Source organism: Anabrus simplex, chromosome 1, assembly GCF_040414725.1.
Source record: "Anabrus simplex isolate iqAnaSimp1 chromosome 1, ASM4041472v1, whole genome shotgun sequence".
In the NCBI taxonomy this organism is placed as follows: Eukaryota; Metazoa; Arthropoda; class Insecta; order Orthoptera; family Tettigoniidae; genus Anabrus; species Anabrus simplex.
In genome coordinates, this window is record NC_090265.1 from 344,963,638 (window position 1) to 345,084,204 (window position 120,567).

The 120,567-nt window shown below is 39.0% G+C and overlaps 1 protein-coding gene across 2 annotated transcripts; it reads left to right on the forward strand.

Moving 5' to 3' along the window:
- The first annotated feature begins 4,846 nt into the window (after positions 1-4,846).
- Positions 4,847-113,887, forward strand: LOC136856773 (sphingomyelin synthase-related protein 1). 2 transcript variants are annotated; one of them, XM_067134875.2, is made up of 5 exons: positions 4,847-5,738; positions 41,996-42,154; positions 51,423-51,757; positions 87,519-87,811; positions 113,076-113,887. In XM_067134875.2, exons 1-5 carry the CDS (start codon positions 5,556-5,558, stop codon positions 113,474-113,476), a joined length of 1,371 nt encoding a protein of 456 aa, XP_066990976.1. In that variant the 5' UTR covers positions 4,847-5,555; the 3' UTR covers positions 113,477-113,887. The 2 variants fall into 2 exon arrangements, with proteins under 2 accessions (XP_066990976.1, XP_066990977.2); XM_067134876.2 differs by lacking the exon at positions 113,076-113,887 and adding an exon at positions 110,601-110,839.
- Positions 113,888-120,567: the final 6,680 nt, after the last annotated feature.

Consider the following 120,567-nt stretch of genomic DNA (forward strand, 5'->3'; position numbering starts at 1 on the left):
TGGGAAAAACAGGTTAGAGTTACTGGCCTAAAAATCGAAATGATGAGGAGGCGGACACTTGCGCTCCTTGAAAATAAGATTGAAAAGCTTAAAACCTATTTGGGATTATGACCCGAATTTGCAGAATCTGAGCCTATACTACTGAGGTGACTAGATGGAGAAAATATTAAATTTACAACGATTACAAATTGAAAATGTTTACAAAATCATAGTCACCTAAAAATCAAGTTGATAGGGAACATGGGAGGGTAGCTCACTCTCAATTCCCTGATTTCAGTCAAGTTCCTTCGGTTTGTTTGAAATTGACATATAAAGTTTAAAATTTTCATTTTAGAAAATTAAAGTTACATCATTAAACATTGGAAACCTTCCCCTCGAGCTAGCTTTGAAAGACTATCACTTAGTTAAGTCAGAACTGCCATTACCTTGAGCTGGTGGACTTCTCAAAGATGGGAGAGGCACCTTCGCCTCCTTTATAAACACACACTCAGTAGACTGGAACGATTAATAAGACGACCTAGTCTAAAATGTGCCAGTTTTTTATACCCGAGGGGAAAGTTCCAGAAAATTCTGAGCTAAGGCCCGACACACTCCAATTATCATTGGGTAATTAAGTAAATACCAGACACTGTTGATTGGATGAAAAATAAATATACAATATTTTCTATTGGCCAACATCTTAAGTTGGCGGGAAAGTTCCAGAATATTCTGAACTAAGGTCCGACACACTCCCAATTCTCATTGGTAATTATATAAATACCAGACACTGCTGATTGGATGAAAAATAAACATACAATATTTTCTATTGGCCAACATATTAAGTTGGCGGGGAGAGATAGAAATGTTGTAAACTTTAACACACCAAAACTAAGAATAATCATTTCAGTTTAGGAAACCTTAGAATGCAAAATTACTTTACAATTTTAATAGTCAATCTTCACACTAGAGGGCATGACATAAGTTTATGGTAGAGACACCTGTTAGGAAATGTCCAAACTTCTTGCATTAATTGTTGCGAGTTTTTGTGTTTAGATGGCATTCTCGTAGACACTTTTTTTAAATGTATGGGACGGGTGTACCTCCGGTACACCTTTTAGAGAAGAGATGTGTCCATTGCCATGGCCAGGGACACACAAACCTGCCCCAAGAAGTACATCTACTTTTATAACCTCGTGAAGAGTAGCGTACGCCATTTCCCATTGCTGGAATGGCTACGCGCTTTGCTATTGGCTGGCGTAAATTGCGTTGTTAATTCATTGCCATTAGTGATTAGAAGCACGTAGCGTTGCCAACCCGCGAAGTAAGAAAGCTCAAGTAATAAAATTACATATGTTTTATATCGACAATGGACAGATGCATTGCCGTCTAGATCTGGAAGCTTTATCTACCAAGAAAAATTTTGTAGGCCGTTGTTACTATCTATCGTTGTTAATCAATTAAGCTTTTCACAAGGAGAAGGTATTTCATTTTATGACCACTAACCTACACAGAATGCGCTGGTGTAATAAGGCTTGGAAAAAGGTAATTTTGGTCCAGGCTCGTTACCCTAACTAATTCTGACCAATATTCTTGTCCAGACCCTACCCTAGCCAGTGCAGACCAATGGAGTTTTCTCACGTAACTAGAGGCCTAAGGCCGCTTCGCGGCTCTAACTTGGGGGCTTACGCCACCAGAATCCTTTTGCTCACTAATGGTCTAGTTCCTAAGTAGAGTGGTTGGCAGCGTTGTGCTTCGCTCGATCACGTCGTAGGCGAGTAGTCTGCGAGAAATAAATATAGGACAGTCTTACCGCGCGTAGATATTAGCGATGCAAGTGGTAACTATTGGACTTATGTTGCGTGAACACGACTGGAGTTTTAATGCGCGAATCTCCAGCATAACGTCATTTGAATCATATATATATATAGTTAGGGCTTGGATATTTAAGACATAAAAATAACCCAAATGAGAAATAAAATATGACCACAAATGTGACGAAATGTTACCTCAAAAGTGACGAAATATTACGCACCCGAAAACGATTAACTCAATATGCTCATTTTAAAATGGTCATTTTTAAGTCGAAACGGCAATTCTTTTTACATATATTTGTAATTCTTTCAGTCATATTGATTTTATGAATACACATGATTAATAGCTCTTGACTATCATTGTCCTTGATTCACTTATCAAACATGTGTGAATACGTATCTATAAAGTGCTAATTTCGCTAAGATTATCAGATCACACATTTTGAAAGCCACAACATGTTTGCACCTTAATTGATGGTTTGAAAAAGGAGAAAACTAGAAATTAATCTTCCTTTTTAAATATTTTTGAAAGTTTAAGTCCAGATTTCATTAATATTGTTCAAATGAGTTAAAGTTTAAATTGTGCACCATGAAACGTCGTTCAGTACCTACATTACGGTAATGCGGCATAACCTATAGTGCAAACACTCAAATGTTTTTTATTCCTTTCCGCGGCTGGAATTGAAGCGCACGACAAGATTAATTTTTTATGAATAGTTGTTCGCATTCAGCAAGTTGAAAAGGATTTTACACTGATATAGCTGTCGTCAAACCACCGAAATATGACAAAAAATATGACGTTTCTGCGAAGATAGCTCAAAATATGACCTTATTAAAAATAGCCAAAATATGCATTTATATGACAAATAAAGATCAATTTGTTATGACCATAATCACCTGATTTGCACCAAAATTCAATCAGGTTAGATCATAGAGACAAAGAAAGAATGACTTTTCCTAAAAATCCGAGCCCCAATTATAATAAACTAATAAGCCTGCATTATTTTTGAGGCCTCCGTTTTTTGCTTTATTGCGAAGTTGAAAGAAAAACTATCATTAAGAGACTTAAAATCAAGGAGGTAGAAAAGCCAAAGGTACGAGAAGTGACACTATTGCCATCTTATGAAATTATGATGAAGTATCAAGTGTAAGATTGCCAGTACAGAAATAAAGCAAAGGTTTCGTAACATTATTTAAACATATATTAAATTGAAGGTAAATACAGACAGAGAAGCAGGAGCGTTCCAGGTTGTGAAGTTGAAATGGATATTTAAGCCTGAATGTGAAGTGAGAAAATGGAGACTGTGTGTCTGATTTGCTGCAGCCTGAAGATGGGTAAGTATCAGTTGTCTATTGTATGGATGGATATTTACAAATGAGATTGTGAATCTGACCAGATTTTCAATTGTAGGGTGGGAAAAAGAGAATGGGTGTGCGTGGTTGGTCAGTTGATAGTTTAAATGGGGATATTAATTCTGCGTGATTTGAGGGAGGTGTGGGACATCCTCTACCTCGGCGAGAATAGACTGAATTGTTGCGCCCGCAAGTGTTATAGTGGGCGCGTTGAATGTTGTTGTAAAACTTGGTGGTGACGTGATTTTGAGTGCAATTTACGCAGATGAGATTATTTGCTTTGCACTGGGCTGTTTTATGGTGGTTATAGATGCGGCATCTTTCACACCTGATTGACTGTGCGGGTGGAGCACGAGAAGGTTCGACTTTGTGATGGTGGCAATCTATCGGCGCACCGCGGGCAAGTAGTCTTTTCACGTCGGCTGGTGTTGGCAAAAGAATCTGCATCATAATGTTGGACCCGTCGCATTCCGGATGCGAAATGCCTTCCGAGCTGGCACTCACTCCGCTTTGAGGACGGCGCGAAGTGTGAAAGATCCACACCACGGATGACGCAACTTAGTAGATTATAACGTGGCGATAGAGGTGGGATTTGAGTGGGTGGTGGTGGTGGTGGTGGTGAGAGGGTTTGAAGACGGGTAGCTGATGCGAATGGAGTTGCTCCGATTGTGGTCGCGGGTCGGTTTGCTGTTGTTTCCCCATTGATTTGAATGATGATTCGTTTTGAAGTCTTCCTGATTTCAGCGATGTCTTCTCGGCGCATGTTGTAGCGAAGAAGCGCGGAGAAGATGGCTTGAATAGTCTGACATTCTGGGGAAAAGTTAAGGAGGAGAAATTCGTGTGTGCCGGGGGTTTTCATGGAGAAATAGGAGATTGTTGATGAGTCTTCTAATGCCAGAAGTGGAGGAATATTTGAGCCGGGAGTACGGGGTAGTGGTGGTGGTGGCCTTAGATGGGGGAATGTACTGTATGGTGGTGGCCGTTAAAAGAGATGTTGTGCCGTTCTGGGCGTCTGCGTTGCTGGTGCCGAGTCCACTTCCAGGCGACGTGGGGTACGTGCACGCTCGGGGGCTGATTGATTGGTCATACTCTGGTACTTCACTTGTAGGTTGTCCGGATAATTAGCTGGATTAACTGGCATCAAGCTTTGTATTTCGGACATGAGTGGCGTATGGAAGGCTACGGCGGTCGTATCTACGGCGAAATGTCTGTGTAGGCGTATATGATTGCTATTTACTTCAGACCCTGGATCGGTGTATAAAACGAATCAAGGGTAAGTTGCTAACTGATCTTCCTGTAGTGTGATGCTGCCTAAGGGCACGTCCCAAAGTGAACCCTGACTGATTTGCGTTCGACCACCTGGCTAGTCCACAATTTTCAAGAGGCAGTAATCCACCGTGGCGGCTTTCATTGTTTCATACTGTCGGATGGCGAAAGTTGCATCTTCCGGCATCCGTCGTTCCCTTTATTTAATTGAAATTTCCGGAAGCATCGGTCCCCTTTTCTCTCTTATTTTGATGTTAATATAAGATGTTGAGCTTGTTTTCTTGCCCTTTTCTTCTGTTTTTACTCATATACTTCATATTATATATCATCACAATAAAGAGTTAGTGGGAGGAAACAATATGGCTGTTAGACTATCGTGGTTATACTTTATCTACTTATTCAATATTCTTTGTCAGATAGTTGGTGGCATCGTGGTATCTTGGCGTGAAACCTGTTGTAGTTGTAAACATTGGCGTATGACCTAGTCACCTAGTGTTTTGGTTTTGTGTCTTTAAAATGTCTTTTAAACGATATTATTTTCGTATGTTTGTGTGAACTTTTACGGTGCAGCCTGAACCAAACGATTGCAATTAATCACGGTAACATCGAATTTTGACAAGGACCGTAGAAGTTAACGCTTAAGCTGTAGTATTCATACTACGTAATTAAATTCCTGAGTTCAGATCCAAATTGGTAATTTGAGGAGGGCAGATAGTTTGATTAGATTTTAGAATCATTGTATGGTATACAACAGCGAAAAATGACTCAATTTTTCGTATTGTTATTTTCCACAAAAAGTGAAGGATGTGCTTTATATAGTTTTTTCGTAAGTTGATGCAGTTATTCGTGAATGCTCCACTATTCGGAATTTTCTCCAACTTGGTGCTCGTGCCGTTATGAAACTGGTCTAGTAAGCGATTGGTTGATTCCGTTTGTGCATTTCAGTGACATACTTTTAAGAAACAGTTATACGAGTTAATTCACATGGTAGGCGTTTTTTCTAATTTTTACAACAGTATCAAATGCCAATCGAATGGCACCCCAGTATTTTTAATTCTTGCGATTAATATTCAAAATGTGTGTACGTACGGGGAAGTGTACTCTTTAGGGTGACAACAAGTAGTTTGCTTTTGTCCTGAAACTTGAATGACATTGCTGATGGCTGCTGTTTCGGTGTTGGATTGGACTGTAGAAGATGTTGCTGACTGGCTTCGATCAAATGGACATGAAAAATATATCAAATTATTGTGTGAGAGTCATTGTATAGACGGGAAAGCCTTCATTCTTTTGAATGAGACTGATCTGCGCAGTTCACCTTTAAATATTCAGGTAATAATGTTTGTAGAGGAGAAGTTTAACATTCACTTTTCCTCTGACTTATTTAGTTATTTACTTACTACTGAACTTTGGCCATTTTTTTTTTTTTTCATTTTTTAATTATTTAAATCACCATTTGCACAGCTACCTGTATGGCAGTAGTACAAAAGAAAAGTTGCTCATTATTTAGAATTTTGTAGGTAATGTCACATTTCAGATATGGGTTAAAATGTTAAAGAGAGATGAATGGTAAAACTTGGGTAGATCCAAAATGGCATGGCTCAGATGACCCCACAATGCACTAGACAAGGTTGTCAACATCGGTATTAGGCTATAGAAATGTTTCTGTGACAGATATTGGCCCAGACATCCCTATAGTACTCGTTATGTAAGGCTATACTCTAAAAGGCAAATATCGCTGCTCTATTCTTTTTTTTTTTAAATGTTCATCACTGCTGCCAACGTGACTAGTTACATATGGGAGTCACGAGATGATAAATGATCATTCAAGATATTCATAATTAAGTTGGTTTTCAAGCTTAATGAGGAATTAAGGAAATGCTCACATTCTCTTTCATCCTCACTCAGTTTAATGTTATATATTTCTGCCTTTACTTCGATGTAGGCCTGTGCATTACTATAACCGTATTCTGCGGTGTTTGCTTTATGTAAATCATTCAGCTCTCTTCTTGAAATTTGCTATTACTATTACTATTTGTTCTTACACAAGCAAATATATTCCATGTACATATGCCATAAGTCAGTCAGAATACACAAAGGCTAAGTCTGCAAACCGTACTGAAGTCATCACAAGACAAGGTTGAGTTAATGTTAACATTGATGCTTTTCACTGCCCGTACTTTTAGACATGATATGGGCTTATGCTGTGTCAAGAAAACAAGGTAAAAGTCTTTACGTTTCACAGAGAACTTTGCTCCGTGTCTTCAGAAGAAAATCTCAACTGTCATGAGGAAGTCTTTGACAATAAGGAGGGTTTGAATTTAAGAATATTTTACCGTTGGAGAATTGTAGTGGTATGCTCATTCGTCACAGGGTGGCTCGCTGTACGCTGGCACAGTGCTCCAAGTGGGAGTTGACAATAACATTAAGCTCTAAATGAGATGTTACACGTGTATGAAAGTATGACACTAACACATAACATATAGCTTAGATTGAACCAACTGGTGATGACGAACGTATTTATTTGTAAAACACCGAAACAAAATAACAAAATAGAAAGGACGGGGAAGAGAACTACCTGCGTAAATCCTTAATGGCCGGCAACCACATATTAATTGATAGCCAGTGTCCCTGTTGAAATTGTTAGGATTTTTACGTATTTCCACAGCTTCTCATATAGTCCTAGACCTGTAGTGTTCAGTGCAGTTTTCTCCCCAGAACCATTTTAATGGGCACACTGTCCTGCCCTTTCTGCAGACTGCCCGGCTAACATAATCTAGATATATATTTTTGCTAGTTACACAATATTAATATATAGGCCTATTTGAATCATTTGGTGTTCCAAATAAAAATATAAATACTGTAAAATTGTTTATTTAAATTATGAAACTTCCTTATTGTCAGCATAATTGCATCAATACATCGGAGTTTCAATGTTTGATTATCACGTAGTGTCATGCGCGAGTGGTGTTTGTATTAGCTTGGATCGCATGCGAGCACTCGATTCCGCCCGACATCACAAACCCCTATGGTACTCCTCAGCAACCGAGTGGTAAGTTTCGGTGTTAAATGATTGTGACTGGGCGAGTTGGCTGTGCGCGTAGAGGCGCGCGGCTGTGAGCTTACATCCGGGAGATAGTAGGTTCGAATCCCACTATCGGCAGCCCTGAAGATGGTTTTCCGTGGTTTCCCATTTTCACACCAGGCAAATGCTGGGGCTGTACCTTAATTCAGGCCACGGCCGCTTCCTTCCAACTCCTAGGCCTATCCCATCGTCGCCATAAGACCTATCTGTGTCGGTGCGACGTAAAGCCCCTAGAAAGGAAAAAAAAAAAAAAAAGAAGAAGATTGTGAATGAGAAGTAGAACACTAGAAGTTGAAAATAGTCCGTTATGTCTTATTCTTAATAACAGCACTGAAATAGTGCAATTTCGGCATTAATATTATTGTTAATGCCTTGCGAAGACTAAATTGAAATTTATTATATTAATTTTTTACGTAGTATTCTCCGCCCGGCTACTTAGTCCTGCCACCCAGCTGACTAAAATTTCTGGGGAGAACACTGCAGTGGCGTGGAATGACATTAGTAGACGAATAAGTTTGAGTGCGGCAGCCCTGAAGATGGTTTTCCGTGGTTTCCCATTTTCACACCAGGCAAATGCTGGGACTGTACCTTAAGTCCACGGCCGCTTCCTTCCAACTCCTAGGCCTTTCCTATCCCATCGTCGCCATAAGACCTATCTGTGTCAGTGCGACGTAAAGCCCCTAGAAAGAAAAAAAAAAAAAAAAGAAGAAGATTGTGAATGAGAAGTAGAACACTAGAAGTTGAAAATAGTCCGTTATGTCTTATTCGTAATAACAGCACTGAAATAGTGCAATTTCGGCATTAATATTATTGTTAATGCTCTGCGAAGACTAAATTGAAATCTATTATAGGCCCTATTCATTTTTTTACGTAGTATTCTCCGCCCGGCTACTTAGTCCTGCCACCCAGCTGATGAAAATTTCTGGGGAGAACACTGTAGTGGCGTGGAATGACATTAGTAGACGAATACGTTTGAGTGGCGTTTATAAAAGTAGGAAAGATCACAATATGAAGATAAAGTTGGAATTCAAGAGGACAAACTGGGGCAAATATTCATTTATAGGAAGGGGAGTTAGGGATTGGAATAACTTACCAAGGGAGACGTTCAATGAATTTCCAATTTCTTTGAAATCATTTAGGAAAAGGGTAGGAAAGCAACAGATAGGGAATCTGCCACCTAGGCGACTGCCCTAAATGCAGATCAGTATTCATTCATTCATTCATAAACATACCACTTAGTTGAGCAGCTCGTCTTCTTTCTCCCAAGTCTTCCTAGCCCAAACTTTGCAACATTTTTGTAACACTACTCTTTTGTCGGAAATCACCCAGAACAAATCGATTTGCAATTCTTTGGTTTTTTTCCATTTCATGAATCAAGTAATCCTGGTGAGGGTCCCATACACTGGAACCATACTTTAGTTGGGATCTCACCAGAGACTTATATGCCCTCTCCTTTACATCCTTACTACTACAACCCCTAAACACCTTCATAACCATACACAGATCTGTACCCTTCATTTACAATCCCATTTCTGTGATTACCCCAATGAAGATCTTTCCTTATATTAACACCTAGATACTTGCAATGATCCCCAAAAGGAACTTTCACCCCATCAACGCAGTAATTAAAACAGAGGATTTTCCCTATTTGTGAAACTCACAACATGACTTTTAACCCCGTTTATCATCATACCATTGCCTGCTGTCAATCTCACAACATTATCGAAGTCGTCCGGCTCCATGGCTAAATGGTTATCGTGCTGGCCTTTAGTTACAGGGGTCCTGGGTTCAATTCCCGGCAGGGTCGGGAATTTTAACCATCATTGGTTAATTTCGCTGGCACGGGGGCTGGGTGTATGTGTCGTCTTCATCATTATTTCATCCTCATGACGATGCGTAGGTCGCCTACGGGTGTCAACTCAAAGGACCTGCACTTGGCGAGCCAAATTGTCCTCGGACACTCCCGGCACTAAAAGCCATACACCATTTCATTTTTTTTTTTCATTATCGAGGTCATTTTGCAGTTGCTTACAATCTTGTAACATATTTATTATTCTATGTAGAATAACATCATCTACAAAAATTCTTATCTCTGATTCCACTTCTTTACTCGTATTATTTATTTATATAAGAAAACATAAAGGTCCAATAATACTGCCTTGAGGAAGTCCCCTCTAAATTATTACGGGGTCAGATAAAGCTTCGCCTACTCTAGTTCTCTGAGATCTATTTTTCTAGAAATATAGCAATCCATTCAGTCACTCTTTTGTCTAGTCCAATTGCACTCGTTTTTGCCAGTAGTCTCCCATGATCCAACCTATCAAATGCTTAAGACAGGTGAATCGCGATGCAGTCCATTTGACCTCCTGAATCCAATATATCTGCTATATCTTGCTGGAATTCTACAACTTGAGCTTCAGTGGAATAACCCTTCCTAAACCCGAACTGCCATCTGTCGAACCAGTTATTAATTTTGCAAACATGTCTAACATAATCAGAAAGAATATCTTCCCAAAGCTTATATGCAATGCATGTCAAACTTACTGGCCTGTAATTTTCATCTTAATGTCTATCACCCTTTCCTTTATACACAGAGGCTACTATGGCAACTCTCCATTCATTTTGTATAGCTCCTTCATGCAAACAATAATCAAATAAGTATTTCAGATGTGTTACTGTATCCCAACCCATTGTCTTTAGTATATCCCCAGGAATCGTATGAATTCCAGCCGATTTCTTAGTTTTCAACTTTTGTAGGTGTCTTATTGTAAATGTCATTATCGTGTGTAAATTTTAATACTTCTTTAGCATTAGTCACCTCCTCTATCTGGACATTATCCTTGTAACCAACAATCCTTCATTACTGCTGACTGAATACTTCTGCCTTTTGAAGATCCTCACATACACACTCCCCTTGTTCATTAATGATTCCTGGAATGTCCTTCTTGGAACCTGTTTATGCCTTAAAGTACCTATACATACCCTTCCATTTTGCACTAAAATTTGTATGACTGCCAATTATGCTTGCCATCATGTTATCCTTAGCTAACTTCTTCGGTAGATTCAATTTCCTAGTAAGTTCCTTCAGTTTCTCCTTACTTCCACAGCCATTTCTAACGTGTTCTTTCCAGTCTGCAACTCCTTCTTAGTCTCTTTATTTCTCTGTTATAATAAGGTGGGTCTTTACCATTCCTTACCACCTTTAAAGTTACAGAGCTATTTTCACATTCGTCAACAATTGCTTTAAACCCATCCCAGAGTCTGTTTGCATTTTTATTTACCGTTTTCCACCGATTATGGTTACTTTTTAAAAACTCCCTCATGCTTGCTTTATCAGCCATATGGTACTGCCTAACAGTCCTAGTTTTATGACCTTCCTTTCTATCACATTTATTTTTAATTATGACAAAAACAGCTTCATGATCACTAATACCATCTATTACTTCAGTTTCTCTATAGAGCTCATCTGGTTTTACCAGCACCACATCCAGTTTAATTCTTCCCTCTAATTGGTTTCATCACTTTCTGAATCAGCTGTCCTTCCCATGTTAGCTTATTTGCCATTTGTTGGTCTTGCTTCCTGTCATTCGCATTACTTTCCCAATTACATTTGGTAAATTCAGATCTTTCGCTACAAACACATTCTTTTCCATGTTTTTTCCCACATACCTGATTATCTTATCAAATAATTCTGAATCAGCGTCAGCGCTACCCTTTCCTGTTCTGTATATTCCAAATACATCAAGTTGCCTATTATCTTTAGAAATGAGCCTTTCACCTAGAATTTAATGTTTGTCATCTTTAATTATTTTGTAGCGTACAAATTCTTCTTTCTCCAGAATGAATACTCTCCCTCCCACCATTCCTATCCTATCTCTGCGATACACACTCCTGTTCCATGAGAAAATTTCTGCATCCATTATATCATTTCTCAGCCATGATTCAACTCCTATTTCAATATTTGGTATGTATGTATGTATGTGTATATTAACACGTTGATGACGGCGTATTGTTTTCCGAGTTTAATCATTAGGAATAAAGTGAAAAATCAGAGATATGTGAACTCTAATGGATATATTACATACTATTACATATCTTAAGTACGGCCTATAGGCATTAGGATGCACTGTGTACACTGTGTGCTGAGACCGCCCAGCGGGTCTCATTGTCCACAAGTAACGCACGGGGTTCGCGCGCACTCTGTGGCCCGCCGGCGACCTCACTGAAATTGGCGGTCTTTATGCAGAACAATTAGGTGATATCATAAAGTTGCGCTGGAACTTCTACTTGGAACGGCTATTGTGAATGCACTCATTTTACATAATGAAGTAATGGGGAAGAAATTGCAAATTGGAAAATTTAGAGAGGAGTTGGTCGTTGAAATTTTGGGGAACAGTATAAGAACAGCAGCTACTCTCTCCACGTCTCCCAAACACCATCATATTTTGAAGGAAACAGAAGAAAAGGATGGCAGAAATAGAAAAGTACGTAAACTTTGCGTCAGTTGATACGCAGAACTAGTGAATATCCATGACAGAACTTATGCTCAGAAACACTGCAAGAAAGTGTCCACGTACTGTGAGGACTGTCCCAAGAAGCCATCGTTGTGCCTGCTTTGTTTCCATAAGCAACACTGAAGTGGTATCTCACATTGTTACACTCATTCCCTTTTTTTACCATCAGTGTATTAGTTTAACAAAATATTAACTGTTTTAATAAACCATGTGTACGATATATTTTTCTTCATATTTTTATTATTATTATTATTATTATTAATAACGATGCTGTTAAATATTCAACTCCAGTACAACTGATAGTTATGATTTTCTGAACAGAGTTAACTTGAATGTGTCTTATATTTGTAGATATTTTCTTCATAGAAAATGATTTAAGTAATGGAACAACCATATTGAATCATTTCTTAATTATCCTAGCTCCTATGTACCCCCTGCATGCCCCACTGTATACGAAGTTAGTTTGCCTTATGTAGAGACGAACCAGAAAGGACGAAAGCATAATCTGTGAACGGCGCGTGATACGGTTCCAGTACATATATTGTGTCACGAGACCGCCGGCGGGTCTCATCATCCAGAAGTAAAGAGTTGGCGTGACCCGCTGGCGGGTCTCATAGTCGCCAACGTGTTAAATTACTTAATTCTATTCCTTTCTTTACAGTACTTCTATTACAGTTCAACACTAACATTTTTATGTCATCCCTACTTGACTTCCAGAACCCTGTAACCTTATCACCGCTCCCAAGACCACCCCGTTTCCCTGAATGTACCCCCCTATTACCCTTCCAAACAAATTTTCTAACTTATACGTACCGCTGCGGTTTAAGTGAAGGCCATCTGAGCGCAAATCTCTCCTACCCACCCATTAGGGTTTAGAAATCTCACTCCCAGTTTCCCACATACCCACTCCATAGTCTCATCTAAATCCCTAATCACCCTTCAGTCAGTATCCCTCCTACACAGTATTCCACTGATAACAATCTCCATTTCCTTAAACTTCACCCCTGCTCCATTTACCAGATCCCACACATCCCCAAGTATGTTGTTACTTATACTAGCTTGCTTTACGTTGTTGGTACCAACGTGAAACACTACCAGCTTCTCCTTCCCCTCCTCCTTCTCTTCTACTTTCCTCACCATCTGCCTCAACCTAATTCCTGGATAACACTCTACCCTGGTTCCCTTTCCTCCATACACTTTCCCCACATGTCTAACAATGGAATCCCCCATGACCAGAGCCTCAACCCTACCCACCTCATTTGATCCCCTCCCTTCCTAATCAGTCTTAGCCTTCCTGACAGCTGCAGAAGCTACTTCCTCCTCCCTTTTCTCCCTCCCATGACCCTGTGCCACCTGTCTTTTCGTATCCTCTACTCTACATTTCCCTTTCCTACCTTTTCTCTTCCTTCTGCTTTCACACATCTCAGCAACAGTTCCCTGTCCCTCATCTTTCCTCTGTTGTTCTACCAGCATTATGCTCCTGAACATATTCTGTAGGTTAATGACAAATCCTCGCTAGTTCCAAGATCAATGTAGTACAGGCTGATTCAAATATACACTGACTGACAGAGCAAATGCAACACCAAGAAGGAGTGGTTCGAAAGGGATGAAAGTTGGGGAAAAAACAGAGACGGCACGGACAAATAATTGATGTTTATTTCAAACCGATATGCAGGTTACACAATGCGCACGGCATCGACTCAGTAGGATGTAGGACCACCGCGAGCGGCGATGCACGCAGAAACACGTCGAGGTACAGAGTCAATAAGAGTGCGGATGGTGTCCTGAGGGATGGTTCTCCATTTTCTGTCAACCATTTGCCACAGTTGGTCGTCTGTACGAGGCTGGGGCAGAGTTTGCAAACGGCGTCCAATGAGATCCCACACGTGTTCGATTGGTGAGAGATCCGGAGAGTACGCTGGCTACGGAAGCATCTGTACACCTCGTAGAGCCTGTTGGGAGATGCGAGCAGTGTGTGGGTGGGCATTATCCTGCTGAAACAGAGCATTGGGCAGCCCCTGAAGGTATGGGAGTGCCATCGGCCGCAGCACATGCTGCACGTAGCGGTGGGCATTTAACATGCCTTGAATACGCACTAGAGGTGACATGGAATCATACGCAATAGCGCCCCAAACCATGATGCCGCGTTGTCTAGCGGTAGGGCGCTCCACAGTTACTGCCGGATTTGACCTTTCTCCACGCCGACGCCACACTCGTCTGCGGTGACTATCACTGACAGAACAGAAGCGTGACTCATCGGAGAACACGACGTTCCGCCATTCCCTCATCCAAGTCGCTCTAGCCCGGCACCATGCCAGGCGTGCACGTCTATGCTGTGGAGTCAATGGTAGTCTTCTGAGCGGACCAATCGATGGGAAATTGTTCTGGTCGATATTGGAACAGCCAGGGTGTCTTGCACTTGCTGAAGAATGGCGGTTGACGTGGCGTGTAGGGCTGCCACCGCTTGGCGGCGGATGCGCCGATCCTTGCGTGCTGACGTCACTCGGGCTGCGCCTGGACCCCTCGCACGTGCCACATGTCCCTGCGCCAACCATCTTTGCCACAGGCGCTGCACCGTGGACACATCCATATGGGTATCGGCTGTGATTTGACGAAGCGACCAACCTGCCCTTCTCAGCCCGATCACCATACCCCTCGTAAAGTCGTCTGTCTGCTGGAAATGCCTCCGTTGACGGCGGCCTGGCATTCTTAGCTATACACGTGTCCTGTGGCACACGACAACACGTTCTACAATGACTGTCGGCTGAGAAAATCACGGTACGAAGTGGGCCATTCGCCAACGCCGTGTTCCATTTATCGTTCGCTACGTGCGCAGCACAGCGGCGCATTTCACATCATGAGCATACCTCAGTGACGTCAGTCTACCCTGCAATTGGCATAAAGTTCTGACCACTCCTTCTTGGTGTTGCATTTGCTCTGTCAGTCAGTGTAAATATTTTAAATATTTCTGTACTACATTCAAATTAGCCAATATGGATCAAACTATCATTTTAGACCTATCATGGTTAAGATGATCAACAGTTCCAAGGTCAGTCGATATATTGTCAGAAAGGTTCGATAAAACCGCAGTAAAGTCTATTAGGCCTATCACTTTGTTTTGCGATTACAACTACTTTAAAACAGCAGAAATCTGTGGGATTATACTAGAGGTGGCCATGTTTTTTTTGGGCTGCCTGTTTGTCTTGCTCTGATCTTAATAAAAAGAGTCCATGCAACTAGCACTGAAAATATTTAGCCAAGATAAAATTCATCAAAATTCATCCTGAGGTCGTTACTGCACAATAGAAATTTCCCAAAGAGAGTGTGATTTTCCAATTAAGCTAGGTTTGGACAACATATGATGGCCTCCTACAAAAGTGTCGAGAGGAGCGTACACTGCTGAAAAAAAAAGACATGCTATAGTAAAGGTTGCAGTGATTGATTCCAGGGCATGTATGAGTAAAATTTTTCTGGTTGAGAAATGTAATAAAAAAGGTTTGTTTAGATCCATCAGACTTGAACCAATGCATTGTTCAGAAACCTAAGTTATTGCTTATGGTTGAAGAAATTTTGCCTAAGCTATTAGGAAAAGAATATTATTCTGTTTTTGACCTTTCATAAGTTTTCAGTTATATTCTATTGAATGAGAAGTCATGGAGATACTGCTTTGGTACCCTGTACTGTACTGTATTTGGTTTTGTGCCTTCGTTCTTAGTAATGCCCCTGAATTACATCAGGATGATGTTGAATGCTACTTTATTGACATTCCTATTCTTCTAATTTTGTGTGGTAAAAAGGTAAACTCGTGTCCTCATCCTGAGGTGATGCAGCTCTTTCCAGGCACACCCCCTGTGGAGGTGAGCTGCATGTGCCATTTCAATCACATACCAGCCCTCCTGCCATTCTTAAATTTCTGGCAGTACCTTGGAACCGAACCCGGGCCCCTGAGGACGGCAGCTAATAACCGTTACACTACGGAGGTGGACATGTGGTGTGGTGATGTGTGTGCTGATAGTGACAGGGAGGAGCAACATGGCCAGACTATTCCTGTTATTGAGGGAGCAAAGAAAATAGAAGCAGTTTTCAATCTGAAGAAATTGCAGTTTAAACAGAATGATAAGTATGTTGGGCAAATTTTTTATGTAAACGGAATGAAAATGGATTCAGGAAGTGTTGAAACTCTTCAGAAGTTAGAAATGCCCAAATACAAAGATGATTTACGGTACTATAATAATGCTATTGGCTTTACGTCCCACTAACTACTTTTTCAGTTTTCGGAGACGCTGAGGTGCCGGAATTTTCTCCCGCTGGAGTTCTTTTATGTGCCAGTAAATCTACCTACACAGAGCTGATGTAATTGAGCACCTTCAAATACCACTGAACTGAACCAGGATTGAACCTGCCAAGTTGGGGTCAGAAGGCCAGCACCTCAACTGTCTGAGCCACTCAGCACGGCAAGGTGATCTACTAAGTAGGTTTGGTTCATTTAACTACGTGAGAAGATACATACCAGAGATGGTAGAAATAATGTCACCGTTATGTAAATTACTTAAAACATATATTGTTTGGAGTTGGCTACCATTACATGAACAAGCTTTACAAACTTCAAAGATTTTCCATATTGCCTGCTTTGGTACAGCTTTACCATTGTAAAAAGATAATTTTGCAGTGTGATCAGAAAATGCTATTGGATACTGCTTGTTCCAGGAGTATGGCACTGCTCTTAACTTGGTTGTTTGTTTGTCTTGAACAATGAACAATTATGAATTGAATTAAAGGCAGACCAAAAAGGAACTATTATCTGTCTGCTTTGAAACTCTTGAACGATGAACAATTGTGAATTGAATTATAGGCGGACTGAGAAGAAACTATTATCTATCTACTTTGAAATTCGAAAATTCCACAAGCTAATTCATGGGGTACAAGTAAACATCCAAATGGATCATCAACCTCTAATTCCTATAATGAACAAACATTGAGCAAAATTGGCTCAGTCAGACTACAACAATTACGTCTTAAGCTGATTAAATATCAGTTGAATTTATACTATGTTCCAGGGAAGCACCTTCACTTCGCAGATATTCTATCTAGAAATAGCTTGAAGGTTACTGACCATGATGCTGAGATGTTGAAAATGGTACATTCGCTCTCTAGACACCTGCCAGTGTCCCAGGAGAAGAGGTTGCAGTTTCAGACTGAAGCTGCCAGTGACCCAACACTTTGGGCAGTGATGGAATACGTTCGTAATGGATGGCCCGCTGAGGGTAAGTTACGGAAAAATCTTCAAGACTTTTACATTGAATCAGAAATGCTATATAATAAGGGAAAACAATTATAGTACCAGTAGCCCTGGAGTCATCAATCATGGATGAATTACACTAGGGTCACCTTGGTAACAAAAATACATTAAAAAATATTCAGAAGCCAGACAGCTCTACTACTGCCCAAATTTGCATGAGGATATTTTAGGGTACTGCAAGAAATGTTGCTCATGTGAAAAATATGCAAATTACAACTCAAGATGATGTGTTACGTCAAACCATACCCAAGCTAAGATTTAGTTTAGTGGGGAGAGATATTATGGATTTTCAGGGTAACAGTTTCTTGATTTTATTTATCACCTTTCACACTGATTAAAAGTGAGACCATTGTGGAACAGATCTTCTGCTGAAGTTGTCAATAGACTTCAAGAATTCTTCTGTAGGTTTGGATACTGTGTGGAAATTATCTTGAATAATGTTTCGTTTGCATCTTGGAAATGCTGATGGTTTTTATGCCACCAACGATGTAACACTAACCACAAGTGTTCCTCATTGCACACGAAGTAACAACATGTCTGTGAAGGCTATTGGAATAATTAAGAAAATATTAGAAAAGTGCATGGAGGATCACAGCGACTATTGTGGAGCTATTCTGCACTGTAATAATTTGCCACTGTCAGGCATCAGTGTCTCACTGTCACAAATTTTAAATAGCTGAAGATGCAGGACAACATTGCGTATAACAGAGGAAGCTCCCATCGTGTTAGTAAAGGGTGTGTATGACCAACTATTTTGTAGGCAAGAAGCTGTACAAAAAATTCATGATCGCAGCACTCCGAAGAAGTTGCAGTCTTACAAGAAAGGAGACTGAATTGTATTTTGAACGGCCCATGACAAATTGTATCAAAAAGCTACAGTTGTTCAGAAAGTTTGGGAGCAATGATCCTCTTGAATAGTGAGAGATGGTGCAAACAAATACCTTATTAGGAGGAAAATCAGTCAGATGAAGAGGTCACCAGTGTTGTCCAGGTACTCCGATTTTGACACTACACCAGAGTTGCTCCTGTTATCAGAGATGGACAACAAAGGAAGAAAAAAAGATGTAGGACTACCGCAAGAGGAATTTCCTGTCGATAAAGGTACCTGCAGCCGAATGCAGGACTCCTAGAAGCAGGCGAGTTGTCAAAAATCCTTTATGCCTTAATCTTTAATGGGGAGGTTTTGTGACATCACATACAGACAAGTATGTAGTGTTATTCTTGTACTAACCTCTAGATTTACCTTCTGTGATATTATTGTAATGCTGTTGTATGAATTCATGGTACAATCTGTTCTTAAGACTATTGTTCATAATTATATAAAGCACTGTCTTTTTATACCTTTCAGCAAATTATCAGTGTAAATTATGAACAATAAGAGTGAAAGATTCCAGCCTCGCCTAACACCTTTGATGACTTTAAATAAACCAAGAACTCATTCTAACATCAGTTCTCACTGTGGCCTGATCATCAATACAAATACATTTGATTGCCTGTAATAACTTACCCCAAATCCCAAAACCCTCAGTATGGCTAACGTATTTTCCTTTGGCACTCCATTATATGCTTTCTTTAGACATACAAATCATTCATTCCTCTTCTGGCATTTTTCAGTTACTTGACACATACTGAAAATCTGGTCTTAACTGCCTCTCTCTGGTCTGAAACAGCACTGGTTTCCCTCCAACTGATTCTCCATTCCTGAGTTCATGTTTTTTTTCTAAAATGCCTATGAACAGCTTGCCTAGTACACTGATCAAAGAAATATCTCAATAGATGTTGGCTTGCGTATAGATTTTTTTTTTGTTGTTGAAAATATAGTGATTTATTTTTCAGTTATTTTAAGGAAATGCAGATGAATATATACAGGCATGTTAACACATATAAGCAACTGTTTGTTTTGTTTGCTTTTCCTCATACATTGATGGTTTGAAGAAGTCCTCTTCTGTACGAAACACTAAGCAACAGATATCCATGTACTAAGCAGCCTCATATTTGGGGTACTCCAATAAGATCTCCTTGCAGAGTCCCCGTGCTGCACACACTGCATTGTTTGTATGGCCTAATTTCTTCTGAGTTGGAGCAATTTTTTATGGGTAATAGCCAGTATATCAAGCCTGAGATGTCAAGGGAATATTACCAGTATGAGCGAAATTTGGCAAAGATGCAAGATATTTACAGATAAGCATTGGTTTCATCAATCAGTCACTACTGATCTGCATGAAGGGCAGTTGCCCAGGTGGCAGATTCCCTATCTGTTTTCCTAGCCTTTTCTTAAATGATTGCAAAGAAATTGGAAATTTATTGAACATTTCCCTTGGTTATTCCAATCCCTAACTCCCCTTCCTATAAACAAAGATTTGCCCCAATTTGTCTTTTTGAGTTCCAGCTTTATCTTCATATTGTGATCTTTCCTACTTTTAAAGACACCACTCAAAACTTATTCGTCTACTGATGTAATTCCACGCCTTCTCTCCACTGACAGCTCGGAACATACCACTTAGTTGAGCAGCTCTTCTCCTTTCTCCCAAGTCTTCCCAGCCCAATCTTTGCAACGTTTTTGTAACGCTACTCTTTTGTTGGAAGTCACCCAGAACAAATCAAGCTGCCTTTCTCTGGATTTTTTTCAGTTCTTGAATCTAGTAATCCTGGTGAGGGTTCCATACACTGGAACCATACTCTAGTTGGGGTCTCACCAGAGACTTATATGCCCTCTTCTTTAGATCCTTACTACAACCCCTAAACACCCTCATGACCATGTGCAGAGATCTGTACCCTTTATTTACAATCATATTTATGTGATTACCCCAATGAAGATCTTTCCATATATTAACACCTAGGTACTTACAGTGTTGTATAGACATGTGGAACAGATATTGCTGGCAAATTTTCAGTGGGTTCTCTTCGATATTATTATGCCAATTTTAAGTTACTGGTTATTAAACATGCGGTAATAAAGAATAATTGTGCGCCAGCAAGGAAATACAGCATAACTAAAGCCATTGTTCGTCGTTGGCATGAAGACAGAGATAGTTTAAAAATGTGTACTATACAAGAAAGGCATTCAGTGGCCTGCAGCAAGGATGCTTTAAAGAAGTCAAACATGCAGTTGGAAGGTATGTGTGCAAAAAACGCAAGGTCAGAGTGGCCATAATATGAGATGCGATACGAATATGGACTCGCAAAGAGGAATTTCCTGAACTTTCAAAGGCAGTATCAGATACCTCTAATGAAAATGATTAGGGAATTATGTATGGTTTACATGGTACTTGTGTGTTTATTTTTTCTCAAATTAAATTTGAAATTTGTTATAAATAAAATTATATCACAAAGCACTTTCTAAGCCTTATTTGATGCTTCTGAAGGAAGGAAAAAGTGGCGGTCGTCTTGGATCAGAGAAATACAGTACTACCGAGCTCGATAGCTGCAGTCGCTTAAGTGCGGCCAGTATCCAGTATTCGGGAGATAGCAGGTTCGAACCCCACTATCGGCAGCCCTGAAAATGGTTTTCCGTGGTTTCCCATTTTCACACCAGGCAAATGCTGGGGTTGTACCTTAATTAAGGCCACGGCCGCTTCCTTCCCACTCCTAGCCCATCCTTGTCCCATCGTCGCCATAAGACCTATCTGTGTCGGTGCGACGTAAAGCAACTAGCAAAAAAGAAATACAGTACTTACTTACTGTCCGTTCTTTGGAATTTCTCTCTAAACATAATCCTGTGCCAAGTATGTAGTGTTATTTATGGGTTACTCTCTTGATTTATCTTCCATAAGTTTAGTATTGTAATGTTGTTATATGAAGAAGTTATGATACAGTCTGTTCTTAAAATTGTTGGTTATAATTATGAAAAACACTGTCTTTTTGTACTTTATGTATAGTCTGTGTGTCTTGGAATTTCTCTCTAAACATATCATGTGCCAAGTATTTAGTGTTATTCTTGGAATAAGCTCTTTAAACTTTTTCCCCATGATTTTTATATCGTAATGCTGTTGTTTGAAGTCATGATACAATCTATTCTTGAAATCCACTTCTAATTTTCTCATTCGGAAGAAAATCATGGAAGGGATGAGAATTGTGATGTTATCTGAACTCTTCCATTATGCATCACCACCTTGAATTGAGTGTAATTTTCACTCAGATTGATCATTAGTATGAATATAACATGTTGTTGGTCAAGGCATGTTTTGGATTTGCTGTAAAAGCATGGTAAGGATAATTGACTGAAACTTTGGAAGTGTGATAGTACATACATACATACATGCATACATACATACATACATACATACATACATACATACATACATACATACATACATACATACATACATACATACATACATACATACATATTGAATCCTTTTACCACCCTAGAAGGTTACCTACCTTCCTTACCTATCAGCATCTGCATCAGTTCTCTTTCTTCAGGTTCGCTTGCGGGTCTTTAATCATTTGCTGAGGTATTAGGCAGGGTTCTGGTAATTTACTGTCTACTTCCTACAAAATGACTGAACTCAGAGATGGGATGCTTTTGAGTTAAAGTTCAGTAATGACGCTTAAACTCGATGGCTCTGACAATTGAAATTTTTACATGGATGTTCATTATACTGAAATGATTCGGATGCTGTTGCAGAATTCATGACTTACCTATCTGAAAGGCATCCTTTATGAGAAACCACTCTTTAAATTGTGCTGATTATAAAAGAAAATCCTGGAAATCCCTAACATTGACTTCCATATAAGTCCACATGTGATGCCATGGTGACTCATGATGATCCAGTACACGTAACACGAATTCTGGTTTCTTCATATAATCAAGGCCATCCAATCACTGGCCGTATAGGGTTTGTATGTCATTGATTCTTAATTGAGTCGGCATAACCTGCGACCATCGATATCTATCCTTAAGTAAATTAATTGTTCAAATCAGTGTGGTTGATGACCAAAGGCTCATGGCCCCAATCTAAAGTCACTACGGCTCCATGGCTAAATGGTTAGCATGCTGGCATTTAGTCACAGGGGTCCCGGGTTCGATTCCTGGCAGGGTCAGGAATTTTAACCATCATTGGTTAATTTCTCTGGCACGGGGGCTGGGCGTATGTGTTGTCTTCATCATCATTTCATCCTCATCACAACGCGCAGGTCGCCTACGGGTGTCAAATCAAAAGGCCTGCACCTTGCGAGGCGAACCCATCCTGGGATCTCCTGGCATTAAAAGCCATACGCCATTTCATTTCATCTAAAGTCACTGAGGCTAACGGTCCAAAAGAAATCTAAATTAATGTGGTTGATGGCCAAAACACAGTTAAGTTACGGTGATCTTGGAATTACATTTTTTATTTATTTGTTTACAGGATACTATGTTACATGGCAAAACAGGACAGGATAAATCTAATCAGCAGATGAAATAACAACAATGAGGGTTTCCCAGTATAGTTGGTGATGCAACAAGAAAGAAAAGGAACAAGAGGAAAGTGCCAGAAAGAAAAGGCAAAATGAAAGAAAGACATAAAAAAAATACTGGCAAGATTGAGGGTGAGAAAACCCGCCCCCGTTCGATCGTATTCCAACTGTGTTCTCGAGTGTACAGAGAAAATGAGTGAGGATGGCCGGAAACAACCATGTTGTGATTTTTGGAAGATCAGTAATGTGAATAAACAGCGCCAGTACATTTGCAGATTTGTAGAAAAAAGGGTTGCAAAATCGTCCAGACAGGACAACTCGCAGCATAAACACACTATGAAATACAAGCTATCATACAAGGAAGACTTACATAACCTGTGTAAGGTTTTCTTTTTACTCAAATCTTATGTTTCAGATAAAAATATCCGAATGGCACCGGACAGTGGTGCTGGGGCTCGAAATAATATACCTAGACCAGACAAAGGGGCTGAGCACACTTCTCACAACAAGTCAAAACCAGAATCCGTTGCTCACATGGAGTCACATGTACAGTAAAACTCTGTTAAGAAGTTTTTCAAGGGACCACAAAAAATAAACTTCGTAAGCAGGAAACTCCTTAAAAGGCGTAATGCCCGAAAAATGATTCTGTACTTTGCAATACATGTGAAACACACAGCCAACAGATTTCCTTGTTTGTGAACAATACTGAAATAGGCTGATATATAACAGCTGCTAAAAGAAATCCGCAATATAAATATTAGATTATCATGACATGTATTTTTAGAGATAAAGTAAAATAATGGAACATATTGTATTATAAAAATACTTGATAAGAGAAGGGAACATATTGTATAAAACCTTGCACAAGAGATAAGAAGAAATACTAAGAACATTAAAATGGTAGATGGTAACTGTACATAATGTAAATTCCATACTGCATTAGACATTAAATATATTACCAAACACAAAAGTCTAGGTTCCTACTTGAAAAGAAATTGTCCAGGGTTGACTGTTTCATGTTTTTACTGCTTTCTTGAAGTATAAACCTCTCCATTTCCCACATTGCCTTCCACGTGTTCTGAGGCACACTGGTTGAACCTTCCATAAACTGCCTCAGTTTTTCAAGGCAGATGCTTGACTCACTGCTATCTTCCTTCACCTCCTCCTCTTCTTCTTCTTATTCAATCTTCTCATCTCCTGCTTGAATTTCCTTGCAGATCTCATCGATGGTCTGCTCCTCGCAAGTGATTACCATATCATCAACTTCCATAACAATGCTGTTGGTACCACCACCAAAGTGTGCTTTCTTGAAGCAATTTGCTACTATTATAGGCTCTACTGAATCCCATGACGAGGCAATGAAATGCATTCTGTCCAAAAGAGATGGTTTGTAGATGGGTTTGCCTGCTTCCATGCGTAGCAGAGTACGGTGCACAACTGATTTTCGGTACCTCTGCTTCAATACCTTAATGATTCCTTGGTGTATGGGCTGTAGTACCAGTGTAGTATTCGGTGGAAAAATTTCTACCTTGTTGTTCCTTAAATGGGGCCACTCCTTGGGGTGAGCAGGGCAGTGGTCCATAAACACCACAATCTTCCTGTTCTGGCTCCCCATTTTGGCATCTAATGCCTGCATATACTCTTCAAACAGGGAACTTGTCATCCAAGCTGACTTGTTGCTGGTGTACTTGCACGGTAAAGTCCTGACATTTTTGAAACAATGTGGCTTCCTAGACCTCCCTATCATCAGTAGAGGTAGTTTTTCAGTTCCTTCCATATTAGCACCAACCAATACTGTAACTCGCACTTTACTTAATTTTCCCCCATGGCAAGATTCTCCCTTCATTACTAGAGATTTATCCAGGATAAGCGGGTAAAAAAGTGCGAATTCGTCAAGATTAAACTCGTAAGGTTTGTAACTGCTTATTTTATGAGGCAGAACTGTTTTCATCCATGCTCCCCTTTCCTCCGCACTTACACTCTCTGCTTCGCCACAAGTTGTTTTTAAACGATGTCGGCTCGATTTTTAAAGCGGTCCAGCCACCTGTTTGACGCGGTAAAAGGTACCTTAAATTTGCACACAATTTCTTAGGCTTTCACCTTCACAATAATCCCGCTTAAGCTGCCGTTTAAACCACATTAGCAGAGCTTGTTCTACTTCATCGTACTTTCCAGATTTAACTTTCTTGCAATTTGCTGAAGTATTCCCTGCAGAAGCCAAGATCTCTTCTTTCTTCACTATAATACCGTTCAATGTAGATGGCGGCATCCCCAGCTCCTTCTCCAAAGCAGCATGGGAAAGTGTAGGTGACTCCACTTTCCTTATAATCTCCACTCTGTTTTTAATTGCTAGTGCCTTTTGCTTGATCTCTTTCCTCTGAGTTCCGCTCATTTTCACTTAGAACGTTCGTACATTGATATTTCAAGTAAACTAACTTCACTGACTCCTATACACACTAATTACGACGCTACACTACGCTTGGCAATCCCTAGCTTAGGTTTACAAGACGCAAAGACAAGACGTGTTCTATAATTCGTTAGTATGTGCTTTCTATCTTCCACAAACCCCCCAACACCTGCTTCAAGATTAATGGCAGCAAATGGGAAATCTGGCAACTTATTCTTAGAACCTTGGCCCATATCGCTCCTGCATTCCTACTGGTTGTCACAGCATAGTTTCTGGCTGTTTTGCAAGTACTGCATGGCCAAGCCGGTATTGAGTTTATTTTCCAGCTTTAATCCTCTTCATGCTATAGGTAATGAAGAACAGAAACACAGGTTCAGAGTTGCAGAAATGAGTGCATGGGAAAGTATCTGAGGTATTATGTGCGAGTGATAAAGGTGCAGTAGCAACACTAGCACATCTAAACGTAAACAGTTTCTTTCCCCACGAGAAATATAATATTTCAAGTCTCCTCATCCCTGTGCTATGTTCTAATAATGCGATGCAATAATTACGAGTGACACAATAACACAACTTTTAGCTCATATAAAGGTAAGAATAAAAATTACTTTAAATTTTATGCCAACACCTGGCATCACACAACACCTCTGTCTCTCTCTCTCTCTCTCTCTCTCTCTCTGTGTGTCTCTCTCTCTCTCTCTCTCTCTCTCTCTCTCCCCCTCTCTTGGTCATCAACATTCGTTCCATTTCATAGACTATCGGGATCTTTCAGTCGGCTGTTTGATGGCTTAATGTGTATCAGCTGGCAAGTCAGCTGTTACCTGCATAGAATTGGGAAGTTTTATAATATTTTATTCACCTCAAAATCTTATCAGTTTAGTTCAAAAATGTAATTTCCTGTACGACAAGACCCATAAGTATTATTGCAACAACAACGTAAGAGAGAATGCCTGGAAGGAAATAAGCAAGGGAATGAAAAATCAAACAGGTTAGACTATTCAATTTTTTGGTAGATTAGGCCTATACAGTACTTCGTTTATTTTGAAATTATTGTTGGCCTTATTTCAGAATCATATTACAATATGTTGGAGTCCATAAACAGTATGGTATGTCAGTACGATAACTGACATTGCTTGGAATGTATGATATTTAAGTGTTTATTATACAGTATTTGCCGTGAACAATTTTATAAGTGGCATTCTCAACATTTGTCGTTCATTTATTCCTAACTAACAGTAATGCATAAGAAGCTGCTCTGTTGAGGCCATCTTGTTTAATGACTTCATCCTGTCGCGGCACACAACTTACTTCATTAAAGTTTTATCAAACCATCCATTGCGTGCTTTATGCTTCCCACTAGAATCCCGGTTGATTCTATTCCGCTAGATGTGAACGGTGGAGTGGAAATTTCAACTGATGGGTTTGATATAACTATTGATTCCCATAGGGAACCTGAAATATTTGTCCCGAATGAGTATATTTATAATACTAATTTAAATGGTCCGTTATTGGACATACATTTTCCAGCTAACTCATTCCTGGTTGCCAGCGTTTCGCCTCAGTGTGTTAAGTTGGCTATGCGTCTTAGGGGGTGTGCTATTTACCAACTGATGAACCCAACTTAGCACACTGGGGCAAAATGCTGGCAACCAGAATGCGTTAGCTGGAAAATTTATAATGTCCAATAACGGACCATTTATATTGGTATCAGTGGGTTCGATTCGATTCCACAAGGTGAAAGTGAGCATCTGGTGTTCGTGTTGTGATAACGTGACGTCGTATAGCCTTGGCAAGCCCAAACAGGCTCCGTGTCACCAGGCACACACCGCAAGCGCGTGAACTGTCTTAACACAGGGTGCAACTTGCGCGGAGACTGGAGGGTTCTAACCACGAGTTGCTTTGAGCGGACATTGTCTATCTCAAAATCTGAACTGTTTAACTGAGAAATATATTTAGAACAGAACATTTTAAACAGGAAAAATATACATATATCTTTATGCAACCAATCAAGGGACCAACAATATCACACATCTTAGTAGGCAGGAAAAGTTCTTATGCGGGAACTTCTTAACCGAGTTTCACTCTGTACTCCTTTCCACAAGTCCCTGCTCATTGGTGTAGAAGAGATTTGAGTAAACACTACTTGGAGGCCACACTCAATAAAGAAAGGATGTACTAGTTGTAGGTTGAGTGTTGTGTTGAAACACGGATGAAACCACTGTCAAAAACTGCATACAAAGAACAGCTTATTGAAAAAATTTTGCATTTTATATTCCTCAGAAAGACCCATGTTGGTGCTACACATAAAGGAGATGAAAAAGAATAATATTGAGCTCTATATCCAAAGGAAAAATGTGGCATAGTCAGAGCAGGAAACAGAAAAAGTAAAAACTAAACAATGCCACAATTCATACAGCAAATTTCGATTTACAGGCAGTGCTACACTGTCCACTTAAGCACAGAAAGCCTCTGTTTTATAAGAGAAAATTCACAGTGCTCAATTTCACAGTGTATGAAGTTGCAAAGAAACAGAGGCATTATTTTCTTTGGGACAAAAGTAATTGTAAGCATGAGGCCAACAAAATTGCAGATTGCTTGCATAAGTTAATAGTGAAGGATTCAACAGCTGTAAAAAAAGAGTTTTATACTCCGACTGCTAATCCGGGCGGAACAGTAATGCTATTGTTGCTGAAAGCAACGGAGAAAATTCTGCATAAATATATCAGAAGAACGGTGCAACTGAACTCAACGTTACATGAAAATCAGTTTGCATGTAGACCTGGCAGATCCACTGAAGTAGCACTCCACCAGCTGGTTTGTAAACTAGAGGAAAGCCTAGAATATAAAAAAATTGCACTGGCAACATTTCTAGATATAGAAGGAACCTTCAGCAATACAACCTATGACTCTATGATCAAAGCATTGGAAAAGAGCAAGGTGAGTAAAAAGTCGTCAAATGGATTAAATCCATGTTAGACGGAAGGAAGATAAAAGCAACCTTGTTGAAGGAACACTGATGGTTAGGGACACCCGAAGCTGTGCTCAGGGAGGAGTTCGTTAGCCTCTGCTGTGGAACCTCGTGGTGAACAAAATCATAGCCATGCTCAACAAACAGGGTTTCTGTACACAGGGATACGCAGATGACCTAGTGATTGTGGTACGAGGTGAGGTGATTAGTGTTATCCAGGACCTCATGCAAAGATCACTCAAACTTGTGGAGAACTGGTGTCGGCAAGAACAACCCGAACAAGATAACTCTGGTCCCTTTTACAAGAAGGAGAAAATTAGAGGGAAAGAGATCACTGAAGCTCTTTGGGCAAGATATATATAAATAGGCCTATATATGGAAGAACAGGCACTGCACCTAGGTGTAGTGTTAGATAAAAATCTAACCTGGAATCCACATATAGAAACGAGCATAACCCGGGCCAAGAACTTGCTGTATGCACGTAAAAGAATCGTTGGGAAGACATGGGGCCTGTTGTGTGTGTCCTCCGCGCCTACAATATCCGCAGCCTGCCCGACACATGGATGTTTCCAGAGACCACGAGGCAGACTGCAGTGCGCTGACGTGATCGTCTGTTGGACGTCAGCCGGCGCTATAAAAGGAGCAATGTTTCTCGCCTCGCCAGGACTCCTACAGTGTCCAACGACCAGACTACACCGCAAGTCAGACACGGAGGTACCCTCTTAAAAATGTGTTCTGAACAGGTGGACTGATTCCTGGCCGTGAGGTTTCACCTCTGGACATTGCCTCATTCATCCTGCATCCCGTAGCCACGTCGAGCACCCATCCAAGTATTCTGCTACTCACTCAAGTCCCCTACAGTGCTCCGACTCCAATCATAGCATTCTGCTATATATGACCATTAGACGCAAGTTCCTTGCAAGTTATACACCACCTGTTAGCATTCTGCTAATACGAACTCTCTCTACAAGTTCCACTTGTTATTATACATGACCGACAGTTTTCGACTATCAAGAACATTCTCTCATTTGAACAGACTGTCTCATCAAGACAAGATTGAATGTATATAGGAATCCCAATTCTTACGTATGTAAATATCATTCAGGCCCTCAACCTACTACTTTATATTAACATTAAACGTGTGCAACTCAACAAGCTTCAAGAAAAGTTTCGTTCTATTTCATGTACATATTGTATAAATGTGTTGAAGCAATAAACTTTTATGTTGTGCCTTGTATACCAAGTTCCTTGTATACAACACAACAAAATTGGCGACGAGGAAAACGTTATTAGTGTGTATCGCCAACAAAATTGGCAACGAGGAAAACGTTATTCGTGTGTATCGCCAACAAAATTGGCGACGAGGAAAAGTCACACGTAGGTACCGCCAATATCAACAAAATTGGCGATGAGGAAAACGTTATTAGTGTGTATCGCCAACAAAATTGGCGACGAGGAAAATGTTATTAGTGTGTATCGCCAACAAAATTGGCGACAAGGAAAATGTTCCAAGTGGTTACACCATAGCAACAAAATAGCTCCGGGACACAAGTTAGCCACGCCAACACTCTGCTTACATTTCGTATTTGCAGTGCCATTCCTCCCAGTGTACGCCCCGTTTGAACTGTGAACATCAAGCCAACATTTCACGGCACAAGCAGCACCTGTTCTCCACTGCATTATCGTTGCGCGCTCTCTTTCTCTCTCACTCACAGGCGATCGTTGAAGGTCACACTTCCAGCTGGTTCCTCTACACGCTGTCTCGCAAGTTGTGCTCCCTGTCTCATCTGTCAACATGGCTAGTACCGAGCAATTGGCGGCTATATTACAGGCTTTACAACAGCAACAGCAGCAATTCATGCAACAGCAGCAGTCCGCATTGCTTACAGCCATACAGGCTCTCTCTTCCTCCGCACAAAACACCACCGTTCCTCCATTTTCTGCTTTCGACCCAGAGAAAGAAGAATGGTCAGTGTATTTAGCTCGACTTCAACAGCAGTTTATCTGCCACTCCATTACAGACGAGAAGCGCCAGTGAGCTCTTTTTCTCAGTTCTGTAGGAAATACTACCTGCGAATTACTGCAGAAATTAAGCCCCGAAGAACAGCTCGCGGAAGTTCCTTTCGCAGAGCTCCTACATCTCATCAATACACATTATGCCAAGGATCCTCACATCATAGCAGCTCGCTACAAGTTCTTTCAATGTAGAATGAAGCTGCACCAGACTCGCACAGAATGGATTGCGGAACTACGTGGTCTCGCCAAGCATTGCAAATTTATCTGTTCTAAGGATGATTGTAGTACGCCCTGCTCTGATTCACTCATTCAGGACATGGTTATTCTCCATACTCCCCAAGACAAAATTCGTTTCGACGCTGTCAAGAGTAGTAACCCTTCCTTGGAAGAAGTCCAGCGTCTTGCCACAGTCTACGAGATGACTACCAAGACTGCAGCTGAAATAGCTACCAAACATGAAGTAGCTCACGTATCTCGTACGGCCCGCCAGCATCCTGCTTCTTCGAACCTGCCAAGCGTGCCCGACAAGTTCATCCGTGCTCTTCTACGAAGACACGCATTTCTAAGAAAACTCCTCAGCTCCTACCTTTCTGCAGAGGATGTTTTAAGCATCACGACCGCCGTGACTGCCGCTTCTTAAAGTCCACCTGTGATCGCTGTCATAAAGTAGGACACATCAAGACGGTCTGTCAAAGTACGTCCCGCCCTGCCCTTGCTCATCCTGCGAAGAAAACTCTTGAGAAGACAGGACAGGACATGGAAGTTGATCAAATCAACCTCATTCTTCCTACAAGAAATTCTCGTAAGATCATCATTCCGATCGTTTTCCCAGGTCACTCTACTGATTTTCAGTTAGATACTGGTTCACCTGTCTTCATCATCAATCTGGCTACATATCACAACTTAGGATCACCGTCTTTCTCTCCTGCTGATGTCCAACTTGTTACTTTTAACAAGAAGAAAATTGATATTAAGGGACAAATCACTATTCCAGCCAGATATAAAGATATTCATAAGGTCTTTACCTTACTAGTGGTCAATACCTACACTGCATCTAATATCCTAGGGATGGATCTCTTCAATTTATTCGGTTTTCAAATACATGACGTCAATGTAGTCTCCGCCTTACAACCTACCTCTGATGTCACCGATCTCCTCGAGCAATTTCCAGAAGTCTTCGACTCTACCTTAGGCACAGCCAAAGACTACACAGCTCATATCCAGCTGAAATCAGGAGCCAAGCCTCGCTTTTTCAAAGCACGCCCAGTCCCACTTGCACTTCAAGATCAAGTTACTCAAGAATTACAGAGATGGATAGCAGCCGGTCGTTCCCATCACTTCCAGTAAATGGGCTACTCCACTCGTCGTGGTTAAAAAAGCTAATGGCAATATCCGCATTTGTGGTGATTTTCGCTCTACAATCAACTCACAGATTGAAACCGATGTTTTTCCGATTCCCTGTCCTGAAGACTTATTTCGCCGTTTAGCCGGTGGACAGTTCTTCTCTAAAGTGGATCTCAAAGTAGCTTATCTCCAGCTACTTTTAGACGAAGAATCCAAGCAGTGCCTCACACTGAATACCCCTCTTGGACTTCTACAGCTCCAGCGTCTACCTTTCGGTGTCTCTTCCTCCGCTGCGATTTTCCAGCGCTATTTAGCACAGCTTACCGCCTCCATCCCTGGTTGTGCTAATTACCTTGATGACATTCTTGTGACCGGCAAAGATAATCAAGAACACCTACATAATCTGCGCCTCCTCACCAAATTGAAAGAAAATGGCCTCCGTGCTAATCTCACTAAGTGCACATTCTTTCAACCTCAAGTTCACTACCTAGGTCATATCCTTGATAAGACTGGCATTCGACCTAGCGAACGGAATGTCTCTGCCATTGTCAACATGCCCGCACCGCAGAACATCAAACAGCTCCAGTCCTTCATAGGAAAAGCGAACTATTACAAGTTCATTCCACGCTTCGCTTCAGTAGCAGCTCCTTTGAACGCCTTACGCAAGAAAGGCGCTAAATTTCATTCGTCTCAGCAATGTCAACATGCCTGGCAGACTATCAACAAGGCTCTTGTCCATGCTGTCAAGCTTACTCATTTTCAGCCTGGTAAGCTCCTCACTCTCGCCACGGACGCATCTGATTATGGACTCAGCGCCATTCTCTCCCAGAAGGATTGTCACGGACAGGAACGTCCTATAGCCTTCGCTTCCAAGACACTCAACGAGCATCAACGTCACTACTCTCAGATAGAGAAAGAAGCTTTAGCTATTATATTTGGTATTCGCCATTTCAACGAGTATCTCTATGGCAACCATTTCCTCATAATTACTGATCACAAGCCTCTTGTTCACTTATTCCATCCTGGTAATAAGATCCCTGAACATTCTCTAAGGAAACTTCAACGATGGTCCATATATCTTTCTGACTACTCCTATCAGATTGCCTATCGTAGCACATCCCAGCATTGTAATGCTGATGCTCTCTCTTGCTTACCTGTAGGTCCTGATACTACTTTCGATTCTCAAGAATCTGAATGTCTTCAGATAGACATAGAACTTGAAGACGCAGTCTCCAGTTTTCCCATTGACACTACTTGCATCGCCAAAACGACTGATAAGGATAGTACACTAGCTACAGTTCGTACTTATATCCGCAACGGTTGGCCTCTTCAAACCAAGCTTCCTACCAGCTTTGCACCTTATCATCGTCTTCAGCATTGTCTCACGACTCGTGCCGGAGTTATCCTATTAGAAACAATCACCCTATTCCGAGTGGTTATCCCACTTAGTCTACGCAAGCAAGTTCTCGACTTGTTACATGAAGGTCATTGGGGAATATCACGCACCAAGCAACTCGCCCGTCAACACTGCTATTGGCCCGGTATTGACGCTGACATCGAGAAACTCATCCGCCACTGTGACCCGTGTCAGGTACATCAGAACGCACCGTCATCTGACCTCGCTCCAGGGCCTCCTGCTACTTCTCCTTGGGAAAGAGTACACGTAGCCTTCGCTGGACCTTTTCTTAACTCTATGTGGCTCATAGTGATAGATTCCCTATCCAACTTTCCTTACGTCGTAGAAATGCATTCTGCTACTACAGAAGCTACCATTCGCGCACTTCAGAAGATTTTCACTACTGAAGGTCAAGTGCTCATTTCAGACAATGGACCCCAATTTACTGCCACTAACTTCCAGAACTTCTGTACTCATAATGGCATTTGGCACATCCTGGCTCCACCTTTTCACCCTCAGTCTAATGGTGAAGCTGAACGTTTTGTCCAAACTTTCAAGAAAAGCATGAAGAAAGCTGTATCTTCAGGTTTAACTAAGGACCAAGCATTGTTACAACTCCTAGGAAGATGTAGGACTATGCCTGGTACCGACCACCCCACTCCAGCTCACAAGCTCCATGGACGCCCTCATCGAACTTTGCTTTCTTTGTTGCAGCCTCTTCCTGCCCAGCCGCAGCGCTCGCAACCGAAGTTCAAAGCCGCCGACAAAGTATATGTCCAGACTTTCAAGTCCAATCCTCCCTGGATACCTGGTATCATCTGCCGTACTTTGGGCCATCGTCTCTACGACATCCAGACCGCCGAGAAACGCATCTGCCGCCACCAGGACCAGATACGCCCCCGCTATCGTCCATCTCCTTCTGTTGATTCCCTTGTAACACCTCAAATATCCATTGCAGACCGAGCTCTGGACCGTTTAATTAACATGGGTTCTTTTCAGGACGATTCTACGCTCCTTCACCCAGACCAGGCTCCGGACAACACAACAGACACGGCTGACTCTCCAGCCCAGCATCGCTGCCGCCGCCAGCGCCGTATCGGCGTAATTAGGAGGGGAGGGTGTTGTGTGTGTCCTCCGCGCCTACAATATCCGCAGCCCGCTCGACACATGGATGTTTCCAGAGACCACGAGGCAGACTGCAGTGCACTGACGTGATTGTGACGTCAGCCAGCGCTATAAAAGGAGCAACGTTTCTCGCCTCTCCAGGACTCCTACAGTGTCCAATGACCAGACTACACCGCAAGTCAGACACGGAGGTACCCTCTTAAAAATGTGTTCTGAACAGGTGGACTGATTCCTGGCCGTGAGGTTTCACCTCTGGACATTGCCTCATTCATCCTGCATCCCGTAGCCACGTCGAGCACCCATCCAAGCATTCTGCTACTCACTCAACTCCCCTACAGTGCTCTGACTCTAATCATAGCATTCTGCTATATATGACCATTAGACGCAAGTTCCTTGCAAGTTATACACCTCCTGTTAGCATTCTGCTAATACAAACTCTCTCTACAAGTTCCACTTGTTATTATACATGACCGATAGTTTTCGACTATCAAGAACATTCTCTCGTTTGAACAGACTGTCTCATCAAGACAAGATTGAATGTATGTAGGAATCCCAATTCTTACGTATGTAAATATCATTCAGGCCCTCAGCCTACTACCTTATATTAACATTACACATTAGCAACTCAACAAGCTTCAAGAAAAGTTTCGTTCTGTTTCATGTACTTATTGTATAAATGTGTTGATGCAATAAACTTTTATGTTGTGCCTTGTATACCAAGTTCCTTGTATACAACAGGGCCTAAGACCATCAGTGGTAATGTGGATATACACAATGATCACTAGACTGTTGATGGCCTATGCTGCAATCATCTGGTGGCAGAATGTAAGTCAAGGAAAAGTCAGCAGTAGATTGGATAGCCTACAGAGAATGGCGTGCATAGCCATAACTGGGGCTATGAGAACTACGCCGACAAAAGCCTTAAATACTTTACTAGACCTCCCATCACTATGTAATTTCATAAAAGGACAGGCTAGAATGAGTTCATATAGATTGGCACAATCATTGTGCTAAAAGCAAAGCAAAGTCACCTCCGTACAGGCCATGAAGGTCCTTGGAGGAGTGGAAGGTAAAGGCTTCCACCATTGTTAACCTCAAGGCACGTGACGGGGTAGAGTGGTTAGCTCTACGCCCGGACGCCTTTGCCCCCAGGAATTAACCTGGTACTCATTTTTGGTGTAGGCTGAGTGAACCTCAGGGCCATATGCACCTCCAGAAGTGGAAATCTTGTTTCTTAAATTTTACGACTTCCTGACGGGGATTCGAACCCACGTCCTTCCGGGCGAACCGAGCACGCCTTTACCGCCTTGGCCAGGCAGCCCCTCAATCATAGTGCTGGAATGCACAAAGACCTAATCCAGGATACTGGAAAATTAACAGAGTAATAACAGAGGAAGTTCTACACATACCTTCTAATCATATGATATACCGAGCTCGATAGCTGCAGTCGCTTAAGTGCGGCCAGTATTCAGTATTCGGGAGATAGTAGGTTCGAACCCCACTGTCGGCAGCCCTGAAAATGGTTTTCCGTGGTTTCCCATTTCACACCAGGCAAATACTGGGGCTGTACCTTAATCAAGGCCACGGCCGCTTCCTTCACACTCCTAGCCCTTCCTTATCCCATCATCGCCATAAGACCTATCTGTGTCGGTGCGACGTAAAGCAACTAGCAAAAAAAAAATAATAAAAAAAATCATATGATACCAAAGTACAACTGTGAAAAACTGTTTGAGACCCAGATAATAATAATAATAAAAAAAGGCTGGGATATCAACAAATGGAATACTGAAAAAGAAGATATAGTGTGGTGGACTTACGGCTCAAAGACTGTGGATGGCACAGGGAGAGGGATCAACGGTGGAAGATCTGAGAGATCAGTCCAGATGAGCCTGGGCAGACACACTACAGTCTTTCAAGCTGAAATAATAGCTATCACAACATGTCTTGAAGAAAATCTGAAGCTGAACTATAGGAATAAAAACATTTTCATTTTTATGGACAGCCAAGTGGCCATTAGGGCACTAGAGGCAGTCTGGATAATATCCAGAATTGTCTGGTATTGTCACTCGCTTCTCCTGAAGCTCTCAAAGTACAGTATTGTAGGCTGGGCATCAATTTTTGGTAGTGGAACAGGGTCTCTCATAGTGCACTGGCACTGCCGATGGCTACAATTAGCCTACGCAGTGGCCTACACGGTATGCACTGGCCAGCATCTTGGTAGGTGTGCTAGGTATCAACTGATGAGCCCAGCCTAGCACACGGGTGCGAGGTGCTGGCAACCAGAAGTGAGTTCGTTGAAAGATTTATAATGTCCAATAGCGGACCATTTATATTGGTATTATAAATTTACTCATTCGGAACAAATGTTTCATATTCCCTATGGGAATCAACATCTATATCATCTGATGGCCAGGCAGACATCAATTTTTGGTAGTGGGACAGGGTCTCTCATAGTGCATTGGCACTGCCGATGGCTACAATTAGCCTACGCAGTGGCCTCCACGGTATGCACTGGCCAGCATCTTGGTAGGTGTGCTAGGTATCAACTGATGAGCCCAGCCTAGCACACGGGTGCGAGGCGCTGGCAACCAGGAGTGAGTTAGCTGGAAGATTTATATTGTCCAATAGCGGACCATTTATATTGGTATTATAAATTTACTCATTCAGAACAAATGTTTCATATTCCCTCTGGGAATCAACATCCATATCATATGATATGCATTATGCTGTAATTGCTCTGATCATGCTGCTTCCTAGATGTGATGAAATCTTGATAATTAGAATGAATTTTTAAAATGCAGATCAGGAATGCTTCCTCATCCTTCTGCTTCTTCTTCCAGGCCTTATCGCAGGTTCTTGCAATCATCACTATATGTGGGTTAAGTCCAGTTTTACAGCCAGATGACTTTCCTTCAAGCCTACCCTATATGGAGGGATGTTTTTACTATTGCATATTTTTGTGGTGGTTGATTGTGTAATATGTTGTATGTAATTGAAGATGTGTATTAAGATAAACACAGACACTCAGTCCCCGAGGTAGAGGAATTAATCTAATGTGGTCAAAATCCACATCCCGACCAGAAATTGAACCCAGGAACTGCTGAACCAAAGGTGACTCTACTGAACATTCAGCCAAGAAACTGTACCAGATCATGAGTGCCATATGCCTACCTTTATTTTGCTTAATACAGATTTCACAATTAGTTACTCAAGAGATGCAACTGTAAAGGCTGATGTACAATATCTATATAAATTGAAAGTTAAGTAAATGAATTGGTCGTGTTAAAAAAGAGAGAAACATAAATAATAGACCGAGTAAGTTGGCTGTGCTTGCATTTGGGAGACAGGGGGATTGAATCCCACTGTCGGCAGCGCTGAAGATGGCTTTCCATGGTTTCCCAATTTCATACCAGACAAATGTATCTTAATTAAGGCCATGGTTGCTACCTTTCCAATCTTAGCCCTTCCTCATCCTTGCGTTGCCAGAAATCTTTGATTTGTTAGTGCAACATTAAACCAGCAGGAACACAAACAAAAAAATGCAAAGAAAGGTCTGTATTGGAAGGGGGATTGTCAGAAAGAGGAGTAAAAGTCAAATATGAAAACAAAAGGAAAAGGACGAACTTCACAACTTCATATAGGACTCTTTCATTAGCAATTCCTGACTTTCTACATCTTTTTCTGAGCCCTGGTTGAATTTGTGGAGGGTGGGTTTTAACACACATTGGGGGGGCTATCTTGACAGATCCTCATTCTTGCTTGAGAAATGTTGGAAAGAAGAAAGCAGAGTAAACACAGGAAGAGATAGATGAATACAGGTGGTTAACGAATATGAACACAGAACAATAACAAAATGAGAACAGCATGGAAATGAACAAATGAGTGACATATCCGGTGATGTATAGGAAAATGGACTGTAATATGACAGTAAAACCTACCTTTAGCGGAGCTGGAAAAGTGTCCATATTGGAAAATTTTCCCATTCCCATGAATTATGGTTTAATATTCGTGTACGTTTACCTGTATTTAGCAGAACCTGACATGGGAACGGAAGGAAATGTTGGAACTATAACGGAACGTAATTTGGCCAGAAAATGAACTCCGATTGTCTGGTTGTAAGGCGGCAACTTTATCTGTAGACCATGACAGGGATATGCTGTGTGGTTTGGACATCCTTTACTGTAGAAATGCAGAAAGACCAAAACTTGAGACAGGAAAATTAGGGGTCTCCTTCATCCCTTATCTAATTTCATCACATTGCGAGTGTAACCTTAATGAGATGTTGACTAATGGAACGCAGGAACAATGTAGTGCAGATTTTCTAGGAATGTCAGAGATTTAGTGTGTGTACATTAGCAATCATGGAACTTTGTGTTGTAGTTACAGTGTAATTTTAAAAGTGATGGAAGGAAAGAAACACTTGTGAGTTTAGAATTGAAATAAAAAATTAAGGTTTTAGAAGCTAGTGAGAGAGACAAATTACCTGTTAAGCAGATCGTAGCAGTGTTTAAGATTGTGAAAACAATATACAAGATATACTACTTAATTCTGTCATTGATATATTGAGCGCTAGTCCAATAAATGTTTTAAACAACTGATGAAACAACAGACATCTACCTATTGTACAGCAGGGAATGCTCAACTGAAGTTCAACTGGGCGACATTGCTAGGAATTCCAGGGCCAAGTGCATTGTTCTCGCCAGCTGGTAGGCTGCTTTCTTCTCGCACAACTACCCAATTAAATATTAAAATCAACATTGCATGCAGGCAAAAACCAGTTTTAATTTTTGCCAGACATACTCATGAGCTTCATAACAAGCCAGTTTTATGACTGATCACCCAGTAATGAGAAAATGTTGTTTCACAAAATTTGCAATAACCTTTTTCACAAAAATCATATGAATTAAAAACTTGGTATACAGATCAGAAATAAGTTACTTTAAGATATACCAAGGTTCGGTAACTATCAGATCAGTACTTTTAAAGTTATAAAGTAAGCGCTCCGTTGGAACTGGAAAAAATACAGCAAGTTTTTTTTGTTCAACCTGCTTAAAATTTTAACTGGGTAGGATCACAATTTTTACCCTGCATAATTAAACATAGAATAAAATAAGCTAAAATTTGGTCTAGCTTGTTTCTATGTGGGACAAAGGATAAACTTTTTAACATATTAACTCGGTTGTCTACACCTTTTTCCATGGTAGCAGTTTTCCTTTCTCCAAAGGTTTCCTTAATTTTCCTGTTTGCAATATCTACCTTTACTACAACCATACAACCTTAAACATCCTGACACTTCTGTTTCAGCCATTCTTTCTTAGCTGACCCGCACTTTGTATGTGCATTCTTTAATCACCTGTATTCTTTTCCACCCTAATGTTTTGTATTCTTGTATTTTCGCCGTTTATCAAACAAGTTTAATATCTCCTGAGTTATTCGCCCTGTGAAGGTTATTGACCTACTTCATGTTAAAATGTGCTTTTCCCCTCCCCTCTCCAGTGTTGATAGAAGGTTCCACAGCGCTCCACTTGCTCCGCCCTGCTTCCCCCTCCCCTCTCCATGGTACAGTATACTCGATTTTATCATCCAGTAGGAGAAATCCACAACGCTTGACAAGGCCCCTTCCGTGCTTCCCCTCCCCTCTCCGCGAGCAATGTACTTTACCCAAAACTTTCCATGACCACAGTCCTGAAATAGTGTTTGGTGACAATGGACTTAGTATCAGTAGTCTAGATAAGTATGTAAGTTTTTCATTATATTAATACTTGTAAATTTATTTTCTGTCATTACTGGTTCATGTTATCACTAAACTCTCTATCATTGACAAGTTTACACAACATAAAATACTGTACAGATATAAGCATATTTTAAGTGATTTGATAGAATCTGAGGATGTTCTTATAGAACGAAACCTGTCATTCTTTGTATAATAGTGTGTATTTCTACAGGTATGTTTATAGTGTTATAGTTTATATTGTAATTGCTGTGTGTTTGACAGACTGAAAAGTTTTTGTTACATTTAACTAAGCCAACACTGGAAAATATGGCTTCATTCTTAACAAACAAAAAAAAAAAAAAAAAAAAAAAATCCAAAATTCATCCACTGACCAGAATTCAAAACGTGATGATGAAAAATGAATGGATGGATATGAATTTAAAATAATCAGCGGATCCACCTCACAGTACTGAAAGTTGAAAATAATTCCAAAATCGATCCACTGACTACAATATTGAACAAGACGACGACGAACAATGATTATGAACTTAAAACAGTCAGTGGATCTGACCCGCAATGCCCCACCTTCCCAGAAACTATCTTAAAACAATAGTATTACTGACCAAGGGACAATCCTGAATCAATGATGCTTGTTGTCTAAAGGGGTCCAATATCCAGGTCAACGGCCCCTCATAATGGTACTTATCGCTAGTAAAGTAGTACCATGGTATTTCTCATGTAGCGGTACTAATGAAAAGTAACATAGACTCAGGTTGTTCCACACATGATGGTATTACTCACAAGTAATGTACGTTGTACAGTTAACGCAGACCTGTGGTGTTTCTCACATAATGGCGCCACTCATAGGCAACGCAAACCCATGATGTTACTCACCTAGGTGTACTAATCACAGGGACCCAAACTATCCCATGGTGTTCCTCACATACTAATCACAGGCAACGCAGACCCACGGTGTCGCTCATATAGTGTTACTAATCACAGGTAAACGCCCAGACCCGTGGTGTTTCTCACATAATGGTACTAATTACAGGCAACATAAACACGTGGTGTTCTGCATATAGTGGTACCAATCACAGGTACTGTAAACCCACAGTGAGCCAATCTGCTGCTACTAATCACAAACCTATTGTATACCTAACATAGTGGTACTGTTCGCAAGTAAAGGTGACCCATAGTGTTCCCCACGTAATGGTACTAATCACAAGTAGTTTTATGGTTCTTAATCATCCCTTGGTCGCCTCTTGCAGTTGCCTCTTACAACAGGCGGGGGATACCATGGGTGTATTCTTTGTCTGCGTCCCCCACCTACAGGGGGTTGTGTGTTTTGTCTGCAAAAGCTATTTTATTTCGCTCAAGTCCGCCGAGAAGCCGATTAGGACCCCGCTATCCGCCACCTGGGAGACGCCATGTGGGAGTATTACCTCTCTCCTTGCTATGCCACCAGGGTTCGTGGTCATTCTCTCAGAAGAGCACATTATATATCTTACTTTTTACACTTCTTACATATTATACTAGAAGATTTTTGCGAACTAGAAAATTGGTTGGAAATATATTTCAACACACATGTTGATTCGATGTCATATTGTGAGAATATAGTTATGATCATTAAGGCGTCAAGTCTGTATGGTCTGACACTGTGATTAGCTGCTTTGGGTCCTGTTGGCCAAATAAAAAACTTTACCATCAAAATGTTGGCTGGCAGGGTAGGAGAGGTGGTGGTGTACAATTTCTAAACACTAGATTGCGTGCCAGCAGCCTGGATTCAATTATAAACCTCTCCACAGTGTTCGTAGCGGATGAGGGCATGTGATGTTGTTAATGGTGATTCCTGTGTTAGATGGGGGGGGGGCCTTGAGTAGACTCCTTGGTGTTATTCGACAGGAGTAGGCTAGGTGCCTACACTGGGTTTCAGCATCTCTCATATATCATGTCATTCAATTCATCTCATTAACTGCTCTGATGCGTTGACATCAGGTAAGGTGTCCAGTTGTAAAAACTCGCTACCTTAACTCGTAGAGAAACAGGACAAGGATTTGATACACTCAATTCATAGTTTTCATATAGGCAGAGTCTTGATGAATTTTTTTAAGGTAACAAAGAAACAACCACTATGATGCTGTATTTATGTTAATTAGGGTGAATTATACATTTCCTATTATATAGTTTCTTTGTCAGGTGTTTTAGAGTGGTGTATGTTTATAGTAGTTATTGCTTAATTGTACAGGATTTGTATTACAAAATTTGTGGAACGTAAACTTTTCTTCTGAAATATACTGCTAATAGAGTATGTGTTATTTGAATCAGGTGCTGGGAGATGTGAAACGGTTGAGTTCTAGCCTGCGCAGGCTTCAGCTGGACAATCAGCAAGCTATCCTGAACCTGGGCTATGACCCTGCAACACTTCTCAATGTGTCTGGATCATCCCTTATCTCACATCATTACTACGCTGCTGCTCGACCAGAGGTCAGTTGAAAGCTACTGAGTTACAAGTAAACAAACATATATTTTGTGTATATGTTACAAATCTTTATCTAATAGCCTACCTTTATCAGAACTTCATTAAATCAGGGCTCACATTAAAAGGTGGGTGTAACAGAGAGAGAAGACTTCAGCTTATTTTCCATATATTCATACTCATACATATCCATTGCCCTTCAAGCATTGGATGTAATAATGATAGTTGCAGGTGATGCATTACAAGTAAGAAGATTTACAAAGATTTTATCAAGAAATTTTTACATAATACATGAACAGTGACAATGGCAAACTTTATTGCTTTAAGCCATTTTTATTAACAAGATATTTTAGTGAGTGTTAGTTAATGTACCATATTCCATTTCCATCCATGAACGCCCACCCCTTTTTTCATGATGCATATTTTGTAGTATAATTAAGTTAAACTTTTTTAATTGTAAATGTTTTTTAATGTTCTTAATGTGTGTTTTAACATTACGATAGTAAGAATGTGTCACTGTTAATTATACAATAATCCAAAACATATGTATCTGAAGATGTCTACAAAGTAGACGAAACATGTTCTACAGTTTTTTATTTGCCTTAGGCAAATAAACAGTATTAATCAGGTGGAACCATTGTGTTTTTCTTCTTTTAATAGTATACAACATGGATTCGGAAAATGCGGATGATTGCTTGCAACTTATACCCGTTTATCTCGTTTAGAGATTGCAGGTTTTCTAAGCAGTAAAAGATCATCCACTAGCATAGGTCTGTGATATTTCTTGTGCCTGCATCTTCTTAGTCTTTTGTGCTTTTGTTGTAGCAGTTCATCTCATGTCCTTTGAAGCCTAATTTCAATAGATGGTTTTCATCTGGTGGATTATCTACAATGTTGTCCCTTGGTCTTATAGGATTTTGCTGAAGACGTAATGTAACTGATATCTGTCCCGTAGATTTGTGAGTGTTAGAGTCAGTTAAACTCTGGATAATTGGTAAAACATCTAACCATTTCCAGTGATGATCTGGACAATATGCATGGCAATACTTGGCTAGTCCCAACCTTAATCTCTTCGAAGGATTCGTGAATGGATGTCTTATAGAATTCATAAGGTGTCTGATGTTCATTCTCACTGTAGCTTTTCTGAATTCTGTAGCAGTAGATTGATTTTCGTGGTCAGTTAATAAGCTTTCTGAATTGGTAACATAATGCAGTATTTGTAAAGGCGTCCATGATAACTACCACGTATCTGTTACCTCTTCTGGCCATAGGCAAAGGACCATACAAATCCATTACAAACATCTCCTGTGGCGAAGAAGGACTAATGGGTTTCATTGGTTCTTGCATCAAGTAGTTGTTGTATTTAGTTCGTTGGCAAATATCACAGGTTTTTGAGAATGTCTACACCATCTTGCCTCATGGATTTCCAAATAAATTTTTCCTGTTTCAGATGATCAGTTTTGTCAGTATCACCGTGTGAAATGATTCTGAGCACATGCCAAGTAAGTTCTGTCTTTAGTAACTTCTGAGGAACTACTGTTCTCAACTTGCTGTGATTTCAGTCTGCAGATCTATAGAGTATCCTGTCTTGTATGAGATATGGCCTTGACATAGTCTTCATATTTAACATTCTAGCATCCTGTCTTTGCATTCTTCCTTCCGTTTAATGATGTATCTGAGTTCAGGATCTCTTCTCTGTGTCTGACGTAGATATCTTAATCTTTGTAAAAATTAATGGTCTTCTGGTATCAAATTAACTTGGCTAACTTGCTTGACTTCTACTGCTCGATTCCTACTTAAAGCATCTACAAGAATGTCCATTTTACCAGGACAGTGTTCTACTTGAATCTGGAATTGCTGGCTATATAAAGCCAATCTGGTTTATCTTTCACTTGTTAACACGTTCACGGCAACTCGGACGTGGGTAACCGTTACCACAGTACTGTAATACAGTGGAACCTCGATTATCCGTTCCCGGAATATGCGTTCAAATTACATGGTCCCACGAGCATCGTAATTAAATCACGTTGTAAAAGTCCTGTATTATCCGTTCCTCGAAGAAACGATTTCCCGGATCAACCGTCCAGAAATCCCAGTCCCATCAACGCTAAATCCTCGACCAATCGTTTTTTAATAAACTGTATCTGACGAAAGGACGGCTATGGCATATTTATGGATCTTGGCGTTAACGCCCCTTCATTGCGATAATTAAAGCAAGTACTGTACCGGTACTAGAAAAGCGATCGGCGGTGAACTTGCATAAGGGACCATCTTAGCATCGCATTCGAGTGGTATTGTTTAGAGAATCTCGGAAAATCATAAAGCAAAGAGTGGCCACAACAATTTCAAGGAGACACGGCGCATTTCGACAGCTCTGCTCGAAGACGGAACGAGTTTCGTCAAATGTTCGCACTTATAAAACGTCCACATTATGTCCAGGGTTAGATGTTTATATTTTTACATGTTTTTCGATCGTACTGCCGAACAGGTTTTCGGTACTTTGCTCAGGGCACTGTAGAGTAACTGGGCTTTCAGGCAGGAATCGAAACTGCTCCTTCTTAACACAAATTCAGTATTTTTTATATTATCGTACATGATTATGTTAGCAAGACCAGAACAGATGTTGCACCTTACATTAAAAAAGAAAAAGCCATGGGAGGTCTTGGGATTGCCTATTACTGTTTAGGTCCTAATGTAAGACTGGGAATTTTACGTTTTCGTGTTAAAATACCAAAACCCGCAGTCGTTTTATTTGCGCACGTCACATTTAAATAGTTGGTATAATTTCCAACTCGTACTGACATGTGCAGCGAGCGCGCTTACCAGGTGACCTCAAGGTCACGAATAACCGTAATGTCTGAAGTTTTGATGATATTTCTTTTATCTTTCCAATTTGATTGGATTTGTGATGGGCAGAATTGAATATAATGCATTCGAGAACTTTTAAGAATCGATACATTCGAAACCGTGTTTTCGAGTTCAACATAACCTTTAAAAGTCGATGTAGGCCTAATTTGCGCGGTACGAGATTTCCAGAAACTGACTACGTACGAACAGTATACCGGAGAACAAATTACAATAAGAAATGAAGGGATTTCGCCATCATTTTGGGTTCTTTTGTATCTAATGTGCTTTATTTTATTAGATGAGAGAATTAAAAACTACTTGTGGTCAATTGTCGTTTGATTTGGCGTTATTAGATTTTTCGAAGAGTTTGGCTAGCCTAATCAAAGTTTCTGAACTAAAAGAAGTTTTCACGGGAAACTGACGAAGATTCCCCTGTAAAACTGAATATAAAGTATCGAGATTTTGAACTCACGTACCGGTAATTAATACGGTTTCGTGGTCTAACATGCCTGCCTCTCATCCAGAGGGCCCGGGTTCGATTGCGACCAGTTCAGACAATTTTACCTGGATATGTCTGGTTCCAGGTCCACTCAGCCTACGTGATTACCTTTAATTGTGGAGCTATCTAATGGTGCGATGGCGATCCCGATCTAGTGCGCCAGGAATATCGGCCGAGAGGATTCGTCGCACTGACCATGCGCACCTCGTAATCTGCAGGCCTTTGGGCTGATCAGCGGTCGCTTGGCAGGCAGTCCCACTGGGGCTGTAGTTTAGTTTGGTTTGGTTTAGGAGTTTTTGTAAGATTATAATTATACATATTTCATTTTTGTGATGTTTAGCCAAATTGTTGATGGTTTTCATTCATTCCCGAATTTTCCGTTTTCCCGTGTTGTACGTTTTATTTTCATGGTCCCTTGAAAAACGGAGAATCGAGGTTTCACTGTACTTCATTTGCTTAACGGAGTGTATTTCTGTGTCCTTACCCATTTTAGATTATCATTTGAATTATAGCAATAGCATTTCTATGCTCGGGAGCCATGCCGCACACGGTGCGTCAGCAGCACGACCGATGAACTTTTCACCTGCAGCCAAATCTGTGACACTCATCTCCACATATGCTCCTACCTTGGATGCTGATGTAGAAGCTAAAGACCGATTCTACAATCTGCTGAGCACTACCATCACCAAAGTACCACCAAGAGACAAACTCTTACTACTTGGTGATTTCAATGCCAGAGTTGATAAAGATCACCAATTATGTCGCAGTGTGATGGGAAAACATAGACTTGGCAACTGTAATGCCAGTGGTCTACTGCTCCTTGGTTCATGTGCTGAACATGAACTCTTCATTACTAATACTCAGTTCCGCCTGCCTAATCGCTACAAGACCACTTGGATGCATCCTCTCTCAAAGCACTGGCACATCCTTGACTATATCATCACCAGGCAATGTGATAAAAAATATGTCGTCGTTACAAGGACCACAAGAAATGTCAATGACTGCTGGACAGATCACAAGCTTCTTTTTTGCCGGTTGAGAATCTCACTCTGTCGCAAACCAAAAAGATCCATCCACAAACTGCCCAAAAAGAAATTTGATACTTCTAAACTTCAAATTGAGTCCATTGCTACAGAATGCAGAAATGCAATCTCAAACAAACTGGCTAGTCATCCAGGCAGCAGTGGTAGTACAAATCAGGAATGGGCCATGCTTCAAGAGGTCATCACTGAGTTAGCTGAGGAAACAATTGATTTTGTGAGGGGAAAAAAGGCAGGACTGGTTTGACGAAAATAATGAGAATTTAAATGTCTAATCAGTACCAAACGGGAAGCCCATCTATCCTTCCAATATGAAGAAATCATAAATTCTTGGAACTTAAAGGAAAATGTCAGGCACTAATTAGGGAAATCAAGAATAACTGGTGGCAACAAAAAGCTGAAGAACTGCAAAGACTATCTGATGCCCGTGACCTGCAAAACTTCTATGCTGGCATGTCTGTCTGTCTGTTAGGTCATCAGCCCAGAGGCTAGTTGGATCCCCAAATATAGCACCACCAAAAGTTATGCGGTTATAAGGAAACCGCAAAAACCAATGGCAGCACCAAAATGAGGCATACTAGGCAAGACGAGGAGTGAGGTAGTTTGCCATTGCTTTCCTCACTGGGTCAGAAAGTGCTATTGCAGCACGACTGACCCTATGAGTAACACCTTTCATAACACTCAAATGCACTAGTTGTGCTCTGAATGTCATTACTCAGCACCATCCATACCCCAGCAGCTTCCATATTGTCACAGCCATGGATGAGACTGGGACTTCAGTGAAAGCTACACTTTACTCTGGCCTGTGCCAAGACTATGCTGGCATAAAGGAGATATATGGTCCAATTCCATCTTCATCGGGGTCATTGAAGACTGCTGACAACTCCACCATTTTAACTGATAATGGAGAAATTTTAGAGAGTTGGAAGGAACATTTCTCTGTACTTCTAAATCGTGTCTCCAGTGTTGCTGAGGACTTTCTTCGTAATGTCCCTCAGAGCCCCAACAACCATGGGTGGCAAGTTCCACCTACATACAGAGACTTCACCAAAGCACTCAATCAACTAAAACCAAGAAAGGCCCCTGGTCCTGTTAACATCCCTGTGGAACTGATACAAAATGGAGGTATACTCTTGAAGACTAGACTTTCACACTCTTCCTCTTGATTTGGGAAACTCAAAGAGTGCCTGATGACTTGAAGAATGCTACCATCATCACTATCTTCAAGAAAGGCGATTGCAGTGTATGTGGGAGCTACCATGGTATATCGTTTTTGTCAATTGCAGGTAAAATTCTCGCAAGAATTCTATTAAACTGGCTCCAAGATATCTCAGAGAGGATTTTGCCTGAGTCTCAATGTGGTTTCCGAACCTCCAGAGGCACAACAGATATGATCTTCTGTGCTAGACAACTCGAGGAAAAATGCAGAGAGCAACAGCAGCCTCTGTATTTAGTTTCCTATGATCTGGAAAAAGCCTTTGATTCGGTATCAAGATCTGCTATGTGGAAAGTATTGAGACATTTTGGATGTCATGAACGTTATGTGGCATTTGTTCAAGCTCTTCATGAGGCATGTCTCGACATGTACTTCATGGTAACTCAGTATCAGATTTGTTCCCAATCACCCATGGATTGAAACAAGGCTGTGTGCTTGCTCGTACATTCTTACTGTACATGGCTGCCATGCTGCATGAATCATCTGCAAACAACTTGGGCATGGAGATTAAATTTCGTTTTGATGGAGGCCTTTTTAGTCTGGCAAGACTTCGCTCACAAGTTACCCGGGTGGCAGAACTGCCGTATGCCGGGGGCTCTAACATCTGCAGGATTACAACAGTCAGTCAACTGCTTTAAAACTGCATGTGATCGCTTTGGTCTTGCCATTAATGCGAAAAAGAAAAAAACAAAGGTACTTGCACAACCTGCTCCAGGATTACCTCTTCCTGAGTTCAATATCTCCATCTTAGACACAACACTGGAACAGGTTGATCACTTTTCATATCTTGGAAGCATCTTGTCAACTTCGCCAATATCCACACTGATATCTCTACGTACTGCCATGAGTGCATGAGCCGTCAGCCTTTCCTCACCGGTTTTACTCCTCAAATATGTCTTTAGCCTCTTCAGGGTGGAAAAGACTTTAGCTCCAGAACTCACCAGGCCCCACATTGCATTGAATGGACCAGGAAAGCACAGAGAACTGAGATTCGGACAGCAGTGAGAAGCTGAACATGAAAAGAAAGATCGCAGAACTGAAGCTGTACCTGTGGAAGGTACTACGAAGGCTAGAGTCAAGTGCTATTTCTGTCCTAAAAAGAAGAACAAAAAGACAACATCAAGGTGTGGAGACTTTCTTAAACCTATATGTAGTGAGCAAACCATTCCATTATATAAGCATATGTTCCCTATGGGAATAAACATCTTTATCATCTGATGGCCAGGCAGGCATCAATTTTTGAAAATGAGACAAAGTCTCTCATAGTGCATTGGCACTGCCGGTGTCTCCACGGTATGCACTAGCCATGCGTCTTGGTAGGTGTGCTATTTACCAGAGCCCAACTTAGCACGCTGGGGTGAAACGCTGGCAACCAGGAATGAGCTAGCTGGAAAATTTATAATGTCCAATAATGGACCAACTATATTGGTATTGTAAATTTACTCATTCAAAAACAAATATTTGAGGTTCCCTATGGGAATAAACATCTTTATCATCTTTGGACATGACGATAATAGTGAGAGTGATTAGGAGTGGACACGCATTCATTTCACTCAGACATTTTGTTCTTTGATTTTGCAGTTTCGTGGCATTATTTGCTGTAAATACTTTGATTTGTTAGTTTCATGACACTATTTTTGTTTCCTTTGCTGTAGAAACTTTGATTAGGCAGTTTCGTCACACTAGTGTTGCTTTCTTTTGCTGTAAATACTCAGAGAAACTTTTATTATGCCAAGAACATATTATTGGTGAAGGTCTATTGTTGCAAGACTAGTAATAACGAATGTTCAAATATGATCTAACTTATATGTAATAATAAGCTGAATTTATTCAACAAAAGATATTGTCTTTTTCATGTAATCTACAAATAAAGTAGGTTATGTTAATGCTTTTCTGCCCTCTAATAAATATAGCCCTAGACCCTACCCAATAATATGAGAAAATAAAATCATAGATAAAATATAACAAAACAAGAGAAATAAATAAAAATAACTGCAATAATTTCAACCTGTGACCAACCGCATGACAAACTTAAGCGCGACCAACGGCGGGTTAAGAACTAGTATTTGGGATGAACTTTACACAAATAATATAAGTACTATTCCCCATAAATATGCCACTAGCACACACTACCGTATGCTAGCACTGGCTCCAGGGTTACAAACCATAGAACGAGACTAATCTTGAGGGTTACACACCCACAGGGAATCAGTCTACCAAGCAGTTGCTCTACGTGTTGAAACTTTACTCGGTTTGGAATGTCTATTGCCAAAATATGCGGTTAAGAAAGATTTTGGTGGCATTGTGAAGGCGATTGAATTTTACGAAAGCGATCTTGAAAATGCAAACAAAGACATTCTGGAGGTGGAGTGGCATTTGTGGAAGCTGAAATGCAGAATCTCATCAGAAAATCAATCAAAGACTGTGATAGAAGTTCTAAAAGAAATTGACAAGGCCGCTTTTCCACCCTGAAGAGGCTAAAGACATATTTGAGGAGTAAAACCGGTGAGGAAAGGCTTATCTTATAAAGACTGTTAGCTGACAACTATGTCCCAAATCCACATAAAGTTAGGGTCATTCCATAAAGAAGAACACATTCAAAAATTTGTGGGTTATTTTCTGTTGATGGTTTAACGTCTCACACTTACTCAAACAGGTTTAAAAAAAAAAAATGCTGTTGGATAGGAAAGGGGTAGGATAGGAAAGGAATTAATTGTGGCTTAAATTAAGGTCCAGCCCCAGCATTTACCTCGTGTGAAAATATGAAACAATGGAAAACTGTCTTCTGGGCTGTCAATAGAGGGATTTGAACCCACCATCTCCCGAATGCAAGCTATAAGCTACATGGCCTGAAATGTGCAGCCAAATTGCTTGGTAATTTATGAAATAGGGTACCAACAAAATTATATAGTGTGTATTAAAATGCAGTACTCAAACTTCTAGGGATGAAAGAAGAGACAAAAACAGATGTTTAAATATTAAATAACTCTAGGCCAGAGTTCAGTCGTTGAAGTACATTTTGAGGTGGTTGAGAATAAAATTACATGTCAATTTAATTGTAATTTTTTACAAAAATTGATCAAAGGTGCATCTCCTGCACTCTGCAATGACATGCCATTGCCTGTGGTACATGTCCAAAGCTTCCCAACCATGTGCTGTAGAGAGTACTCGGCTATAAACACCCGAGTGATGAGCTTTTCCTTGGATTGAATTGTAGTCAACAAAGACGTACTGTGTGTTGTCACAACACATACATTGCTTTCTGACATCATGGGATGTTTAATAGAAAGTGTGATATTGATGGTTTCAAAGAGATAGAGAGAGAGAGAGAGAGAGAGAGACAAAATTCATTTATACCTGTACAGTACAGTTACTGATTTTGTCAGTGAATAATGTTTTTCGAACTCATGGTTATTTACCAAAAACCATTCGTTTCGGTCTCTTCTAGCATCCCTAGAAGTTAGAGTATTGAATTTTTATACAAACTGTATACCTTTTCATTTGTCTGTAATAATTTTTAAAATAAATAATACTGTATTTTGTGACATTTCATCCAAGGGAGATTTTAGAAAGCAGGTACACACTATTTTTGAGCAATGGAGGAAAACCCTTCCATCATTGTGAAAAATGCTTTTATGGGATGACGAGTAAATTTATTTTTTGTCTGTGTACAGGGAAATCCAGACCCCCTTCTGTACATGGATCCAGATCACTATCATCACCATCATTACACTCCACCACTGTCGGAGGATGGACGAGCTACAAAACTACAGCCTGAAGTGTGGAAGACTCTCATCTCCCTCGGTTACTTGTTTGTGGTGACATGGATCACAGCCTTTGTTATGGTGATAGTACATGATCGTGTGCCTGATATGAAGAAATATCCACCATTGCCAGATATTTTCCTAGACAATGTGCCTCATATTCCATGGGCATTTCATATGTGTGAATTGACTGGAACACTATTACTTTTCATCTGGCTGATTGTTCTCACATTCCATCGTCATCGGTATGTTTTTAGATTCTTGTATTCCTCACTAACTTTTTGAGTATATGGTAAGTTAAATAACTTCAGAACATCTGTAAAGATATCTGTCAAGTTTGATTGATTTTTATTTAATTTTATACTGTAATGTTTCTTGAGAAATTACATAATACCTGCCATAAGCTTAGATCAAGGGATCTAGGTCAAAGTCCTAATATTAATATGGAGTATTACCATGCTGATTGTGTTTAAATGTTGTGTATCCAATATAGGAGGTTAAACACTTGCAGCTCTGTGAGATAGAGTAACTATGCAATCAGTTGTCATTAAACAAAACTTTAATGTAAAAGACTTAGGCCTATGATGATAGATTTAAAGCCATACTGTAGTATAATCTCTTCAGGTAAATGTTACTATACGCTGGGCTCTGCCATAATTGATATTCTTTACAGTTATTATTTATTCTTCCAGTGTTGATGCTCAGTTCTTTAAGTTTAGAATAACAGAGTAAAACTTCTTTTATATGTTTCACACTTATACGCTTTCTACACTTACACATTTTTTTCAGCAGTCCTGACGAAGTCCAATACGTATTATGGCAAATTATTTTGGTTATAAGTCTTTCATTTATTAGATTAAAATCGCACAAAATATTCTTAAGCACAAACTTATGACTTGAACTGTACTTTTCTTGAAAATCATCCCTCAGTGCGCGCAGTGGGTAGCGAGAGCGACATTGAAGCTATTGATATTTATCACATGTAATTCAAGCTATTTTCGAGCAAAAGTTGTGAAATACCAAATCGTACTTTCTTTAGTCCTTTGTGTTCCGTGCTTCAGTTGTGATTAACATTGTGAGTAGTGAGCATGGGTGGAAGGAAGAGGAAGTACATTACAATTGCTGAAAAATGACGTATTTTGAACTTAGTGAAGGAAAGCGGCAACATGAAACGAGTTGAAATTGCTAAGAAATTAGAGATTGCTCAGTTTACCTTAAATACGATTGTAGCTAAGGCAGCAGAAATTGAAAAAAGCACACTTGTGTCAGGTGTTATGACAAATAAGCTGATCCGCATTCAGGGCGGAAAATACAAACGTCTGAAAGATTGTTTATTACAGTGGTTCAAACAACATTAGGGTATAAGGCATTCCAATCGGTGGACCAATGCTTTGCGATGCAATGCAAGGTTAGTGAACTGGTGATCTGACTTGGTGTAGAAGATTTTAGTGCTTCATCGGGTTGGCAGGATATCAGCAGTCACAGTGTGTGTGGGAAAAACAGAAGTGTTGAAGCCGAGACTGTGCGAGATTGAAAAGAAAACAGTTTAAAAGAACTGACATCTCAATGTGCTTCTAAGGACATTCTCAATGTAGACGAGACAGGCTACTTTTTTTTTTAATTTAAAAATATGCCAGGCTGAGTGGCTCAGACGGTTGAGGCGCTGGCCTTCTGACCCCAATTTGGCAGGTCATGGTGAGAAACAAAGCAAATAACACATAACAGCTCTGTTATGCGCCAACAGTGACAGAAGTGAAAAGCTGCCTCCACTGACAATTGGCAAATTTTCAAAGCTGCTTTGTTTTAAAAACATTGCTATACTCCCCATGAAATCCACCAACAACAAAAAATCGTGGGTCACTTCGAAGGTTTGTGAAGACTGGCTTTGAAATGGGAGTGAAAGGTCGCGAGATCTTATTATTCATGGACTGATGCGCAGCACCTCCTATTACTTCTTATTTAATGAATGTGATTGGAACTTTTTCCAGCGAATTGCACGAGCAAGCTGCAGCCACTCGATCTTTGAGTAATGCACAACTTCAAGTGTAGATGTGTAAATGCTAGAAAGAAGTGCGAAATGAGGATCACCATATTACTGGTAATATTCCTCATATTTATTTTCTCTTTTAGTGTTTTTATTCATTTTTATGTTAAGTATTGTTTCCTAGGACTTTCACACAGTACAATGCGTTAAAAGACATGATTGATTCTTTGAATTATTATAATAATCTTGTGTCTTCAAACAAATTAAAAATAACAATTTATAAGTCAAAATAAAAGCCAAACACCCGCTTCGTGACCATAGAATAGTTTTATTCAAAAGTAATTACCAAAAGCGTTAATACATTTATCCCACTGGGAGATGAGGTGATCAATTCCAGTTTTGCAAAAAGGGGTAGGTCGCTGACGTATCCACAATCGCACACATTCTTGTACTTTGCACTTTCTCATCCGAATGAAACCGATGTCCATGAATGTCTTTCTTCAGGTCGCCAAAAATGTGAAAATTACAAGGTGAAAGACCCGAGCGGTACGGAGGATGTTGAAGTGTTTTCATACCAAATCACTGAAGCGTAGCCTTTGCCAGATTGGAAGTATGGGGGCGAGCATTATCATGCAACAGGATGACTCCGTCTGACAGCATTCCAACTTTATGGCATGTCGCAGTTTCTGCAAAATGTCTTCATAGTGCTGCTCATTGATTGTGGTCCCATGCTCGAGGAAGTCAACAAGCAGAGGGCCCCTGCAGTTGAAGAAAGTCATCACAACCAGAACTTTAACAGCTTTCGATTTCTTTGTCGGGGGGGTGGGGAGAATTGCGATGTTTTCATTGTTAGCTTTGCCGTTTGCTCTCGGGCTTGAAATGATGGCACCATGTTTCGTCCCCTGTGACGATATGGGACAGTCCTGTCAGTCTTTTGTCCCTCTGTCAGTTGATGGGGAACCCACTGCCTGCAAATTTTGCAGAAATGCGAGTGATCTTTGATAATGACATGCATGGAGTCATGGCTAATGCCGCCTGGAACACAAATTTCTTCCTCCGTGATTCATCGGGCTTCCCGGATAAGGCCATCGATCTGCCCTATCACATTGGGAGTAATGGCTCGTTGGGCCTGTCCTTGGTGTGCATCGTCTTGCAGCGATGTTTGCCTTTCTTGGAATCTCGTATGGCACTCGTGCACACTCGTCATGGACATGCAGTGCTCCCTACACACATTTATTTATATTTATTTCGCATATGGCTTTTTGGATACATTCTGAGGAATATAATTACATTCATCACTATATTGTAAACAAACATATAGTTCTTGGTTGTATATGAGGGAATTCGGGGTTGCCATTAGGAGTTCCTCATACTTTCTTCCGTAAGCTCTGTTTCTGCAGTCTTCCCTAATGTGTTGAATGGTCTGCCGTGGTGCGCTGCAGTCACATTGTGGGTGAGGATTGCACTCCCCTCTTGAAGAGTGAGTCTCCACATCTCCCATGCTCTGTTCTCAACCAATTGAGTGTTGTCCATACCTTGCCAGGTAGATCAAACCCAGAAACCATCTCAGAGATGCAAGGTAACAGCTGCCATGTTTCTGGAGCATTTTGAAGCTATTCTGTTCTCCAGGAATCAATGATGTTAAATCTAGTGGGATTATTTCTAAGTGTGAGAGGAGGATGTCTTGAATGAAGCCTGTTGATTCTGAGGTCAGGAATATCAGAATGCAGTGCTAGTCCAGGGTTTGCTAAGATTCCCTAATCAAGGTATTTTATTTTTCCTTCAAAGATTTGGGGGTGGTATGACACTTAGGACAGGAAGCCAGATGGTGCGTGTAGACCTGATTATTCCTGAAATAATATGCATAGTATTATTAAGTTGTGCGTCAATTTTGTTTACATGGGCACTGTTCAACCATTTCGGTGCGTAATATTCCACCGCAGAGTATACCAGCCTCAATGCAGAATTCCACAGAGTTGTTGCAGATGATCCCCATGTGGTTCCACAAGGTTTTTGAATGATATTATTTCTTGTTCTCAGTTTAGTGACAGTTTTTGTGAAGTGTGATTCATAAGACAGAGTTCTATCTAGTATGACACCCAAAAATGGCGGTTCTTAATTGTGGTTAAGACGTGTACCATCTATATACACTTCCAGTGTTCTGTTGGATTTTCTGTTGTTAAGATGAAAACAAGACACTTCAGTTTTAGCTGCAGTAGGTCTGAATTTCCATTTTCAGAAGCATTCTGCTAGTATAGACAGATCAGTTGGCAGTGCTTCTTCCATGATTTCAAACAGTGTGCCTTGTTGCTATGGCCTAATCATCAGCATAGCCAATTTTCTTACAGGCTGTTTCTGGCATATCAGCAATATAGAGGCTAAATAGCAGAGGAGCTAATATTTATCCTTGCGGTAAGCCATTTTGGAGGAACTTCCGGCTACCAGTCCCAATATTGTTTCCTTTGGTGACTTGGAATCCTCTATTACCAATCATGTTGTCAATAAGCTTTGAAATTTTTTGGCATGGAATGATTATCAGATTATAGAGTAGGGCCTTGTCTCGAGACAATATCGTATTTTTCTTTTACAACTTACTTTACGTCGCACTGACATAGATAGGTCTTAATGGCGACCATGGGATAGAAAAGGCCTAGGAGTGGGAAGGAAGCAGCTGAGGCCTTAATTAAGGTGTGCCAGGTGTGAAAATGGGAAACTACGGAAAACCATCTTCACGGCTGCCGACAGTGGGGTTCGAACTGGATGCAAGCTCACAGCTGTGCGGCCCTAACCGCACGGCCAACTTGACAGTATTGTAGACATACACAGCAGACCTGCCACATGAGTTTCGTGTATTCCAGCACACTCAGCCACCAGAAAACGAACCACGCTTCTCTGCTCTTCTTTGCTTGCCTTCATTTCTACAGCTGGACAAACAGACTAGACCATTCCACACACCAACAGAGATATAACCTAACAACTGCGTGCACCTGTGAGTTGTCACTAAGCAATTCTACTACCACAGTGATGGCAGTTCCAATACGTAACAACAGTATTGCCACCTTTCGCGTGAAATGTGTGTTATTGCAGGTGTTCTTTTTAATTTGGCTGTCCCATATACTTAGTTTTCTTCTGGTAGGCAGTGTATTACATCACAGCATCATGGCACCGTGTTTTGGAACTTACAGTTAGAAACTGTTTTTGAAAGTTGGATGTGGAGGTAGTTTTGATGATGGTGATATCCTGATAATGATGGCAAGTGGAGGAAATTGGAAGAAGAGGCATCATTTGAGGGTTACATAAATGTTAATGTTAACCTCTTCACTGCAGAAGCCGTGACCATCTCTGAGATAGTTGGAAGAAGCACAACGGGGTCTCAGCGAGGACTGCATTGATGACAATACTGAGGAACTGCAGCATACTTCAGTAGACTTTAAATATGCTGTCAGTACAGTATGTACAATCAAACATTTTGTGACGTGCCATAACGTTTTTGAGGAAATAATGGCCAAATTGCACTGGTTTGAGAATACTGTTCATGCCTTGGCTGTAGTCAACAAAAGCTAGTCAGGGTAACAGACTACTCAGTTTTGTAAAGTGACTCTCTCCTTACTTTGAATTTTTTTCTATCTGGGTGCATTTCTTTTATGTGTGTATTGTTTCATATTGCCATCTATATTTTGCAATACGGTATAACTTAACTTCATATTTACAGACTTTCCTTCAAGCATTTTCCACACATACGTTTTTACCTTCGGTCCCGTGGTTGAGGTATAAACAAAGTTTTACTGTTTTTGTCAATTTTCATGCTACGTTTAAAGAGCCATTGAAAGAAGGGAGGTTACTGCATTTACATGCATATTTTCTCCTGTTTTTCCTTAAAATATAAAGGTCAAAAATCAAGAAGGGTGAAATTATGCAATGACTTAATGAAAGAGGGAAGCAGACTTGGATAAATTGTGTCGAACACTTAATTTATTAATCAGATTAACATTTAATACCACTTTTCCGATGTGAGATTGAACAAAACCATTTTCTCCTGTAATTTGGATGACAAAACAGTGACTTTCTGTTATTTTGTTCATGTAATCACATGGTAGACGCTGAACCAGCGTGGTTCGTCTTCACAGACCAAGTCCATGTCTGCCTAAAATGAATAACTTATCCCTTGTTCGCATTAATCTGCGCACCTGTGATTCCACGTCCTGAGTTATTTGCTTTCATTTGCAAGCTTTGATGTGTTACAGCAGTGCTGTCATTTGTCAGTTTCACTACATCATCAAGTACTTCTTTCTCAACTTCACATTACTTTCTGCACTTTTGGCCGTGAAATGATCAACACGTGGACTTTACTTACATTAGGTAATCTACGTTCTGTGTCCTCCAATAGCAAATTATATTTAAAATCTATACCAAACGCTCTTCTCATGCACTTGACTCCATTTCTCCTGGTAAATAAAAAACTTTATTTGGCTCAGGTTAAATACTATTCTTTTTTCCCCACTTCACAGTTCACTATACACCACATTTGTACGGCTGCTTAGAGAGACTAAGCACATGTTTCTGTACGTCTGATCTTGCCTGGTGGGAGGCAAGGGTAGGGATGGTTAATGACCTAGGATTTTCTCTGTGCAACATTATTTGTACATTTTTTGGAATTCATGGAACTTGCTCTTTAGGTGAGGAAAGCAATGGCAAACTACCACACTTCTCATCTTGCTTAGTACGCCTCATCATGGCACTGCTGTTGGTATTTGTGGTTTCCTGATAACTGCATAATCTTTGATTGTTGTATTGAGGACCCAACCAGTCTCCAGGCTGATGACTTGACAGACAGACAGAGACAGACTCTTTAGGTCCATGGAGTGTCAAATTTCTTAATGGAAGATGTGGGGGGAAAAATAAGATTCAGAAAATCTGTTCTAAAAATCTTGGGGGGAATTGTGCATGTACTGTACATGCTTTGTAGTTATTAACTCTTTCCGGTCTAACTGCGAGCATAGCTCGCAGCGGCCGAAATTGCGTTCAGGCTGCTCTGCGGGCATAGCCCGTAGTAAGGTTTGACAATTCGCTAAAAATCGAGAACAAGCTTTGCACGAATTCTGAGGGTTACACCGTTTTTCTTCATGTATTAGTTACGAGAGTATTTAAGCAGATGGCAGTATTATATGTCTAAGTCAGAGAATTTATGATATTTTCGATCAACGTGCATCAGTAGATGTTGTCACTCAGTGAACTCTAAGACATGGCTTCTCGCGGCAAACATGTGCTTGACGAAAGTGATATTTTCAATATTTTATGATATAGGCCCTATTATAAATGAACATATTATTGACATATGAATTCGAAACAACTTCTTACGTTTCATTATGATTGGAGTTCGTTTTATGGCCCAGCGCATGTTCCCGCGTATTTCATATTTGCGTGAATACGTTAGATTGTCTACATATTAGTAAAGTCTGTTTAGAAGACTGTATTTTCTCTTTCTCAGAAGTCTTTTGTGGTAAATGGAACAATACTTTTACATTTGAGTAACTTTTAACAAAATTTATCAATTAAAAGGAAATTTTGTAAGAGCTCCCATTCTCATTATTGTAATTATTATTATTATTATTATTATTATTATTATTATTATTATTATTATTATTTTTATATTGTACTCATTATTGTTGTTGTTTTGTAATTGCAGTGCACATTTTATATTAGCGAAATAGGGTAAATAATACTCTATTTCTGAAAACTGTACTTGCTTAGTTATCCGTCAGACCTTACCTCCATTCGCAAAGCATGGTATAATATATAAACAATTTTAAAATCTCAAGTGATAGTTGACATAATACAAAGAGCGCTTTTGAAAATTAGATGCTCAAACAAGCACAAAGAAAAAAGAATGATGCCAATATCTCCTACAGGTACAGAGATATAATGTTTTAAAGATCCTTAAAAATGCCCAGTCCAGAACGTTTGTTAGGGATATTAAGGCCCAGACTTGAATGGGTTAAAAGAAATATCGCTGGAGAAAAGCTCAAAATACAGAAGTGGTGCATTCTGGTGGAATTACATTTTTCTATTTATTTGTTTTGTCAGTTAGTGTAATGGTAGGTATTATTTCATCTGCACTGTAGCTATGAATTTTTTCGGCTTTTAACAAAATAATTCCCAAAATTAGGCCAATAGATTAAAAATATATTGGACATTCTCTTCTCTTTTCTTCTGCAAAATCTTCCGGATTTAACAGAATAATGCAATTATTTAGGAATATGAATGAGTTATATATATACTGCTTATTTAAGCTCACTTTGGTCAACTATACAGAAGGACACTGGAATAGAGCAGTGGGCTGTTAGCAGGTGTCTTGTGATGGTGTCTTGCCATTTAGTTGAAAGACCTTGGGGAGGAGCAATAAGGGTGGGCTTCACCCCAGATCACCACCATCACTGCTTGATATTGACTCTGCCCCTGCAGGCAACCAGTCAGGAGCGTAAGGCCAGCCCTTCTCTGTCGTAGCTTTGTCCTCTCACTGGAGGCCTCCTGACTTGGCGAGAAAGACCAAGAAGTTGAACCCGGATTACTCCAAATTGAAAGGACTCTAGAGACTCTTTCTGGAAGTATGTCGATGGGCTGGCCTCTCTATTTAAGGTGGGCCAGATCAGCTCAAGTGGTTCAGTGCAGCTGAGTGAATGCTGCTGTGTGCGAGTGAAGCACTGGATGTTGTACTGTGACTGAGAGCACTGCCATGGAGTTCACAGTCATACAGCAAGCCAGTCAGTCAGTCAGTCAGAGGTTCAGTGCAGTTGAGTAATGCTATGCAGTACAGTGAGTGCTCTGTCTGTGCAGGTATCGTTCTGTTCTGTCTGTCATCAAGCAGTTTATTCTCTAATGTCCAGCTGCTGTGAAGTGAATGTTTGCACCTCTAGTGCAGCGTCAGACAGGTCAGCAAGGGACAGTGAACGAAGTCTGTTGTAAATGTATGGACAGTGTACAATGTACAGAATTGTGAGATTGGGTTTACAGCAAGTATAATTGTGGAAGTGCCTCAGACTATAAGTGGCAGTAGTGGAACAGGATGAATGTGTACTGCGTAGTTAGCGTGATTGTGTAAGTTTGTAAGTGGTAGTGTAACTGAGTTAGTGAGAGTAGAGAGAGCGCAAACAGGTGTACTTATGTGTCTCTGTAGTGTATAAGAATTAGCAGGAAATAAATCTCAGCCATAGAATTTTAACGCTACCATGTCTTTATTTCCTATCCACCGTCACATTACAGTATGGTACTGGTGGAAGCAGAAAGCAGAACTTCAAGCTATGCCATATGTCACAAAATGATATTTTAAAGGAAGTGAAATAGCTGCAACATATGGTAACAGCGTGATTGAATTTTGTTTTGTTCGAACCCGGGGCCCTCTGAATCGAAAGACACAGCACTAACCATTCAGTCAAGGAGCTGACTTCTATGGGGTAGTGCTTGGGATATTGCATTTTTTTAAGTTCTTCCACGTAGTATCCTTCCTCAACGGGCAGGCCGCTAAGGCCATCAAGTAAATAGGTGAATGGGTTGGTGAGTTTACTTTTATAGTGCAAAAAATCTTCATCCTCCAGTTTGGTGTGTATTCCTTGTTAAGGATACACTTACGTTTACTGATGTGAACGTAATCGCCTGTACGAAATCAATTATGCTACAGATCAACTGCTTGGATGGTGTTAAAATTACAATCCGACCGAGCTCGATAGCTGCAGTCGCTTAAGTGCGGCCAGTATCCAGTAATTGGGAGATAGTGGGTTCGAGCCCCACTGTCGGCAGCCCTGAAGATGGTTTTCCGTGGTTTCCCATTTTCACACCGGGCAAATGCCGGGGCTGTACCTTAATTAAGGCCACGGCCACTTCCTTCCAATTCCTAGACCTTTTTTATCCCATTGTCGCCGTAAGACATATCTGTGTCGGTGCGACATGAAGCAAATAGCAAAATTACAATCCAACTCTGAAATATTTTTTTGTTACGAATCATGATTTCATGCTGATGGTTCTATGTTCTGTATCATTGTAATACGTCACTAGGGTTTACAGGAAATAGAATCCTCAGGCCATAAATTCCTACCGCATATTCGATTTTAAACTTTGAATGAAATGTTCCACAACACTGGCTTTTAGATTGCTATAAGTGGAATAATGATGAACACCTAGGAGTGTAAGATAGGTAGGAAAATCCTTGTTGAAAAATTCCTCACCTTGATCTGTTTTCATAAGTTTAGGTTGATATTTTGATGTCTGAATAATACGTTTGAATGTGCACGAGAGCGGCTGATTTATTACGTACCAGTTATGCAAAAGCCATTTTGGAATAGATATCGTTAACGGTGAGCATGTACATGACTCCATCATTACTCCTGGCATAGGGAATCATTTCGACCGACGAGATTGGCTTACAAAGAGCATTGACTGGACGTGAAATAACTTGCGACGAGGATAGTTATAGCTAGCTGGTCTGAACATTTCATGAGCAGTTGCCATTTAGACGGTAATGCCAGCATTGCGAAGTTCCTCTTTTATTTCTAGAATTTCTCCTTCCTGACCAGTTTGACTGGTGTGTTGAGATGCCTTTTAGAGCTGTAGATGTTTAACAAATTTATGGGCATTATTCCAGTAAGAAATATCAATGAGAGGTTTCAATGTCTTAAACGTGATTCCAAACTCTCCAAGGTGAGGAATAATATTGCAGTGATCGTTCTATATTTAATGGTCTTATTTGCATTGACCACCTCTGAACGACTAAAGGCATTTGTGGCATGTAAGATGGAATGGTACTTGATGAGATCATGATCTTTGTAATCTTCACTGTGAGAGGCTCTCAAAAAGAGAAGCTAGAGAAACCTGTTTATTCTGAACAATCTTCTTAGAGATAGCATTATCACTTATATCTTGATATCCAAATCACCAGTGCAAACTCTTGTTCTCATAGCAAACACAATAGCTCATGTTGGTTTTCTTTGTAAAGGGCCATTCCAGGAATGGTGACATTTGGGGTCCATAGGCAGTCTAAGCAATGTCTTTAAGTGCCCATGACCGGGCGAGTTGGCCGTGCGCGTAGAGGCGCGCGGCTGTGAGCTTGCATCCGGGAGATAGTAGGTTCGAATCCCACTATCGGCAGCCCTGAAGGTGGTTTTCCGTGGTTTCCCATTTTCACACCAGGCAAATGCTGGGGCTGTACCTTAATTAAGGCCACGGCCGCTTCCTTCCAACTCCTAGGCCTTTCCTATCCCATCGTCGCTATAAGACCTATCTGTGTCGGTGCGACGTAAAGCCGCTAGAAAAAAAAAATAAGTGCGCATGTTAATATGGTGTTGTCGTCTGCAGCTCATATCCGAGTAAACTTATTCTTCAGCAGTTCAACACTCACAATGTGTTGTGAATGTGTTTCATATGACTTAGTAGTCCAGTCTTGGCATGAAACATACGTCCACACAGATCACATGGAATGGCTGAGGGAGGGCAAGGCAGAGCTTGACGGAGCTTCTGTGCTTGTCGTTCATCCTCTTCACGTCGTTGTTGTTCCTCTTCATACACCGTAACTGATGTAGAAAGAGTGTGGCACCAAAGTGTACGATTCTCAGCAAGCGTATTCCAGGATTGAGTGTTAATTCCAGCTCTTTCAATAGTATACTTTAGCTGATCCTTGAAACGCCTCAAAAGGGCTCCATGAAGTCTTGTGCCAGAGCAGAGTTCAGCATTCAGGAGTTGACGAGGAAGCCTGGTTTCAGTCATGCGACGGACGTGTCCTATCCATCTGAGATGGTGGCCAGTGATGGTAGCCTCAATGTTTATAGCATGCGCTTATTATATTTTGTTCCTCACGAGTAACGACCGTTTACAAGTTATAAACAAATCCCTTTATTATTGTTAGTAAGTACAAACTCTCTGGTTTTACAGATAGACAACTCCCTGTAGTCTCTGTAATAGAATGCTACACTGATAGAGGACATAGAGGGCGTCTCAATCCCTGACATCCTCCCCACCCTGGTCTATCTCCAGGGGGATGACCAGCTGCACTGGACGAGTTATCACAGTCCCCTTTGAATCCTTAAGGATCACAGTTCTGATCACTCCGTCTCTTCCAGCTCGGATTTCCACTATGCCGGCCTTCTTCCACATGTGTCGTGGTTGGTTGTCTTCTTGAAGGAGTGCTATGTCTCCAACTCTCAGATGTGGTCTGTTACCTCGAGGACGTTGAACTTCGTGAAAGCTCCTCAGCTCCATGAGGTATTCCTTAGTCCAGCGCTTCCAGAAGTCGTCTGAGATCGTTTGTCGTACTGCTAACTCCTTTGTCAGGTTTGTCCTTAATGCTGGTTCTGGTCCAGTTGGTATGGCCGTTAATCTTTGTCCGGTCAAGAAATGGGCGGGAGTCAGAGCTTCTGTTTCATCTTCATTCTGAGAGATGGGTCGTGAGTTGATGGCGGCTTCAGTATTTACTAGAATGGTGTTAAGCCTTTCCTCGGTTATCAACGCCTTGCCTAACACCTTCCTCAGGCATCGTTTTGTAGTGCCAACCATCCTCTCCCACCATCCTCCCCACCAAGCCGCCCGTGGAGGAATGAACCTCCATTTGATAGAATGATGTGCTAGGTACTGGTGGACGGAAGATGCGGTGAGGTATTGCCAGAGTGAAGACAATTCTGTGTTTGTAGCGTGGAAAGTCTTAGCGTTGTCCATGTAGATTACATGCGGCAACACTCGCCTTCCTGCAAATCTTTGTAATGCGAGGATGAATGTTTCAGTGGTCATGTCTGAACATAATTCTAGGTGTAAGGCCCTCGTTGATGCACACGTGAAGAGAGCAATATAACATTTCTTCGACTCATTCCCTACCTTGATATATAAGGGGCCTGCAAAGTCAATGCCAATCACTTTGAATGGTCGTAAGGGCTTTACACGGTCAGGTGGCAAGGGTGCTTCAATAGCTTCACCAAATTTGTTGTGCGCCATTTTACAGGGTAGACAAGTGTGCAGAACTTTCTTTATGGCTTACCTGGCGCGAAGAATCCAATATTCTGATCGTAGCTCTGACAGCACTATCCGTACACCTAAGTGATGAAGCCTGACCATTTCTCAATAGGCATGCTTCCCTTTACTACAACCCTTTTCATTCAACATTATTTCCTTTACAACAACTTTCCTAATTAACTATTACAAAATAAATAGAATGCGATCTACTCATCTGCCGTCTGTCGTGATGTTGATTCTCTTGTGATATTAATACTCGCGGCGTGAAGGAAAGGAAAATCTCTTACAGATACCCGTTCATTGTAGTCTTCTTTAATGCCAGTGTTGATGATTCTTCGTTCCCGGTTTTTCGGCACCAGTATTATATTTTGTTCCTCGCGAGTAACGACCGTTTACAAGTTATAAACAAATCCCTTTATTATTGTTAGTAAGTACAAACTCTCTGGTTTTACAGATAGACAACTCCCTGTAGTCTCTGTCATAGAATGCTACACTGATAGAGGACATAGAGGGCGTCTCAATCCCTGACAGCGCTTTTTCAAGAACTGCAAGGTTGGTGACCTGGTCCTCCAATTTGATGTTCAAGATGGATCTAAGTTTTGTAGATGGAAGTGCTCCAGCATTTTGATATCCTGACGGTAGAGGGTCCAAGTTTCACAACCACAAAGCAGTGTTGATATGACAACAGCATGGTAAACCATAATCTTGGTATTCATTATGGTGTAGACGAGAGTTTAGATAACTGAGTATCCTTGGACATGGTAGGTGTCGAAGCAATGACCGGCGCCAACAGAAACTGGGGACTATATCGTTCCTGTTCAGGAGAAACCACCTCCTTCTTCTTCTTCGTGCAAAGTCTGCATTGCCTTCGACTGCTTTCCATTAGACTGTTTCCCCCCTTTGTACATCAAACTTGGGATCATAAAGCAGTTTGTAAAAGCACTGGACAAAAGTGGTATGTGCTTTGAGTATTTAAACCAAAGATTTCCAGTCTTGTCAGAAGCTAAGATATAAGAGGGAGTGTTTGATGGACTGCAGATTAGGCTCCTTATGAAGGACACTACATTTCTGGACACTATATATGGTGCTGAATGTCACCTGAGATGGTGGCCAGTGATGGTAGCCTCAATGTTTATAGCATGCGCTTTCTCAAGAACTGCAAGGTCATTGCTTCGACACCTACCATGTCCAAGGATACTCAGTCATCTTAACTCTCGTCTACACCATAATGAATACCAAGATTATGGTTTACCATGCTGTTGTCATATCAACACTGCTTTGTGGTTGGGAAATGTAAAAGACGTGAAGTATAAGACAATAATTGTGAAAAACATGTTGAAACAATTTCAAGTTCTCAGGTGCAACATGAGTTTAAAATTCCATTTCTTGAACAATCATTGGGACTATTTCCCTGACAATTTGGGAGCCCTAAGTGATGAGTAGGGTGAAAGATTCCATCAACAAATAAAGGAAATGGAAAAAAGATACCAGCAACGGTGTAACATAACAATGTTAGCTGACTGCTGCTGGTGCTTGAAGAGGGAAAATGTGCAACATGGCTATAAATGTTCAACATAACCCTCCTTCCAGGCAAAGAAAAAGAGTTTCTATTCAAGTGGTGCTTCGTAAAGCTATGTAGATAGTCAGTTTTATGTTGTACATGGTTTTTTCTTCTATTTTACAGTGCACTTTATTAGGTAAAATCGAACTGTTATGAGTCCTGTTATTTTGAACTGTTATGACACTAGTTTTGTATACTGTAAGAAAATCGGACTCCGGCACTAAATTCAGTGTGTTAAAATTATTTACAATCACCTATAACATCTTAGACCTTAGAAAAAAGTTTATTTTGCTGGCAAGTTATTTACGGTCACCTATTAAATAATTTTTTGCAATCTTTAAGGGTGTATCAAAATTTAATGAAATATGATCATAATCATGATATCAAAGAAAATGGTGCAGCTGTTGTGCAAAATGCTTCAGTGATATGAAAAACAGAAGGCAGGTTTGAAATCAGCACATGAGTTTTATTAATCTTCATTTATAGAATTTTTCCTTTGGCAGATTTTTAAGGGGTGTCAAAATTTAGTGAAATGTGATTAAAATCATGGTATTAAAGGAAATAATGATGCTACTGTGAAAAGTCCTTACATGATATGGACAAATGGAAAGCAGATTTGAACTCAGCACACCTAAGTTAGGTAAGATCACATATTAAACCTTTTACAGGGGGAAATTTTTTTTTTCAAGCTTGTGTAATAAAACAACAATTTAACAGTCACCAAAGCAGACAAAGTAATAACAGTCAGTTGCAATTCAGCTTGCGAGGGGAAAGGACTTGGTGTGCTGAGCGCGTGAAAAGTATAGAGTGTGCTAACATGGGAGTTTCACTTGAGCAATTCAGGTGTGCTATAGGCAGATGGCAGGGAAGATGGAAAGTGAAATCAACTCAGATGGTGAAAAATAGCTTCAACATCACGCAAATGGTATTTTCATTAGTGGTGGTGGTGGTGCTACTAGTGATCGGTGGAGTGGAGCTAAATCCAGGCCTTGGGCTGTCATGGGAAGATATTGAGAAGCTCAAGGAGGTCATGCAAGAATGTCAAGTGGAGAAGACCAAGGAAATGTTAATGGAACACAAAAAAGAATTCAAGGATTTGAAGACCTTCATACAAACAGAATTTAAGGATATCAAAGAGCATACTGCAGAACAAAAACAAGATAGATGAAATGAGGACGAAAGTCCTGGATCTAGAAGAAAGGCTAAGGAACCTTGAAGAAAAGGAAAAAATACGAGTTAAGGAAAATAGGAATAGAAAATAATCTATGGGCTGGTAGAAACAGAAAAAAGAGAACTTTAATGATATGTTAGACAGAATACTTTCCTTAATGAGAGAGAATTTGAAGGTAGAGTATAATAAGAGTGATATCGCTAATGCCTTTAGATTAGGGAGTAATATGGGAAGAAGACAGTGAAAGTATGTATGGTATCGAGTTTGAAGGCTCAAAACATTTTGGAAAGTGCGAAGAGCTTGAAGGGCACAAAACTATGCATTAAAAAAGAATTGGATCAGGGAGAAATGGAAAATATGCAAACATTACGTTTTCATCAAGGGAAGGCGCAGCATTTGGGGCTAAAAGCGTTCATCTATGGAAACAGGCTTATAACAGCGGGCGATTCTCGGAGCCGGATATGAGCTGTTAGTCAGCTGTGCGAGCTGGAGCATTGCCCTGATGTGTCAGCTATATGGAAGGCCAGCGGAATAGTGAGTGACGACAGTAGATCTGAGTCAGCAGCTGTGTGTGGCAATCAACAAAGCACGGACAGTGAACTGGATGACGCGGCACTCAAAACCAGGCATTACTAAACCAGGAAATCAACTCAAGAAGAAGAGGTGGTCCCTAGGTGGCAAGACAACCCAGGGAGAAAAGAAGAAAAGAAACGTAAGCCAGCGCTAAATTTTAAAGGTATTTGGGCTAAAAAAGGGTTGACAAAGTCTGAGGAAGCTAGGGGGTTGGAAGAAAAAATAATTAGCTCCCCAAGTGGATCCATTATGCAGTTAGAAAAAGCGCGAATGACGAGAAGTAAGACCTTGGTGACATCAGATATACCCATGAACAGATAGCTAGACTGGGTCATGGGATTAATAAATATCAAGGGTATATTGAGCCAGCTGGGAAGTGATGAAGTTAGAGATCTAATGCGAGATAGTGAGATTATTGGGATAGTAGAGACTTGGTTGCTGCCTGGCCACAATGTACAAATACCGGGTTTTAAGGTCTCGAGTAGAACGAAACATAAAAGGAGTCAGAAAGGGCGTTACCCGGGAGGGATATTAGTGATCGTAAAAGACGACATACACAAGCATGTAGAGCTATGGGAATCGGGTTGTGAGGAAATTATTTGGGTAAAAGTAAATAAAGGAAACCAGAGTGGGAGAGAGATTTTCATTGGATTTGGTTACAACCATCCACCGGGGTCCCCGTTTGACAAGAAAAACTTATGTGAAGAGCTTATTGTTGCAAGCCAGATTAAATTAGGAAATGAAGAAGTGGGAATAATTATAATGGGTGATTTCAATGCAAGGGTTAGCGTAAATAATCCAATATACAATAGATAGATAGATAGTCTGCCTGCTGTCATTTTTTGATGGATACAGTACTTTTGCATCCATCTCTTGGCACAGGCCAGAGTAAAGTGTAACTTCCACCGAAGTCCCAGTCAACATCCATGGCTGTGACAATATGGAAGTTGCTGGGGTATGGGTAGTGCTGAGTAAATGACATTCAGAGCATGACTAGAGCATCTGAGTGTTATGAAAGGTGCTGCTCATAGGGTCAGTCGTGCTGCAATAGTACTTTCTGACCCAGTGAGGAAAGCAATGGCAAACTACCTCACTCCTCATCTTGCCTAGTACGCCTCATTTTGGACCTGCCATTGGTTTTTGGAGTTTCCTTGTAACCGCATAACCTTTGGTGATGCTATTTGTGGATCCAACTAGCCTCTGGGCTGATTACCTAACAGACACAAACAGATAGATAGATAGATAGATAGATAGATAGATAGATAGATAAAAGCCTTTATTTTCTGTGGCGAAGTTAGGGCTCTTGGCCCTTTCTTACACTTAACCATACACATATTATTATTTGTTAACGATGACGCTGATTAACTTAAAATACTAAGAACTACAAATAACACTAATTTTTAAGACAAGCAAAGAAGGAAGGAAGAAAGAAAGAAAGAAAGAAAAAAAGAAAAAGGAACTGCCTAGATAATGCAGATTTGGAAAAATACTCATTTCAATACACAATGAAAGAAATACTAATATAAAAATACTAGTAAGCTTAATAAAAATATTAAATGAAATTTAACTAATTGTATCCTTGCAATACTAGTCTAAGTTAAATACTGTAGTTATTACTAGCTATGTTTAGGCTACTTCTACTTCGTAAATACAGTACGGATGTTTTTAATTTAATTTAAATTATCATATTAACTGAATATTTTATTTTATTGTACAATAATCTCATATCATTTTCACACACAATCACTCGTTCCACTCATACATACCTTGCTGGAAGCACTTAACGAGGAACTGCTGGTAAGAGGTTTTAAATATGCTTTTTGATGCAGCATCCTTGATGTCCTTGGGAAGAGCGTTCCACCATCCCGAAGCGGTGATAGTAAATGATCGATGGTATGTGGTTGTTCGGTGGACAGGTATTTCTAGGAGGGACACTGAAAGAGTATCATGGAGATGTAAAGAACCAAGGTGACAAAAATTGCTGGAGAGATAAGCAGGGATGTCTTCCGAAAGTACCTGGTACACAAGAGTATTTGAATGTAGTTTACGCCTGTCGTCTAGTCATACCCAAGTTAATTGTTTATAGTAGGGAGAAACTTGAGCATCATACCGTAAATCCATAGCATATCTAAGACAAGCATTTTGAGTGCGTTGTAGTTTCAAGCTTAATTCATTTGTTATATCCGTAAAAATTACATCACAGTAGTCAAAAATGGGAAATAATAATGACTGAACAAGTTGAATTTTTAGTGATTGAGGGAATACATTTCTGAACTGTTTTAAGGGGTGCAAGCCGCAATAAACCTTTTTACAGATATTCTTAACTTGCGCTGACCAGTTTAGAGTTTCCGTTATAATAACTCCAAGGTTAGAAACTGATTCACAATAAGGTATGACAGTATTATTTAAAGTTATGGGAGGAATGCAATTTTGTATTAGAATGTGAAGGCTCTTTGATGTACTGATGATAATGGCTTGCGTTTTATGGGGGTTTAATTTAAGGTTTTTTAAAATTGCATAGCCATTAATTTGCTCAAGATCAGCATTTACAGTACATATTGCTTGTTGTATATTATTAGTTGTAGTGTGGTGATAAATTTGCAGATCATCAGCATAAAGATGGTACTTGCAGTGCTTAATTGATCTGGTGATATCATTTATATATAAAATGAACAGGAGAGGGCCAAGGACTGACCCTTGTGGGACACCAATATTTTTTGTTCTATCTTCCCTTAAGGCGCACCAAGAAACAGGCGTATTTGATACCCAACCTACAGGGCCTTTACATGAGGAAAATAAAACATCAGGTTAAGTTACTGGCCCATAATACAAAATAGAATGGAGGCGAAGCTTGCACTCCTAATACACTTTTAAAACCTACTTTTCACTAGGCCGCTTACGCAAGGGCTAATCCCATACTAAGGAGGTGACACGATGAGAAAACTTTATTACATTACGAAGAGAAGGAAACGGTTATGAAAACGTAGTCACCTCAAAACAATATGAGTGGGAGCTCGAGAGGGTTAGTCACTCTCTATCCCAATTTGTAGTTGAAGAGGCGGAATTTTTACCAAATGTCTATTACATTTTAAAGATAGGTTACATGAGAAAAGTTTCGAACCTGCCCTGAGGGTTAAACTGCTGAGCTAGCAAGAAATAAAGTTATTAAGCGGCCATTACCTTGTGGATGAACTGCTGCCCGAAGAAAGAGGCGCTTCCCGCCCGCTGCTACATAATCACACACTAAGCAAGATGTCGATGAAGTGGCCCCGAGACAAGAAATTCAGCAGTTTATATACCCTCGTGGAACATTCGAGACCTTTCAAGAATGAGTACACACACCCCCCTCAACTTTATTGGATAGCTTAAAGCAACAAATCCATATCGGAGAAAACATACGTTATTGGTCAAAAATTAATTAGAGAAATTCGGGATTGGCTAAATTCAAAACAAGCGGGTAGAAATGATTAATGTTGCCAACCCACAAACCACAGAACAAAATTTAGTAAGGTCAAAAACTTATGAACACAAAACTTCTTCAAGAAGGTTCATTCCTTTGCAACAGAGTGCGTAATCCTAGTTTTTTCTCTGTAGAGACATCTAGAAGAGAATGTCCACACTTCTTGATACGGAATAAACAAACACAAATCAAAATAGACACAGTTCAGAACACTACAATATTACCAAATTTACAGTAGTGATATCTTTTAAGAAATAGTAGGATTAGTTCAGTTTTCAAGGTTCCAAACTTCTCCTGTAGAGGAGTTTAAATTGGCGCAAAATTTGAATGAGCGGCATGGAGGTGTACCGCCCGGTACAATTATTATTATTATTATTATTATTATTATTATTATTGTTGTTGTTGTTGTTGTTGTTGTTGTTGTACCGGGAGGTACACCCCAAAGCCGCACATTCAAATTCAGCGCCTAAATGAACTCCTCTATTGGGAAAACAGTGAAACTGAAACTACTCCAACTTAGAACTTTACTCAGAAGATGTCACCACAGAAATATGATGTAATTTTGTTATTGTACAGTTTCCTAAACTGAATGAATTTCTCCTAGTTTTCTTTGCTATACATCAAGAAGTTTGGACATTTCTCCACAGATGACACTACCAAAAAGCTATGATCACGCACCCTGGTGCAAAGTGTAAGAAGATATAATTTAAAGAAGTTTTGTATTTTTAGGTTATTGTAACTGATTGATGTTCATTTATTTTTGCGTTGGCAATATTTCCTTTTTCTTTCTGCCAGTTTTGAATCTAGCTAATCAATAATTTCTATAATTTATTTCCCACCTATCACAGGCTTCTTGTTCGATTTTGAGTGTTACTTTTGAATTTAACCAATAAAATTTAGAGGGTGTGGCTGGTTTAGTCTTGAATGATCTCGAACCTTCCCTGAGGGTTTATAAACTGCGGCTTTTCACGTTTCTTGGCCAATTGATCGTCATCTTACTGAGTATGTGTGTGTCAAAGCAGGAGGCGGGTGGCCTCTTTCATCGGTCAACAGAAAATCTACAAGGTGATGGCCACATAACTTCTTTCTTTCTTTCTTGCTACCTTCGCAGTTTAACCCGAGGGATTGGTCCGACTCTTTAGCATGTAACAACTTTTCTAAATTGTAACTTTCTTCTGGCTAATGTAAAAACTTCATTAAATATTTAACTGTAAATCGGGGATAGAGAGTGAATTACCCTCTCGAGCTCCCCTTCATCTTGGTTTGGGGTGACTACGTTTTTCTCTAACTGTTTTTCCTACTGTAACATGTTAATGTAATTTTATACGAGTCACCTCAGTAGTTTGGGAATAGCCCCTGTTTCATCAGCCTAGAGCCCCTTAGGTTCTTTTAGTGTTCATATCTAGGAGTGCAAGTATACGCCTCCATTCCGATTGTGTTTCGGGCCATTTACTTAACGTGTTCTTTTCTGCAAAGGCCCTATACATTGGGTACGAGATACCCCTGTTTCATATTGTAAGTTGGGCCATGGAAGGCCAGAGAGTGTAAGATTTTTGAGGGTGCCTCGAGGAGGCTGAAAGAAACGGAGAGCTGGTGAGCTCTTTTTCTAGCTTTGTGATTTTAAAGAGTGCCTCCGGAAGGCTAGATATTGTAATTTTGGGAGCAAGTGCTCTTGATTTGGGGGATTTCTGCCCTTGACTTAATGATTCCAATTTTTTAACTTGAATTGTGTAAACTGAATCCGGTATTTCCGGAATTGTAAAACTGGGGACTTAAGGCCCAAAGTGCTAAGGTTCTGAATCTTAGTTTTTTCCCAATCTTGTTTAATGATTGCTACTTGTACCTATAATATTGTCATAAAAAAAATGTTAAGTTTGAAGTTCTGAAAATATAACCTTCAGTTTGTTTTAAATTAATTCTGATATTGTAGTTAGACCCATTCAAGCCTGCACCTTCTTTCATCACCTCTGAGTTCCATAGATACCCCGGAATAATAATAATTTATTATTATTATTACAGTTTTAAATATTATTATTATAATTATAATATATATATATATGCGTTAGGCCCTCTAAGGAGCACGTAGAACCATTAGTTAGCATTCTTCTTCTTGTTTCTCTTATCCTCCCAAAACTTCTTCATCCTCGCACTGTGAGTCTGTCGTCTTTCTTGAGTCCATGCCTCCTGGAGTTTCAAGTTTCTTGTACATTGTCTGGCTTCAAAGCTGTGCAAGTTAATTTTGTGTCTAAATGTAGCCCGTGTAGTTGTCAGTGGGTCAACGCCGACTTCTGCGAGATCTTTTTGGGTGTCAGCAAGCTACCGTACTTTATTTTGTCGGGTTCCGCTGATAATGAGAAAGATTTTCTTGGTCAGTCACGAGTCATCCATTCATGCTAGATGTCCGTAGAATTGGATACGTCTTTTCCGGGTGATTGAAGTGAATCTTTCGGTCAGCGAGTAGAGTTCTTCCGAGCTTTTTCGCATCCATATTCCATCTTGGAACTTTGGTCCAAATATTTTCCTAAGTATTTGCCGTTCCATTTTCTCAATGCCATTGACATTGATGGTCAGTGTTGATGTTTCAATCGCGTAGAGTGCTTCAGGAAGAACTACTGTATGGTAGTGACGCAGCTTGGCTTGGATGGAAAGGGATTTCTTATTGTAGATATTCCAGGTGACTGTGTAGGCTTTACGTAATTTTTCGGCACAGGTTTTGTTGGCTATCCTGTCGTTACCAGTGCTTCCGATAATTTCACCTAAGTACTTGAAATGTTTAACTCGTGTGATATTGCCATATTTGGTCCCAAGTGATTCCACACTGGTGTTCTTGGAGTCCATGTATTGTGTTTTCTCATATGATATTTGGAGGCCTGTCTTAATAGCAATCTCATGCAGATTCTCAAGAGCGGTTCTGGCTTCCTCGGGAGTGCGGGTGATTATTGCTAGGTCGTCAAAATGATTCGACGCCCGTTAGGAAACAATATTATTATTATTATTATTATTATTATTATTATTATTATTATTATTATTATTATTATTATTATTATTTTCTGCTGTTACAGTGAATTCGGGCGATGTGAAGTGTAAATTTTAAGTCATCAAGGGATACATTCGGCACCTATCTGCTTTAATAACTTTCGACCTATACCCATCGTTCGTAATTGTTTCCATATTTCTGTCGAGTTCTTGCATTTCGATACTTGACATATGTGTTTACATTTACTGTTTCTGATAGAGAATTTTGTTTATATTGCCTTCTCTTACTCAAAACCATTTTTTTACCAGCTACTTCTCTTGATCTTTCAAGCATTCTTATTGCTTCATCTATGTTATTATCCTCTATCATATATTCAATGCCTATCTTCAAAATTTCAAAAATTTTCCCTCTATAGTAGTAGTAGTAGTAGTAATAGAAATTGATGAAATATTAATAGAAAGAAGGAGAAGCAAAGACAAAGAGTGTAACAAAAATGGAGAGAAACTGCCGGAAGTGTGTGCGATAGATGAATTGTACATTTTGAATGGGGGCTGGTTGGGGGACGAATCAGGCAACCTAATATACATAGACGAGTCAGGAGGGAGTGTTATAGACTTGCTGTTGGCATCTAGGGAGGCTTTATGTTATGTTAAGGACATTCAGGTAAAATATTGGACAGCGTCTCATCATTTCCCAGTTGCTATTCGATTACCGAGAGACGAAGGTGAACAAGAAGGAAAGCAGTATTTTCACTATGTACAGAGAAAATGAGTAAGATACAGGTGGAGTGAGGAACATAGAGACAAATTTAGGGACTACTATAGGGGGAAAACTTTTGAAATTTTGAAGATAGGCATTGAGTACAGTATATGATAGAGGATAATAACATAGATGAAGCAATAAGAATGGTTGAAAGATCAATAGAAGTAGCTGGTAAAAAAATGGTTTTGAGTAAGAGAAGGAAATATAAACGAAATGTATGGTATACTGATGAGTGTAAAGAAAAGAAAACTCAATGAAAATTTACCAAAATGAGGGATCCCAGGATTTACGAGCAGATTTTTGTAGAAGGAGGAAAGAATACAAAGAGCTAATGAGCGAAAATAAATGGAACTGGCAGGCCAAAGAGGCAAAATTACTACATAAGTACTGTAAAGAAAATGAAACTAAGAAAGTATGGAAAAGAATTAGTACAATATGCAAAGATTATAAAAGCTGTAATCAAGTAAGCATATGCAATGAGGAGTGGTTAACGTATTTTAAGGGGTTGTTAGGGGGTAAAGACACATAGGAAAGGAAGAAAATTGAGACTGGTATACTGACACATGTGGAGTTTACTCTGCTTGTACTAGACGATATAATAACCACAGATGAGGTACTAGATACATTGAAAAAAGGGAAGGGAGGAAAATCAGGTGCTGTCAATGGAATTACATATGAATTTTGGAAAGAGTTAGGGAATAGCAGCCAGATGCTAGAAATAATAACTAAAATGTTTAACAGAATCTTTGATGACAGAAAAATTCCAAGATATTGGCAAGAAAGAGTAATTTGCCTGATATATAAAAGAAAGTGGGAAAGATCAAACACAAATAACTATAAGGGGTATTACCTTGTGGATACACTCAGTAAGATACACACCGGTATTTTAGCAAAAAGAATTATGAAATGGGCAGAAGATTACTCTATACTCTCAGTGTACCAGTCAGGATTTAGGAAAGGAATGAGAACTACAGATAATATATTTATAATTAAAACAATAATAGATAAATACATAAGGAGGAAAGGAGTTACATTATATGTTGCAGCAATAGACCTGCAAAAGGCTTTTGATATGGTTAGCAGACGGGCTGTCGTTGAGAAGCTGGCTGGAATAGGGATGTCAAATAAAATGATTAAAGCCATAGAAGAATTATATCCAGAAGTTACACGCTCGATTAAAGTTAAAGAAGATCTAATGCTAGGCAGGATACACTTGAATATAGGACTTAAGCAGGGATGTAAAGTATCACCCATTTTGTTTTTACTTTTTGTTAACGATGTAATAGACTGTCAAGGGAAGGAGGATAGGACAAGCCCCTGCTTATATAACAAAGAAATTCCTGGCCTAGTCTTCACAGACGACATCCTTCTGCTCTCACTAACAACAGTCGGTATCCAAAATAGTATAGATGTTGATTCCCAAATTTATAATACCAATATAAATAATACCAATATTTATATTGGTATTATAAATTTACTCATTCAGGACAAATATTTCAGATTCCCTATGGGAATCAACATCTATATTATCTGATGGCCAAGCAGGCATCAATTTTTGGTAATGAGACAAAGTCTCTTAGTGCATTGGCACTGCCGGTGGCTCCAGTTAGCCTACGCAGTGGCCTCCACGGTATGCACTAGCCAGCGTATTGGTAGGTGTGCTAGGTACCAACTGATGAGCCCACCCTAGCACACGAGGGCGAAACGCTGGCAACCAAGAATGAGTTAGCTGGAAAATTTATAATGTCCAATAACGGACCATTTATATTGGTATTATCCAAAATAGTATGTAAAAGTTTCAAACAAATTTATTAAAAAACCACCATTCCAATACTTTACAATCTTTAAGTTTAAGATACAAATATTACATATATGTTAAAAAGGGACATGTTTCGCTTAGGCTTTGTAAGCATCTTCAGCCATACTTAATCTAAAGCTAAGTCAGGCCCCTGAACTGGGTTCCTCATTAAAGTATAATACATGCTTTAAAACAAGATAAAACAGTCATAAAAATCTAGTCTATGGAGAAAGTGATGCTTAAATGCAGCTAAAATTCAATAATGAACTTGTCATAGTGTTATATGTACAAGGAATGAATACTAGTGTTTGTCTAAAAAAAGTAAAAGTTGGTTATTTGTAGAATGAGACATAGTCATAATGATCTGACATACATTTGGATTGTACAGATTATTTGATATTGATGAAGCGTGGATTAATTAAAATATCGAAAAATAAATCTTTGAACATTGTTGATTGAGAATCAGGTCCGTAGAATTACAGTAGAATTGTTAACTCCAAGTGGTTGCGCGATAAGATCAAAAGGCGCTTGAAGCATCAGTATAGAGGTGTTGTGTCTCCTTCTAGAATAATCTTTGTAATAGATCGCGCAGGTCACCTACGGGAGTCAAATAGAAAGACCTGCACCTGGCGAGCCGAACCTGTCCTGGGATATCCCGGTACTAAAAGGCATACGACATTTCATTTCATTTTGTAATAGATTGTAGTCGTGAGCTGTTTAGTGTAGATTCAGTAAATAGGGTGTTCAATAAAGCCTTAGATGTGGAAGAATTCGCAATGTGGCGCGTGTTGAAAACCCTAGTGTTGACAGAGAAGTGACTAGCCTTGTTGGTTGTTTGAGACGATCTGGAAGGCTTTATTGAACACCCATTTATTGAATCTACGCTAAACAGCTCATGACTACAATCTATTACAAGGATTATTCTAGAAGGAGACACAACACCTCTATACTAATGCTTCAAGTGCCTTTTGATCTTATCGCGCAACCACTTGGAGTTAACAATTCTACTGTAATTCTATGTACCTAATTCTCAGTCAACAACGTTCGAAGATTTATTTTTCGATATTTTAATTAATCCACGCTTCATTAATATCAAATAATCTGTACTCCAAATGTATGTCACATCATTATGACTATGTCTCGTTCTACAAGTAACCAACTTGTACTTTTTTAGACAAATGCTAATATTCATTCCTTGTACATATAATACTATGACAAGTTCATTATTGAATTTTAGCTGCATTTAAGCATCGCTTTCTCCATAGACTAGATTTTTATGACTGTTTTATCTTGTATTAAAGCATGTATTATACTTTAATGAGGAACCCAGTTCAGGGCCCTGACTTAGCTTTAGATTAAGTATGGCTGAAGATGCTTACAAAGCCTAAGCGAAACATGTCCCATTTTAACATATATGTAATATTTGTATCTTAAACTTAAAGATTGTAAAGTATTGGAATGGTGGTTTTTTAATAAATTTGTTTGAAACTTTTACATTCTGTACTCCAATACGGCTATCATAATGAGACTCATAACATGTGAAAATCCAAAATAGTCTTAAGAAAACGGACGAATACTGCAGTTCATGGATTTGAAAAGACGAATACTGCAGTTCATGGATTTGAAAATAAATATCAAGAAAACAAAAGTAATGGTTTGTAAAAGAGGAAATAAATTAAAGAGAAACGAAAGGTGCTGTGGTTAGAAGGTGTAGAATTAGAAGTTAAAAATAAATTAGAATATCTAGGAATCCTAATAACATCGGATGCGATGTGGAAGGAATAAATAAGACTTGCCAAATTGAAAGGACTGGCCGCCCTATCAAGTACAAGGTCTCTAGAGAGGAAGATGCCAAATATGGAATACAAGCTGCACAAAAATGTTTTAAATGCTCTTGTGATATCAAGATCACTGTATGGTGCAAAAATATGGGGTATTGAAGTAGAAAAAAAGAATTAGATGTAATAAGTAATAAATTCTGTAAAATAATAATGTGTCTACCAGAATGCACCGCAAATAGTGGAGCTAGAACATTATGTGAAGATATCAGCATCCAAGCAGATATAAGCAGGAAAGTAGTAAAATATTGGTTAAGATTAAGAAGGGGAGACGGGAGGAAGATATTGAACCTAGCATACCAACACCAGATGAAATTATATGAAATGAAATGTCATATGGCTTTTAGTGCCGGGATATCCCAGGACGGGTTCGGCTCGCCAGGTGCAGGTCTTTCTATTTGACGCCCGTAGGCGACCTGCACATCATGAACACCAGATGAAACACCTGGATGATGATTATTGGGTGTCGAAAGTGAAAAGTATGCCAGACAGAATAGGAATGGGAGAATACTGGGATTAAGAGCTGAACAGTAAAGATTCATTTTAAAAAAAGTAACAATTAGAGTGAGGGACATAGAGAAACAGATGATTAGGGCAGAATGTGAAACCAAAAGAGCACTAGCAGAGTTTTGTGGAATTATTCAAAATATGTCAATAAGAAAAGAAGACTTCCAAATAGAGAACTAAGAGGTGTGGTATGGTGTGGTGTGGTGTGGTGTGGTGTGGTGTGGTATGGTATGGTGTGGTGGCTAATGGGGATATGTAAAAATAAGGGGCTGAGGGAGAACCATAATGAAAATCATTGTTTATTCTATGGAGAAATAATGGAAGAGGCTTACCTACTGAGAGTATGTAGGGGAACTAATGCATTGAGAACTAAATATTTTGGTGATGAATGTAAATTAAAAGTAGAAAGAGAGAAGGAATTTTATACAATAACTAAATTTTTATGAATGGATCACTCTAGGAAGAATAGCAAAGTTATTTTGTATTTTAAGAAGTATGTGGCAGAAAGAAATGAAAAGAGATTAGCACTAACTAAAGTACTGTTACGGTTAAAAAAATACTTGCGTCAATAATAGTAAAGGTAAGATACATGGTGACATTTAAGCAAGCCTTGTGATACACCTGAAAACGTTCTTTAAATGCCTGTGGAGGCACTTTGGTGTCTTGCTTGAAAAGGTTTGGCATAATATGTAGTATCTGCTAGAAAGTGGTTATTTACAACGATTTAAATTATTTCTGCTGTGAAGTAGAAATGTGTTTTTTGCTAGTTTGCTGCGAGGTGAGCATTTATATTGTATGTTTGATAATGATCATTTTTGCTTTAAGTGTATAAATAAGTTAAGATACATGTTGTCCTAGACAATATAGTATTGCTAACTTCTAGGACAAAACAAATTATATTTAGTATAGTTAAACAAATATAAAAATGTAAACTGTAAGGCATGTATGAAAATTGAACAAATTGCAATAAAAGAGTGCTCTCTCCCTTAATTCCAGATAATCCAGAACTAGGGGATGGGTGTACTCCTAAAAAAAAAAAGTAATAACAGTAATCATGAACAAAACTGAATAGATATTAAAAGCAGAACAATTTTTTAGAGATAATAATTTCTTCATTGTCAAGAAAGATCCCACCAATTCAGTGAAAAGAAAATTAAAACAAATCCTTAAAAATATCCGTTTTCTTCTCAATGAACAAGACATTTATAAACTAATTAACATGAACCCTGAATTACATACAGCTAGAGCCCTACCTAAACTGCATACACCTATTAGGCATGTCATCAATTTTAGAAAGAGTCCCACTTGTAAGGTTTCTCAGTTCACTCAAAGATTTTTGAAACAATACTATTTTTTCTCAGCCAAAACATCAATTTAAGAACCTCATTGAGTTCTGCAATAAATCTACAGCCCAACTATTCTATTCATTCTTATAACACCACAAATGTGTTCTAATATTCCAGTTAAAAGACAGTTCATTTAATAACCAGTAACCTTAATAAATACAGTAAACTAGAAATAAACAATTTGCTAAATTTACTGAATTTTGTTCTAGAAAACTTTTTTTTGTTTCTAACCTTCAACAATATCATTTACAAACAAAATGGTTTACTAATAGGTTCACCTGCATCAAGTATTATGGCAGACATTTATGTGGACGATACATGTCGACATTTTCACTATCATAAAGTCACTAATGGTGACATTTCTCTTCAGTATTTAAAATCTATAAATGCCTACATGAAATCACTTTAGAATCCGAGAATAATACATCCTTCAATTATCTCAATGTTATGATTACTAGGAACAATAACCATTTCATTTATGACATATTCAGAAAACCAACTTCAACTTCAAAATATAATAAGACAGGGCTCACAACATCCAGGTACCCACAAAAAAGCCATATTTTATAGTCTGATTTGTAGAGCTTTAAATATATTTTTGTCAACTAAATATTTTCAAAAAGAACTTAATAACGTTTACAACATTGCCCTTATCAATGGCCACAATAGAAATTTTGTCAACAGAATACTTAATAGAGTAAAAAAGTATACCATCCACTGACTTAATGAGAGATCCAAAATTAAAAAAAAGAACGTTCTCACATTTTCTTATAACATTAACAATACTTTTCAGGTACGGTAACTAATATCTTTAAAAAACTTAACTTCAACATAGTTTTCAAAACTAATAATACATTCTAAATTATTTTTCAATGCCCACCCCATCAACAGTATTCGGATTCTGGTATTTACAAACTCAAATGCACACAATGTAACTCTAGCTTTATAGGCCAAACAGGAAGTAACTTTCATGTATGTTATCAAGAACATATAAACCCCAATAAATGTAATCATTTTTTGGTCATGAATGAACATATGGCAAGTTTCTCTCACAGTTTTTCTTCTATCAATCAAAATTTAACTATCCTCCATAAAATGCAGAAAGGTGTTTTAATGAGCATTTAAGAAAACATTCATTTGTTATTAGACCAAAGAAATAATCTTAGCATTAATCTAAAGGAAATCCCTGTACACACCAATATCCTTTCTGAAGAACACAAAAAATATCATATTAATAGAGCACAAACCCCCCTACTTCACTCCTCCCCTCCCCCTCAATACTTGATCACCTTAATCCAACAACACATTTGCTTAGCAGTCCTGTATTTTGTATTAAACTTCAAAAGACCACACAAAAGTCATATTTCCCTTTCTAAAGGATATTAAATTGAACATCTTTGTGGAGTCATCCATTTAATTATAATAATCTCTTTCTTTATTCAAGGAATACTTTAAGTTCAATAATGATGAACCATTCTCAGAATATATGTACTGTATATGTTTCCATAACAACAACAGCAATTTATTAAATAAACATATGAATTCATTAGTTGAAGATATCACAGACTGAAACATTTTTAAATATATGTATTTATATCTTACAAAGTATTGAATGGTAGAAATATAAAACATTCCATTAAAGTCAATACGGAACAAACATGATATTCATCAATTACACTACTCTTTTGGCAGAAATCACCCAGAACAAATCGTGCTCCTTTCGTTTGGATCTTTTCCACTTCTTATATCAAGTAATCCTAGTGTAGGTCCCATACATTGGAACCATACTCTAAATTGAGTCTTACCAGTGACTCATACATAGTCTCCTTCACATCCTTACTATAACCCCTTCTTTTGTTAGCAGTTTAACGTCACACTAACACATTGATGGCTTTTGGCGATGCAAGGATGGGAAAGGGCTAGGATTGGGAAGGAAGTGGCTGTGGCCTTAATTACGGTTACAGCCCCAGCAATTTCCTGGTGTGAAAATGGGAAACCACGGAAAACCATCTTCAGGGCTGCCAACAGTGGAGTTCAAACCCACTATCTCCCAGATGCAAGCTCATAGCTGCGCGCCCCTAACCGCATGGCCAGCTCGCCTGGTACAGTGGAGTCTGATTGACATATAAACATCGTAACCTCAGTTTTGACGAAAATGTCGCTTACAATACTGTGCCTTTCCACGGACGGTATACTGATAGATGGCAAGCACAAGTCAGACCCCCTCAATGTGAGAAGCTTCAGGGGCCACAGCATAGATTCATACCATTACCTGAAATGGACTCTAGTTAAGGCAAGAATTTCCAAAGCCTCTGAAGGAATTAGGGTATATTATTTATATGAAAAAATGTATAAGAAATCATTTCTTCTTCTTATCCTTCTTCTTCCTCTTCCAGCAACATCTCCTCACCAAAGGTTGGCAACTATCACTGAGTTATTTTCCATATTCTGTGTTTCCTGTTTCAGAATTGCTGTATTGTGGATGTTGAACAACTCTCGTTGGTTCCAGCTCCTCGTAAACTTCTGCCCACGTTCATGTTTCCTTGCCGGGCTGAGTAGCTTAGGTGGTAGAGCGTTGGCCGTCTTAGCCAACTTGGCAGGTTCGATCCTGGCTCATTCCGGTAGTATTTGAAGGTGCTCAAATATGCCAGCCACATGTTGGTAGACTAACTGGCTCCTGCGGTAGAAAATTCCAGCAAATCAATGTCTTCAAGAACCATAAAAGAACATAGTTAGTGAGACCTAAAACCAATAACTTTATGTAATGTCTTCCTATCTATCTTGCCGTCTATAATCAGTTGTCAAGTTGTATTTGTTATTTCTAAGATGTGACCAAAATAGGCTGCTTTCCTGTGTTTTGCGAGGGTTTTCATATGATTTTTCCGGCTCAGTTAAGTACCTCCTCATTGGTGATGTGGCTTACCCATGGTATCTTGAATATTCTGTGATATATTCCCATTTCAGAGCCTGCGATCGGTTCATTTAGGAAGCTTTAAATGTACATCCTTCAACACCAGCATCACCGATAACACATTACACTTCACGACACACCAACTACTTTCAAGGTCACGATTGCATACAGGTTGTTTTAATTTCCAAGGCACATTTCTTGCAATGCCATTTTTGTTTTGATTTCTACATCCAGATCCCATTTCTATGGTAGCTAGGTTAATAATAATAATAATAATAATAATAATAATAATAATAATAATAATAATAAGGCCCTCAACCCCGATACGGCGCGTCCCATATGGCTGATAGGGGAAGCTCCTGTAGATATGCAGGACAGGTGTGAATAAGGCTTAGCCAAATAAGCACCCGCGGATCAACTGAGGTAAACAGAGAAATGGTCAACGGCCTCGACGGCAGAAGAGGACATATCCCAATGGCAGAGAGGGCGGAAGAACCGAATCAAATCCACTTCGCGTCTGACTTGTAGCAAGCGGCAAGTGGTCAGCGTCTGATCACCAGAGGTGCGGCTGTAAATATGCTCCAGGAACTAACAATCCCTGGTTCTACACCACTAGCGAAAGCTAGAAGATTGCTTACAAGCAGACATGACTCGTATAAGTAAAGACAAAATTACCCCAGGTGGACAATCCACCCACTCTAAAGTGGCAAAAAGCATTCGGATTCTGGGGAGCTTGGGCGAATACGAGAGAGCAAGTCGGAGTGCTCTGATAAACTTCCACGAAAGACTCACACTTTCATTGGCACATTCAACATTCAGACACTGATTCAAACAGGAAAACTGCACAATCTCACAACAGAACTTACAAAGCAGAAAATCCAAATTCTGGCCCTGCAAGAAACACGCTTCACCGATTCAGAAACGATGGATTACAATAATTATAGGATCTTCAAAAGTGGAACAAACAAGAAAATTGGTAAAGGAGCAGCATTGTTAGGAATGGCCTTCTGTGTAGACAAAAAAGTTTTGGATTCAGTAATAGAGGTGAAACCCATCAACAATAGGCTTATGACCTTAAGAATCAGGCATACAAACAAAAAATACACCTTTATTAATGTGCATACACCAACAAATGGAGACAATAAAAAGGAGCCTGAAAAAACAAAAAGATTCTGGGAAGAACTTGAAACAAAAATGGCCAAAATCCCTAAAAATGATGTGAAAATTCTACTCGATGATTTCAATGCACAGCTTGGCAGGGAATACAAATACAGGAGGACAGTGGGAGACTATCCAGCCCACAGATTCACCAATAAAAGTGGCACACGCGTCATTGAGTTATGCCAACAAAATAATCTCAAAATTATGTCAACATCACTCCGGAAGAATCCCAAAAAGCAAAAAACTTGGCGATCACCCATCCATCATTTAGGAGAATTTCAGATTGATCATGTGGCAATATCATATGATTACCAAAAGGAAATTCATGATGTGCAAGTGCGCAGAGGTGCTAACATCAATTCGGATCATTATTTAAGCAGAATCAAAATTAAATTCACACCCAAAGGGAAATTCAACAGGAAAACATCGGTGATTCCAAAATTTGATCTGCACAAAATCAAGGACTCCAAAATTTCAGAAGAATGGGAAAAACGACCTGCAGAGAGGTGGGAGAATTTCCAGACTAAAATCATCGAAACGGCGAAGGACCTAATCCCTCTTCGCAAGAAACCAAAACATCCTTGGTGGAATCAAGAATGTGAGACCGCACTAGAAGAAAGGAAAAAGGCATTTCAAAACTACAATTGTAACAAATCAGAAGAAACACAGAAGAAATTCTTCGAAGTTCGCAAGCATGTATCCAAGATTTTAAGACAAAATAAATGGAAATACGTCAATGTCCAACTGAAGTCAATTGAAGACAACTTCAAAAATTACAACACACACGATTTCTACAAGACCTTTGCGAACCAAATTAAAGGATATTCCCCACAGAACCTTTGCTTTCGGAAGCACGATGGTAAACTAGCCTTGACAAATAAGGAAAACTGCCAAGAATTAGCTACATATTTTTCACAGCTTTTAAATTGTCCAGAACCCAAAAAGGGATTCCCGAAAGTACAGCCAGAAATCATACTGGAAAATTCGTCACCACCAACTCAAGAAGAAATTTATTCACATATCAAGAAACTTAAAGACAACAAAGCATCAGGGGAAGACGGAATTGTAGCTGAACTTCTGAAAAATTTAGGCCCAAATTCACTCAGAGAAATTACACAAATAATCCAAAACATTTGGCAAATCGAAAAGCTCCCGGATGACTGGAAGATTGCTCTAATCCATCCACTACATAAAAAAGGCAGCAAGTTAGACGTAAACAATTACAGAGGAATCTCACTTGTATCAGTTACATACAAAATACTATCAGCCTGTCTCTTGCATAGAACACAACAACAATTAGAACCCAAATTATCAGAATTTCAAGCAGGATTCAGACCAAACAGGTTATGCCCAGAACAAATTTTCAACCTCAAAACCATACTTAAACTACGAGCCCTCAGACAAAAGCCTACAGTATGCACATTTGTAGATTTCAAAAAGGCATATGATTCGATAGACAGACCCTCACTATTCCAAATTCTAGAAGAGAGAGGACTAGATCCCAAAACCCTAGAACTCATAAGACAAACACTAACGGGCACAAAATCTAAAGTGAAATTTATGGGAGAAATTTCAGAACCCTTCGACATTCAAACAGGTGTGAGACAAGGTGATGGACTCTCTCCTATTCTGTTCAACGTCGTCCTAGACAAGGTTATGGAAGAATGGGAGAAGGAACTCAAGAAACGTGAATCTTGGAAACCGATCCGATTGGGCTTTCCCAAAAACAACCTTTACGTACCATACCTTGCATTTGCGGATGATCTGGCGATTTTAACAGAGGATGAGGAGACTGCCATCAAGCAGCTTGAGATACTTAAGGAATCTGCAGAAAAAGTGGGACTACAGATTTCATTTGAGAAAACTAAATTCTTCTGTTCAAAGACAGATATCACGAGCCTGAGAACAAAATACGGTAAAATCGACCGGGTCTCGTACTTTAAATACCTCGGAGAATTCATCGAACCGACAGGCCTTGAAAAGACCTCACAGCAAAACCGTCTCCAAAAAGTCAAGAAGGCATTAGGATTAGTTCAAGACATCTACAACAAAAATGCATGTCAAGACAGACAAAAATTCGGCATTACAACACAGTCATAAAACCAACAGTCCTTTACGCAAGTGAAACATTGTCACTTAACAGTAAACAAGAATTAGAAGAAATAAAAAGGCAAGAGAGGAAGATCATCAGGAAAATCCTAGGAGCAAGATATACCCAAGATGGTTACAGGCTACAATCAATCAAAACAACAGAAAAAGTTGCAAACATTGAAATTGACATTAAGAAAAGACGAATGAAATTCTTTGGACACCTCACAAGATTACCAGAAAATCGACTGTCAAAAAGAATATTAAATTATGTTAGCTCACTTAAGAATTCAACACCTTGGCTGGACGAACTTCGAAAGGACCTCAAAAACGCAAACATATGTGCAACAGACATTTTAGAAAGAGACACCTTCAGACACAAAGTCAACAAGTGGGAAGTTACATCAGAGCAACCAAAGCGAAAACAGTGCTGACCGAAATGGTCGGAAGAACGTAAACAAGCCTTCTCAGAGAGAATGAAAGCCTATTGGAAGAACAAGAAGAACCCAAAGAAAACTTGATTGAGTTGTTTACTTAACGTCTTCCATTATTGGGAGAATACGCTAATAATAATAATAATAATAATAATAATAATAATAATCTTCATCCATAAGAAATCATTGAGTTAATTATAATAATGTGTATATTGTTATGTGAATTATTGTGGATTTTTATTGCTGTTATTGTCTATTTTTCATAGGTTTCTGTGTTTCTTTGAGGAGTTTTGTTGACTGATAATTATATAACCTACCCCATATTCTTAAGACATATTTTAGCATCAGACTTGCAGATATTGAAGTAATAATGTAGCATATGTCCTTTGTAATCTCTCAACAAAAGAACTGTGAATGGTGTAATATTTCACTCATCCTTGTTGTAGGTTTATCCTGTTACGGCGCTTCTTTGCCCTGTCAGGGACGGTGTTTCTTTTACGATGCGTTACAATGCTTATTACCTCGCTATCAGTTCCTGGCACACACCTGCAATGCAATCCTCGCACCCCAGATCAGGATGAGTGGCGCAAATATGGTGATCTGTGGTCCAAGATTCAGCATGCTTATGCCATTTGGCGTGGAGCCGGAATGTCCATCCAGGGTGTCCGCACTTGTGGCGACTACATGTTCAGTGGGCATACCGTTGCACTGACTATGCTCAATTTCTTCATCACTGAATGTGAGTAACTCTTGAGATTGAAGTCTTATATTAGCTTTTGTGTTGTTTTAGAGCTGGAGACTTTTAGTATACTATTGGTGTAAGAGGAATATAATAGTGAATGGAAACTAGAGTTTTAAAGGTCTGTAAACTGTCCACTTAAAAAAAGAAAAGTTGTGTCTTTTTGATTTAACGCTGTATTTTCCTAAACAATAAGATCAGATTTTCAAGACCACCTGTTATGATATATTTCAGTGGGCAGTGTGTTATAATATTATGTCTGCAAACATTATGGGAAAGAAAGTGTTCAACAAACCATCTTGAACCCAGGTATTTTGGCTGCATAACACTTGATCCACAATATAAAACATAGTCATTAACTGATTTGTTGCATTATCTTAAAGTGGAATTATTCTTTTCTTAGAATCTTGATTAGTGATATTTCTTGTAGAAGTTAGCAAAGTTTATTTCTGCTCAGTTGACCTTGATTCCTGGCTCTGTCATGAATTTGTGTGTTATGAAAGCTTGATGTATAGTGTTCCCAGCTTCCAGAATACAACTGAAAAGAGAGAGATTAAAAGACATGCTACTGTAGAAGTGTATTTTCTTGAATTCCTACTTCAGATAAGGACAGTACCTAACAAACATGCCACTGTCCTCCCTCTATCCCTCCCTCCCTCCCTCCCTCCCTCCCTCCCTCCCTCAGAGGTGACAAGTGTCCCCAAACACTTTATATGAAGCTGTTTTTGATATAATCTAAATAAAAGCAGAAGTTGCACATCACATGAATGAGTATGTGATTCTCACAGTGCGGAATGTGTAAAAACCAAGGCAGGGGAAAGAAAATGGTGTGATGTGGGAACAGGACTTCTGCATGTTGTTCATCACAGTCATGGATGAAATGCACATATTTCGCCCTTCCTGCATCCACGTCGGTTAATATAAAGGATCCCCAGCCAGCTTCTGATGGTATCACAAATTTTATATTAGCGTTTTACATGGGATCCGGAAGACTATCGATGCGTCGATCCGAGGTTACCTATTTTCAGTCTCCCAGAGGGAGGTCTCCATTCAAAACATCAATGGGATGACATTTCAACTCGAAAGAAATGTGATGGCTTATCTCTAATATATCTTATTCTATTATTACCTTCTTAAATAAGTTCTCAAGTATCTTTTCTTTGAACTATAATTATTTATTAAACACAATGAAAAATTAAAAGAAAAAAATTGGAAAAGAAAAATTTACATATAGACTTTTACATCATTAACTGCTGCTAAACAGCTGATTTCCTATACTCTTGTGGTACGATCCTGTCTTGTTGTCCACTCTCTTCTTGTCATTAATTGAAATGGGTTCATTCTTATCTTCACATCTTTTTATGAAAAGGAAATCTGTAATTTGATATTTTACTCTTGAAAGTGTAAATTACTCTTAGGCTCATTCTGGTATACCTGACCTATATTATTAACTTAAGATTGGAGTATGTCATCTCATGTCTTACAAAAACTGTGTTATTGAACATCTCAATTTCAATCTCATGACTAAATTACTTTCTTCAATTACCCTAACGTTTGTTACATTCTTTATTTGATCTGATTTTTATCATGGATAGTAATATCTGCTTAAGCTTTGGACTTCTCAATAAGTTTCTTGTATTATATAGCCAATATTCGCTATCATTAACCTGACATTGATTAAGAAATCATTATCATATCTTAAATTCAAATACTCAATTCATGAAACATATCAGCAAGGTTAAATATATCATACTTAGCCTACATTTTACTCAAATGGGGATTAAGAAATTACATGTGCCAATGAACATCTGGAAAGCTTCTGTTATTAGACACACATATATATAGGGTCTCTATTTATGCTTGGCAAAGACTTTCTCACTCGACCTTGGCCACCGATGACAGGCCGCTATCGGCCTCTGGCGCGCGCGGTTTCCGGCACTTCCTGCTGTTGCTGACAGCTGAGCTCCGAGATAGTAGGATGTTCAATGAAGCTACTGCGTACTGTATGTCGTATTGTATAGTGTTTTATTGTGATTGTGTACAGTGCTGTAATGTATGTGAAATATTCATTATGTGAACGTGTATAACTGCACAATACTTACATTAAGTGCAGAAAATCGTGCGCTAGGACAAGATAAAAGTTTCAAGCGAAATTTCCAGGGGGACCCATTCCTATCAATCGGAAAATAAAACAACTGGCTAAGAGATTCAAACGTACAGGTTCAGTAAACAATAAAAATAGACGTAAAGGTCGTTATCTCCTTACTGAAGCGTGTTTGATACGAGGATCATAAGTGAAAAATCTGTGGCCCCCTCGTAGCCCAGATTTAAAAGCATGTGATTTTTATTTGTGGAGAATATTAAAAAATGTAGTTTATGGGAACAACCCTCACACACACTAGATGAACTTAAAGACAATATAAGAGCTGCAATTGCATCCATCTGTGCTGAAGAACTTGAAAGAGTAACCGAAAACTTCATTAGGAGATGCCGATTATGTTTGGCAGCTCATGGGGAACATTGTCAGCATAAACTGGAAAAGTAGTGAGTAAAATGCATGATAAATGCATGATAATGCATGATAATGATTTTGAGCATACACTGTAAACACGGTGAGTAAAATGCATGATAATGCTTTTGAGCACCGTATTCTGCGGTACTTATGCATGCGCGGTAGCCGGCAACTGAACCGTCACTGGCGGCCAAAGTCGAGCGAGAAAGTCCTTGCCAAGCATAAATAAAGACCCTGTATATATACATAATCTCACATGAATTAAATTATTCTCACATGTGCCACCATTGATTCTTTTATGTAGTTTCATTCCAGATCTAACTTGTTAAGAAAACCGTAGCTCTGTCTTAGTCGATTAACCCTATCATAACCTAATATCATGATGTTTGTTCATAGCATAGAGGTTATTATATGATTATATATCATTTCACTGGTTCTTATTTTAGATAGATGCACCGGAATTATACTAGTATACGTCTTCTTGAGGACAAACACATTACTATTGACTCTCTGACAGATATAATCCTATATCTTAATAACCATTAAGATTCTTATATTCTTCTTTTATTCTACTCTAATTACTTCATTATCATACACTTCACATTGCATATCTTCTTACTATACGTGACTCTTCACAATATTAACTTCCCTCGACAACATTGCTTTTGTTCTTTATAATTAACGTAGGATCTATCTCTTCTTTCATATTTGCATATACTCTGTCCTGTCGAATAATATTACTACATTTCATAACCGATCCTCATAATATACGACGTATAACCTCTCCAATACACATTTAATGACATTTATATTATTCTTAAGTATGATTTAGGGTTTATACATCCTCTCTTAATAAACTCTTATATGGCATTAAATCCATGGGAAGACTGAGATTCATGTATACCTAGGTCACGTCCTACTATAATAAAAGTTGATTAGCACATAAGTTGTTCATGAGAGCTTTCCACATCAAAGAGGTTAATTTAAAAAATCACGTTTGGCACATCGCTTATATTTCACTTGCAGATAAGCTATTACAATATTTTCTACCAAATCATATGTAAATTTTAAATGAACAAGAAACTTATCTTGATTCCTCCTCCTTTTTGGGATGGTCTGGCCTCTCCAGCTACATCATGCAATCCTCGCGGCTGGCCGTTGACTCCACGGTCCTCATCCTTGGTCTCGGTCGATCGTCTGGGGTTGGATTAAGTAATCTTGAGCCATCTATTCCCTCATTTTCTTAGAACTCTTCCATGATGTCAAGCTCATTCATGAAATCTATATATATAAAATAACTTGTCCTGACTGACTGACTGATTCATCATCGCCGAGCCAAAACTACTGGACATAAAGAAATGAAATTTTGGGGATACATTCATATTAAGATGTAGGTGCTCGCTAAGAGAGGATTTTTGGATATTCCGTCGCTAAGGGGGTGAAAAGGGGGGTGAAATTTTAAAATTAGTGTATCTATATCTCAAAACTTTAAAAGTTTACAGATGTAAAAATTGGTATTTAGAATCTTCTTTAAAAATAAGGAAACACGTATTTTTTTGTTTTCAGAAAATCCCAATAGGAAGGGTGAAAAAGGGTGAAAATGGGGAAAAGTGGGTTGAATGCCTTTAATCAGGATACCGGTACTTATATCTCAGAAACTGAAGATATTACAGACCTGAAAATTGGTACTTTTGATCTCCTTTAAAAATAAAGAAACACGTATTTTTTTGTTTTTGGAAAATCCAATTAATGGGATGGTGAAAAGGGGGTGAATTTTTAAAATGAGTGAATCTATATCTCCAAACTTTTAAAGTTTGCATATGTAAAAATTGGTATTTAGAATCTTCATTAAAAATAAAGAAACACATATTTTTTTGTTTTCGGAAAATCGCAATAGGAGGAGTGAAAAGTGGTGAAAAAGGGGTTGAATGCCTTTAATGAGGCTACTTATATCTCAGAAACTGAAGATATTACAGACCTGAAAATTGGTGTTTGGGATCTCCTTTAAAAATAAAGAAACACGAATTTTTTTGTTTGTGGAAAATCCAATTAAGGGGGGTGAAAAGGGGGGTAATATTTTAAAATGAGTGTATCTATATCTGAAAAGTTTTAAAGGTTATAGATGTGAAAATTGGTATTTAGAAACCCCTTTAAAAATAAAGAAACACGTATATTTTGTTTTTGGAAATTCCTAATAGGAAGGGTGGAAAAGGTTGAAAAATGGGTCGAATGCCTTTCATGAGTCTACAGTACTTATATTTCAGAACCTGAAGATATTACAGACCTGAAAATTGGTGTTTGGGATCTTCTTTAAAAATAAAGAAACACATATTTTTTTGTTTGTGGAAAATCCAATTAATGGGGGGGGGGGTGAAAAGGGGGTGATTTTTGAAAATGAGTGTATCTATATCTCAAAACTTTTAAAGTTTATAGATGTAAAAATTGGTATTTAGAATCTCCTTTAATAATAAAGAAACACATATTATTTTGTTTTCAGAAAATCCCAATAGGAAGGGTGGAAAAGTGTGAATAATGGGTTGAATGCCTTTATTGAGGCTACTTATATTTCAGAACCTGAAGATATTACAGACCTGAACATTTGTATTTTGGATCTACTTTAAAAGTAAAGAAACACGTATTTTTTCGTTTTTTGAAAATCCAAATAATGGGGGGTGAAAAGGGGGATGAATTTTTTTAAATGAGTGTGTCTACAACTTAAAACTTTAAAATTTACAGATGTAAAAATTGGTAGTTAGAATCTCCTCTAAAAATAAAGGAACACGTATTTTTTTGTTTCCTGTAAATCCTAATAGGAGGGGTGTAAAAGGGTGAAAAATGGGTTGAATGCCTTTAATGAGGATACATATATCTCAGAAACGAAGGATATTACAGAACTGAAAATTTGTATATGGGATCTCCTTTAAAAATAAAGAAACGCGTTTTTTTTTAGTTTTTGGAAAATCCAATTAATGGCGGTTAAACAGGAGTGACAAATTGGGGTGAATTTTTTGAAAGACTGTATCTACAGATTATCTTGGAAACGTAAAATGTTACAGACGTAAAAAGTGGGTGTTTGGAATCTCCTGTAAATGTAAAGAAACAGAGGTGATTTGTTTTTGGAAACTCCACTTAAGGGGAACTCAAAAGGGGTGAAATTTTAAAATGAGAATGTTTACAGTATATCTAAAAAAACTTAACATGTTACAGAAGTGAAAAATGGTATTTTTTATCTCTATTAAACATAAAAAAACGTGTATTTTTAGTTTTCGGAAATACCACTTGGGTGGAGGAGGGGGGGTTAAAGTGACTGAAAATGGTGTTGAATTCTTTTAATTAGGCTACTGATATCTCAAAAATGAAGATGTTACAGACGTGAAATTTGATATTTGGAATCTGCTTTAAAAGTAAAGAAACAAGTATTCTCGGAAAATCCAATGAAGGGTTGGGGGGGGGGGTGAAAGAATTGAAAAATTAATTGACTTAATTGTATGAGAATACATACATCTAATAAAAACTAAAGTTGTTACAGACGTGAAAATTCGTATTTGGATCTCCTTTAAAAACAAAGAAAAACGCGTTTTGGGGGGAAACCATCTTGGAGGGCGGGAGTGTAAAGGAGTTGAATTCCTTTCATGAGGACACATAAATCAAAAACTGAAGAAGTTAGAGTCGTGATAATTGGTATTTAGAAGATCTTTTACTATTAAAGAAACAAGTACTTTTTTGCGGGAAAATTCACTTGGGGGAGGGGGGAGGGGAGTAGTGTGAAATGAAGTGAAGAAAGTAAATTATTGTTATGGGGATACTTATATCTCAAATCTGAAGGTAATAGACGTGAACATTGGTGTTTGGAATCTCCCTTAAACATATAGAAACAAGTCTTCTTTTAATTTTTTTTTGGGGGGGGGGGGGTAAATAGACTTAACGGCGGTAGGGTGTAGAAGGAGGTGAGACTAATTGATTTTACTGTTATTAATGTACTTATAAGGATCCTCTGTTGCTCAGGCAGCAGCGCGCCGGCCTCTCCCAGCTGGGTTCCGTGGTTCAAATCCCGGTCTCTCCATGTGACATTCGTGCTGGACAAAACAGAGGCGGGACAGGTTTTTCTCCGAATACTCCGGTTTTCCCTGTCATCAGCCATTCCAGCAACACATAATAATAATAATAATAATAATAATAATAATAATAATAATAATGTTCCGGACCGTCATCAAATGTGCGGACCGTGCTGGAAACGGCTACTGGACGGGTAATGACTAAGAATGCAGTCCGGCCGCTGGTTCAGTGCCGCCAAGGCATCCAATATAACACCACGCCGGATCTCCTGAAGGATTTTATCCATATTAAAAATGATTATAGGAAAAGATGGCAAAGATTTACATACACAACTGACCGGGAAGAATACCTGAGCCTAGCCCGGGAAGTACGAACTCGATTGCTGGAAAGGAAGAGTGAAAAAGGGAGGAAACGTGCCGTAAAATACGAGAAAACGAGTCAGATCGGGAATTTTGGTGGATTCTCGCAGAAAACGAGTCAGATCGCGAATTTCGGCGGATTATATATCTAAAACAATAAGCATTCAATTATAAATTTCAGTATAATACCGTAGCGAAGCACGGGTATCTTGCTAGTCTATATATATAAAATAAGAGTTTTGTCTGTACATTGCTCAGAATTTGAAAAGAATGGTATATCTGTATTGGTCATGTCCACAGTAACCAGGAAATGCACTTTTTACTTTTCCGTAATTTCTGTCTGTCTGTCTGTCTGTCTGTCTGTCTGTCTGTCTGTCTGTCTGTCTGTCTGTCTGTCTGTCTGTACACGCATCACTAGAAAACGGCTAAAGATAATTTAATGAAAATCAGTATGCAAAGTCTAGGAATAAGTCGCTACAATCTAGGCCATAAATAATATTATTCACGCTGATAGAAATGATAGTGCATGTTGTGCATGAAAAGTCGAGGAATATGTCGCTACAATCTAGCTTATGAATAATTTTATTCATACTGAATGAAATGGTAGTTTAGGAGAAGGTCTAAAATTTAATTTTTAAATATTTACGTTATTAGTGGTCCTATTTTATTGAAAATTGGTATGCAAAGTCGGAGAATGAGCCACTACAATTTGAGCTGTAAGTAATTTTATTTACGCTGAGTGAAATGGTAGTTTAGGGGAAGGCCTAAATGTAATTCTCAAATATTTATGTTATTAGTTGCCGTATCGATAAATAATACATAACCAAAGTTATAGAGAATTAAATTTCCGACCATTTATGTCTTCTACATTTTTACCGTACTGGCTATGATAACACAGATATTCATGAATTTGTATTTTTGTTGCTAAGTCCATATCAACGCTGAGCCACGAGAAAATGGTTTAACAGAATTTAATGAAAATCGGTATATAGAGTCGGGGAATAAGAAATAAACAACTTTATTCATCCTGGATGAAATTGTAGTTTAGGGGAAGTTGCCTAAAATGTAATTTTTAAATACCAATGTTATTGGTCCTATCGAAAAGTACTATATAAAAAAGTAAAAAGTTATAGAGAATACAATTTCTGATCATTTACCTTTTATACAGTTTTACCGTACCGACTATGATAAGAGCGGTATTTCAGAGTCAGAAGAAAACGAAATGTGAAGGCCTATAATATCAAAAGTGCATAACATTGATCAACAGTAACATTACATTGACCATTGTTTATTGTGATGTTCATTGTCTCTTATGCTGCCTCTCAACTCTGATAGATGGGATTACTGCTGCTTACCGACTACCGAGTATAACAGCCTGACTGAATATTGGCGGGAAATAGCCGGGGAGTTAGAAAACTTTCTTCTTTAGCATGCCATTCCTCTGGTTCATACATTTTCTGATGTAGCTGGTATGTAACACACTGGATCATCATAGTATTTCAGCTATTCTATCCCTACTCTGACGTGCTGTTTTGAATGTGCAGTGGGCATACTTAAGGCAGAGACTCACTTAGTGGTGGTAGTAGTAGTAGTAGTAGTAGTAGTAGTAGTAGTAGTAGTAGTAGTAGTAGTAGTAGTAGTAGTAGTAGTAGTAGTAGTAGTAGTAGTAGTAGTAGTAGTATGGCCCGGTCTAGAATATCAATTTAGGACTTTTCCAAATTATAGCACCACAATATTCATTAAATAACCCAAAATTCAACTCTGAAAAGAGCCGTTTCTTAAGAAAAGCTTCTTTCTCTTCATTTTTATTAAATTCTACATTCATTTTATTCCAAACCAGCAGTGAAGAGGGGTTTCTCTTCTGGCTTGGAGGAAATATTGGCCTTCAACTCTGATAGATTTTTCTGCCACCAGTGTAGTGAATTGATATTTTCTGACTCATCGGGTACTCCTAGGAAACAGAATAGTAATTGGGAATAGTTTTTGCCATGGGAGTCTCCACTATTCGACCCTCTCCCCGCCGAAGAAAGCCGAAGAGTGTTTACGGATCACGGCTGTATGCGGCTTGGTCATTCCCGGTCTGGAACTGTGGGCTGTTAGATAGGCAGTGTAGTCCTGTTCGTTAAAAGTGAGAAAATGTGTTCTGTTTAATTTGAACGAGTATTTCGTAATATGAAAGCATTGCTTTTAATCGCGCCATTCCTATTGACGTCATTGTATGTTCATTTCAGTTGGGAAAACCACATCTGAGGATGTAAAAAGGCATTATCATGAAAACATCCCAACCTGATTGTGACTGATGGTATGAAATTGGGTCTACCATTACAGTAACAATTCCCTCAGTCTTCATATGAGAAAAGATGTTTGGTGACCTGCCGTCTCTTCTGGCTTAGAGGAAAAATTGGCCTTCAACTCAGATAGATTTTTCCGTCACCAGTGTAGTGAATTGATATTTTCCAACTCATCGGGTACTCCTAGGAAACAAAATAGTTCCAGCTATACAATTTAAGACAATCTTGCTCACAACGTGTACACTACCAAACCTAGAGTTCTCTATACAATGTAGAATTCCGTAGCGAAGCACGGGTACATCAGCTAGTAATAACATATAATTAGTATACGAAAATACATTCTGATGTTCATTGAGCCTTAATTGATTTAATATTAGCCTCTATGACTTGCTTTGGTTTCTGACTTTCAGATAATTAACCTTCCAAGTATTTGTAATATATAATGAGGTTTATGCAGATTGAATTTGTCTTCTGGGTTATAGCAAATATTAAGATGAAATTTAAATTTTTCTCTTCTTCTGGTGAGTTGCCTGACTTTACATGCAGCGCTCTGGTCTTCTCCAGGTCTTGTTTAGTAGTTTTTGATGGAAATCAGAGTGGTCTCTTCTTATTTTACTTTATCCTTTGATATATTATGAAAATATGGTTATTAATAATCTTCTGGATGATTCTTCTTCTCTCCTTGCGAAGTTTTATTACGATATTTTCGGCTCTTGGCTTATCTACGTCTGTCTCTTAGAATTGCCAATTTAGAAGGTTTTTTTTTTTTTTTTTTTGTCTCAACTGTCCAGGTCCCATTTTGTAGTCTTTTACACGGCCATCGCGATTCTGTGCATTCTGCTATAGCGTCAATCTGAATTTCTGAATTTCAGTGACGTAAGTTCATTTACTCTTTTTTAACTTTGCTGCCGGCCTTGCATTTTACTTCGATCTCATTAAATTTCCATCTTAGGGATAGCGTAATGGTACAATGTGGATAAAACAGAAAATGGGAAGATACACACCAATGGCTCTACGGTTTGTAGATGACATAATGTGGGGAGATGAAATGGAAGTACAAGGACAAGGTAATGTATGGATTCAGATGATAGAAAAGAAAATGATAATAAATGTAGAGAAGAGTAAAATGTTAGTGATGGCAAGAGGTAGGAAGGAAGGGGCAAAATAGCAATAAATGGAAAAACAATAGATGTAAAAAAAAAAAATAGGATAGGATATAGAAGATAATAAAACTTCATTAGCGGTAATCCCATTTTTCAACACGAGAGAGAAAAAAAGGAAAGGAAAGAATCAGTGGAGGAGGAGGAGGAGGCGGTGAAGAAGAAGAAGCCAATATATAGGTTACAGTACAAGTACAGGAAAATAATAATAATAATAATAATAATAATAATAATAATCCTTTTTGCTGGAATGCTAGGTACTCAAGTTTTTTTTGTGTTCTTTTTTAACTTGTTTAGTAATTTTCTGTGCCTGATGTATAGCCTGTATTATTATGTTTAGCATTTGTAGTAATAATTTTAAATTGTGTTCTGCTTATTAGTTTCCTTCTTTTACTTCTTGCTATTATTGTTACGATTGTTATTTTTGTTTGATTCATTTAAAGTCTATATGTCATGAACGAACGTAATTGGGCTCAGCCTATGTACCTTCGTACTATCAAATAAATAAATAAATAAATTAATTAATTAATATAGAGGTTGTGTTAGAGTTTTGTGAAATTTAACAATGTTAAATACAACAGTATTCACTTTGTTTAGCAAACTTGTCATTCTTTCAGTTAGGCCATGGAATGCATAGTTAGTTCCATGCCAGTTTGTGGATAGTGTATGATTAAACCTTGTATGCCTGTCTGAAATGCAGATTTTTTTTTTTTTTCTCTCAGTAGTTGTGAGCAATTCACCAAAGAGTAGAAAAATTTAATAATTAAAAATTGCACCCAGAAATTCACAGCATTGTGATAGACTATGTAGATTTAATGATTGTTATAAGGTTATCATGAGGGAACCCTGTTCTAAATGACTGTTAAAGAAGAAATTTATGTTGTACCAAATCTAACCTGAGGATAGAAGTCTGATCAGAAGGGTTCCTTACAGGCATACAGCAAGTGATAGGTAGCCAAGTTGGAAAATTCTCTGGAATATATAGTAATGCAGCCCAGTCTTTGTAACGATTTCTTAAAATATATCCAATATGTGTGTTCATTAAATGATAATTATAACTGAATAAAACATCAAGGTCATTAACTCATGAAACAGGAGATAGAATGTTATTACTAAATTTGTACTGAAGTGATATTTTGTTTTTGCTAGAAAAATATATATTATTTTGCATTTGTCATGATTAAGTTTCGACCCATTTTGTGTACAGTACTTTTCCAGATGATGTAAATCTTCTTGAAGATTTAAACAATCAAGTGGACAATTAACTTTAATTTTAAAAATTGCATTGTCAGCAAACAAAAGCAATTCTGAATTCTTAAGAATACTTTTAATGCCATTTATGTAGAGACCTGGCAAGGGTTGGATAAAGGGAAAGGAGGATGAAAGTGAGTTATGTAGAGAGTAAAAGATAAGGGTGCAAGTTGAGATCCTTGAGGTACTCAGATTGGTAACAGTGATAGGTCCAGAAATTGAGGCCTTTTAGAATTAAAAATTGCACCCAGAAATTCACGACATTGTGATTGACTATGTAGATTTAGTGATTGATTAAGGTTATCATAAGGGAACTGTGCTCTAAATGACTAATTCTTCCGTATGCAATAAGATATAATGCAAACCAGGACGGGGAGGCCTATTAATTCCATAACCTGTTAGTTTTTGCACCAAGATACTATGATAAGCAGTCTCAAAACCTCTCGAGAAGTCTGTATAAATGCTGTCTACCTGAAAATGAATCTCTACTGCATCTAAGAGGAACTGATTAGAAGAAAAGAAGTTTGCTAGAACTTGACTGTCCCAAAAAGAATCCATGTTGATCACCAGTGATGGTATTTCTAAAACCGGGCGGGTTGGCCGTGCGGTTAGGGACGCACAGCTGGGAGCTTGCATCCGGGAGATAGTGGGTTCGAATCTCACTGTCGGCAGCCCTGAAGATGGTTTTCCATGGAATGCTATCTGTGTCGGTGCGACGTAAAGCCACTAGCAAAAAAAAAAAAAAGAAAGAAAATAAACGGTATTTCTAAAGAGAGGTGTGATCTTATCAAGAATTATTGAGTCAAACATTTTGGAAAAATGAGATGAAATTGTAATAGGTCTTTATTATTTTATGTCAGTTTTATCACCAGTTTTGAATACTGAGGTAGTGAATTCTTTTTTCCATTCTTCTGGGAAAACACCTTGGTTCTATGATAAGTTACACAGATAAAAAGAGTGCTTCAAATAAAATAAATGAGCAGTTCTTGAGTAGGTAAGTTGAAACACCATCAGGTCCTCCAGAGATTCAAGAGATTTCAGTTTGTTGTAAATTTCTGCACTGTTGACAACAGACAGATTGACAGAAAATGGATAATCAATGATAAGTAGAATAATGAGATGAAAAATGATTGACGGTGTTCACCAGTATCTTCTGTAACTTCATTAAGATGCAGTGACAAAGGAATATTATTACCTGAGCTTATATATATTTAGCCAGAATTTCTATGGGTAGGAACGAATACTTTGTTCACAGTTGGAGATATAGTTTATATAACATGATTTAAATTTCTTCTCTTTTTGCTATCCATGTACCTTTCACAGGATGTGGTGGCATGTCATGTGGTTGCAGAGCTTTTGCCATGCTCTTCTATTCTGTGCTAGATGAGTCGTTTGATGTAGAGACATCCTCACCAACTCCTTCATTTGGTCAATCTACCTTGCCGGAGTTCTTCCTTGGGTCCTTGTTCCTTTCATTTTGCCCTCTATGGTCAGCTTTTCCATAGCTCCAGTCTTCCTTGATATGTTGATATTTAGAAATTTCATCATGATCCGTATTGAAGTGGGATTACAATAATTGAAATTATTCAATACAATGACATTAATTAGTGTGGTTTGAACCCAGATATTCATAGCATACCTTAATCTTGCATCTTTTTTGTATTAAAGAAACCTTGACAGAACTACCCGTCATTTTTTAACCACAACCAAACATTTTGGATTTGCATTCATACTTTAAAAAAATTCATGTTGTAAGCAATCATAAAAGAAAAATAGATATAATTAATCGCTAACCTCGCCATAAATCATATTGCTAAGTTTTATCCAGGCGGGACACATAAAATAGAAAATTACACACAAATCATCAAGAGATCAACACACCAAACAAAGTACCAGATAACATAACAACACTTCTCCTAGCTGAAATCCCGCTGGAAGAATGAAACTCTGTGGAACATGTGCATCGAGGAGCGGATCAAAATGACTTAAATACCGAATGCGAGAATGAAAATCAATGAGATACTACACTAATCTATTGAAATAAAACTAGACACTCAAAAATCATAAAAAATATATTGACAATAATTTGATTATTAATTTTAAAGAAGGTGATTTGGAAGAGGGATGCTTTTGTATCATGCAATAACAAGTTCCCAAGACCCTTTTACGATATTAAACTAAGAGTGATCTGTACATTACATTTATTTCAGTTTAACATAATAATAATTCCACCAAAGTTAAAATATTAGGTTGGAAAAATATTTTAAATGGCTAGTAAATAATTGGAGAATGGTTTCAGAATGGTCTCAAAAAAAAAAAAAACTTGACCAAGCAACATAAGGTTCATGATTTAATAATCAAAATAATTTTGAGATCGGTCCCTCAAGTTGTATAGTCAAACACAGGAAATCCCATTAATTAAGGCAGTAAGAAATAAAGACCATAGAACTAAAAAGAAGCAAAAGGAGGAACTCCAGGATAACAAGGATATAAACAGAAACCGAACAATCTATACAGAAGAACAATAAGCATAACGACGAGAAAGACATGGACACGCCCAGTTCAGGGAGAACAACTGACTTGATACGATGCAAGAAAAGGTAGAACTGAAAGTATCCTTAGATAGGGAAGTTCAAATTCAAAATTATTACAGTCTTACAATTTAAATGTATAACTTTCACGAAGACTGGGTCAGGTCATCTTTAGTTTTACAAGCCTAGAAGGAAATGTAATTGTTGCAGTAGAATAATGTACAAATTAACTTTAATGCACTCCCAAATGATCAAACTCGTCACAAAAATACTAGGGAAAATGAGGAAATAAATAAACCACTGATTAAAATGGTCCAGTCAAAAAAAATATTTAAAATATTAAAAAAATTAAAAATTTGCAGTACCTAAAGTAAAACATAATTAAGTTTAAGATAAAATGTCAGTGGACCCAAAGAACTAAGAAAAGGATATAACTTGCCCCCAAAAATTAATTCAATTCAAGGATAGTTTATAATGTTTTGAAGGCAAAGGTGTACCGAGAACAATCAGTAACAAGCACAGACCGAAGAAGGCTTTTAAGATGGAACACGCCACAAATTTCAGTTTAAGGTTTCTTAAATATACTGACGAGGACAAGATATCCTCCAGGTAACCATTTTTAAATGTTCAGTCAAATGCAGATGGAGCATACCTCACAAGGGTCAGTAAATAGATACGTAGACAACTAAATCAAGGATATATATTTTATAATGTGTCTCCAAAGATAATTTACATTGGTGATGTTTAGTTTCTTTCAAGAATATAACAGTGGCAAGTTACCTGGTTGGCAAAATTATCAACATTGAAAAGCAGATACAGATCATTTACATCCAAAATTTAAAAGGCGCTGCCCATACTCCCAGTAGAAACTGTTTCTCTCTACTATCCAGGATCCGTAAGGATCCACAGCATGACAAATAATCCCTCCATGGGATTCCACATGGCAAACGATACAGAACACTTCCTTCATGCACACCAATTTAGGAGCAACTGAACATCATTTTATTATTAGCCAATGGCAAGATGGAAACACTTGACTTTGAGCCACGATAGTCCCAAAGGTAGCTAAGATATCGTGCTCCAATGCATTTAGAGAAAACACCATCATACAGTTAAAACACCCCAAATAACTGAAATGTTAAGACTAGCACAAGTGACCAGAACGAATGCCACAAGGCATCTTCAATAGGAAAATAAATAGAGTGACACACATTTCAAATAGTGCATAAGGCATCCTAATAATGAATACATCAGAAAGGTAACAATACTAAGCGTAGTGTGGTGGTTATACATGTCAGCTAGTACATTTGACACTTTCATTCTATTAATGCTGCAGTATTAAAACTCTTCAGGAACATAAAACATCTGATAATCAACTAATGACTGAACTGGCCTGTAGGTCAAATCTGATCCTGTTAATAATGTAGCAGATTTGAGGGCATCGAGACTGCTTTATTTCAAGAGTGTATTTCAGAATACAAGTACAAAGTTAAATGTTTTAAGAATATTATAAGACAAACTGTACCATAAAATAAAATAAAAAAAGAATATTAACCTTGGAAAGATGGGTTCCAGTGACTACTTGTTCCAGGTATTGCTCATGAAGGGTCAATCTTTAGGAATTGAACCAACCATTTTACAAGGGCAGATTGAAATGTAACCTAAAACATTTTTTCTTATGAAATATTTTACGGGTATGCAGGTAGCATGGATTCTGAGGACCATGCACAATTATGTTGGTATCAGTCAGAGGATCCCTCATCCCGCAAGTTGCAAATGAAATAGTATTTCTTTTGCATCTTTAATTTAAACACTCTCCTTTGAGTTGGCAAACAAATGGGACTTGTTAAAGTACTGGACAAGTACCAAACAAAACTTCTGACAGCCCACGAAACAAGGTTCACTTCGGAAGAAGTGTCCACGATGGGCAACTACAGAATACTGAACGGTCTTGCCAGCCATCAGCGAGAGAAAGTCAGGTAACAAGAGAAAGTCACCGACCATCTTGGAAAAAGCCTTCTTTGTTCACAAGACTATGACAGATGCCTTTATTGATTTCAGGTTCTCATCCCCAAGGCTTTTGATTCTAAACCTTAAACGTGGAAATAAATTGTACATGATCCTCATTGCCCATGCTCTAATCAATGAGGATAACAAAAAGAATCGGGCTACAGTTTAAGAATTTTGTTCCCTACTTCAAAGAAAACTGATGCAACGCACAGATTGGGAAAGAAAAGGCATATACGAAAATAGTTGGAGGGTATTAGTGCCATAAAATGACAAACCAAAAATAGACAAATGCTGTTTGAAGCCTGTGATTCATTCAGTCTGAAGTTAATGCCCACCTAATTCAAGAAAGAAAGCAAAAGGATCTGGCAGTTGCCAAATCCCAGCTTGGGAGAATTTCAAATCGATCACGTGGCAACCCCCAGCAAGTGGAATATAATGGAATTATTATAGACTGAGACTATCACCTGTCTAGGGTAAAGATGAAGCTCATACCTAACACTGAACTTGTGTACCAGAAGAAATTGCTAAGGAAATCCAAGAGGCAGCTGAAGATCCGATATTCATGACAAAGAAGAGAAAACATACCTGGTGGAACAATGAGCGTGATTAAGCTCTGCTGGAAAGATCTGAGCATGTAATTGCAGATATTTTGAGGAATTCAAAGAACATTACCCACAATGTAATGCGCTGCCAAAATCCTTGAGAATGCAAAGCTGTGGTACAAAATTAATAACTTGACCACATTGAGAATTTTAAGAGAAATTGTACCAGGGAATTTTACTGAGCTTTTAAGAATAAAATTAGAGGATTCATTCCTAAAAACCTGGATTTTAAGTATGAGGAAGGAAAGCTCATCATTAGGGCTCGGATGTTTAAGACCTAAAAATAGCCCAAATAAGCAAGCAAATATGACCTCAAAAGTGACAAAATATGACCTCAAAAATTACAAATTATGACCCGAAAACCATTAATCTAAATATGGCCATTTTAAAATAAGTTATAAATCAAAACGGCAATTCCTTTGATACATATTTGTTAACTAAATTCTTTATTCTTACTTTCATATCAATTTTCTGAATATACCCGTTTAGCAGTTATTCACAGTCTATTGTTCTCGATTCATTTATCAAACATTTGTGATTACATACCTATAAAAACATTTTAAAAGACAAAACTTGTTTGCACCCTTCATTGGAGATTTGAAATACGTGAACACTATAAATCAATCTATTTAAAAAATATTTTGGAACGTTTAAGCTCAGATTACATTAATATTGCTCAAATGCGTTAAAATTTAAATTGAACACCACGAAACGAATTAAGTAGATGTCTTTCGATACATTATGGTAGGGCGGCAGGGCAAATAGTGCAAACTCACATAACTTTTTTATTCTTCTCCGCGGATGGTATTGAAGTGTATGACAAGATTGATCTTCAAAGCATCAGGCACAAAAGACCTCCGACTATCACTTAACACATTCTTGTAAGAAGAGAAGCTCCTTTCTACGTCACAAGACGTTATTGGTGTATATTTAAATAATATTAAATCACTGCTGTCGAGTATGCACTCATCTTGAAATGTACTGGTACCTTCTCCTCTAAGAACGTCATTCATCTTGCACTCACAGCGAAAACTGTCACTTCGATTGAGCACGTTTTTAAGTTTCCTTTTTACATTGACGCCACCTATTCCATGTGATCGTTGTGCTGAAAGTTCAACAACACTTCTCACAATTTCAATACTTGCATGAATTTCTAAGCTAGCAGCTTCTAAACGAGCAATTGCACTCGATATAATTCTAAAGTTCGACTTGATATATATGCCAGACTTTCTGACAAACTGTTTGAAAACAATTCCTGCACAATCTTGATAGAAGAGGCAGAGTATTCCACTTGTGCTAACTACAGATGTGATACGGAAAAGCAGTTTTGCGAATACTAGTTCTCATTCGGAAAATTGACAATGATTTTGCACAGCTACAGCTGTTGCCAAACCGCCGAAATATGACATTTCTACAAAAATAGCTCAAAATATGACCTTATGACAAAAATAGCGAAAATATGCATTTATGTGACAAATAAAAATCACTTCATTGTGACGATTATCACCTGATTTGCACCAAAGTCCAATCAAGAAAGAAAATAGAGACAAAGAGAAAATAAGACTTTTCCTAAACATCCGAGCCCTACTCATCATGAGTAACAGGAAAAGTTTGGCTCATTATTTTCAGAAACTTTTGAACTGTGATCACCCCTGCAGAAGGACTTATTTTTGGAACACCCATAGAAAAATGGCAGAATTCACATCCTCTTCGCTAACAAGAAATCAAAGGTATAATTATATAGCTAAAAAAACAACTAGACTCTTGAAAAATACTCTCTCATGGCAGAATTGTTTAAGTATGCACGCACAAATGTGCTTGAACATTTGGAAGGGTTTTTGCTCATATTTGGGCAACAGAAGGGATCTCAAAGGAGTCGAAGATTGCTTTGATTCATCTCTTGCACAAAAATGGTTAAAAGAATTCATGTGTGAAGTCGAAATGTGGTTTGTGATGAAAATTCCTTGACCATGTTGTTATTGAAGTTGTAGTCAGCCTCCTTGCAAAGTTTCTGAAGAAAGGACTTTTGATTGACATTAATGCCAAACTGCATAACCGTTATTGTGTCTGCATTGAACAGCAATATGACTTTATCCTCTTCAGCGCAGAAAAAGTTCTTTCTGCAGATGCTGAGGTTGCTGGTATTGTCACAATTAATGTTGCCAGTTTTAGGACTTCAGGAAGCACATTTAGTCTGTTTCTATATATGGCGGAAAAATTTCATGGACTGATTTTTCCAAGAAATCAAATACTTCTCCTAAATATATGACACTTAACTCATTTTTCAACATTATGCTTGTAAATGCCATACGATAATAATAATTATAATTATAACATATAAAGAAACTATTATTACTGCTCTTAAGTTGGTAAACTGTTAACACTTACCTTTCTGTTGGAATTCGCTTTTCTTTTTCTTCTTTTCAGTTTTGATGTATATACCCCACCCCCACCTCCTCGCTCACTATACCCCACAAACCTGGGTACCTTTTGCTGTCTAAACATTCTTTGCCCCCCCTCATATTCTCAATCACCGCTGCTGTACAGAATGATTGAGAAAGAAGTGAGGCCTACATTAAGCACATCTGCACTGGAATCGCTTATGGTTCAGAAGACAAAAATGTCATTATAGGTAAGGGGGGGGGGGGGGGGGGGGGCAGGATGCTTCAAGGAAAACTACACTGAAAAGCAGCTGCTGCATGAGAAACAGGCTGCAAGGAATGTTTCGTCACAGAACTAACAAGTTGTATGCAAATGTTATTTTGTAATATGATATACTTTCAAATAGATTGCTAGAGGGAAGGGAAAATGGGCTGCCATTTGGGAGAAGGAAGGAGCATGCTTTGGACTTGACTCAAATTTTTTCTCGGGGGCGGAGGGCGATTACTGACAATCCACTTCAAAGGTTGGCACCTCTGCCTGTCAGTTGTTTACCTAGACTTTTCTTACATTTTTTCAAATAACTTGGAAATTTACTGAACATTTCCCTTGAAAAATTACACCTTATCAAGCTGTATCTATATACCTTATGTTCTACAAACCTCAAGCTGGACTATTCTCTCGTGTATCATACCCTAACTATTGTTACTTTCTCTGTTTTGCTTTCATTGTTTTAACTTTTGACAATTTAACTTTTAACGTTAATCCTCGTATTTGCTGTCATGTGTTTTATATTTCAACTAGTCACAGTTTAACATTTGTTTTGTAGGTGCTATCATGTGTTATATATTGCTATTTGATAAGTTGTATTTTGCTCAGTTGATTTGTTGGCTGATGATGACGCGCAATGAGCGTCGAAACTAGTACCAATCTTCTTTAAACGTTATGTGATATATATATTCACATCAATAAACATTCATGGTATTGAAAAGGTGGACCTTTAACATTTTCATTTGGTTAGAGTTTTTTTGATCAAATTCCAATGAAGTCATATGCTTCCTGAAAGTCAACAAACACAACCACGTAGCTGTGTCCTCCTGTCTTCTTGTACCTGATGATGCTCTTCAGGATAAATATCTGTTCTGGGCACGAACGGCTTTTTCTGAAGCCAGCCTGATATTCCCCAATCTGTTGGTCAAGGTGAGCTTCTATTCTGTTCTGAACTGCTTTGGAGAAAGTCTTATAGGGAACAGATACTAATGAGATGCCCCTATAGTTGTTGACATTCTTTTTATCACCTTTCTTGTGCAAAGGGTGGATTAGTGCTGACAGCCATTCAGTTGGTATCATCCCAGTTCTCCAGATATCTTCAAAAAGCTTGACTAGTACATCTAGAGTTTCATCATTTGCCAGCTTCAGTAGTTCTGCCGCTATCGAATCTTCACCAGCTGCCTTATTATTCTTTAAGCTGTTTATAATCTGTTTGATCTCCCCTTTACAAGGAGGGGGTGAGTTGGGTAGTTTGTGTATCGGGTCGCACGCAGGGAATCTTTCTTTTGGTTCATCACAATTAAGAAGGTTTTCAAAGTACCGAGATATGATCATACAGTTTTCTTTGTTGGTCAATCCCAGCTTTCCATTTTCATCTCTAAAACAAAGGCTGGGGGCTTGGTACCCCCTCAAATTAGTCTTGAATGTTTGATAGAAGTTTCTGGAATTGTTTTTCCGGAAATTCTGATCGATCTGTTCTAACTGCTGTTTCTCATATAGTCGCTTGGCCCTTCGGAAAGTTCTGGCTGCTTCTTTTCGAGCTTCACGGAACATCAAAATCTTCAGATCTTCGGGTCGAGTTCCACTTTTTCCAGGCATTTGTTCTTTGGGTCAGCACTTCATCACAGACCTCATTCCACCACCTATGCTTTCTCTTCTTAGCTGTCAAGATTGCAGTATTAGCTGCTTGTTGGATCTTGGAGGCGATGTTCGTCCATTTATGAGATTCAAATGTCAGTTGCTGGTGGTATTGTTCTAAGACATTTTGATTGATTTTTAACTTTCCAAGGTCGTATTTATAAATTCTGTTTCCTGGTTTCAGGGCCTTTTTGGGAGAAATGAAATTAATTTTGATCTTGGCGAGGTAATGATCTGAATCAAACTGGGCACCTCTCTGCACTTTAACGTTCATTATTTCCTTAATTGCTCTCCTGGATATTGCTACATGATCAATCTGTTTCTCTCCACACATATTGCATGCTGATCGCCAAGTTTTTTGTTTGCTTGGCTTGTGTTTGTAGAATGTTGACATTATCTGAAGATTGAAGGTACGACACAGATTGATGAGTCTTATACCATTTCTATTAGTTATTTTGTGAGCAGGATAGTTTCCAATTGTTGATCTGAATTGTGGTTCAATTCCCAGCTGAGCGTTAAAGTCGCCTAATAAGATCTTGATGTTCTTAGATGGTATTTTCTCCAATGTTCTTCAAGAAGGTCCCAAAACTGTTTGACTTTCTCAGGATTACTTCTGTTGTCCTCATTGATCGGTGCATGCACATTGATCAGTGTGTATCCTTTGTTACCACAGCTGAGAGTTAGAATGGAACGTCTCTCAGAGGGGCTGAAGAAGTCCACGATTGAACTGACAACCTTCTTATGAACAAAAAAAGCCGTGCCAAGTAAAGGCATGTTCTTACCTATTTTCATAGCCCTTTTGCCTTTATAAATCCCATACCCTTCAATGTCCATTATGTCTTCATCTAGGTATCTTGTTTCTTGGATGGTTGAGATGGTAATGTTGTGTTTGTCTACCATCATCGTCAATTCTTTGTGTTTTCCCACTTTCAGTAGTGAATTGAAATTCAGTGTCCCAAAGTAATATGTTTGTTTCGCCTTGAATTTTGTACGTGTAGTAATGTCCTCAAAGCATCTTGGTTCAGGCTCCCCAGAATCCACAGGCCTGATTGCGTTCTTAGGAGCAGTAGATTCCCTCAACGAGGTACTACCTGGGGTAGTGTCCTTTTTGTGATGACATTCCGTGATGCTTGGTTGTTCAAACCAGTATGGGTCGGAAAACTCCTTCCCGGTAGTAGAACCAAGGTTGTAAGCCCTGGAGCTCAATAATAGGCTGCTCTTCTGGAGCCAGACGCCTTTCGCAGCCACTTCACTGAAGAACAGACGCTGCTAAATGAAGATAGTTCATCCGCTTTATCCGCTGTTGGGACTTGGTTGTCGTCTTCCGCCTTCCAAACTGTTGACTATCTTCACCGTAACCCTGGTAGGGACCCTCACAAGGTACTATCCATTCATTTTACAGTCTGATAAAGGAAACTATTATGCACTTTATTCCGTATGTCGATATGAAATAAATATTATTATTCATATGTGTGTGTCATAAATGAGAATGATTAGGTATAATTTCATGTATCCAGTTTTATGTTTTCTTAGTTTTAAATTTAATGGTTAAGTTGCATTGTAACTGTAAATATGTATGCCTTTTATCTTGTCCTTTTGTTCATCGAGACCACGGCTCAATGTATGTGATGAAATCTAAGAATTTAAAAAAATCTTCCAATTTTTGAATTCTAAAAGCTGGCAGGTATGTGTTTGTTTGAAAATAATGGCCCCATTTTGGTTCGCCACAGACAAGGGGAGAGGCATCATATTGACTGCATTCACACAAGACATACAGCGCCAACTCAAGCCCTTATGGTGTCGGGTGCTATTGGGTACAACCACAAATCATAGTTGGTGCGTGTCCAGGGCACTGTGACCAGTTTGACCTACATGAATGACATCTTACGACCTGTAGCCATACCCTTTCTGCACGACACCCCAGAGCCATATTTCAGCAGGACAATGCGCGACCACATGTTGCTGTACGAACACATGCCTTCTTGTTGTCACAGGATGTCCGACTGTTGCCCTGGCCCCGCCTGATCACCTGGCTTGTTGCCAACTGAAAATGTATGGGATATGGTGAAACAACGGGTGCAGTGCTGTGATGACCCAATGCCAACCATCAAAGATGAACTGTGGAACCAGGTGAATGCAGCATGGATGGCTATACCCCGGGACGCCATTCGCGCTTTATACGTGTCGATGCCATCATACGTGGAACAAGTTATCAGTGGCCATGGAGGATCCAGTGCCTAATAGGCAACAGGATACATGCTGAACCTAGGTGACTGAAATGCTAATCAACAAGTCCTGTGAATATGAACTTCCTATCTCTAGTCTTTCAGGGTGTTCTGTTTTTTGTGAACATGAGTGTACTTTCGTATGTCGATCTATATATACACTGAAGTTGATTTGTAGCGATCAAGAGAGGGGATGTTGGCTGTTACAATTAATACTTTACAGATCGATAGTGACAGTCAGTAGGAGGGTGTGTGGTGCTATTGTAATCAATACTCCCCACATCGATTGTGACTGGCAGTAGGAATGGGGCCCTTCTCCAACTCCTGTGTACCTGACATTAGTAAGGAGGGCCTACCATTGTAATGAATAATTCCCTTCTCGATTTGACTGGCAGAAGGCAAGGTAGCATGCAATTTTGTTCAAAACTCCCCTACCCGATTGTGTCTGGCAGCAGACAAGGATGCCTGCCATTAAAAAAAAAATTTACCCATCTAAAATGTGACTGGCATTAGGCAAAATGGCCTGCTATTACAATCGAAACTCACCAACTTGAGTGTGACTTGCAGTAAGCTGACTGGCTTTAGGAAAAGGGGCATGTCATTATAATGACAACAGCACAACTCAATTTTGACTGGCATCACGGAAGGTGCTTGCCATTATAATAAAAGCTTCTCAGCTGTATTGTGTCTGGAAGTCATTGTAACAAAAACTCTCCAAATCAATAGTGACCACACAGTAGGCAAGGGGGCCTGCCATTATAATGAAAACTTCCCAGCCCAATTGTGAATGACAATAGGCAAGTGAGCCTGACATTATCATCACAACTTCGCAACTCTCACTTTACATTTAAAGCAGTGTATGGGGACTTCCCCATGCTGTTTCTTGAATAACGCTATGACACATGCAATTTTAAAAAATCTTATTCACTGCGTGTACAGCAATTTACTTTGATACCCGTATACAATATACAATACTGTAGCGAAACACGGGTACATTTGCTAGTAAACAATAAATGTAATAGGTGAGGCTTCAGAATCATTAGCCATCCCTCTGTTAAGTGCCTCCACCCCTTGAAAGGAATGTCATGCTGAGTGCCAATGCAAGGGTCCCCAGTTTTTCTTCTACTACTACTTCTTCTTCTGCCTCCAGCTGTTGACCAGGTTTGCTTGGAACGTAAGCCTCTCCATCTCCTCTTGTCTTCCCATCACTTCTCTCTCTTTACTCTTGCCCAGTCCCTTCTTCTCTGTACACACTCTTCCACTCCTTTTATCTGACTCTTGGTTTCCTCTTTATCATTTTCCTGTTATTTCCATTTCATGCACCCTCCAGGGTATCCTTTCCTCTGTCATTCCATGTGTCCATACCAAGCAAGTCTAGATGCCTCTTATCATATTCTGCAGTGGCTCTTCTTTTTACTATATCTCTAACCTTCTCATTTCTCATCTTGTCCAATCTTGTCACTCCTATCCTGCTTCTCAGAAATTTAATTTCATTTGCCTGTATCCTAGTTACAGCTCTCTGCCTTACTACTACTACGACTACTATGACTACTACTACTACTACTACTACTACTACTACTACTACTACTACTACTACTACTACTACTACTTAGGTTGGCAACAGAGGTCCACTTTCTTTGCCATCTGGTAGAGTAAACCAGAATATCATCCAGATAGTTTTCCCTTTTGATGCTTAATGTAAAATTTTGTTTGTGAACGAATTATGCCTTGCATTCAAGAGATAGTGGGTTCAAACCCCACTGTGAGCAACCATGAAGATGGTTTTCCATGGTTCTCCATTTTTACACCAGGCAAATGCCTTTTCTTATCCCATTGTCACCATAAGACCTATCTGCGTCGGTGCAACTGTAAGCCAGTTGTAAAAAAATTTACTTATGCAACTTATCCTATGTTAGAAATTGTAATCAGTTTGTTTCTCCCCTGATTGTGAAGTAACACTACTCTTTATTTTCTTTTCAGATACGCCTCGTCATTTGTATTTTTTGCATACTTTCACTTGGTTGCTCAACATGTTTGGGATCTTCTTCATCCTAGCTGCACACGAACATTATTCAATCGATGTATTTGTAGCCTTCTACATTACTTCACGTCTCTTCCTCTACTATCACACATTAGCCAACAACCAGGCTCTCATGCAGAGGGACTCAAATCGCACTCGCATTTGGTTCCCCCTCTTCAGCTTTTTTGAGTCTTCTGTGGATGGAATCGTGCCAAATGAATATGAGTCACCTCTGGTGCCTCTGAGGAAACTGTTGTGGTGGCTGAAGGGACGCATTGGTAGGTTTGTCATGTGGGGTATATATGAGTCACATCAGCGTTCCAGGGCACCTACTAGACTGAAGGAATGCAAGAATAAATAGTGATTAATTTAAGATGTGATGGCTGTGTTGGAGGGCCTTCAGTTGAAACTTGTTGTATTAAACTGTGATGTAATTCTTTGTTATTTCAGTCCTGCTTTGTGCCCGTTCAACTTGTGTTACTGAGGAACCTCCAGCTGTCACATCTTGATAATTGCTTGTGTGCTGTCTTGTCATATCAAAGAGTACACACCAGTGTACAGCCTTAGAAAATATTGGTAAATTACAAGGACAACCGATATTACTCCATATTCAGTTTCTTGTTCTGTGTGTTAAGAAACGAAGCCTTTCATATTATGTAACTTTTATATGGAAATCATGCTACAGCATGGAACGAACTTGAGGCAAATGACCAAAGAAATTGCTTTGTTTGTATTTTTATTGACAATAAAGAGGCAAATTTATACTGTGTTATACTGCTCTACAGATTTTCTTGTTTAATATATATATTTTGATGTTACAAATTATCTGCCAGTCTAGTCCAGTTGTAACAGCTCACATTGTTCTTGTTAGAATTATATTAATGCCACTAGTGAGGTAATTTTTCTAAAAATGTAAAAATCATTACATATTCCAGATAATGTTTCGTGTCTCTTTTTTTGTAATTGTGGTGCTTATTATTCTTATAGACATAGTGTGCTTGACTGGGTAAATATGATCTTGATCATAAAAGAAAATTTTATTACAAAATAGGTAGTTGTGGATAAGTGAATTGGTTTCCAGTATAAAACTTTCAGGTTGTTTTACTCGTAATTCAAATGAAGGAAATTCAATGCTGCATGGGAACAAGCAAATGGGGGCCAAAGTTGTGTGAATGTATGTGTGTATTGTATGTATGCCTGTTGCAGTTTACAAAATATCTTCATGAAAACTTGATTACTTTACTCATACATAAAGGATTGTTAGTGAGAAATATAGATGCATAAATCAAAGTCAAAATATTTTGAGAAATATATACAGTTATTTCGTAACTATAATTTTTTTTTCTGACTGTGTTTTTATTATTGAGATAATGTTGATTTTATATGTATTACCCCTGACCTACCTGCATTCTTTGTTGAAGGCCGTAATATGACTGGGAGGCCACTATATTCCTAAACTGATGGCAGAATTTCTTTACTCTCTGCTAAGTATGATTGCAAAGGGCATGGTATAAAATGAAACTGTAAAAATGATTCCATGTTTGAACACAACATGGTAAAAAGTATGTGTTACAAAGTTTGGAGTTGAAGTTGAAATACGAAAAATGGTAAAAGAATGTTCTTATTCTTTCACTAAATGTTTCTTAACTCCATTTCTGGACAAAGGGTCAATGTTTGAAGAGATCTGAAATTTCCCATGGTCCTTAAAAATGTATGATAGAATTAAAGGATAGATTTCAGATGAAAAATATTGACTTCCCATGGACTGATGTAAACCTGTGCCTGCTTGGCATTCTTCAATAACCTTGACTGTCCTTTTTTTCTTTTAAATAATTTCTTGCCTCACTGATTGAAAAGTCCTTGTTCTGAGTCAGTTTTTAGGAAATTTAAAATTTCCTTTTTCTAACAAAATCGTCATATAGTGCACATCTCTTAATTTTTATGTTTGTTTTAGAGTATGTATACACGTGAATAATCGCCACATTTTTTTTTTCAAAATTGGATGGCAGAAAGTTGGGGTGCAGGTATTATTTGCTGGAATGATGGTGTAGTTCTCCTGACAAACAGAATTCTGGAAGCTGGTACTTTTCTGCCCACTCTGTTGGCAAATCTGCTCCCGCCTAAAGTGAGAAGCGTGCTGGGTACATATCGTGCCGTTTTGGGTAGCATTACTTTAAGTTATAGTCAGTGTGCGTTCTCATTCATGGCTAAAGAAAAGCTTCACGTTATTGAAGAGGCAGAGCTAATTGGTAATCGTGTTGCGGTAAGGAAGTATGATGCGGACGAGAGTGCTGTGTGTGATTGGAGGAAAAATAAAGCTCATCTTGAACTGCCAGGTATTTCATGGACAATAAATGAAGTTTCCAAAAATTGAAAACAGGATATGTGAATATATGATTGAGAAGAGACAGTTTAGATATGCGATCACAAGTGAAATGTGTCGATCGAAAGCTATTGCAAAAGGCAAGAGATTTAAATTTACAGGTTGTATCACTAGCTGTGGATATCTCACACGTTTTGAACAACATAACCTCAGTTTTACAACATAACCTCCGTTTTTGTAGGAAAATAGTATTGTGCATTGGCTCCTAGCCAATTATGAAGAAAATCTTGTGGAATTTCCACAGATTTATTATCGTTTTTCACTAGAGAAACTCTTATTTACTTTTGCAAATTGCTGATGCAGACCATGTGTACTTATTGTACTGTGGTATTTACGTTCTTCAATATTATTATTTAACAAACCTACACAAATTCAAAAAAGAAATTTTTCCAAAACTTCCCTCCCTAAAATTAGGATGGAGATACTCAATAATGGAGATCATACGCTTATATACGATACTTTATCAAGTTTATAGATAGAAAATGTTCTCAGCTCATCCAGATCAGCAGGAACTAGTTTCGTCATTGTGCACTTAGAATAATTTTATGCTGATATTCTGGTACAAAAAAACCAACATATCTACACTGAGTGGCCATAAGTCATGGGATGGGGTGTCCCATTAGAAAATGTGCTGTTTATGACCCCTGAGCGTTGCAACTAGCTGCGGCATACCTGAGCAGTCTCTCACAGATAACAGTTTTATGAAGATAGCAACATGTCACAAGTTAACCGACCTTTGAGTGTGGGATGATCATCGGCGCACAGTGCATGGGTCATAGCATTGCAGAGATTACATGCAAATTCGGGTTTCCGAGGTCAACAGTGTCGAAGGTGGATCTTCAATATCGCAGAGAGAATGTTACTACCCACGTAAACTGCTGGACGGGAAGACCACAGGTGTTTTAACGAACCGACATCACGTCGCCTCCTCAGACGGGCTACTGCGAGTCACAACCCAGTTGAATGCTGGGAGTCAGGAACCCATTTCTGACAGGACTGGAAGGAGGCAACTGCACACCGCATAGGCTTTACCAGCCGACGACCAACTCATGCCTCTTTGCTGACACCTCGACACAGAGCTCAACAACGTGCATGGGCCCGCAAACATCGGTAATGGACTATAGAACAGTGGCGTCGTGTTGTATAGTCCAGTGAATCCCAGTTCCAGTTGTATTGAGCTGATGGGTGTGTGAGAGTGTGGAGTATTCCCCATGAAGCTATGGATCTTGCGTGTCAACAAGGTTGTGTCCAGGCGGGAGATGGCTGAGTTCTGGTCTGGGCGGCGTTCTCATGGTCACAATTAGGCCCCATTTTCTGGCTGCAGGGAGCACTAACAGGTGCACTTTTGTGGACATTCTTTCAGACCATCTGCATCTCTTTCTGACCCTAGAGTACCTTGATGGAGATGCCATGTTTCAACAGGACAATGTGCCATGCCACTGCTCTGTAGTGGCACGCAGGTGGTTGGAGGAGCACTCCAGTGAAGTTACGACCATGGATTAGCCCTCCAGATCCCCTGATCTTAATCCAATTGAGCATTTATGGGATGCTGTCGATGCTGGTATACTTTCCATAAACCCCGCGCCAACTACACAAGACCAATTGCAGATAGCAGTGCAAGACGCGTGGGTCCAGATTCCTCCGGAGCAATTCAAACACCTTGTAAGGTCAATGCCTTGCCTCATTGCTGCAATTTTGAGGGCTCGCGGAGGAGCAACTCATTAACATCACATTCATTGTCTTCCCATGTCTTTTGGCCACTCAGTGTATTATCACGTTCATATTTTACAGATGTCTGATTACTTAGATATATGTTCTGATGATGAAAAATTATTCACTTCGTCGGGCTCCCTGTGTGTTGTATGAAAGACACATCCAGTTTTTTACAATTGGCTTTACGTCGCACCAACACAGATAGGCCTTATGGCGACGGTGGGATAGGAAAGGGTTAGGAGTTGAAAGGAAGTGGGCGAGGCCTTAATTAAGTACAGCCCCAGCATTTACATGGTATGAAAACGGGGAAATCATGAAAAACCATCTTTAGGACTGCCGATAGTAGGGTTCGAACCCACTATCTTCCTAATGCAAGCTCACAGCTGCGCGCCCCTAACCACACAGCCAACTCGCTCGGTAGGATATCCAGTGAGAGAAATGAGCGATAATAAGTTTAAACTGAGGTATCATTTGGGAAAAGATACCATAGAACAACTAGAACTAAGGTTACCAACCAGGTGTAACCTTTGCCTCCAGTGCACATGCATGTATTAACTTCGAAACTCTTTTCCACAGTAAGGTTTCAGTTGGTCATTTCTTGCATGTAGACCCAGCAACGGTCTTTAAAGCCATTCATCGTATATCTAACCTTATTGCTGTACTGAAACATGAGTACATTAAAATGCTTTCTGAAAAAATTGACATCAGGAAAATCTTCGGTTGAATATTGAAAATAGCGTTATGTTGTTTTTGTGTTGTTTTTAATAACGTAACATTTCTGTATAGTTTATAACTTACCTTGCCATAGGCAAATACTTTCTTCTTTCTCTTTTTTATTTCTGGGAAGCACAAATTTTAGGTTTGCCAAGACCGATTAGACCAATTAATCTTACTAGAATTGAAATCAGAGGCATCATCTTTCCACGCATTCTGCTTCTGTGCGGATGTTATGGGTCACATAGCTATCAGCTTGTATTTGGGAGATAGTGGGTTCAAACTCCACTGTCGGCAGCCCTGAAGATGGTTTTCTGTGTTTTCCCATTTTCACACCAGACAAATGCTGGTGCTGTACCTTCATTAAAGCCACGATCATTTCCTTCCCACTCCTAGCCTTTTGCTATCCTATCGTCGCCTTAAGAGTGGTGATGGTGATTATTGTTTTAAGAAGAAGTTCAACTGAGCAACCATCCTCCATATAACACTAATCAGAGAGAAAAAATGGAAGGGGTCCGACACTTCAAAAAATGAAGATATTGGCCAAGGAGAGATCAGGGCCACGAAGGGCATGAAAGTGAAAGACTCCCTAGCCTGGGTCAGAAAAGAACAAGAGTTGACCAAGGAAGGTCGGATAGAATAGATGAAAGAGGAGCCTGGCAAAAGTAAATGTAAACAATGTCAGAATTTGGCTAAAGGGCCCCACGGTCGCCAACCCCTCTCTCCCAAGTTGAGAGCCCGTTGGGCCCCATTTAGTCGCCTCTTATTACAAGCAGGGGATACCGTGGATGTTATTCTACCACCCCCACCCACAGAGGGTCGGAAAAGAACAAGAGTTAACCAAGGGAGGTCGGATAGAATAGCTGAAAGTGAGGAGCCTAGCACAAGTAAGTGGAAACAATGTCAGGGCTCAGCTAAGTGTCCCATGGTCGCCTAGCCACTTTCTGTAGTTAAGAGCCACTGGGGCCCCTTTTAGTCACCTCTTACAACAGGCAGGGGGTACCATGGGTGTTAATTCTACTGCCTCCACCCACCAGGGGTCATTGCCTTTATACTATCTGCGTCAGTGTAACGTAAAGCAAATTATAAAACAAACATTTCTTTATATTTCCCCAAGTCCGTTTCAACTAGGAAATCCTTGCCTTTTTCTGCTGAATTTCGGTCATTTTTTCCTTCCGTTTGCATCTCATATGGGAATACAATGGATAACAGTCTCAAACTACTTGCTGCGACCTGCAATACTCAGCTTTTTCCGTTATATTGCGAAGCGCTCACATATGAACTAAGATCAAAACTAAACTTCGATTAGTTGATCCTAGATTAGTGTTATACACCATGACGCTGGTCTGCTCTCAGATCATTTTCTGAACTTAGATCAAAACAATCAGCCCTAAGAATACTAATATATGAAACTTGATGTGAAGCGATCTATACAAAAGTATAAAAATGAAAGTATACATGAATAAATGAGGCATTTTTGAGGCATCCTACATATTTGAAACTTTGTATCAGAGAAGAATGCCCTCAGGATCCCTAGAAAAATAGAAAATACCCAGAATTCCCTGAGGCGTTCAGGCTAGGTGGGGGTTTCAGAATTGAGGCTCAGCTCAAGAACATTACAAAGAGCCCTAACACACTGATATTTGCAAATGATGTTCTGATCTGGGGAGAAAATAAAGCAGAAGAAGAGCAGAAGCTAAATATTTGGAATGGCAAGTTTAAAAAATATGGACTAAACATCAGTGAAACAAAAACTGTTTAAATGACTATCAACAGGAAAGGCATAGATTCAAACATTTTCCTGGAGGGAACTCTTACAGTCTGTTTCTAACTTCAAATATTTTGGAAGTGTCATTTTAAAAAATAACATAATAAAACAAGAAATACTTAATAGGACGCAGAAAGCTTCTCTATTTTATTTTCAAGTGAAAAATCTATTGTGGGATGATAAAATACCCCAGGAAGAAAAATTGATCATGTTTTATACCTACTTCATTCCAATCCTAGCATATGGACTTGGAACATGTACTCTACACAACAAGACAAATTGTAAAATCCAGTCATCAGAAAAATGAACCAAGAGACCAGGAAGGACAAGATTAGAAATAAAGGAAACAGGAAGGGGGCTGGCACCAAAATACCTGTTACTGAACTTTTAGGAAGACGCAGGCTACAATGGTTTGGACATGTTACAAGGATGGACAGAATGAGAACAAGCAAGGAATTACTTTGACAGAAAAGTGAAAGGGGAAAGGCCAGTCGGGAGGCCAAGGAATCGATGGATAGACACAGTGAAATCGGGGGTCAGCAAGAGGAATGCTGGGAGGATATAGAGGAACAGAAACTATACTTTGACAGGAAGAACTGGCAAGCTTGTACACCACACCCAGGAAACTGTAGCTCGAAAATGTTGATGATGATGAGGAGGAGCATATGAACGTAAGTGTAAGCATGACTTTCACCCAGTTGGATATATTTATCCAAAGCATTGACATATAGTTTTTGTTCCGTATATTTCATGGCCCAGAGAAGGAAATATGTGCGAGGGGTGAATGGCTGGACAAAGCATAAATCAATGTTTAAATATTTTTAACAAAATCTACCAAAAATTGTATTTTCCTCCTTTTCTTATGACTTGAATA

Excerpts from the sequence above, each read along its gene's own strand:
- LOC136856773 (XM_067134875.2), top strand. The coding sequence starts at position 5,556 with ATGACATTGCTGATGGCTGCTGTTTCGGTGTTGGATTGGACTGTAGAA. Across the intron at positions 42,155-51,422 it reads ACGCTGCTGCTCGACCAGAG|GGAAATCCAGACCCCCTTCT; the intron begins GTCAGTTGAAAG and ends GTCTGTGTACAG. Across the intron at positions 87,812-113,075 it reads CAATTTCTTCATCACTGAAT|ATACGCCTCGTCATTTGTAT; the intron begins GTGAGTAACTCT and ends TTTTCTTTTCAG.